Genomic DNA, 117,106 nt, shown 5'->3' with positions numbered 1-117,106 from the left:
GTCCACACCGCTGCTCCTGCCAGCCCTGTCTTTTTGCACAGTGTTTGCCTTTGATAACTGACCCTTTGATTAATAAAAATAATAATAATAATTTTTCACTGTTGACGAGCAGTGGGGAAGAATTGTAAAGTGGCAACATCTGTGGCTGAAAAATGAAGCCACCATTGAAGTGTCAACAGCTCCAACAGTGAATCAGTCCCCACGGACACCCACGTCAAAATGTGCAACTTTACAGCAGAAATCAACATTTGCAGGTTCGACACGGAGACTTCATCCTTTTTTTATTTATGGTCTATGTTAAATGAGTGCACAATTGCACCCATGGTCAGATGAAAGAGTCATTAGGGATTTTACGGCTTTTAGTTTTTATTTCCCCTCATTCAGCGTGAAAGAGAGAGAGATAGCACACTTCTGCCTTTCATGGCTTCACTCCACCTCTACTTGATTAACTTATAATAACGCACACAAGATTTCTGCTGTGACTAGAAAGTAGCCCTTTGCTAGCGTCTTCCACGCTCTCCTTATGAAAATCGTCCCTGGCCAGCATATTTATAACCGGTCTGGTACCTGACAGTCAGTCAGCAATAGCATGAAAATGGATGCTGAAATTAAAACCAAGCTATTGTACCTTGCAGCATATCAATCCCACGATGGAATACACTGTAGCTGTCAGTGATGAAGGTTTCCAAGGTGCTGTGTGCTGTTGTGTAAATATTGGATTGTCTGTTACACAAAGAGCAGTTGAATGGATGTTGAGTGATTTCAGACACAGACATTGTGACACTTGTATGTTTCATTGGGACAAATGAATGGAACTCCGGCCTTGGCACTGCTTTGGGAACACCTGCGTGTTTCCTGATACAATGCTACAGGGACTGTTGGCCGTGTTGAATGCACTAATGGTTTTAGCTTTAGAGTTGTGGTGTTTTTATAGTGTTGTGGTACAACATTGCTTGATGAGGAAACAAGTAATTATATTTTCTGAAATATTGATTGACATTTTCACTTGAAGGCATCGTAAACAATGAACACTTTAAAATGATTCTCAGCGATGCTGAGATGCTTGTTGAACCACTTACCCTCACTAAGTCCATTACACCTCACACACACACACACTTTTAATGGTCTTAACTCCGATTTAATTACCTTCTGTAACAACCTGTCTCAGACTGGATTCACACCACCCACCTCATTCCCTCCCAAATTTAGATTCGGGTTAAGTAACTTTTAGTGATGATTGAGGTGAAGTTAAGCGGTTACACTAACAACTGACCTCATGAAGACAAAGATAGAAATGTGTGTGTGCGAGAAGCAATCTGACTCATCCCTATGAAAGTGAAATGTAGAAGTAGTCGCAGATACAAAGGACTCGTGATTATAGTATTTTAATATTCTATTATGAGCACTGAAATCAACAGTATCACATGGGCTTTTGATTTAATGTCAAACTATTTGATTGTGTCTCACTTATACTTGTCTCCAAGGTTGAAGATATAGCAGATATGTATACACACACACACACACACACACACACACACACACATACAGGCTTATATGATCAGCTAAGCTGTCAACTGGACCAAACAGGCCAAAATAATCAGTTTAATGAGCTCTGAACTGAAGATGAGATCCAGATTCCCCAGGGGAGGGGGGCTAGGCTATTGTATGAAGGCCGCGGTCTACACATAGCTGCTATTTTAAACAGCCCCACTGCTCAGATACCATTTATTGCAACACCAATCACTGCAATTCTCTTTCTTGTACTTGTGTGAGAATGTGATAGATGGACAGTAATGCCAGTGAACTCTACCATTTACAAAAGATTCCTGTGGTTTCCACCATCATCAAAGACAAAACATGCCAGTGAATAACTGGGACACGCTTGTGACAGCTGTTTTCTCAAGATTTTCAGATTAATCTGCCTTTTCTTTTAACACATTTAAACTCTTTTGGTTCCTTCCATCTTTAAAATGTTCATGGAGTCACAGTAAAGGCAGTTTAGTATGTTTTATGTAGTGCCTAATAGCTTCCGGGGTTACTGGTGCCCTCCACCTTTTCCTGCACAATGGATTCATGCCATACATGCTTGTACTGCACACAGTGCAAATGACAAAAGAGTGTGTCTCAACGGATAACACTGGCCAATAGGTTCAGTCTGAGACATGTGTGATCCACTTGTCTTTTCGGTGCTGGGGATAGCTTCTAATGGCCATTGAGTAACTCTTCCCTGATATCTCAACTGCAGGGGTTGAGGGTTGCTTTTTCATCTTTGTCACCCAGATTTATCCCACCGGTCTGGCAATCTAATTTTTAGGCCACCAAGGTGACAGCAAGTGTTTTTGAAATGACACGGATAATATAAACACTACTGGGACGAGGTAAGGCTTCCCTGGCAGCTGCATTGTACAGAATGCAGACAGCGCAAGCATCTGTGTTGCAGGAGGCTTTGTGTAAAATCAGTGCCATATAAATTATTACTTTTTGAGGGGGCTATAGTATATTCAGTTCTGTATAACTTGTTGGACCCTGACAGCTGAGGGCTTATGTTAAATCTCCTTTCCACATAAAGGAAACAATGAAGTCATGCAAATTGAGAAAGAATTTAATAAAGACAGATCATCTAGAAGGTGAAAAAAACAAAAAATTGAACTTGAGAAACCAGATCCAGGGAAGTTTTTGTTGAGTCCCTGTTCTCTCATTTAAACGAATAAAGAGCTTGTTTACCAACACAGTAGGATTATGGAGCTGTTTCATGGAAAACATTTTGATATGTCTCAACAGGAAAGCCATAAATGTTATAATGGAAGTAATAAAATTAATGAATCCCATTTCGCTCCTTCAGCTTCAGGGTTTACTAACATTCTCAGTGTCACGACCTACTGGGACACTTGATGATGTTATTAACAATACTTGCACTTTCCTGGTAAGTCCACATGTCTTGTGAAAAAGACTTGTTGGTGTGGAAACTGTCTAACCTGTGCACCTTTAGCACTATCACAACGGGAAAAAAACCTTGCTGCTGCAGAGCTGTTGCAGGCCCCTGCAGCACAGATGGAAATGATGAAGATTGCTTACTTCCTATGCTGCCAGCTGGTCTGATCTCCACCTCTGCTGACAGAGCTGTCAGGACCTCAGCAGCTGCACGCAGCAGTACATTGACTTTTTATCACTGCAACTCGGATTACAGTGGACCTTTTTATTCTATTTGATACTGTGACAGATTTGTGACATTTTCACTGCACTTCTAAGAGTCGCTAGTGCACCCACCAGAGCTGAGCTGAGACTTCCCCTGTTTCTACTGCCGGAAAAAGTGGAAGTTGGAAGAAAAGCTGAAAAAAAAAAAAATCATAATAAGAACACATTCAAATAATAATTTCTGCATCTGCATCAGATTAAACATCAGATTATTTCCTTTTTTTTTTAAACCTCTTAATACAACTTCTCCTTAACTTTTCCTCCTACAGAGGCAGGTGTACCAGAAATACATCTTCTCCAACAGCACATGGTGAATCATAAAGTTAGACTATTCTTCAGTCATTTCATCTTCATAATCATATCTGTGTCATTGTGTATAGCCAAAGTAAAGTGAGATAGATTTGAAACCTGCATAAAAATCAATGTAACAACTCATTTTTTTTCATCAAGTTTTTTCTTGTTTGTTTTTTTTTTTTTTGCCTCGGGTCAGTTCACACAAAAACCGACTTTGTTTTGTTTTCCAATTTTGTGATATGGGGTCAGGGAATTGGTTATATATAGCACGAGTGCATCATCATGAGGAAGAGTGAATAACCTCTGAAGAATTAGCTGGAAACATGATTATCTTTGACATACAGTTGGAAATTTACAGATGGGAGTCTAAAGCTTTACTTACTTTTGGAGGCTGCACAAATGACCATTAAAGCAACAAAATTTTTTGCATTTCTGTGTTAGCTCTATTTTTTAGGACTTGAATTAAACCAAGTTAAAATGTTGACACAAAAAATCATACATGGAGTGTGTTCCACTGGCTCTGTTCCTCTCAACATGGCTGTACAACTAAAGGTGAAAATGGCAAAAAAAAAAAAAAAAGAAAACAAAAATAGAAGTCAGAATGAAGGTGGAACAGTGATGCAGTGATTAGATTGATTGCAGCAGCCATGGGCTCTTTCTGTGCTGAGTTTGCATGTTCAAGTGCTGCACCTTTAGGTTATTTGTCGACAATACCGTGACCGTGCATGGCAACCTGTACTGTTTGAATCTTGCACTTTCCCAATGTCAGCTGGGATTGGCAGGTGCTGATATTCAGTATTTCTTGTAAAAACTTTACATTTTATTTGTCGGGGTAGATTAATTCTGTTACTAGAAAACATGCTGTATGTTATATGTATGTTTGATTTATGTCAAATATGAAGAGCAACGTACTGAAAAGTATCGCAGGCGTATCTATAATGATGATGTATATGTCTTCTGATGTCTAAAAGCTAGTGGATAATGAACAGGTTTTCATCCAAAAACACACAAAAATCAGCAACCACTGCTCGGCACTTCAGTAGTAAAGAGAGAGACCAAGTGTCTGTACCAAAGTACAGAGAGATTCATGATCTGCGCTAGTTAATCACCTATTTTGCCAGGGGTCAAAGGTCAGAGGATATCCTCATGGAGCCCGCTTCAATGGTCGGCTCTGTACAATATGCTGATGTCTCCTGGTGATGTCATCTGACCCCCTGACCTGATCGGTGTTTTAGAGCTCTAATTATCCATTGACCTTGTCTTCTCCCACATCACCCCTTACACCCAGCGCGACCCGGCTGACCTCAGTTGCAGACACATGCCTGTTGACACCGGCAGTCATCACTCCTGTCAGACATATTTGTATGGAAGAGAATAAAATACGGAAGAAAAGAATTTCTCCTATGAACATAAGAATAAGAGAAGATTAATCAATGACCAGCAAATTATGTGTTTACAGTGGTAGACCTGGTTGATTTTGTGACACTTGTGGTTACTGGGGTAACAGCGAGTACACTCAAAAACCTCAGCCAAAAGTGTCTGAGCTGAAAATACAGCAGGTGAGCAGCTAGTGTGCCTTTTTCTCCTGCAGCCAAACAAACTCACATTCTTATAATCAGTTATCTGTCTAGGTTTAGATGTGTGTGTGAGCAGTAGATTCATTAATAGGTAATCAGACACCCATCAAATTGATGCTACATTTTTTTTTCATGCTTTTTTCCTTTAATATCGTTTAGATCGTAGAATCAAATTTCTCATAGCGAGCAAATAATTTCTTTCTTATGAAGGAAACTTCAAAGAGATCATCTTAACTGCAAAATTTGAAAACATCTTGACTTTTGCAGGTTAGATGACTTATGAATCCACATTTAGTTCATCTCTAAAGACAAAAATCATGAAACCACACAGCTGAAGAAAGTATAACATTTATATTCATAATAACATTTTTCCAAGCCAAATGCACATTTTGCGTAATTGGAACATTTGTACTTCTGGGAGTATGGGCACAGGAAGCCTCCTGCAAACCAGCAAGATAACTTCACAAAGGCACGTCTGTTTCCCCTTCATTCTCCATCAGACAGAAAGATGGAGACAGACTGACAGTGAGCTGCGTGTGCATGTAAGACGATAGCCTGGTATTCAGAGAGAGGAGATGGACTGATGGCTCATCCAGCCACACCCTGACATTACAGACTAAGATTCCAGCAGAGAGGCAGTGTGGGATTAGACTAACTCTATCTTGTGAAATAGAAGTTCTGTCTCAATGTCAGGAGTTTCTTAAGGGTGGGGATGTAGCAGAGGAAAATTATATCAACTGTGAATAAAATCATCTCAAATGAAATTCATAGTAGCAAACTGGTCTACATGTTCTCCATACCTGAAAGCAGGTCAGATTTCTGTGGTGGTATTAAGTTATGGTTGCTTTGTCATGTACATTTACTGTAAAAGAGAGAAACTTTTTCAGGAGGTTTTATTTATTTGCCTCACTCTCCTTTTATATTTGATAAAAACAGAAGTAGCCACTTGTCAGTCTTTGGCAGTACCAAGTCGTCCAGTTGGTGCAGGTCTGAGTCGCCTTCCTAGCAGGAAACTTGTCCAATCTGTTTCTCCAATCTAAGGTCACTCTCACTCATATGAACAAACTGACCTGGGCCTTTTAGAGGAAGAGGGTTTTAGGGATCTGAGGTCTTAATCATGATTTATGCAGTTATTCTGGCCATGTCCAACTTGAAAAAGGCAGAGGGACAGGCACACATGCTGGACGGATTATACTTTATATCCTATCTAGTCTGTGAAAACCTGAGACCAAGAGAAGTAGCTAAGAGCAAAAATGTCTAAGTTCGTTTGCTTTCCCAATCACTTACAATGTTACCCTCATAATAGCAGCTCAGTAGTTTTTATTCAAGATCACATGACTGGTGAAATCCATGACAGAATGTTGACTGTTCAGACACCCAACGTGTGTTAAATTAAAAACATGGGGAGCACCAGCAGGAGGTAAATGACTCATTTGGTAGTAGTTAGTGATGAAAAGGTGTTCACAAAACTTGACAGACCTCCACATAAAAAATATAAAAAAAAAACAAGTATGTGGTAAGTCAAGGTAAACCTTTCAAATACTTCCGCACTTTCATTTTCAAGTGTTGACTAACTTGTAGAGGACACATGTCAGAATTTTTGGAATATTCCCTCCTTTTTTAAGAAGCTTCATTTTCTATACCTCAGATTAAGGGTCAGATCATGCAGAATAAATATAAATGTAACCTTCCTAATGTGTTAGGAAGGGGTTCACAACTTCAGTAATAAACAAACACTGAAAAATTAATTCAGGAAAATGATTTCATCTGCTAAATAATTTGTTTTTATTCCATGACTATGATAAAAATAACCTCACTTTGATATTTTATATACCTTAGACTTAATTTAGTTGTGTTGAAATCTTTTTTGGTTTAAAATATAGGTACAATCAAGCTATTGTATCTATTTGCTTTTTCTTGCAGGACCATTTTCACATTCATATAATGCCCTGATGGTTATTAGATAGGATGAAGGTTTAAGGTTCTTCAGCGTTGGCTTGACTTTACAGACACAGAGTCTGTGTCCAGTTTTTATACAGTCTATGGCTGTTGATGTTTGTTAGGAACAGACTGGTGACTTGTCTACAGCTGTCCCTGCCCTCACACAGTGTCAGCTGAGATAAGCAGCCCACAATCCTCTACAGATAAGAATTACAGATAATAGGTGGAAAGAATCTAATAGGGTATTATTACAACAGGTTTTTAAGTTGTTTTGTTATTAATGATGGTTTAGCAAGTTTGACCCATAAACACCACAGATTTGAAAAATGAAATATGATTAAAAAAATGCTTTCTACACGACACTGCTGTTGAGGATGCACTGAAGAATTATTTTGATCAGAAGAAAACGACTGTGTTTCACACATCTAAATGTGGAAATTGGTCAAATTTGGCCCCAAAGCAATAGGAGGTTAAATGTTCCCAAGTAAGCGTGGAAGTCTGTCAAGGTGCTCAGTATCAGTAAATGTGAGCTCAGGGTTCCTGTTTGAAAGTACACACACTGTGCTGTAGGACAGACACACTGCTCCCCACCTTGGATGTCCTAAATGACCTGGAGCCCTAAAAGACAGCAATGTTTGGGAACTATAGACCCTGTGTACTGCGTGAATATTTGTGTGTGTGTTTGAAGGGAGGTGGGGGGGGTGCTGAGTGACACTGTCAGGGTCACCTTTGTAGCCTCTTGTGAACACCCCTTACAATGTGCCACCTTGAGGTAACAATGACTCCATTGTTCATCCAGACAATACTGTCTGAAAGACAGGGTTGAAGGGGCGGAGGGGAGAGGAAGGGTGAGGGAGCAGAGGAGACAGTGGGGGGGCTCCGCACCTGGTAGCAGTGTATGGGAGGGAGTATAGAAGCGGTGGGGGTGGACACAGTCCATCAGGCAGCAATGGTTGTGTTCAGAACTAGAGGCAAACATGCACCACTGATGTTGGTCAGGACCACTGACCTGAGGGAGGCTTTCCCAAAGCTGTGGTCTGGGAGCCAGCAGCGGGGGGGTGGAGAGTCAGAACTATTGAAGGTAAGTTGGGTGAAAGAAAGAGAACAAATGCACTCTGAGCATCCATATGTTCTTAAGATGGAGACTCAAGATCCCAGAATCACCAGGGCCATGGAGCAGACAAAAATCTGGACAGGGGTGTTGCTGTTACATCGTCAGCAGCACCACAAACTCCTCCAACTCGCCGCACAAACTTCCATACTTTGAAGAACAAAAAGCTTTTAAGCACATTTGTGTGTTTTCATGAGTGAAGAAGTAGGGCTAGTTCTGGCTATTTGACTTTGCATTCTGTGAGGTACTCATTTCTAGTCAGGATATTAAATACCGCAGATTTGGATCAGTGAAATGCCATTTTAGAGAAAGAGCAGAGCAACGTGAAACCGTGAAAGAGAAAAAAGTGTTTTTCACACTTTTATAACTAAAACAATCCAAACATCTAATGCCGTGTGCGCTGTAGGTGGGATTGTGTGTAGTTCAGTGGTTAAAATGTGTGTAGCTCACATAGAGTTTGTGGAAAAGTGAATCCAAAGCAAAAACACCTTAAACCACATCAAATAGCTCAAACTATCCCTTTAACTTTTTGCTAGAAAATCACCCACTACAAAGTACTTTGACTGTAAAAAGTCTTGGGTTGGTACAAGAAATGTGTTCACGACACACTAGATCTTACATGACCACCCTTCTTGCATGATTTTACATCAGCTGCTAGTAACAACAGAGTATTAGTATCTGTCAGGATCTATCACTTCACCTGCCTCTGCTCTCTAATCAGCTCCTCGTCACCTGCCTGCCAGCATAAACACTGTGTCCTTCCTCACACCCTCTGTGGACTGTTCATTGTACCGTCCTGGATTTTTCAGCACTTATCCCCGGACTGAGTTCTTGATGCCAAACTCAGCTTCCTCTGACCGACCTGCATAGTCTCTGCTCCAGTAACTACACCTGCCTTTTGAACCGGATCATAATCTCCGCCTGCACCCAGAGTGTTCTGCCAGAGCCAGTCAGAGGATCTGGATATTTGTTGTGTGTTTTCCTTTTCCTGCCTGACTGGTGTTTCAACTCTAAACAAATCCTTCCTGGTCCAGAGTCTTTGCAGTAGGGCGCTGATCTTTACCTATTACCGAGCTCTGGGCCTGGATGATGACAAAGGCTTAATCATGGCAAATAGACATGTTTGTATTTCCATTTCATGAAAGTGTTCCATGATTTCTGTGTTGATTAAAGGTTAAATTATGACAAGACTCCTACATGCAAATAAAATACGAACATTTATTGAATTTAAATGTCCATATACATATAAACTAAATACAAAATAAAAACTTATTAACAATGTTATATATATATATATATAACACACACATATGGGTGGGTGTGTGTACATAGACACAATTTTCTTGCCCATGACATATGTTGCACAAGTATATATCAATCAGAATAAATTTTTATTGTATACAATGGGATCCAAAGGTTATACTTGTTATTTTATTTGGAGATATTTGTTTTAATGTGTTGTTATTATAAACTGTTAACATACATAGACTCAAATTCTTACATCATTTTATGTATGTATACATGTTTTAAGATGGGTTTTTTACATTATACACGTTTTTCTTACTCTAAAAAATGTTTAAATGTGACAATAGCAAGAATGACATATATAGGATACCAGTGCCATTGCTATAGGTTGCATATATTTAGCAGCTACCATTCTTATATGGAGTTCCTGTAAGTCAGAAATTTGGCTTTCACAAATAGACACTTGATATTGTATGTTTTAAATGAACAGCCCACACACTGATTCCTTTTGGCCTTCATCTAATGCATGATGCATACTATAATAGACTAAACATGCAAACAACTATGTGACTAACATACACACACACACAGAAACATACAGACCAATGAACCCATTATTCTCCCACACAGTGGTCTTTATGAATACTGTATAAGCACGGCCACAGCTGGATCCATGGGGGTGACACGGCCATAGGAGGTGGAAACAGCACAAACACATTTCTGCCTTTTATCCCTTCCTGATATAAAACTCCTACTTACACAAACATAAAATATGGCATGTGGACACACACAGCACATACACACATGAGCACATAAGCACAAGACATTAGAAGGCTTAAAAGCTCAGTCTAAACATAGACCCAAGGCCGACAGTGAATGCTGCGGTCCAAAATGGAGCTCCACCATGGCTGCACTCTGCTGGAGACAAATTGGCCACAGTAGTTGCTCTGCTTGTTTGGAATACACCTCTTTGTGTCTTTGATTTTGATTTTTTATTTTTTTAATGCACAAATTCCATCATTTTCATTGTGCTTCTTCTGTTGGCAGTTGTACAGTAAAATGCACGCAGTGGTGAATCTGAGGATTACTGCAGGTCTCAGTGTATCTTGCTCTCTTTCTCTGTCTCTCTCTCCTTTTCCTGTCTGCAGTGTTGTAAAAAAGCCCTTTGTTGCACTCCACAGTATAAATCATTTACAGGCTTTGCATACATTTGTGTAATCTCCTTCATGGGGGCTGGGCAACCTATCAGATTCTCTGGAAACCAGGAAGAGTTCATTTTGACAGCATGTGCCAAACATGAATCTGCGAGGAGAAAACCTGAACACACTTAGTTACAGTTTCGTGTGCTTTACACGCAACATGTGTGAGGAAACGCAGGCACATACCATCGCAGTAATCCATATACAAACATTTCAATCCGGGTTGAGGCTTTTTCTTTTCAAAATGACACACTGCGTGAAACATACAATATAAATATTTCATTAGTGTGAAATCCCCCTTACATGGGAACTTTTAATGTTCCAAAATATGACATTGATTAAAAACAAATTCCTGAGATATAAGATATAAGATATTCAAAGTGGTGATAGTCTTGCTGGAGTCCAATTTGTAACATTTGCCAAATCCATGAATTGATCAAAATGTGTTGAGTTATAAAGCACTTTTAAAAACTTCAACCTCAGAGCTCTACACCATTAATAGACGATTCATTTTACATCAGGTTCCATATGTTATTTATTTAGAAAGTAACTTGTGGGTCTGAAAATGTAGGAAAGTAGAAATAATTATTCCTGAATCTGCTCTTTGAATCACAACAACAGGTTTCTCCCTGATACACACTCCAGAACTCTTTGCGTAATCCTTCTGACAAATAGGTAAAGAAAAAAAGCAACAACCACAACAGAAAATATAACTTTCATAAAAAATGTAATAAAATGGTTCAAACAGGACCACAAACAACAAAATTAATAATAGCTGGAACAGAATATGAAAAGATGAATAATACAGCACCTCAGTTCAAATATGCAAAAGGCATATGAGTGAGTCTTCATTTGAAGTGTCTGTTTCTTTCAGATTATACAAAATCCCTGTTATCATCTGTGCTACTGCAGTGCATTTCTGTATTTGGGTTGTGATGCATGTATATACAGCCTGTAATGTCACATTGACAAATATGCTGCTTGACTTGCTTAAGTTTTGTCTGTTTGCACGTGCCTTTTGAATGGCAGTGCTTTGAGCTCTCTGAGCCACCGTAGTTGTTCTACCATAAGTTTAACTTCAGCCATCAGACCAAAGAGCGACTATAAATGAGGACATAGGTTGTGGATCTGTAAAGTGAAATCAGTGCTAAATAGCTCAATAGATCATTATGGGTAGGGGACGTATCAGGGTGTGGCTACAGTGTGATGAATACATTTTCAAAACGCAGCGACACTAGATGTCATCTGACCATAAAGACAGTCAGAGCACATGGTCCAAAACAGGTTCAAGGACAATTGGCTTTGCACATATAAACAAATACAAAAAAGGTAGATTCAAACTTAAAATGGCCCAGACAGAAAACCAATGTGGGCAGCATCATAATGAGCCAGCAATAGGGCTTTTTCCACTCAGCATATTTTCATGGTGTAATTGTTCATGAATATTTGATTTCCATCAGCACAGCGGCATGGTGGTTAGAGGTGTTGCCTCACGACAAGACAGTCACGGGTTCTGTTCCTAGCCTGTGTGGAGTTTGCATGTTCTCTGCATGCCTGTGCGGGTTTCCTCCCACCGTCCAAAGACATCAGGTTTAGGTTAACTGGTGACTCTAAATTGTCTGTAGGTCTGAGTGTGAGTGTGAGTGGTTGTTGGTCTCTGTGTGTCTCTGTGTGTTGTACCCTGTGATGGACTGGTGAGCTGGGATCGACTCCAGCACCTCCCACAACCGGAGATTTGTTCATGCGAATGTCATGGCCTAAAGGGACAAATGGATATAGATGATGAACCAGCTTGGATCCCATTGGGATGCACTGATACACAGATCTGGGATTCTATCCTGTCTGAACACATCAGAAATAGTCCTTAACTGGGTCTTGGGTACCTGTATTCTCTCCTTTTTTGTCCAAATACTCTACATCAATCTGTCTTCCTTTCCCTTGTTTTAAGACATTGGTTTGCTTGTGCTTCATGAGTGAATAAAAAAGCCACTCCATCCATGCCTCCTGATGGAGTGAAGGGTGTTCTGATTTTACTGAACAACAACAGTGTTTCCTGGAGAGGGAGATGCGGCTGCAGGTGTGCTGAGCTCGGAGCAGCAAGTCGGCCTGCAACTGTATGCTTTATCTTCTGTCACTGAGCTTTCAGCGCCACACTCCGCCTCCTGGTGATTTACTGTCGCACAGCACTCTCGTCACCGCACCGAGGGACTGTGTGAACGTGTGCAAGCACGTGTGTCACAGCACCAGCAGAAACTGATGGTGTGAGATATATGGGAGCAAAATGATGTACGAAATGTCTGTTGAGGAAAAACTAATTATTTCCCAAAAAGTTAATTTAATTGACATCTATAAAACACACTCACACACCCTATCTTGTGCAAATTCTTGCTATTATTCGTGCTATTCCTTATCAGACAATTATCATCTCATTCTTATAATACAGTGCAACTCACTTCTACACAGTTACTGTGTAATGAATTTGAACTGCTCTTTCATTTAACTGAAGAACAGAGAGACACAGCATCCTGGCGCTCTTCCATTGATAGTGAATAATTAGATGTCTGCAAGGACACTGCTACAGTAGATGGAGTGGTTTTATTCATTCATTCATTCATTCATTCATTCATTCAAAAAAAAAAAAAAAACTCACTGGGATGCAAAAGAGTGGAAAAGTGCATGCACAGCGTTACATCAGCAAGCCCGGGTTCTGGAAGTGACATAAGATTGCTATGTTCTCAAAGAATTGTATTGAAAGTATTGATCAATTGATCAATATTCACAAAAAAGAAAAAAGAAAAAACGTCCGTAATTGCTGCAGGACATCATTTACCATGCCGTACCATTTACATATCTATATTTAAGGTGCAGTGTGTCAAGGTCTCACAGGCATCTTGTGACGGGGCACTGAGAGATGTTCGACTGGAGCAAGCTGAGCTTAGGAAATTGGCAGACATCGAATTGTGTCACACAGCAGCAATCAAATGGACTTCAGTGTAGTTGTGAGGTAAAATGAGCGCCACAGCGTGAAGCCACAGAGCCTGGTTTTTCAATCAGACTCACTTCCTATCTTACCTGTTCAAACATAATTGTAACACACACATAATGTCTCAATACACACCAAAGTCTCCTTTTCTTCCCTTGTGCACACACACACATACACAAATCACTTGTCAGGATCATTTCGCACGTCCTCGGTGGGAAACCCCATCAACTTTCACAGCAGGGAGCAGAGCAATGAAGCGTCACATCCCAGACTGCTGTACCCGCCTGCGCACACACAGACATTGCAGATACATTTACTCAGAGAGGTAGTGGGTTATCAGCACCCAACAAGGTGGTCACATTCATGTATGCCCCACTGTGATCTAGCATGCATCAGGAGGTTAAGTGCTACACTCTTCTAAGGTTTGAAACAAGGAATACCAAGCAGCTCTTTCAGGTAACAGTCACACAGATTTCCTCCAATAGAACATACTGACTGGAAACTGGTCTTTGGGCACACTGTGAAATAAATATCCTCGCTCAACATGTTTGGAAAACATGCTTGTAACTTCTGCCTGTGATGTTCAGTTTACTTTCTTTTATGTAGACCCATCAAATTCAGATAATGATGCAGTTTTTCTCGCAGAATTCTCTGCCAGTATCCTGTACCATCCACAAATGAATATCTGATGTGAACTGGAACACCCTTTTTGACACACGGTTCAAAACTGTTAGAATAAATAACTTTTTATTAATTATGGAAATGTTTGAGGAGTGCCACTTCACATCCTTTTAAATGCCAGATGCACCTACACCTTGGGCGGATTGTAATAGATGGATAGGAAGCTGGATATGGAAAATTACAGCTATGCATGAAACTATAGCTGTGTATTTTCCTTTGCATTTTTGCCCCTAAGATAGTCGTCATGGAGATATTAAGAGAGCTCGAAGATAAAACCTGTTAGCAAATCCTAGTGGCCGAAACAGCTACTGCAACCTTGACCATTTGGTCCAGGGGCTGGCAACCCTCTGCCATGGGTCCCTGTGGCTTTGAGAAAATACTGTCCTTGAAAATAATTGCCATTCAATTCATATGAATTTAATTTTACATAGGTGATATAGTGGTGATGATTCCGGAGATTTAGCTGATCTTGGAACATTGTAATAAAATGTGTTTTTTATATATTTTGTCGATCAAAATGTATGTCACACCTTGTTTACATCATCTGCTGCTGACCCATTTTGATCTCACTGGACTCGTCTTTTGTAATCAAATGACTACCCACTGTGACGCTGGTTTGTGAGCTGTGAGCTTTTGAAGCCTTCAGTTTTCATTTTGACTTGCAGCCATCTTGATTTGATTTAGGGCTGGATCTGACCTGCTCTGTGCTTTCTCCAGCAAGTTGCCATTTCTGCTATAATCTGTCTGTCACTTGGCAGTCATGCCCTAATGCATGCTTAAACTCCATGCTTTATGGTATATTATAGTAGAAATGCAACCACAATTTAAATATTTTATATCTTTTTCTATTTGAGATGACTTGCAACTAAAGACTGAGACCATGAACTAGTTACAATGATAAAAAAAAGAAAAAATGAGCAACTAGATTTTCATTAGATACCTGTTGCAGGGTTCTCCCCTAGAAATTACATTTATTTCTAAATTTTCCAATTTCTCTGCCTCAAACTAGTCCCATGAGATGAGTCTACAAACATGACTATTAAAATGTGCAATAACACTGTTTAATTAGACTGAGTAGATATTTTGTTTTCAAAGTTTGACATTGGTGAGGATTGGTTAATCCTTAGCAATTTTGCTAATTTAACAAAATCTTTGGTATTTTAATTGGAAAAGCAACCCAAACAGGTTTTGGATATTGTTGACAAAATGGCCCAGACAGTTTCTCTAACCAACACTTACAAAGGGGCATAAGCTTGAATTTGTGTTGATTTGTGGAGTTGCATTTCTGGTCCCCAGGAGTGAGGTAAGGACAGACACTTTCTACAGTAGATGGCAAGAGTCGAGTAGTTTGCTCTGAACCTGAAAATTGCACCTATGGGTGACATTATGGAGGCTATGTTCAATTTTATTATTAGTTTCTGGTCTAAACCTAACCAACTCATGTTTTTATAGTAATCATGGCGATGAGGGTAGCTACAGGCCGCATATGCCCATATGTTTGTTCAGTTGGTTGGAACGTTTTGACATAAATTCACTCCATTATTATCACCAAAAACTGATGTTAATTTTTTATTATTTGGGATTTTAAACTCCACAGCGGCTAAGGAAAATAAATCTCAGTGAAATTGTTTACAGCGAGAGCCAAAAATAGACCAAAACTACTTGATTTTAACTATGTTTCAATCAGTCTTTAGCCTTTCCACCTCACCGAGCGCCCTCTCCTCCCCTTTCTGTCTTTTAGCCAGTGTCTCTGTCCCTGATCTGTCCCTCTGTTTTCTGGGTGAGTCTCAGTTGTCTGGAGGTTCAGCCCTCACTGTATGACCAGCTGACCTGCTGACATGCTTTTATCTTCTCACTCCCTCCCTTAGTATCAAAAACTGGTGTGGAGTGAACACGCACATACTTACACACACACACACACACTCTTTGTGAGAACCCTCACTGGCATAAGCTACTCCCTATCCCCTTACCGAAACTATAACCATCACCACTGAATGTCTCCCCCTCATCCCAAACTCTAAAAACTAAACCCCAAGAAAATACCTTTTAATGTCCAGACTATGTAGCACTTATAAGTACACAAACACACACAGGGGGCTTTTTTATATTAAGTTATATTAAGATAACATTTTATTGTGGTGGTTATCCACATACTGTAATGAGTCACTGGAGTTCAATCAAATTAAATGAATGCCTGTAAAAAAAAAGGTAGTAAATATAAGCCTAATGATAAATAGGCATCACATGCATTTTTGGGGGGCAAATGTGTCTAGCTCCAACCATGTGAAACAGAAACCCAGGCATTTTCGGTTTAAAAGATAGAAAACTTATTGGTGTGCTGAATGACTGATGAAACACTCAGTGGTGTGTGTGGTGTAGTAGTGTAGCAGTGTAGTGTAAAAATATGGGAATTTATAAACTCAGTGTGTGTCTACAAGCTGCTGAATTTGTCGTGCACCCCTTCCTCATTTAAATGTGCACACTAAATCATTTCAGTTTAACAAGTCTCTTTAATCTGTGCTTTCTGCAGTAGAAATGAAGGACATTGCCCCCATTCCTTTTTATAAACACAAATACTAAACTGATTACTAACCTTTACAGTATGTCGTTATTCCAAATAGCATGTTCAAAATCAAAATTTTCACTGTTTTGGATAGGAGGAGATTCATCCAGATAAGTGCCAAAAAATAATAATTCAAAATGCAACTTTGGATATGCTAATGAAAATAAATCCTCAAAGATTTTCCCAAGAAGGCTTGAGCTGAAGACATTGTTGACTTTAACATAGGCTGTTTGGTATGAGTCCCAGATTGCATCACTGGTTTCCGTAGTCTAAAGTTTACTGGCTGAATGCTTGGCGAGATGGAGGTCAGCCAGGTCATGATTGTCCAAGTAGGGAGGGTAAATGGACCTTTTTTTGTCTCTTTTTGGACAACCATGACTCAAAAGCTTCAGACATCAAACGATTTGCTTCTGGTACTTATGTGTTTTTTGTTTTTTTGGGTTTTTTTTTTTTTCTGAACATGACTTGATACTGAAGCATGGTGAACAATTGGATCTTTGTGTTTGCACCCATCAAAAAAACATCCAAAAACAAGTATATGGAGCCTGCAACACTAATGTCCTTTGTGTATACCCAACAAATCCCTTTAAGTTAGAGGCAGTATTTCATAGTACACCATACTGTATTTATTATCAGGGTTGATGTTGTTTTATTGCACCCCAAGGATCCTTGGCAAACACAAGCAGACGATGAGGGAAGTTAGAACAATAAAAAGCACAGCAAGTGGATTAATTGTGAAAGTAGGTGTTCAGGTCGTCACCTGAAATGAGAAGGAGTCACTTTTAGAGAGCAGCTGAGGACTGAGTGCAGCCCAGCGATGTCCTCCTCTGAACTTCAGCTAATCAATTAACGTGATTTAATACACAGGCACTCAGCGAGGAGGCCAGCGTGGCTCAGCGTTCCCCTAATTTATACAGTATCGACCGCTTCACATATGTGAAGAGGGAGAGAGGGAGAGCAGGAGGAAGTGGTGGTGGGCAGATTGTGTTGAATGGTTATGGGTAGAGCTGGATCTCAGGGGGAAATGAAGTGATTGTTTTATTTTTACAGTTTAACGTTGCCAAAGTTTGAAAGGCCTGGTAAAAAAGAAAGAAAGCCAGGCAGAGACTGACTCAGAGTCCTCTCCTGTGAGCCTTGGTCTAGCCTTTGGCATAGAAAGTGAGCCTGCATATTACTCAGTCTATCACAACACAGCAGGAGAAAGGAAGGAGAATTAATATACTTTCATGCCAGTGTGCTCTCTCTTTGCCTTTCTTCTACACTCCTGCTCTCCCTTTCTCTTCAAGCTCCACTGGACAAAAGCACTTTATGTGCAAATAAAATTAACTAGAATATTGCTTTGATTTTTTTTTTTTTTTTTCGAAGTCCAGCTGATAACTGAGCTGAGCAAAAATAAATAAATAAATAAAATAAGAAGCGTTCATTTCTGAACACATGCCTGGAGTGTGTGGCTCAGTCTTCAGAGTGTTGCGGAGGCTCGGGGGCAAACATTTTTGTCTGTGTGCATTTCAATGACATAAACAACATCTAGCCTGCCATAGCCTCAGCAACTGCCTTCCATAAATCTGAATGACATTAACATTTAAAAAATCCAACGCCTTTCTGTCTGTGGACGAGCTTCTCACAGACACTACAGACAGGCTTCCATTTTATTTTTCCACATGGCAGGCAAGGGAAGACAGGCAGTACGACAGACAGGCATAATGCCGTGCAGGTTGGAGCCACTGAGATGTCGCAGCCAGCAGGTTAAGGGAATTTCACCCTCTGCTTCCTGAAAGAGCTTCACACTCTTATTTCCCACTCCTAATAAATATGTGTTTCATTTTCTGCCTGATTTGGATGGAAAGTCATTTTACTCTTTTATAGAAGGTCATAAAATATATAGTGTTTTTTAATTCTCTGCATAACATTCCCATTTTCTATTGCATAAATGTGATCGCTGCGACTAAGGGCTGAATAAAACATTTGTGGCAAAAGCCATTTCTTCTGTGACATTTGGTCCCCTATCTATCATCAGTTTTCTCCATGCAGCCAGGAGAACAAACGTTGGTCAGATGTTTAAATGTGGCCTCTCCACATAAAATTTAAACCCCGCTTTCACATTAACACCTGCCAGCTAGTAGATGGAAATGCTTTTTCTTCTGCAGATAAGAGTAAAGTCGAATGGAAATGACTGACTGTAGGGCTGTTGTGGCAGTGGGGCATGGGCTGATGGTCCCAGGAAATTGAAGCATGCCAGTAAAATTAGAGAAAAACAGTTTGCCTCAACTGGCAGACATGTAAATGTGGCAGATCCCCTCAGATGAGTCCATTATGGACTGTCTGACGCAGCTTTTTCTCATCACGAATCCCATCAGTGTATTAAAAGGTATACCCTGGGCACAGCCAAATTAATTCTTTCATTTTTCCCCCTCCTAACTGATTCAAATCACTGCTGAACTCAGGGATGGGCAGCAATTCAACATTATCATTCATCCTCATTCAGCAGAAAATACTGAAAAGAAAGAAAAGGAAAGGTTTATGATGACAAATGACTGTATCTTCTAAATTAATTGTACTATGTAAATATTATGCTATACAAAGGTCTCACAAATTAACAATTGAAAAACATTTGTACATTTGTGATGACGAGTTTTATTGTAATTTGCTCAGCATGCTGTAAACATCAGTTTGATTTTTCTCCACAATTATTTGTGTTTTCTGCCTCTGTTCCTGTTGTATGTAAAGGCTTTATATTGTACTCTGAGAAAGCCACAAAACACCCAAAACATGCAGTAATATTCAGTAATAAGCTTTACAGGATTAAAGGATTACAGCAGAGTTGAGCAACCTGGGCACTGTGTATGAATGAACTGATAAACAAAATTAGTCTTCATCTAAATGATAATCCTTAATGAAGGGTCCTAACATATTGAGTTAAAACAGGACATAGAAATGGAATCAGGTTTGGTCCTAATGGGAACATGAAAAAGGAAGCAGTGTTTACATCATCATCCCTTATTTAAAGTTTGTCTGCAGGAAGTTTAACCCATGGTTAAGAAAATTTATCCAGCTATTTTTGGTGAATAGTTCATTTCAGGAAAGCCCAAATATGAACAGTCTCTTTTTTAAGCATTTTGATGTGACTTTTTTTTTTTTTTACTTTTTATAAAAAAATAAATAAAGTCCCTCATCTTCAACCCAATGACCACAGAGTAATCTACTGTGCTGGACCTCTTCCTTTACAAAGAGAGAAACAGCTGATGTACTTAATACTGCACTCAACTCACACAGCTCATATGATTGAAAGACAATAGTTGACTGAAGAACAATGAGTACAACCAGAAGCTAAACATAATAACATATGGTCCAGTCACAGAGAATGAATAGAAAATGAGAGATGGGCACTATACATAATAGCTGTACCATTATAAACAACAGTGGGCACACATATGAGTTACCAAGCAAAGTGATGTGGACCAATGCAGTTTTGATTCAATGCGTGCACTCAAAATGCACATGGGGAATGCAGTTCTGAATATGATGATGTCATGCTTCATTAACTGTGATGGTAGAATTGTGACACCTCTGTTTCACAGCAAGATACAACAACTTACAAATGGCAGGCAAACGTCATCTGAACTGGAGTTGGTTGCCATTTTTGATTTATTACAAACTAGTAGCAATTGTTCTGTGGTTAATAGGCTACATACAGTGCTTTCATTCAAGATTCATTGAAGAATTCATGGGGATCCATGTTGCTGTAAACAGAAAAAGAGGCAATCCACAACAATTTCAGTAATTGTTTTTTAAACTGCTTTCTTTGTAATTTAGTTTTTGCCATCTTGATGTTTCTTGAAACCAGAAAAATAATTTGTTGGAGACGTTGGAGCTGAGGAGGACTGAGGGCTGGATCTGACTTGCTCTGTACACTATCCTGATTGGGTGGTGCAGTCTGTCTATCATACTTTAGCCCCTGCTTTATTTGTTAATGCTCCTCTGAATTGGACCAATGCTTAAAAAATAAAATCATGTGTTGAAGAAGAGTCTTAACGAAACAATGTTAGCCCATTTTAGGTTCTGTGAAGAACTCCCACAGGTGCTCATTAGTATTGTTTACTTGTGAGCCCAAAGGGACTGTGCTGTCTTCTATTCATAGATTTTACAACACCTTCCATACTTTAGCACCATTTTCCCACACATTTGTGATCTTATGAGGAAATATTCCACGTCAACATTCGCACTGAACAACGTTTCCAGATAGGAATGTGTTTATTTTCCGATGCTCAAATATACATTAAGAATTCAGGTGCCCCAGCTATCCAACGTATGAATTTCTCATAAAAATGCATTGACTTAGTTGCTGTTGTCTGTTATCATCAAGATGATCAATTTGTATCAGAATGCATGCTGGTTTACAAGTAAGGCTGTGTGCACTTCAAGTTTAAGGTACAAAGTACATACAAAGTATTGATTACTACAAAAGATTTTAATGGGATGAAATCTATAACATTCTTATCATTCCATGTCATGAACCCTCACAGACTGGAGTGAACCCACCACAGTATTACTTTTCTCCATGGCCCATGGAAGACCCACAAAGAGGGACATCACAGACAAAAACAACCAGTCTAAGATAAGATTAAAATAAGATAAGATATTCCTTTATTCTTTAAGGGCCTGGGTAGATGTTTCTGCTCACTGTGTCTCTGGGGATGATGAAAATATGGATGCTGATTAGCTGGCTATGATGTGAGAAATACAAACTTGGCATGCAGATAATCTTAGAACCTATAGAAAGTGCACGTTTCAATTTATTTGGTACCAATTTATCATGTCACTTCTAAAAGATTCTATATGTGCTAAGTACTCCCATTCTTGGTGTTTATTTAATAAGAATAATAAGAACAACAACAAAGAGAAGAAACATAAGAATAAGATTTAAATTATTATTTATTTAATGATGACAAATACTAAACTTTAACCGCTCTCAGAAAATATACAAAGGACACTGTCATTAGAGCAACAGATGACATTTTTTTACTATTTAATTTTTATTTAGTTGTTGGTTTCTATTTTCCCTTTTCCCCCTGTATGTTGTGCTGCTGGAGTTGGTTTTCGAAAAAAAAAAAAAAGAAGGCACCACTGTGTGTAAGGTGCATCTGAACATGAATATGTAATTTCCGACAGCCGGTGAACGCTGCACGGAGTTGGTTCGGGACTCCTCCCCCTCCTCCTCTCCCTCTCGCGCCGCGCTGCGCGGGTGCCCGCCGATGAAGGCGCGCGCGCGCACGGGAGGTGGCGGGGGGTTGTGCTCGCTCGTGCTCTCCTGCTCTCTGACCCCAGTGGCAGCTCCGACTCACTGCACTCCGGCTCCCCCTCCGTCAGACCGAGGCTGCTCTCTCTCCCTCCCTGTTGTCTGTCAGTGTCTCTCGCCCCGCTCTCCGGCTCTCTTGTTCTGGTTTCTCGTCCACAGGAGCCAGCCCAGGTCCCCGCCGGGTCGAAGGTGCTGCCCTGCCCGCCCAGACTACCGCACAAGCCCCCCTCGGACGGCCGCGTACGAACCTGCCCCGCTTCCCTCCGCTTGCTGCCGCATGGACCCGCGTCCCTTCGCCGCCGCCGCTGCTGCTGCCGCCGCCGCCGCCGCGTAGAGGGCGACCCCGACCCGACTCTCTTTCTCCGGCCAGATAAAAAAAAACGCACAAAAAACCCCACACGACGAAGGTAGAGCAACCTTTCCGCTTTGCTTTGAGAACCGAGGAGAGAGGGAGGGAGGGAGGGCAGAGAGGAGACGGGGAGAAAAAAATACATTCCTGACACAAAGCCGACGGGTAAAAGGTGGCTTGTCATTTACGAGGAAGAGCAGGAGGTTAGCCCGGCGGTGCCGTGACACCGACCACCCCCGGCTGCTTTTTTAATCATTCCCGGAGCAGAGGTCAGGAATGCAGGGACCTTGTATATGTGTATATATAATATATATATATACGTATATAGTGTACATTTCTGTGAGCGCTGCAGAGCACACATCGCGTACATGCATGGTATCAGAAAGGGTCAATTTATTCGCCTTCACCCCCTCACCCCACTCCTCCTCCTCCGCTTTACCGGAGAGATTTCTCCCCTTGAAGTTAGCTATAGGCAGCGAGCATAGGAGCTGTGTATGTTCAACAACGGGGCTGACAGCGTGTGTGTGTGTCTGTGTGTGTGTCCGTCCGTCCGTGCACCCCCAGTAAAAAAAAAAAAAAAGAAGAAGAAGAGATAGAGCAGCAGCTCAGCTACAGCGTGCATAATAAAACTGCTGCCAGGGCAGGTTTAGCAGGCTAAGCTAGAGCTAGTTGCTTGCTACTGTAGCCATAAGGTAGACAGACAGACAGGCGAGCAAGGCGACTCTCAGCACACACACACACACAGAGACACTCGCTCACGCACTCTCACACGCACACGCTCACTCAGAGGAAACTGAAGCATGCTGCACACAAATCCGTCCTCAGCTTTTCGGCCTACATGTGCAAAAAAAAAAAAAAAAAGGCGCATTTTCCAGGGCAGCAGCATCAGTGGTACTGTACTTCAGACTTTATGCTCTGCCCGGGGAAGGAGTGATTACTGGGGTTAAGTATGTGCAAGACAGGGCAGCCTTTAACTGAAGGGATAATTATTTATTTGTTTTTGTTTATTTATTTAATTGTTGAAGGCCAAGGAAGATCTCCAAACTTATTTCCTTAACTTTGTGGGGTAGCTCAAACTCAGTTTTGTATGTGTGGGGTGGGAGCTAGCGTTTTCCCACCTTTTTTTTTGGACTGGCATAAATCTTCCTGACTTATATTCGTAGGACACTGTAGCAAACAGCATCCAGTTGACCCAGAAAACATGAATCATGTTTTTGCTGAAAATAGGACAGTTTTTTCTTTTTGTGTAGATTGAGAGTTGTTTGCTTTTATGAGCCACAACTGGAGGTTTTTCTGCATCACAAGATTTTTTTCCTCCTTTTTTTTTTTTTTTTGCCTGCCTCTTGTGCTTGTGGCTGCATCAGGAGGTTTGGTATATAAAGCCTGTCAAGCCCACAGTGGCCACTTTACTATCAGTCAGGGAGGTCAGACAAGGAGGGAAGCTCAGGGTACAAGGGACACATGCGCGCACACACACACACGCACACATCCAAGCCTGGTGAGTGAGCTCTGAATATCCAACACCACGCTGTGTTTTTGTCATTTTTCTTTCCAGGATTTCAAGAGTGAAAGCGTGTAGGGTTTTTTTTTGTTTTGTTTTGTTTTTTTTATTCATTTTCTTTTAAACTACCTAATTTAGTATTTATTGTAAGGCTCTCCCAAGGTGCTTTAGCAGTTCAGCTGGCAGATTAATTGTAACTGGTTAATTTTGGAATTGGAGCACTAGGCACGGAAGAACAAGAGGAGATCGTTGTTTTATTTTTGTATGTTTCGGGGGTAATTGTCAGCAGGGAAGCAGACCTCCTTTCGTGCATGTGCTTTGAAGAATTTTCTTGTTTTATCGAGGGCTGTAACAGTTGTGAACACCAGTAGAGACTGTACCTGCGCCCTTTCTTTCTCACTGTGCTTTATTTCAACTGGCTGATGTTGTAGAGGCCATGGCTACAGTTATTTTTACATGTAAATGTATTAGTTTCTGCCTAATGGATTGTTGCTTTAACAGTTAAATGTTTTAGTTTTTGAAAGCAAAGTAACGAACTTTAACCAACATTTTTTTCCCTAATGATGAAATGCCATATTGTCTGGAAAAGATAGATTAAATCTAATATAAATTTGTTTAACTTGCTATAATGCGTTTTCCTCACTAGGATTTTATGAAGAACGGTGTGATTGTTTTTGATTTTTTTATTTTTGTTGTTGTTTTGGAAGAGGTTTTTTTTTTATTTTTTAAATTCTAATTTGACAAGAAAAATGTGTAGTTGCATATGTGAGAGACAGATTATTTTGTGTTTAGAAATGAAACCCAATCTCTTGCGCTATCTGTCTTTGCACTGCTTCAACATAGTCGTCATAGCTCTTCCAGCCATGTAACAGCCACTGTTCCTCATGCATGTAACGTTTTGAATGATTTAAATGTGTGGAAATGTATCCTGGGAGGGTTTTAATTTATTGTTATGTAAAAGACTTATCAACCAGTTCACTTCACAAGTAGGTGCATGAATTGTGGTGCTGTACTTAAAGTAGCTGATGTGTGTATGTATGTCCCTATGTGCTCCTCTCAGTGCAGACTGCAGCGTGTCGTGTACGAGTTGGTTTGCCAGGTTGCTGCTGTTGCTGCTGGAAGACTTCCTGGGCTTGTTGAGCGGCTCTGAAGGATGACTGCTGCACGGCTCGCTGCTCAATCCTGGTGAATGTACGGCGTCTCATGTCCAAACGGCGGAAGGATGGCTCATGGCAAAGTGACCATCACGGTGGACGAGTACAGTTCCAACCCCACGCAGGCCTTTACACACTATAACATCAACCAGAGCCGCTTCCAACCTCCACATGTCCACATGTAAGTGCATGCATGTTCTTATACACACACACACAGAATGATCTGCAAATCCATGCCTGCTTTCAGTCTTAAAATCCCACATGTACAGCCAAATGCATCAGATCAAATGTTTGTCGTCTTAGTTTTTATCTTATTTCACGTTTTATGTTTATTCATTTTAGGGCAATTTTTTTTCTATGAAGTTTCAACCAAATTACAAAGTAATATTTTATCCACAAACAAGAAAAACTATACATTTAGACATTTTAAGGTGCAACAGGAAGCTAATCAAGGGCCTATTTGTTGCAAAGTCTTTGTTTATACTTTGATTTAATTGGCTGTAGCTCAGAGAGTGCGTGCTGGCTGCACTCAGTGTGAACTTTGACAAAAGACAGGCACTATGGAACATTTAGAGAAGTTAAGTCTTACTGCTTTAAAGATGTTTAAAGGGCATGTGGTTGATGAAATGGCAAAGTGAGAACTTACATGCAGATTTCAGCACATTGAACACAATCATGCGCTGAAAACAAAATACTTTCTGGTGTTCATATAAATTTTCTAGAAGCTTTTGCGCTTCTCAGTCCCTGACGTGTGTTGCGGACAGCTTGCTATTGTCTGTTGTGGTCGTGCTATGAGACTGTTATTGTTTGTGCCATGTTGCTATTGTGGGGCATGTACACCTTTTTTGCATTAGGATCGTTCTCTTTATTTATTTATAAGACCAGTTGCTTAGCATTGCTCTTGTCTGATGTGGTTATGCTCTGCCTCTCATTAGTGGGTCAGAGCGCTGTGACCTGTCAGCCCCCGCCACACACACAATCATCAGAGCGATGCGTGTTTTATCTGTGAACAGATATTAACACAGAACTGCAGCCCTCTCTGTGTCCTCACCCAATTACAGCAGATTCAAGCTTTGATCAAATGTTTTTTGCTAATTGTTGGTTTGTACTTGACATTTTATATTTACTGAGAGTGCTGTCCAAGAAGGGACAGGAAGTGATTTGAGGAGGAGCACCAGAGTGCTGCCTGTTTGCTGTTTCCATTTTTGTCATGGAGAAATTGTTTGCTACTTTGTTTTCATTTTGCTGTCTGGTTGATCTTTACATTTTGTTGGATATTTGTGGTTTAATTTGCCTGTTTGAGATGCTTGATGAATAATATTTTCTTTTGGAGAAAGGCAATCTCACACTCCTACTGCTTTGGCATTTTCTAAACTGCAGGTGCAACAAAGAAAGAAAAATAAAATATTTTGTAAAATAATGAAACGTGAAACACATTGAAGGTAATTCTTTGCATGAGAAAGACTTTAGGATGAAGTTGTCCAAAGTGGAACACAAGAACAGAAAAAGCTGAGTCCATACAACCACTGCATGAATTACACAAGTGCCATTGTAGTCTTTGTTATGGATGGATTTGACAGTAAGGTAAACACAATTGTGAAATCCCAGAGTCCAGACATATAATTAAATTGTTATGGGCAAAATCACAGTAAGCTTATTTCCACCATTTGCCTTGATAAAAAGACAGAATGGTAATGTCACACAGTCAGGAGTGGCAGGTCTGCTTAAAAAACCAAAAATGTCTGGTGATTGACTGTTAACTATTTCTTCATCTCACATTAAAACTTCTGAGAGTTGTTCTCTGAGGTCATGAAACACGTTTTCAGAGAATGACAGCAGCTTGTAAAAACACATTTAGGTAACAAATCTGTTTTTTGGTACTTCCAGTATTTCCTGAAATTAAAGAATCATATGTATAGTTTTTTGGGGGAGGGGGGTTGTTTCTCTGACATGACTGTTCATCAGTCTGGCAGATTGTTCAGCTCACTGTGTTGCATTCTGGCACCAGGGGATTTCAGGTTGCACCAAGGTGAGCCAGTAAGGCAGTCTGAGGGATCCAAACTGGAATTTGTTAAATGACATACAAGATAACACAAGTACTTAAACATTATAGAAGATACTATTTTAAATGTAGGTTGGGACTGCAAGAAGTCAGCCAGTGGCACTGCTTCACTCTGACAACCAACAGCATCTGGCAAATAAGATGAGTGTTTTTCGGGCCCCCTCCACATATTGTTTACCTCAGACACTCAGATTTCCATAATTTTCTCTGAATGATCACATTCATGTAAACAGAATTTTTTGTGGTGACATGGTCAAATTACAGTATCATGTAAACCACTCAGCGGGACTCATACCTTCCTTCCTGTGTAAGTAGTATTCACATACTCTCACCGCCGTGTTGTTTTGGGATTCCTCAGCTGTGTCACCAGCTCTCGGCACCTCAAATGTTGAAAAGAAGACAAGGTCACCTCACAGTTTGCCTTGCGTCATTTCATTTTAATGGCGGACAGAAATGGCAATAAATCAGGCACAACGGTTCAATATGCCTGAAGTCAAACAAGTCACACACCAGACTGTTCATTTGGATGAATCAAGTTTGATCCTCGAAGAAGCTTACTCGTTTTATTAAATTTTTCTAGACAGGACAAAACAACATTTCCAACTTCATAGCATAACAGTGACATCTGAAGAGCTGCAATTTGATTATTAGTTTTTGGGTTAATTATTATCTCATGCTGTTATGACTGAGAGTGACAAGTTGTGTGTGTCAGCTCCCTGTAGTAGATTGGTTCTTCTTGGCGTTTTGTCTGGTTGCAATGCACCAATTGAACCTTAACAGCCAAGGAACCAGCAGATTAACATGACACAAGAAGAAAATCACATAAAATCCTCTTTGTAGGTAAATGGACAAAAAGAGCAATGTGGGACCTACCTTGGAAATCCTGAAAAAGAAAATTTATATAAACGGATCAGCAGCTGGAGAACATATCGCTTTACAGTATTTCAGATGAGGACATCGCAGTATGAATTTAGGATGCTGTTTGTCTTCAGCTTGTAGTTGTTAGGGTGGTTTCTTTAGTAAAGAGGACTGACTTTTTCAGCCTCTGCAGCTCAGAGAGATTCTTTCAGATGCAGAAACGCAGTTAAATTTCCTAAATGTTGCAGCAAATAATCCAAATGTTTGTATAATAATCTGTATAAATGTTTTTATTTGCTCATATTGTTCAGTCCCCTGCTCATGTTTTGACTGGGATATTTTGCGGAGGTGAAGCCCCGGTAGGAAGGGGATGTGTTGAAGCCGTGGGGCCTCTCCGCAGATATGTGTTCGAATAAATACATTAGCCTGTTTCCTGGCTTCCACAGAGCCTGCAGTGTTTTACTCTGTCATTCTTAAACGCAGACTGGGAACTCCGGGATCACACACACTATAAGCCCATCCCCCCACTCTGTGGAAGTGCTTATAGAATACTGGCTCTGTTCTGGAAAAGTAAAGACTGTTTAGATTTCGGAGGTTATGATTCGACTTGCTTGAGGTTCCTCTCTTGCTGCATCCACAGTATTTAGACATAAATAAAATTGTTGCTTCTTTGGAAGCGAAAAGAGAAAGGGGGGAAAAATCAAGTGAGGAAGTCGCCTGCCTTTTTGAAATACAATCTAATGCCCCCCCAACCCCCTTCTCGTCTCACACGGAATATTTAGATTTCTATGATGCGAGTACAGCAGTGCCTTTTGTGTGGAAGCTGTCGCTCTCTGAACCACATATGAAAACACGCATGTAACGCACAAACACACTCACACAGTGGCAGTTGCAATCTAATGGACAGGAACATGACCCTGAAGTAAAAGTGGTCTTTCTTCAGAGCATGGGCCATCTCTCTTGCGCTGTCTCACTGTGTCTGTAAGTGAGCGACATACTCAATCCAGCCCTGTTTATATCTGGTTTATTTTTCTGTGCTGTCTGGCTTTTTTTTTTTTTCTTCAACCCTCTCGTCGTCGTCCTCTCGTGAAATGAAATGCTCAGCAACTTGGAACATATGCTTCGAGTTGGGACACTAATGGCTTCGAATCTAATTTGAGCAGGATCTGGGCCAGACACAGGGAAGGCCCAACACACATGCAGACAGACAAACTGACAGCGAACTGAAACTGTAGTTCAAAAATGTAACCACCAAAGGCGTCCTAAAATATCTCAAACCCTTCTGTTGGATTAGAGGTTTATAATATGCACAACATTTTGATATAAATTTAAATTGTTGGGAGATCAAGTGAAAATCTCAGAGCTGCAACAAATGAATATTTTAATTATCAGTTACCATTCCAATTGTTTCCTTTTAAATATATCAGAAAATGCTTATGTCTAGCAGGGGTCTGTAGCTGAAAGATGCTCAGTTCAAGTTGATAGAAAACAGAGAAAAGTGATTAAAAAATAAAAACAAAACAGTAGTATAATCAATCTATATTCAGAATGGCCTGGAATTGTTGTTAATCGACTATTTGTTTCAGGCTTTTGTAAAGATAAAGCAATTAATTTAGGCTTTTAGCCATGACGAGAGAATAAAATGGCTGCGTGAAGCATCGGAGGGAGAAAAATGATCCGAACATGGAGCTAATCAAGTGCACTGCAGTGGAGTGTGCAGTGTGTTTGTGGTGGATCTTGCATTTCTCACTGTGACTTTGCTGCATGAAGCCATTAATGCCTATAGAGTGCTAATTTATTTAATTCCCACCGGATGGGCGCACCATGTGAGCTAATGAAAATGTGTCAGCAGGAGAAGCTGACTTTTCAGCAATGGTCAGCATGCTTGTGTCATCGGAGGTGTGTTGCGGTTTAGCAGTTTGTATCCACACAAGCGTGAAGTTGTACTGATTCGTCCAAATCTTGCATCATATTCCTGAACTCTGCAGCTTGGGGGGTTGTTTTCTGCATTGTCACAATAAAACCGTTATTGTCTGTGGGGGGTGTCTGTGTTAATGTACATGGATTCCGAGATTTTTCTCAAAAGGCCTCTTGAATGGGACTTGTTTGTCTTAGTTTTATTTATATTCACTTTGGCCTTGAAACTCCCTTTCTGATGAGTACAGAATCTAATGATAGTGGGAAAATCATATCTTGATTTAGCCAAAAGTTGTCGGTACTCCTTATTTTCAGGAGTACAGAAATGTTTGGTAATAACTTTAAGTCTAAAGACTTATTGCAGAACAACTTTTTATGACCTTATAAGAGCTATAAAATTCATCTTAATATGATAAAATGGCATAAATAACCAAAACATGAATAAACGTACTATCATAACATGCACTGATTTTTTTTTTTCTCCCCCTCTCCAATATTTATTTGATTTTTTTTTTTTTTTTTTTTTTTTTTTCCCCCCCAACAACAACACAGAGCAGACCAAAATGAAAAAAGAGACAGGGTCATAGGTCAGGTAAAGTGCTTGGTATTGATGAGTAAGAATTGTATAAAACATTATTTATCCATTCTGAGATGTTTCCCAAGTACATAAAACCATTTTATCCAGAAAAAAGATATAATATGAACACACACTTCCAAAAGATGGGAAAATCACCGGCGGTATGTGAGCTTCTTTTTCGCACATACTCGACTAAATTTCTCTTTGTAAGCTACATGCTTCGAGGGAGACAAAACAGTTGCACTTGAATATAATGAATAATATAGTTGAAGAGAGAAGGAACTCCTTTCTCCGCTGTTCATCTCTCTCATACTGTACCTTTACCACAGGTAGAAAAGGTACAGCAGTAAAGCAATAGCAATATTGCAAGAAGTACTATTGTTTTGCATAGCTGTGGACTCTAACAATGGATACTGGGCACCTAATCAAATTGCAGCTTTTTCCGTGGCCATCCAATAATATCTAATAACAGCTCGGTGATTCCTCAGGTAGAAGTGGCACCTTTAAGCACGGAGGTGAAAACATACCGAGTTAAATATTATCCTTCCTTTTCCAAATAGTTATTTATACAGAATAAAACATCATTCAATTAAGACACCTGAGCACTAACATTCATTTTAATGCAGGGAATGAAAATTCTTTAGACCCCTGCTCTACACACACACACAAATAAAATTTCTACATTTAACAAACTAATTAAGATGCCTTCTTAATTATTCCCACCCTCTGAATAGAGCTAGGCACTCATAAGTATGAATCATTTAATAATGCGACCGCCTGCATAGACACACTCAGATATTCTGACAAGCTGGTGAGCAACCAGCAGCAGCAGAATATGGCCTTCACATATTTGTCCTATAAGAGCGCCGGGAATTTTATTAATTAATTCCTTGAGGTTTTTTATTATTATTATAATTATTATTGGGTTCTAAGTTGTAAGTACCGTATTTCCTTCCCCTTCTCATTGCAGAGGAACAGGAATGTAAATGTGGTTGAGGGAATAGTTTTTCGGGATTGTAATTGTGTAGGTTTGCTTCAGCAGCAGCCCCCGTTTTACAGCTGTGTTATTCACACGTATGAATAATTTCTGCAAGAAAGTCTTTTTTTTTTTTTTCCCCCCAGAAATGAAGGTTGACGGTTGTATATTGGAAGGAGGGAAGATGGTTAACATGTAAAGTCACAGTGATGATAGATCATAGTCGAGGTGCTTAGATGATAATTAAAAAGGACATTTCTGTCTCTGTGTTGGTAATGGTAGCAGTTCCACTCGTGATGCCACTCTCAACAACAAATGTACCACCTTTCTGTCCAAAAAGAGATCCTGGGTATTTGATTGTATCATGTTGTGGAAAAAGTTTAACCTTGTTTGTGCAAACCTTTGAAAAGCGGGCGTTACTTTGAAGATGAAAATGTTCAGATAATTGCCAATTTAATTGTAGGAAATAAACAGAAAGTGTGATGTGCAAACTAACCCAGTGATGTTTAAGCTGCTGCTGAACAGCTTTTCATCCTCTTCTCACAGCATTAGTTGCTGTTTAATAGATCTGATAAAAATACAAATGGGGAAAAAGCTACACTTCTCTGCTATTCTGCTGTGTCGTCTGCTTCATCTTCTGCTGTTTGAGTTCATTATCCTGTTGTTAGGGCTGTTGGGACATAGCTGTGTTCCCACTCCTTCCTTTTCTTTTTTGAATATTGGTTAATTTTGCCACAAGTATAAATAACACTTATTTGTTTTTGTTTAAAAAATGTAACTATTGATTTGCGTTACACGTTTCGGCCCCAACATTTGTTTTTACTTGATTTTATATCGTAATTTTAGGGACCACAAAGCCTAGCTTTGACTGTTACTGTTTTGCTGTAATTGTTAAGATTTTATTAGCCTGTGGTGCTGCTACAACCTGAAGCTAAACTCTGAGCAGGGTCTATTCATGTTTGTGGTCGCCTGATTTAAAACTAAAGTGTATCCAGATGATCATCTACTTTTAGGAAGTACAGCATGCTCAGAATTTTCTTCAGCAACCATCTATTCCTGTGTTGCTTTTTCGCGCAAACTTGGTGTGAAGTTTGCTGCTACTTCTCCACCTTTTTATATTTGTCACCTATCTTCAGATCCCTGATTTTTTATTTGAAATGTTATTGCCCATGTAGTTGTAGTTTTACGAGCCAAAAACCATCTTAAGCCTTCTTAAGAAACCTGCTGACATCAGGCTTTTGTCGGGAAATGAAAAGACACAGGCCTATATTGGCTCTGGCTTTGATCTGCATTAATGTGTACATACAACATCCGTGTGAACGTGCTTATCTCACCTGCTACAGTAAGACTTATCACCTGTCCAAAATGGCGCTGTTGAACCAGAAGCACGGCAACCACGCTAAGTGCTTGGACTAACACAATCATCCATTAAACATTTGACACATTGAGGCTTGATCACTTTTACCTACAGGGAGGAGATGTAACAGATACGTTATCATAGCGTTTTTTGCACAGGGGCTAGGAGCTCCCTCGTGTGTGTGTGTGTGTGTGTGTGTGTGTGTGTGTGTGTGTGTGTGTGTGTGTGTGTGTGTGTGTGTGTGTGTGTGTGTGTGTGTGTGTGTGTGTGTGTGAGAACTCAGAACTAAGGTGTCTATACTATGTATGTAGGTTGTTGTAGGTCAAATTACACACATGATTAAATGGATATGGACAATGTAAACTTTACACCTGCCATTATTTGGAGTGAAATCCCTACTGCAAGCAAAATAACCTCCCTTAACTTTCTCCAAACATTAAAGGCCTAATGTGAATAAAATGTCACACCAAGTGTGACAAGAAAATGAAATAGCATGTCAGCCCCATTGACAACATATTAATGTCCTACAATAGGGTTTAATAAAACTGGAACATTATTATAAAAAGGTTTTTTCAATTAGTATTGCACCCACATGTTTACCTCTTATTTTGCCATCTAGTTTTATTTTTCTTACAAACTGTTTGTCGAAGGAGCAGCAGCCAGGTTTCATCTCTCTTGAGCTGAAGCCGGCCTTTTGTTTCTGCTGGCCTGTTACCGCTCGCCGACAGGAGTGGAGGGGCTTTTGTAATAGGAGAACCCTTGATTAAGTTCCCTCTCCACCCCTGACCTGCGGCTGGAGCCCGATGAGGTGGTTGTGGCAATGGAGTTGATGGAAAAAGGGGAGAGGGAGTTAAGTGACAGTTGACATTGGACAGGTCTGCTGTTTTTGAGATTGAAGCCTTTTTGATGTCTTTGAGATTTTGGCCCCTGAGACCCCAGAGCCTGGCATCATGGGGCACAATCTCCTGATGATGTCAGTTCTCCTTTGACATGGAATAGACATGAAGTGGTCTGAGCCTGCAGCCTCTCAACTTGACAAGTCTGAGTGTTTGTGCAGTTTAATGTCTGTTTAGCTTGGATTTACTGGTAATCAAAGGTTGTTCATAATCCATTTGAATCACATTATTTCTTCCAGTTTACGGAAGCTTCGTCAGTAAGAGACAAAAGAGTGGTGAAGTTGTTGTCCCTTTAGGAATCATCACGGAGTTGATTTATTTTGTGTGTGGGTAAATGCGCCATACATGGGTCAGACACAAGTAGATTCCCTTAAATATGACCAATCATTTTTCAGAAGGGTTATTCTAACTGGGTTAATGGCTGCTTCTATTAGATGAACATGCTTTTCTACAAAAGCTTTGATTAAACAAATGGCGAGCAGCTGTACAAGAAATTTGCCCAGATGAACCCAATTTGCCTTTAAAAATTAAAAGATTATGAATCTGACAAGACATTAGATGCAAGTGTGCTTTTAGGTTTTTAATGTCCTGATGCCATTGTGCGCAATTGTAGATGCAAACAGTGACACTGTGGAGGACGATTGTGCTTCTAGCTGCTGTACAAACTGATAAAACAGATCTGTTGTTTCTGCTCCTGGAATTGTTGCTTCCACTAAAGTGTTCATGCTTTCATGTGAGATACTTGTGTGTTTGTTGTTTTTACTCTGTATAGCTGTAGTGTTTCTGGTGTAACCGCAATTGGATGAGTAACAGGTTTGTTGAGTGTCTGGGCTTTGAGAGACGTCAGAGCAGGAGAGTAAGTGAAAATTAGCCCCTTCTCCGAGATGTTCAAATCAACGTTGGCTGGAGCAAATGTTTACAAATATCGATGTCATTTGAACCGGCTCTGAGTGCTGATTGTGGCCTTTGCCATTGCAGAAAAAAAGTCAGCAGGTGTTTACCGGTGATTTGATCAGTTGAGAAGGGGCTATGCTTACTCAGTTGTCTGGTTTATGTTAGCAGGTCCCGTACCTGGTCATAAGTCCGTGAGAATATCTGCTAGATGGAGGGATATAATGTGAATGCTTGGATACAAAATTGCCCATTAAATAAGTTTGAACAAAACCTGCCAATCGGAAGGGGAAAAAAGGAATAACCTTCCCTTGACACACTGCTGCAAAGTGCTCATGTCATGTGTCTTTCTGTACTTTGGTTTTAGTCGTGTTGCTTACCTAGGTGAGCATCTGTTATTTTCTTCATGCATTCGGCAGGGTGGTGTTTGTCCCCCTGTAGCCACTGTTCATCTCCTCAGTCGTCTTCCCATCAGGCCTGCAGCCAGGCTGACTGTCAGCAGCACAATTAAAGGCTGTCCCATAATGAAAGGGGCATTAGCAGAAGCAATTTATTTCCCAGTGCAGTGCCTGAAGGTTTCTCCGGCGCTGAAATCCCTGTGCAGACTTTTGTGTGTCATTGAGAGAGGAGTAACAGGGAGGGACAAGAAACAAATGGAAGATGATCATATTGCCTTTAAAATCAATTCTTTTTTGAATGTTTTGATCAGCAACCTTGTGTTTTATCTTTATCCTTCTCCTCTTGTGAATTTCTATCACTCTGCATCTTCATTCTGTTAATGCTTTTGCCCCCCCACGCTCCTGTTGGATTTTCTTGTTTTCTTGTTCTATTCTCCCACCTTTGCCTCATTCTCTGCTCCCTTGTGCAATCCCCTCCACCACCCCCCTATCCTTTATTCCTGCATTCATTTTGTTCCTCTGAGGTTTATTGAATTAGCGCAGACAGCTGAAACGCAGAAGATAAGAGGCGCTCTTTCCTCTTGGTGAAATGGTATTGCACTGTCGATGAGTGAGCGGTGAGTGTGAATCTATGGGAGGGGGAGGGGAACTGATGCAGAGGTTATAGTCAAGAAAAGGGGAGTATTGTGTTTTGATGTTTCTTCTAAAAGATTAAAAAAGAGTGTGAGCTCAGTATTTTGTCTCCAGCTCAACTGCCATCGGCTCTGAACTTTGCCACTCTTTCAGTTCCGTGAACACAAACATCATATTTTCTCTGATGCTCTTTGTTATGAATGGCATTGAAGAACAGAGGTCCATTTGCTGACGCTTCATCAGCTGCTGTGAATTTTATTTCTGATCATCAAAGAGCGTGATTTGTCTAGAAATTGTATCTTTGCTGTCAGCTCCATATGACAGATTTAAGTTGCAATGAGACAAAGTGATTGTCTGCAGTATAACGTTTGCCTTCAGAAATTTAGGAAGCACAATGTGAATGAAATCCATGATTTAGATTTTCTCGCTGCTGATTTTTGCTTTATCGTTCCGTTGACCTGTGAACAAGAGTGTGCAAATTTTGTTTGTCATGTATGGAGAGGTCAGCTTTTGCAGTCTATTTACACATTTCCCCTTTGACCTCTGTGGGGGTTTTAGGTGGCTGTGGCCCTGCTGGTGGCCTCATTGATGAAAAATCATTAGCAGGGCAATTCCATTAACAATGAAGGAAATGGAGGGAGGGAGGAGGAGGAGCTGGAGGCTAATCCAGCAACAGGTGGCAGCAGGTATGAAATGGATGGACACAGAAAGCAGACTGATTGCCCTGTATTTCTGTCTGAGACAAGTGGGCAGCTCAGAGGTCGTTGACCCCCTTAACCCTGGGGGGGAGGGGGTGGTCCAAGCCTTAATATACTACATTATAATCACTGGGGCTGGTCATTAGGCTGAACCAGACAATAACATGCTCACAGTTTGTGGAAGGTCGTTTTTGTGTTAAAGCAGCAAATTCAAATTTAGCTCTGAAGGGAAAAGTTTTCCCAGTCAGCTGTGGTAGCACTGGACAGGGCTGCACTCAGGTCAGAGTTTGGTTCCATCGAATGCCTTTTGGACTGAGCTGAACTGGACTGCTGGACTTGATCCAGGCCTCATCACCCAGCATCCATGTCGAACCCCACTAATGCTTCTGTGGCATGAGCACAAATCCCTGCAGCCAGTTCAACATGTCTCTCACTGGTACAGGCTGTGGTTACATTATTAAGGGTTTTCACATCTTGCCCTTTTTTATCCACATGCTTTTAGTTGTGTAGTGCAGGTGTTCTTGATGTTGGGTCCTGGGTGATTGAAGGGGGTTCTCAGGGGAGTCCTTAGCAAAAGGTGAATGTTTTTCCACCTTAGTGCCTTTTGTAACTTTCAGTGATGGAATATTTGATTATTTGGCTGTTGGATTTCAAAATGCTTCCAACATTAAAAAAAAAACAAAAAAAAAAACATCTGGACACGAAACTTTACCAAATGTGATGAGAGCCCATACCATATGAGGCCTCTCTCTCTCTCGTATATCTTGCCCAATCCACTTTCAAATGAGGGTATAAAAAGAGAGGCAAAAATTAACTTCCGTCAACTTATTGCCTTGATATGAAAAAGTTTGAGGACCACTGAAGTTCTTCATGTTTAGCAGAATATTCTAGAGCCACTTATTAGATTAAATACATACATGATATATATTTTGATATATTTTTTATCGCAATTGTGGAATAACATTTCAAAAAATTAACACCAGTCTGTGTTCTTCTTTCCACATATAACGTGAGCAACAAGTCACAACTCTCAGTTCAATCACATGTCCTTCATATTCATAGCTTATTGCTGGTCAGTAATTAACAGCAGACTAAAAAAATCTTAAATTGACAAAGTACATGTAATTTTTTTTTTTTTTTTTTTTTTTTAACGCACTGGTCCTCCAAAATAGAGTGAAGTTTAATTATTATGGCTTTTCTTGAATGTTTGTCAGTTTTATTTTGCCTTATAGAAAATAAAGTTGACTTGCAAAAGATCAGTGATGTTGAGGAAGATTTTACACCTTCACCAAATAAACTGATTAATGATATGATAATTATAGAACATGCTGTACATTTTACCTCACTTTATCTTACATTTTACTAAAAGTATATTTTATTTTGATTGCATCACAGATTCAACATTGTGAAAAATAGACATTGGTCACTCAAGAGATTATAAATAATAAGGTCCTTCTGGATAAAGAGGAAAGCACTCTTTGTGAGTCTGTTCTTTCTCACTAAATATTCCCTGTATTTTTAATTTAATAGAATGATCTTTTAACAAAAAAGTCAATCGCTATTGTCGCACAGAGTCAAACCAAAGCGCTAGACAGTCCTTCAGTCTTGTGCCAGAGAAAGTTAGATGTGCCAGACTGTGGTATTTCAAGGTTTGTCATGTCAATTATGAGTATATTAATGAGTTATTCTTAGTGAGTGATAAAATCATATACAAACACTGAATTTCAATAGTATTTTAAGTTACAGTTCTTCTGTTAGATCTGCTGAAAGTCTCTCTAGTTGTACTTTTTTTTTTTTTTTTTTTTTGGGGTCAGGCAGTGTACAATCATGGTGTGTATATGGAAGCTGGGAAGGTTTTCCATGGGGGGAAAACAACCCAACAGCTTCTGATCAATCGCAGTGATTATGCAATGTCTTTAAAGAGCAGGAAAGGAGCAACAGAGATGTCATGCTGCTTATATGCCAGAAGTTTAGGGTCACGTTTGAAGAAGCAAGCTTGTGCTTGAACTTTGACCTCATTTGGTTGTAGGTTTTTCTAAAAGGCCACAGAGCCAAATGTGCCCAGTCAAATAAAATGTCCTCATACAGACCTCAGAGAGAACACACCTTTGTCTCCTCCGGTCTCTCCCATGCTGCTTTCTACACATAGAACCAGTGGCTGTGTAGGGGTTCAAGTTTAACTCCTCTTGCTTGTCAGTTTTATTATGAATATGCCATTTCTGTGAATTAAGAAGGCTATGAGGTCTTCAGTATACTTTAATATGAACAATCACATTGTCAGATGATACTGAAGTGTTTCATTTTCATTTCAAATGAAAGTCCTTGTTCTATTTGCCCAGTAACATTTTAAATCTGCCACATTATGTGGCACAATGATATGAATAAATGACAATTTCAGATATTGAGGCAGCAGAAAGGATTGACATTTTCTGAGGAAAACAGAACAGTGTCACAAAGTGGCTTGATTTTTACAGACAAAAAAAAGTTCAAGAGAAGAAAAACAATTTTTATTGTCAAATGTCTTCAATCTATGAATTTTGCCATTTAGAGCTGATGTGAACTGAAGAAATACTGCACTTCACAGCCCAAGTAACAATGACTGTACAGCTGCAATGATGTCTTTATTTAGTTTCCTGAAACGGAACAGATGAATGTATCTTTAAAAAAAACAAAAAAACAAACCTAGAAGCTCTCTTATTTTCGTGCAAATTTTGCAGAGCTGTAGTTGAATGAGAAGTTAATGCAATGAGCTCTGTCTGCCGAAGGATCACAGACGTTCCTTCATCGAGCAGATATTTCTGCAGCCACGGACCTCAGTTTTGTGTCAGCTCCAATGTCACGGCGGATTTGAGAGTGTGCTGCTGCCCTCCTCGAGCACATTAGCATTTCTCCTTTCTCCCCCACTCGTTCTCCCTCTGCAGTCTTCCCTCTGATGTCACGCCGGAGCTCAGACATGTTAACACGAACCTTCATGCTAACGCAGTTCAGTCTGTCACTGGAGAATATTCTTTTACCTGCATACAGAGAAGCGGGAAGACTTTTTCATTTTCACTGTCTCCATTTACAATAGATCAGAGGCCTCTGCTGCACTGCTGAACTCCTGTATACATTACTAACGAATCTCTGGATTCTTATTCTGTCATATCTTAGCAGGAAAGACAGGGGCCCTCTCGCACTCTCTCTGTCTGTCTGTCTCTCTCTCTCTCTCTCTGTGTGTGTGTGTGTGTGTGTGTGTGTGTGTGTGTGTGTGTGTGTGTGTGTGTGTGTGTGTGTGTGTGTGTGTGTGTGAGAGACTATCAAGGTTTCTTGGGCCTGCTCTAATTGATAGGGGCTGCTGGTATTTACTTTCATACTCTTGGTGGATTAAATCTCAAAGAGTGGAGATGGAGGGTTTATTTTTCCCTCTTTGCTTTGTTTTAATATGCATGTGTAGCTGCATCTACACACACATATATATATGTACATAGATGTGTGTCTGTGTGTTGTCATCCCATGTGGTTCTGCATTTGTCTTTCCTCCATGACGAGAACTGTCGAATCCTGTAAAGCTGCATGGCTTCCAGGCACCACAGAGCACCAGATCTAATCAGCAGCTACACTGCAATGTATGTGCTGCTCTGCTGGGTCGAGTTAAAGTGTGTGTGTGTTGGCGCACAGAGACTTATTTACTGCACACAGTCAACAGTAAATGTTATTATCTCTTCAGCTAGTTTTTCATTGTGTTTAATGTGGAGGCCAGCGCTGTTGGGGGCAGCTGCTACATTGTCTCAAAGTAAAGCTGAGATATCCCTGTTGAATACTGAGAACTGACCGACATCAGGCAACAATTGAGAAACACAAATTAGACTAGATAATGTCTCATAGTAAACCGAAGACTGAGTGCGGCACACGCTAAATGTGCTGATGACATCGACGACAAGCTATGTAGCAGATGCACAGGACACACACTGCACATTGATGGTGACAAAGTGACTCGACACATCCTGCTCACAAGCTGCTGTGATTGCCATTGACTGAATCTATAATATTCTCCAATCAGAAAAACAAAATTAAATACAATAAAAAAAAAAAAGTTATTTATGTAGCTTGTTTTTAGAGATATTTTCTTAATAGAAGCAGATTTGACAACATTAATTTTAAAGTGTACCATGATTGGTCTGCAGTGTATGTTTTGTGCTTGTTCTAACAAAGCAACTAAAAATAGCTCTGTATATGAAACATAAAGCAAGAGGCCGTGGTAGTGGGGGTGTTAATTAATAATATAGTTAATAATACGTAGAAGCATTTATAGCTTTGAAAATGGAGCACAATGATTAAAAATTTCGTTAATATTTTCTTGCATGATGAAAAGTAAATGATCATTTATACGTTTTCTGTAACATCTTGCTCTGTCCTACCAACAGTCTAAAACTCTAGAGATTCACTTCATGGTCACAGAAAGAAAGAAAATATGCACATTTAAGAGGCAACCAATGGCCCCACATAGTCATCTTATTCAATTTGATGAGGGGGGCTTCATTTTTTCAGACAGTTCTGTTGTCTGAGTGAATGCAGCCCAGGCCAAATATGTCAGTCATTTTTTTCACAGTTTTTTTTCCTCAACAGCCTCTTTTTGCTCGCAGCTTCGGGCTCATCCGGTTTTGCAGAGGCAAAAACAACAGATCCCCCCAGGGAAGCTGAGGTGTAGCATGCGTGCAGCTGCTTTACAAGCTGCAAACGGTGGCTACTGATCACAGATGGTGACTACGAATGTTGGTCAGGCCTCAGTGGCAACAGGCAAGAGTTGTTCAACATGTACAGCAGGACAAGGCAAATTTTTGATTTCGATTTTTGGTGTTCTGCACCTGACACTGCCTCCATGCCGCAAATATTTCTAGTTTGTGTGTCCTTATTATCACTGATGTGTTTTTTTGTGTGATGAGGAGACGTGTTGAATTTGCTGGGTTATTCAAAGATCTGTTATATTTGAAATCATAGAACGCAGATGGCAACACGTTGAAGGTTAAACTGGAATATAAAAAGAGGATAAATCCAAAATTTATAGATGCTTTTGTACAGGAAACAAAAAGTATGAGGGCTGACTTGGCCTGGCTTTTATAGCCACCTAGTCTCAACCCAGATGAACACTTTTGGACTAATGTGTTATACAACACTCTCCTTTTCAGTCAGGGAATATCTTCAGAAAGAGGGGTGGATTCATTGTTCCAGTGTAGGTTCAGAGAGCTGAAGAACTGCTCTCGATCCATGTGTTAGTTCAACATTTTTTGTTTTTGTTGTTTTTTTTTTTTCTTTTAATCCATGTGCAACGTGAACACTCGCAGATGCTGTCTTAAGTGTACAGCTGTAACTAACGATTATTTTGGCTGTAAAATGATCTATGGATTATTTTTCCAATTAGTTGACTAGATACAATCATTTTCAAATTAAAACAAGTGTTTGCAACATTCTGCATTTTTAACATAAAATATCAGTCATCACAAAGATAAATAAATAAAATAATGCAGAATTAAAGTGCAAATAGACTTTAAAGAAAAATATTATCTATAGATAAGCATGTCAAAATAGCAGCAGTTAACCTGCCTTGAAGGTTTTGGGTGTAACAAAGTTGAAACTACCTGAAGAAGAGCTAAGTCAGTTACTAAGAAAAAAAATCACCATGCTATTTGAAATCTTCCCAGATCCAAATCATCTGTTTGACATGCTCATGCAGCACTGTCATGCTTCCATGACAGCTCAATTGCAGAGTTTGCATTTAACTTGTTTCATTGGTTTGATTAGGGTAAGGGTTGTACTTTAGGAACTTTTTGTCTCGCTTTTCTGGCCTCTTCATTCATGCATTCTTATTTGGTGCTGTGCAGAATACAGACAGTGGACGTGATGCTCCCAGCACTTCCTGTAGTGCATTACAGTTACAAATGACCCAGTATGATTTCTCATACAACTGATTTTTGTGATGTGACCCCTCTAAGCTAAAATTCTGTATCCAAAATATTAGTCAACAACATCAATTATGCCGACTAATCGTTGCAGCTCTACTTCAGAGTGACATCTGGGTCTGCACCATCCTCTTGAAGTCAACCATTCAGCCCTTGCTCACTCTTGGCAACAAACAATGTTTTCTGGCACCAGCAGCCCTGTAAACAAGACCATCTCAGTCCAGACTGGTCTGGTTTGTTGTTCCCTGATGACGGAACAAGCTCCTGTCCTCTGTCAGAAGGAAGATTTCCCCTCTTTGCCTTCACAAAACACTTTAAAACTGATGTCTTCAGAGACGACCTCATATGCAGTCTGTTGCGCTTTCTTATATATCAGATGTACTTATTTAATAGATGTAGTACTTAATGCTTATTCCAAGACCTTCAACTGTCAAGGTATACGACAGATGAGTAAGTATAATTAATCATCCAAGTCAATGCCTACCATAACTGATGATTGTTTTATAATCATTATCCACGCATATCGCAGATTTCTGATCATAGAAAATGACAGATGCTTGGGTCGACCAAAGTTGTCCAGCTTGTCTACACCATTGACTGTCAAACTCCCAAAGGAAACACCATCAGATCCTGGTTTCTTTGTCAAGACTCTCCCAGTCTAATACTAAGCTCAACATAGAGCAGAAATGTGAAGACAGGAAAATTGTTTCCCAAATGAGACCCCCTTAAAAGCAGCGATTTCCTTTTGTCCCGAGGTGCCTATTTTCTCCATCTCTGTTAATCATGTCTTCGTCAGTCTGAAATCTTTTGATTTCATCTGCTATTGTGGGTGTTTCCATGCCATGTTTGTGCACACACTCAAGTTAACTCCGTGTTTTGTGTGTGTGCTTGTCAGGTTGGCGATTTCAATGTTGATTATGTGTCTGATGTTTTCGACGGAGTGGCATCCCTTCTAATGAAATAATGGTCTAGTGGTGGTGAGTGCAGGAGGATTGCACATTGTAGACTTTAATTACAGACAAGATGATTTTTTTCTCCTTTTTTCCCTTTCAGTCAGAAAAAATACAGGTTTTCTGCATCTTTTTTTCTCTCTCCTTTTTCCCCCTACACTTACATTTACCAAAATGCTGTGAATAAAAGGCTTTTTTCCAGCCAGACTTCCTTGGGTCTAAGTGTTTTTTCTTAAGATAATGGATTGTGAGGACAAGGAATGCCTTAATTCACCATCTCTTTAGCCAATTTGATGCCACAAAACAGCCATTTCCCTCCTTGTGTGCACAAATTAATCTGAGTGCGGGTTGTTTTTGAGGCCAGAATACACATTTTTCATTGTTCTGATGTCTCCTTTTCCCTTTGAGATGCGTTTTCCTTTGTTACAGTCCATTATTCTGTACACTGTGTAATTTTTTTTACAAAAAATTAATTTTTTTAGGTTCCTGTTTGCCCCTTCTGCTATCTGGTATAAAAATTAGCATATATTTCCTTTCCTACAAAAAAAGACAAAGGTGCTCTGTGGAGTACACTTTGAAAATAACAAAGCACAAGTATTCACATTCTTTGAATTGTATCTCTTTTCACAGAGCGCATTGTTCAAAATTATGAAACCAAGGGCAGACATCTCATAAATAATTGGAGGATTTTACACAATGTATGATTGGTTGTGTTGGTCTTTTTGTTGCTGACAACGTGAAATCACTTGAATGAAGACTGATGGGATTTCACAGGTCAGAAATCACTTGCCTAAGAACTTGTGCAGCACTTTTTGAATTGATAGCAAGCTTTGCAGTGCGAGTTGGCTTGGGGATGAAGACAATGTCCCACTTAAGATGCTGCAGATTTATATATTAAAAGGTCAAATAGATACATATGAAATTAGAATAATTATACAAAAACAAGAAGAAAAACATCAATAATTATGAAAAAACAACAAATAATTTCTCCGGAAGTGAATATGCATGAATGTATTTTTATGTGCAAAGTATAAGTGTTTGTGTGAAATTTACATATTTGCAAGCTGAAATCTTTGGCCAGATATTTACTTGTTTGATGCAGTATACTGCATGCTTTTGTTTTGATAGAATGTTTGGAAAAGACAAAGAACTTTTAACAAGTTCAAAATGAACTCCTCTACTTATGAAATTACCTTTTATTTTATCTGTGACTTTTTTAGTTTATTGGAGAAAAGATTCTCAAGAGTCATGTAATAGAAACCTGTGTTGAAACTTCAATATGAAAATGATAAATTTTGCACACACAAACAGGGATAAAAACAATGGTTATGTTTCATTGTGGAAACTGTTGTTCATACATTACAAAATGGTTTCTTTTTCTTAGGAAGGAATAAAGCGCTGTGATAGAAAGAAGCAAATCTGGCTTTTTTTATGGTATCAGATTGGCTCTGAAAGTAAATGTTGGAATCTGAATTCATCAAATCACAATGATCAATTATTGGATTTTCATTGTCTGAATCTTGTGTGATAGAATTGAGACTACCTGAACAAGCCTTTTATATAGTTCATATCGCAGAGCCTGACTCCTAACATCCCCCCTCTCTGACTGTTTTTTTTTTTTTTTTTTTTTTCCCCCCCAGGGTGGACCCCATTCCATATGACACTCCCAAGCCGGCAGGACACACCAGGTTTGTGTTTGTTTCCGATACACACTCGCGTACAGACGGCATCCAGATGCCCTACGGTGATGTGCTGCTGCACATGGGCGACTTCACCGAGTTGGGACTGCCCTCCGAGGTTAAGAAGTTCAACGACTGGCTAGGTACTAAGCTGCTTAACACACGCTGCTGAGCGTATGCATCAGTCTCACACGTACACACCACTCACATTCATGATGGTCTTCTTTTCGGCAGGGGGAAAGGACAGAGGCATGAGATATGTTGCATGCATTACTTGTAACTGAACCACACAATGACTTCCTCCCTCCCCCAATGACCCCAACTGCTGTGCTAAAGTGTCCAGTTTAACCCCTCTGACCTAACACCCTGGTTCACTTAACCTTTTAACCATCCTTCTGGCCCCATGCTTCGGGTGGGAGCTCTCAGCCGTGTGTGCTCGTTTGGCCTCAGTCCCAGCACCAAGTGTTTCATGTGGACCCTCCAGGGTCAGAGCGAACTCACACTACTATGAAGTGTTTCTGTCCCGCTAATTTAGTCATGTTTTTACACATTGCGACAAACCCACACACAGCATCACCACACTGACCTATGCTTTTATTTACACATTAAATTATCTCTGTTTATGGTTAATTAGGGCCAAAACACTCACCAGTGCCAGAGCCCCATTCGAATCTGTTTACGTTCTTGTATTTCATTATTTTGGGTGCTTAAAATTGGATCCTTTTGGCGGCTTTGCCCCAAAACTCATGAAACTTGGTCAATGTGCCCCAAATTTGATATCTTATGTGTTGCAGCAATTCAAGTCACAAAATGGTTCAATGGCACCACCTTCAAAGTTAAGACAGTAGAATCCCTTGTAGAATCCCTTGTTCCAGATTGAACCATATAAATGGAAAGCATTTATATGTATCATGGGTAGATGCCCAAAAAAGTCTCTTGGACCCACAATTAACCGTAAGCCCAACAGGAAGTCTGTGTTTTCATTCATATGTACGATTCTGGCCTCATTTCCACACTTCGTACTTTAACAAACTCGTCATCTTTAATCCAAATGACTTCACATTAACTCAGTGTCATCTCAATTTTAAAAATCTTATTAGTTGAACTTTTTAAGTGTGGCAGTGCTGTAAATGTTGAGGTTCCTCAATAAAACAGGAACTCCATATAACATACATTGCACAATTTGCACCAAATTTGCTGTTCATGATAAGTCCCCCACCCTGAACAGGGAACTGGATCAGATTAATAATGTCACCTACTGGAAACAGGAAGTCACAAGCTTCTGTTTTTTTAGTAATTGATGAAGCGACATTATAAAGCCCATGGGCCTACATCACATATCACCATGGCAACACCTCGTTAACCATGGAATATGGCTTTCACCGGCACATAGCAGACATTTACAAAACTTTGCACACACACCACCACCAGTGAACCGTTTTAACATGATTGGGTGGAAACAAGTCTAGGGAGTTCTGAGTTGCATAGGTGTGTGAAGGCCAGTTCATCGATTTTCTTTTGGCTGAGGAGTTGAAGTAGTTCTCTGTAGGTGAAACAAGAGACTTTAAAATTTAATGAAAGAAGGGCAATATCTGAAAGACTGAAGGCAAAACTAATTGTAAAGAGCTGCAGTTGAGTCAGTCACACAGATACAGATATATTTCTCAGTCACGCTGTCAAGGAAGTGTGTGTTTGAGTAAGAATGTGTATTGCACTTCTTAAGGCAGTATTGATACTAATTACCAATCTGGTACTTTAAACGTACTTTGTTACTTTTTCTTTTAACAACTGAATTAACAATTTATTTGTCTTTTACTGAATTAAGTTTCTTGACTAGCAAACACAACATACACACAGACGTAAGGGTGGGAAGGTGAGATGGTAACTGAAAAACTTATTAAAACAAATTGAATGATTTGACTGACAAAATGATTGTGTGTTCACAAAAGTTATATCAGATATTTAGCTCACTCTCAGAGGAAGGTGTTGCCACACTGTTTTAACAGCAGCATACTGGACAGATGACAGGTCTGCGTGACAAGATATGAAAGCAAACATTTATGTGGCAATAACAAGAGATTTTCTAAAAAAAACAAAACAGAAGTGTTAATGTTAAGGTAGAGCTGATTGATAACATGGCCTCTAGAAATGTAGCCTTGGGACCTGTTTATTACTAGGTGGTGACACCCTTCCCTATGTAGAAGTTGAAAATCTAATAAATATCTTGTTCCAACTAATTCCAACTAATCTCTCTCATATCCTATTCGAGGTAAATAAATATGGACTGCAGCGGACAGGGAAATGCCCACTGACTTTTCATGCTTGCACAAAAAAGCGGGAGGGAGGATGTGAGAGAGGTTTGATGTCAGCAAAGCAAAGAGAGGAAAGAGAGAGGAAGGGTTCTGTTCCCAACCCATGACATACTTTCCCTACTTGGAGGAGCACAAAATATTTCCTATTTATTGTAAATTTTCTTCCTCAAAATAAACGTTAAATAACAACAGTGTCAAGCAGAAGAGTGGGGGAATATTTAACAAAAGGAAACCCCTTCGCTACAAGTCACTCTGAAAATATGTTTTGATTACCAAAGACTCACCTCCTGTGATGTGGAAAGGTGGCTGTAGGTACTGTTGTCTTTGACAGTCAGTCTGGATTCACAGCAGTGACAGGGACTTCTAACACTGACCCAGTTTTCCCAACAAAGGAACAAAAAATTTGAAATAAGAAAGAAAAAAAAAAGATCCAGGCTTCAGTGGGAACTTTTTAAATTACTTCTGCAACATCAGTTCATTCACTCATGTTGAGTAGAGAATTTTGCTAACTTAATTAGTCTCTATCCTCTTCTCTCTCTTCATCCTCATTGCACAGCTGTGTTAAACCCACCTTCTCCACAGCATCCCATCTGTGTTTTTAGATCAAGTACCTTCCTCCATTTTGCCAACTCTAACCTTTATTTTTGCATTTAGAGGAGATTTTGTGGAGCTTTGGATAAAACAGAGTTTCATTCGCACATCAAGCCTGAACTATGTAGGCTTAGTTTTCATCTTTGCACCTTGCAACTGTGGCATTCTGATATTTTCAGTGTTAACTGATCCATCAAACTGTAGATTCTCCTGAGTCTGTAAAATCTCACGCTCCAGTTTTATCAGTTGCTATTGTGATTTGTAGTTGATGGCCACGGTACGCCCCTCTTTCCAGGCTGACCCTTTGAAGTGCTGCCAGGTGCAAGTGTGAACACTCAAATACATATGTAGACAATGTCCCAGTTCTTTCTCTGTTTTCTGTTGTGATAGTCCCCAATGCAGAATTGTGTTCGTGTGTGTCTGTGTGTGTGCGCGTGCCCATTTTTAAGTTCATACAGAATAAATGCACTAATAATGAATTGCAATAGACAGAGGTGATTCAAAATAGATGCAGACTAAATAAATATTAGAAATATATCTTTAATTCCTCATTGATCCATCAAATTCTGTAGCATCTGCTGTAATTGTCAATCATTTACATTTCATCTTGTGCAATGGGCAGATTAGCAGATGGCTCTCTGGTCACTAGGGTCTGGCTTGTGCAGTTCTGCTGTGGTCTTTACATTCAGAATTTGTTGTAATAAAGAAAATGCATGTGTGTGGTGAAAAGGTTTAATATGCCCTTTAAGTTCAGTTTTAGTCAAGTTTGAAGAAGTTCAGAGTGACTCTGAGAGAGGAAGAGACTGAAATTTGTGATGCACAGACTGATTTCTCAGAAGTCAAACACACTGGGCTGCAACTATGGTGTGTCAGGAAAGTTCTGGCTTAATTCCACTCATGCCACATTGGAAGTTGTGAGGTTGCATATTTTCATCAGTCATCATCAGTGGTTGTTTGGTTTCATGATCAAAGTTGTAAAATGCATTGATTTCTTATTGATAGTCCTAAGTCTTTCATGCAAATTTCACAGTCTTGGTAATAAAATAAGGACTGAGATGGATAATAACACTTCACATTGAAAAGGCCTTGGTGTAGGTATTATATACTACATCTACTGAAAATATGCAGGTGATCATATCAAAAGTGCATAGCACTGCAAGTTAGATGTGTTAAGGTAGTTCTCTCTTAAAAGAAGAGTTTCCAATCGGGGAACAACAGGCCAGCAATAGTCTGCAAGAAAACGGACTTGTTTTTTGCAGTGATGCTGATTCCAGAACTAATTCTCTGGAGGACCTCAGTGGCTGAGATGAGCTGTAGGGCTGCATGATTTAGCTCAAGTAAATGCTGCAGACCCAGAAGCATTTCCTCAAAATCAAGTTTGGATCGTTTGAGCCGTTATTTGCCAATGACTCAAAAGGCAGGCCTTAACAAAGATCAGTACTTTGCAAAGCAAAATGTTTAAGTTATGTAGGGCTTTTGTATTTTTGCAGTACAGATAATAAAACATGTAATCTGTCTAAATCTGAACTGGAGAGGAGCGTATGGAAGACTTGGAACTTTTTCCAGAATTTTGTGCTTCTTTGTTGCCCCCCACCCACCCTCCTCTGTCTGCTCCTCTCAGACTCTGGAGGAGGCAGCAGTTTGTCCAGGCCATTGACTTCTGTTTGGTCTCCTAGAGGATATCATTGGAGATCGATGCCGAGACACAAGCTTTGCCTGACCCAGCCTTTTTAATGGTAGAGCATCGACTCTGATCTCCTGCTTCAAGACGCTCCCAGAGGCTTGTGTGTGTGGGCTTTTTTTTTTTTCTCCATCTTGTTTTAAGGAGGAATTATTTGAAATTGATAAATTGTATAGACTCCTTCCATTTATACACAATTTTCTTTATATTTAAATGATTCGGTTGAGCTTAAGGTTAGTAAGAGGCATTAAGCCCCGGGAGTGTGTGTGTGTGGGTGGGGGTGGGGTGGGGGGGGGTGGGGGTTGGGGTGGGGGGGGGTGCATAGTGTATCGATAATATTCCAATTTTAACAACACCAACAATGTTGTGACACATTGTGCCTTAATGAAAGAGATCTTGGTTGGATATTGTACTTGGCCATATGGCGTTTTTGATAAATTGTGCAGCTCTAATTGAAACTTCAAAAATATCTTTAACCTTGATGGCTGCATCTGTGAAACTTTTATACTACGTTTGATAACTTAAATGCTTCGTACTTTACCATTAAAACATTTTTCGTCAGTCATACAGTTTTACCTCTTGGTGGTTTTCCAGATGTTTCATCCAAATATCTAAATGCCCATTGATTAGTAAAAGCTTGTCTTATAAAACCAATTGTCTGCTTGAGCTCTAATTAGAAAATACAATGAGATTAGAGCAGAGGTGACAGATATATAGAAAGGATATTCACCTTTTTAATATGCAGCATGCCATGGAGTGTACGATTTCACATTAAACTCCTGGTTGGAAGGTGTATTTTTAGTAGTGTGCTGCAAATAACACACTTACTAAATGAAATGTTTTGAATATGCAGATGTCTGTTATCTCAAACCTACGACAGATGTGATTCTGCCTCCCTGAGAGGTGTGACAAAACATTTCTTTGCACAGCATTGCTCCTGTTCTGCAGAGCTCTGTGGTAATTGTGTCCTTCATGTCCCTGTTTGTGAGCAAAAAGTACAAAATAAATCCAGGTGTATCGCTGCACCACGCCTCTGTAGGACATATCATGGTGGCAATAAGAAGCAGTAAAAATTCCCGGTAGAGTAATGAAGATGGAGTTGTTTGTTGGTAATTATGTTTTTGCCAACTTTCTCTAGTGTGTGTGTGTGTGTGTGTGTGTGTGTGTGTGTGTGTGTGTGTGTGTGTGTGTGTGTGTGTGTGTGTGTGTGTGTGTGTGTGTGTGTGTGTGTGTGTGTGTGTGTGTGTGTGTGTGTGTGTGTTCCAGTTAGTGCACTCTCCTATAAGGTTAGCCCAAATTTATGATCCTGAGACACGACAAGCGCTAATTTAGAACAACAGGGATGAAACTTAGACCAGGCAACCATGAGTCTTTCATTTTCAGCATTGCACAATTGACACATTCTCTCTCTCACACACAAACACTTTGAATGGATGCTGTGTAATTTTTTTATGTTGACTTACTTTGAGTTTGTATTAGTTTTATATCCAATTTCAACTTGGCTTTCTAAATGAGCACTGTGGCTACACTTTTCCTTTCACTTACTGTCACAAGCTGAATGGATTTTATTTATATGTATGTGTGTGTATATATATGTGTGTATATATTCAGCAAAGCAAGAAGAGCCTTGGTGAGAGAGGTAAAGAAGAACCCAAAGGTCACTGTGGCTGAACTCCAGAGATGCAGTGGGGAGATGGGAGGAAGTTCTAGAAAGTCAACCATCACTGCAGCCCTCCACCAACCGGGGCTTTATGGCAGAGTGGTGCGATGGAAGCCTCTCCTCTGTGCAAAACAAATGAAAGCCTGCAGAGAGTTTTCCAAGAGTTTTGGCCTTTATTCTAAGTGGTATGTGTGGAGAAAACAAGGCGCACTGCTCATCATCTGCCCAATACAATCCCGACAGTGAAGCATGGTGGTGGCAGCATCATGCTGTCGGGGGGGAGGTTCCCCTTCCAACACGACAATGACCCTAAGCACACAGCAAAAATAAAGAAGTGGCTTTGAAACAACTCTGTGACGGTTCTTGAATGGCCCATCCAGAGCCCTGACTTAAACCTATTTGAGCATCTCTGGAGAGACCTGAAAATGACTGTCCACCAATGTTCACCATCCAACCTGACAGAACTGGAGAGGATCTGCAAGGACGAAAGGCAGCTGTGACAAACTTATTGCATCATTTCAAAGAAGTCACATGGCTGTGTTAGCTCAAAAGGGTGCTTCTACTCAATACTGAGTAAAGGGTCTGAAAACTTGTGACCATGTTATATATCAGTTTTTGTTCTTTATTTTTTTGTCAAATGGGTCTGAACATTATCCGTACCCACTGTACATGCAATAACTTGCATGTGTAGGGACTCCATAGAGTTTCTGTCAATAAACATGTCAAGGAAATCATGTAAAGTTACATGTGTTTAGAGACTAGAGAAGTACATTCACACATTCATGTTCACTCAGGCTTCCACTGGTTGGGGATTGTGATCAGTCCAAACACTAGAGCTATCAGTCTGCAAAGCTGCCTGTGGTTCATAAAGAAAAGCACATTGCTTTTTACAAAACAAAACAAATCCAGTCTGTGACGTGCTGGCAGATAAACCCTTCTACCCTTCCCTGCCCCATATGACCAAATGTTAACAAATGTGTCATAGTGGTCATGTGGGAATCACTAGCAAACTCCAGGTTTTTTTTTAATTCTTATTTATATTTTGGAGGGGCGGGGGGGTAGACTATTGAGTAAACTGAATCAGTTTTATGGATAACGGATTTCACTTAGTGTTCTCCTAGTTTGCTTGATTATTTATTTAAAGCTCTTTATGTTGGAAGCTACATTCACCTATTCATGCATCCTTTTTTCTATACACATTCTAGTCACATTGATTCAGAACCTTTTCCAAGGACACGTCAGAATGCAGACTGGAGGAGCTGGGACTGTATGGGTTATTTTTGTGCTTCATCTCTGAGTGAGGGCTGCGACTTTCTCAGCAGCAATACTCTCTACAAATTATAGTTTCAAAAGAAATTTTTTCCAGCAAAGAAAAAGATGCAGAACCTAACACCAACTGAATCAATCCATCAATCCTCTGACTAGTAGATAAAACAATGGCTTATTAGCCTGTAGGAGATTGCTGCTATTTTGTAGACCTAATAATAGAGAAAACTATCTACAGATACAGATCCACAGAGACCTGAGCATCCATTCTCTGTAGTTATTTCAGCCCTTGAAAGTATCCTGAGGATTAGCCTGTACAGCAATGACAGCGCAATAAAAAAAAAAAAAAACATCAGAACAACTGGAAAACATCAACAGGAAGCCTAAAAAATGAAAAAGAGAAATGTAGAGCAAGAAAGGAAGGGCGATGCAGGGCAGACTCTTTTGTTGAGTGCTCAATCAGCTGGAATAAAGTACCAAGACAGTTTTTTTTTGATGGCCAAAGGGAACCAAGGAGAGTGAAAAGGGCACAGTAGAAGTTGAAAGATGAGGGGATGAGAATCGTAATAGCTGTTCTCCATTTAGTTCAGGTTCACCCTTTTTCCAGCTTCCCAGTGTCAGTAGACATAGACAGCAGTCCATTGGGGTCAAGCAGAGCCATCAGCTGTAGTTGTAACCTCACTGACTGTCTGAATTTAGTGTTTTCTTTTTTTTTTTTTTTTTTTTTTTTCTTCTTCTTCCCCTGCCCCCCCTCCCTTATCAGCGTTTTCTCTTCAGTCCTGATCTGTGCTCAGGGTTAGGTATACAGGGTGCTTCTGTGCTCTCAACACAAAATATAAGCAATTTTCTATTTCTAAGATGAGAGAATGATTGTGCTCAATGCAGCCAAGCCTGAAAGATTTTATACAAATAAATGTTAAACAAAACACAATACAGATTACAAACAAAATAGTTACAAGCAAGCAACAAGTCAGAGTCATATCTAACTAGTCAGCTGAGTAGGGACAAAGTTAGTTCTCCCAGGCGGGTTAGAGAGGTCTGACAATTACCCTGTGACTTGAGTTTAGTTTTATACATATAACGTCAGGGGAGATCAAAGAGTGTTCGTAGTCTTTTGTCAATCCTTTCCCTTCTCACAGGTCATGTCTCGCAGTTCATATTTCCCTCACATAGCAGGTGGGATGTCCCTCGCTTGAATTACTTTTTAGAAAATATTGCTCTGTCTAAAAGCATGGCAGAGCTGCACGACAGAATTTGTTGGTTTGAAAAACAATTTTGCTGAGTCACTATTTAATTATATAATTTTTTCAGTTGAAAGACATTTAAAATATTTGGAATCAATTTACTTGATGCTTACATTCTCTCAGATTTCATATTACACTCATGTTTCAGTGATAATAAAGACACCTTTCCTGCCTTTTGCAGCCCTGATGAAGAGCTGTAACAAACATTGAGGGTGCAAAACCTTTGACAAGATCTGTGAAATAAATCCATTTGACAAATAAATAAACCAAATCGTTTGAGCATTGTTGAGCTCCATTAGAAAAAGCTTTCGTTCATTGTTGGTTTGGGCAGCTCTCACACCGCAGGCATTGCCCAGTTGTTACAGCTTCTCTCAGTACTTTTACATTAACAGTTAAGTTAAGCTATGGTTATGGCTCGATAAAGCCATCTAATCGGGCTTCTGTCCTTGTTTCAGTATACATGCACGGGAGTGAAATCAATTTATTTGTTGAAATCATGTCGCCTCCGCTATGATATGTGGTGAAATGCACTCTTTCGGCTTGTGTCTAATGGGCCACTACCGATTGACCGATGACGTCACAGACCACAACAGAGGTAGAAAGATGCAAGTTAGCCTCTGCATCTGTCCAGAAATGAGCTTTTGCTGAGGACTTTGCCATGTTCGACATGTAGCAGTTAGCCAGCTTCTTTTGTCTGACCTCCTACGTTTGTGTTTTAAATGTCGTTTGACTTCCGGGTCATAGTTTAGCGTGAAACTTTAGCACGTGTAGATTCACCTCCAGCCCGACTGTCCATTTACATGCAGCAGTAGATTGACTTTCAATTGCAATATCTGTGTGTGTTAGTCCAACAATTCTAAATTTGATTTCCATCGAGCTAACATATTTACATGTACTTTAAAATTCCAGTTTTGGTCAGAATAACTTGGAATAATTCAGTCTTTTTTTTTTTTTTTAGGTGTCATGTAAATGTAGTGACTGACAGGATGTTGAGTTGATTGGCGAGTTTTTAGGACTGTTTTAATGTCAGCAGCTAATTAACTGACTGAAATCTGACTGAAATGATGATCCTGTGTTGTATTGCAGACCACACCGATATCATATAACTGTAACATCCAAACTTTTTTCAGCCTTCACCTCAGTAGTGATGTGCACAAAGCTCACACCCCGCCCCGTGTCTTTTCTCTTTCAGGTGGCCTTCCATACGAATTTAAAGTAGTCATCGCTGGGAACCATGAGCTGACCTTTGATAAGGACTTTATGGCTGAACTGGTCAAGCAGGATTACTACCGATTCCCTTCGGTCTCCAAACTCAAACCGGAGGACTTTGACAATGTCCAGTCGCTCCTCACAAACTGTGTGTACCTACAGGACTCGGACGTCACCATAAAGGGATTCCGAATATACGGGACACCATGGTAAGAGCGCCAACTGGCCTCTCTTCTTTTACCCTCTATCCATCCCAACCATCTCTCATGCCTGCTGAGTCACACTTCTGCCTTGTTGTGTAGTGGGTCCCTGAGGTGAAGGTGTCAGTGCCTGGCTGTTTTCCAGCTCCCCTCTCTCTGCAGTAATTCTGTACGCTGCCGTACTCTCTCAGCGAGAGGCCTCTATTACATGCAGGGTGCTACTCCCAGTTTGCACAGTCTTTTATAAGCTCAGGACCTTCGCATGGTCCCTGGGCTTACATTACACCTGTGTTTTGACACAAGGTTAAGTGATCCGCATGGTACTGGGACACTGTCAGAAGGCTCATAGGTGTAGGAAGAGCGCTGGAGCCTGTATTCACCAGTTGGTGGGAGGGAGGAGTTTAGTTAAAGGCAGTCATGTTTGTGCACAGAAAACACTACTAATCATGATTGGAGTGATTTTCCCCTGAACTCACTGCAACCTCTATGGATGTACATTTTTCGGGCATCATAATTTTGGAGAAATAGTGATGTTTGTGAATTTGCATAATTTCTGAGTTGTCTCATGGGGTAAACTCTAGTTTCAGTACTTTGAAACAAGAATTGACATATTTCTGGCTGATAATTTCATTGTTTTTAAACCATGTAAAAATTCAGTATTTGCACACATCATCTTTGAAAACAAAGATATGCAATTGATTTAGGTTTTTTACAGCTTCCTTTATATATCCTAAAATATCCCAAATAGGATAAAGAACATTAAACATACACAAACTTCAAATTTAGATGGACAAAACATTAAACATACACAAACTTCAAATTTAGATGGACAAAACATAAAACTAGTGGCACTATATGAAACCTGCTGTTCATCATCAGTAATTTAGTCTTTAAAGTTGTCAAAAATACTAAGATTTGAATGTTTTCATTGTGATTGATATGATGCATAAAATGCATAAAAAAAAAAAACAAACATCTGCCCATATATGTATAAATTATTTATTTTTCCTAATCAGGTTAACATCAATTATGTTTCTTTGCAGTGCTCTCAGACTATCTAAGACTAGGGCTACACAGTTGTTATTGTGGTTTCATATGGATTGTTTTTGCATTGTATTTTTGTTTAGGCCTTGTAGCAGACAAGAAACCTTCCCTCGTGTCTGGAGAATACGATTTTGCGGGACATTTGAGTTCACAATGCACAACAATATAATGCCACATTTTATTGTTACCCCACGGAAAAAAATAAATAGATGCATTATAGATTATATTTCAATTAATTATGCTAACAGTGATTATTTGCTTTTGCAGCTTTGTGTCTCCAAAGATCCTTTATTCTCATGCCTCCCTTTCCTCCATTCATTTTCGGCAGATAGTACAACAGAGAAGAAGCTGTAGTTCAGTTTAATAGTGTTCAGATGGTAGTGCAATCCGACCTCGCCGGCCTCTGCTGCAGGGGTGTGGCGTGTTATAGGACAGTTGAGGCTCCTGCTGCACAAGTCTGCTCCAGACTTAAAATAACTACTTAGGTCACTCCTTCATCATTTAGCAGCTATAATTAGCAGGTTTGCAGCTTGGCTTCAGAAGTGACAGAGGACAGGGGCAAAGAGAAGGCAGGGGCAGATTGCAGCATTCCTCAGACAGCACAGCAGCAGGAAGAAGAAATTAAGCCCCCCCTTCTCTTTTCCCTCCTTCTGTTTGGAAGAGGAAGGATACCAGCCTACCTTTCCCTTGTGGGTATTTAATGTGAGGGCTGGTAAGTGTCTGTTGTGACAGCAGGGGGTCTCATGAGAGGTAGAGTGGACAGCTTGGCTGCCCCCCCTTCACCACCCCTCCATCTCTCCTCAGCCTCCTCACCTTCTTCACACCCATATGCCATCGTGGCCTGAGGTCTGGCCTGCCTGTCCAGTGTGAGGTCTCACTTAGCCCCGCCATGACCCCTCACTTCATCAACAGTTCGCTGCCTGGGTGGCCGATCTTGTCTGAGCCCTCTGTGGTTGGCTGCTGCTTTCACTGCAAATGAAGACACAACAGCATCACTCAGGAAATGTAGCATGTAACCACTACTTGATAAATGCCACCTTCTGTCTTTTAAAACTCAATAGTATTCGGGAAAAAAAAATCTTTCCAGTGAATGCAAGTAGCTCAGAAATACTGCTGAAGAACTAAGCTCAAAGTGTCTGCTCTATAAAACCTAATTATCTTACTCTTAAGTGTCCAGTTTTGATTCCTAATTCCATAGTATTTGGTCTTGTTGCTCCATTTACAGAATGGTAGTTTAAGTTAATGTATAAATGTATAATGTATAAATTCAATATAAATTGGTAGTGTCTCACAAAGTGAAGTCTTAAAACTCTGTCCTGTATCACAGGAGTAGAGTTAATTTCTTTCAATATGATCCATCTGATCTGTCAATTTAGTTTACATTTAGTTTTATTTTTGGTGTAAGCTATGTACAGAAAAATATCAGAAGAGCGATTGTTATTGCCGTTAATATTTTACTGCAAACTTTAAAAAAAAAAAAATGATTTCTGCCTTTAAATTCATCAGCCCTTCCCACAGTAAAACAAGATTGTTCCTGTTTTTAATGAAAATGCTTGTCTGAATACACAATCCTGCAGTGCCGCAACAAGAAAGCCGAAAACAGCCTCAATATTTGGTTAAAATCTCCTCAAAAACAATTATTTCACTACGTTTGTGTAAAAGCCGTCAGCTACAGGATCAGATGGTCAGATTTCAACCACAGGAGCAAGCAGGACTCTGAAGTTTGATATCCCCTGGGATTGTTTGAGAAGCAGCAGGTTGCTGCCATTTACACACAAGGTTTTTGTGTGTTAACGTTCTGCCAACACTAACTAGTTAACAACATTTCACCCGTTTCCATTTCTGCCCCCTCCTCTGCCATTAGTTTTTTCATGAATCCATCATTTAAATGCTTGTTTTAAAGGTATTCAGCTGAAATTCTGCTGCAGCACTTTGCAAACAAAATCCATTTCATAATTATCTGCAGCAGGTTGTCGGTTTAGCGTTTGACCATTTTACAGCAGTAAGATCACTCAGCCACTGATTCTGTACAAGCTTCTCATTATGTCCAAGTGTGGGCGAAAAAAAAGGAGACTGAAAATAAATAAATAAATAAAACCAACACATAACCAGATGTGTAAATGATGCATGTGCACATAAATGCAAAATAAAGGGACACACAGAATTTAAAATAAAACAAAGCAGACAACTACATGGAACTTATATTATTATATAGTATAATATATTATCACTATTATATTATACTACTCCCTAGTAAAAATGGAAATAATTGTTTGCTCAGTGTTTCCTGAAGCATTGAGTAATATTGTAGCCTATATTTATCGAGATGCATTCTTTTTAATACTATTTATATTAATCATGGTTTCAGAGCCTTCAGTCTAATGAAGACATCTCTAGTTCTTGACAAATAAAGGACTTTACAGTTTTAATCAAATTAATGTTGTGACTCTGCTAAGTTGTGGCACAGACCAATATGTTTTTTATGAAAAGTGATGAATTGTGGGAATTTTGTCACTTATCTATAGCTCAGTATGGGAGTGGAAATGAAGCTTTCACACTTTGGGATCATTTTTGAATGGGCAATATTTACAAGCCGTGTGTATGCCTTTAAAACTCTGGTTCTGGTTTTGTGGCCTCTTTTCCTTGTTAGTAATTTCAACTTTTATTTGCTAAATCTGAGAGGGTGATGTCTTCTCAGCTGAACTGCTCAGGGATTGAACTGTTTGATTATTTAAATGTATGTTCACATTGAAACTGTGGCAACTTAATCTCAATAGAACATTTGAAGAAATGGTTATCTAACAAAAAAGGTGAAGGCAAAATGGCTTCATATGTCAGAAATTGATGAGGTTTGGGTGTTTTGCTGAAAAGAAAATATTTAAGGTGAGATTTATGTGAACAAGAAGATTGAATCATTGTTATAATGTTCATAATTCCTTTAATTACTGTTTTACTATTAGTAGGTTTTATCTTTTTTTTTTTTTTCAAGGAACAATTTCAGTTCAGTAACAAGTTAAATGGCCATGTAGAGGCTTAATTGGTGCAAGTCTTTCAATCTCCCCCAAAATAAAACAGTGCTCAAATTTTTCATGTCTAATTAGTTTGGTCTGAGTTGCAAGGAAATAAAATATCATCATTGACATTTGTAACTTCCAGCTGAGCTGAAATACATCCTGAGCCAAGGAGAAGTCATCTGTCTTTGTTTTTATTATTTTGTTTATGTGTAGCCAAAAGAGAAAGAAACAGCGACTCTACTCATCTGTGAAGCTAAAGCTTGAAAATATGCAGAATTCTTGTTTGAAAGATTACAAAAATGGTGAAATTGTCATCAAAATAGCTATTTCCTAACATTTGGCGACAAATTTGTTTCGAAAAAGTCTCTCATGGAAGTTTGTTCCAGTCTGATTTGAAAATAATTCTAATGATCTCTTCAATGAAACAGAAGATGTTTTTCATGCACTCTTCCTAAACTTTGTTCTGATCCAGTTCACTCCTGCACAGAGTGAGAGCGTTGAACCAAGACACAACATGCGCTATTTAATGACAGATGCTCAACAGACCAAATACCTTACCCTCCCCTCCCAATACTTGCTCACTCCTGCACACACACAGGAAAGAGGAGTGGGCTCCTGCACCTTGTCAATCAGAGCTCTCTAAGAGCGGTTGAAGGTCTCTCCAAGCCTGACAGCTCTGGATTTTATTCACATCGTCAACTCCTTTTGCTCCACACAGCAAGATTTTAGACGAAATAAAACTTCCAGGTCCTTTCATCTGAATTTATAACCCACTTAATTTCATAATGAATCTTCCTTTTTAATCTTTCTCCAATTTGCTACGTTACTGCAACCTATGGTTGTCAATGCTTTTCCATTTTTGCAAATGCTAAAAAGTTGTTGCAGTACAGCAGTGATCTCTTTTGTTATAAGTGAAGACACTTATGGGACTTCAGCTCTTTGCTGGAATGTTAGATGATATAAACCAAAGATGGGTCTTGAGAAAACTAACATTCACACACAATTAGGTCTTAAGGTCAAAAAACTATAAACCTGAAATATTTTTTCCTCACTCTTTTGATTCTTTTACTTTTTCCTTTGTATATCACTGCATGGGAAGCTTGGTGAGCCAAAATAAACAATTTTAAGATCATTTTTAATTTTCAGACGTTTTAATCAAAAAACAGACAGAATTTGATGCTTTTTATTGTATGCAAACTTGTCTTTATGTCAGGAAAAAAAAAAATTGGAAGCCATTTCATAACAAGTCTACATGTTGGCTCTTCAGTGACTGCTGGCCTGCCCAGGATTTGCTCTACCATCACTTAATGTCAGCCGAGATTGGCTCAATCTTTCCAATATCCACCAATAGATGGTGGATATTGGAAAGATTGTTCAATCATTCATGAATTTTCCATTCTAATTATTTCCAACCATTTGCTTTTTACCAGCTTCACCATTGCAAATAATATTTTCTTTGCCTGGTTTGTTTCATTATAAACTTCCACTTGGATTTTTGAAGAAACTGCAGATATGGAGATTGTTGTTATTTCACAAATTTAAGTGAGTTGGGATAAATTATGAAAACTCATGTTGTCCGTCTCAGACGGAGCAATGGTGGTTGCTCACAGATATGTGAGGAATCCTGCTGGTTTTAGCGACGCTGATAAGCTGATGACTGATCCAGAGCAGAAAAGTATGTGCAGTGAAGGGAGGGGGAGACATAGATCCCCTCCTCATGTCTGTCTCTCTATGGTGATGAACCTGTTTTATGATTCTGGACTTAAAGTCAAACTGTTGCTGCTCCGTTTGCTGTTTCCTCCCTGGCCTGTCCTTTGGAGATCATCCTCCACTGTCCTCCCATTCCTTACTCTCATCTCATCTCCTCACCAGTTGAGTTCTACTTCTCTCCTGTCCCTTTTCCTCACCTGCCTGTCTCCTTTCCTTTCCATCTTCATATTTTCTTCACACCATATCCTCTTTTCCTTCCCCTGCCTCTTGTCCTCTTCTTTTTAGTTCAGCTTTTCTTTTTCTCAAGTTGTCTTGTGCTGTTCCCTCTGGTGACTAAGATGTAAGACTACAGGATGGGCCATGTATTGAATGGTTAGATTTTGAGAATGATACCTTAACTTTCTCCCTGAGGGGATCATTTAACAGATAAACACAGCTGATATCACCACACAGTCTGTCCTTAACTGATGTATGTTGATTTTGTTGAATGATGTCTTATCAAATGTGAAGGTCTGAAGGATATTGTTGCTTTACATGTCGTCTTAATGGGTCCTACTTCATTCCGTAATGAATTATTTCATTGTCTGGTAACAGAAAAACAGGTGTATCAGAACAGCCGTATTATTGTTTTAGAATTAAATGAACGAACCTGCTGAAAGCCACCTTGACAAAGACTGTTAATATCCCCTGGTGTGGTGCAGCTATATACAGGGTTTTGATTAGTCTGATTGTCTTAACATAAACAAACTATTGTAGAATACTGTACAGTACATGCTGTACAAGTCTAGCCTTTTTTTTTTTTTTCTCCTTCCCAGCAGAAAAAACGCTGTGGTACCGTTTCAGGTGGTTTGTGTAGAAGGTGGGTTTGTGCTTAATGAAGCATTATAAGAACCCCAGTCTTTTGCTTCAGGACAACTGTGGTCTCAGATCGCACAAGGACAGTGTTGCCTGAAATGAAATGGTAGTGGTCGACCACCCGGTTCCACAAAAGAAACACAACTACTGAGAATATTACTGATTGCATTATTATTTGGCCTTTCTGTAGGGACTGGGTTTATATTAGCTGGTAGTGAACATTTTTCAGTTAATACAAAATAATTTATTTTAGATGAGTTTTCTGTAGCGCTTGCCTCAGCTTTGAATGAGGACCGAGAGGTACAAGATTGTATCAAGATGAATACTATGCATATTTTTATTTTGTAAGGCAGGGCAATTATTCATAAAACACCATTCAGTGACAAGGAAATTCAAGTGCTTTACTGAGGTTTGGAAATGTGTTAAAAATTGAATACATGGCATTAAATAGCATTGAAATGGATTAAAAATGGAATATTAGTTTAGTGTTACTAAACTAATATAAACTTTGATCAAGGCTGCATGAACATTTAAAAATAACTATTGTAGTGATATAGACACAAATATGCAAACGCACATTGTACACAGATTGTGAGATTTATTGGTGAGCTGCACCCAATTGTGACATTTTTGACCTCTGAGTTGAATGAGCTGTCCATGTCATTTGATCTCATCTGTTCAACAGGTGTAAAAGTAGAGAAACTAAAAGCTGCTTCTTCTGATCCTTGCAAAAATGAGCAAACCAGTGGGTGCTTTGTATTGTATAAGTTTATCACAGATATATTTGAGCCAAAAACCAATTTCTGCTTAATAGATGACCTAAAAGTATCCTTTAACTTATGACTAACCTGAACAATTATCTTGTACAGGCAGGAATATTTCATATTCAGCAATCACAATGTGTCGAATCCTGTCTTGTTGAGGGTTGCAGGCTTCTCAGCAGCAGAATTGGTAATGCCCTCGCCCCTGTAACCAGATTGTGTGCATAAAAAAAACAAACAAAAAAAAAAACTGTTCAGACTTTTTGAAAAGCTTTTATTGCACTTAACATAAATTCTCAACCTGTGTGTGTGTGCATGCATGTTTCAAACAGAAAGCAACATAGGGACACAGCCATAGAGAACAGGAAAATGCAGTAGGGAATCTGAAATTCAACAAATTAATATAAATGATATAATACATTTTATTTTTTTCCTTATCCTTATTTATCTATTCCTTAACCTTATTTATTTTTAATGGCAGTGGGGATTCCGATGGCATTTTATATGCCGATACATGCTTTGATTTCCATTTCATACAAAGCAATCTATGCTTTGGTTGGTTTATGCTGTTGCAAATCCTTTTGCTGGCTTGCTCTTGTGTGTGTGTTTTTGTCTGTGTGCACCTTCCAGAGGCAGCAGATTAAATCCAACTGCCCTCATTTGACTCTCTGAAGCTCACCTCTGAGGAAACCCGCAGGGCCAAATGCAGATTTGTCATTTGCAAATTTTCAGTTTTATTCATGTATTCATTTTTCACTGTAAAGGTCAGGTGTGTGCAGTCCCGCGTATGTGTGTTAGAGAAGAAACGGAGACGGAAACAAACAATACATTGTTTGAAGGCTTTCCTCCATCTATCTCTCCTTATATCTGCCCTTCTCTCTGGCCCTCTAGCTGCACCACATGGCCAAAGCCACTGAACAAAATCTCAGTGCTGAAACAGTTAGATTTTGGACAATCGCCATGGTGTATCCATGCAAAAAGCAAAGTCCATTAAGAAATTGTTTCCCAAGTTTGGCTTGGAAAATCTTAAGTGGCTTTACTGTGCAGAGTCCAGACCTCAACCACATCCAATACTCTGAATGGGAGTAAAATTTTCTGCTGCCAAGATGGAAAGACTTGAGAGGAACAGAGGCTGGTGCAGCAGCAGATTTATTAATGGTTTTGGATTTAAGTATGCACATATCACATATGGATGTAACAGTCGTGTCCACATACTTTTATTTTTGTAGTATACGGCAGGAAAAACCTGCTACCATCCTGCTCTTTCAAGAAGTGGCTTTTTATTGAATGAACATATTGGTACTGTAAAATAAGGACCCCACACACAGACACATGCGATAATAAACACACTAAGGGCCTAATGGATAAAACTATGCAAACTATACACTGGGGGTGTAACAGTACACTAATGTCACAATTCAGCATGTACCTCAGTTTGGAAATCATGGTTCAGTACAGAAAAATGCAAAAAAAAAGGATCTTGTTTTTCCATTTATGGTCAAATTGAAAACATTATACACAACAGTACTATGCGAGTTGAAGTAAACTTGAAGTCTTGCTCACGTTTAATTCTTCAATGTAAAAATTCTCTACATTGAAGGACGAACAAGTTGCTAGATGGTTTTGCATGGCTCGTCTTTACTAACGTTAGACTGGGTCCTTAACTCATTAACTCAGATTTGCTTGTGTATCTCAAGCTCAGTGAGGCTGGTCTGTGCTAGGATGACTTGACAACATATAGGTCTTTGCAATAGTGTTCCGTCACCTACAGGAAACAAGGAGTGGCGAGTAGTTCCACCTTGCTTTGGTACCAAACGCCCTGTTACACATACTGTTACACCCTTAATATCCACAGAAAGTCTGCATTTGTCCCTTTCCCTGTATACATCCCTGAAGCCCGAGCTCAGGCTTAAGATCATTTTCTTTCCTCAGTTTGAGCAATCATTGTTTTCTCTTCAGTTGGTAAAATTATGCTTCTTTTTCTTCATTTGCCATTTCACCCCAAAACAAAACTAAATGTCAGCCGTTTCTATGCAGACCAGACACGTGGGGGTCAGTTGGAAGCCATTTATAGTAAACTTTGGGCTTGGTTTGAAGACACATGGACACATTTTCAGGCTAATTGAGATGTAAAACGAGGGATAGGATGTACATGGGGTTTTAAAGATTGGACGAAAAGATTGAATGAGTCTTTCCTGTTTTGTGTGTACACATATTTCTACACCTAATATACACAGTTTTATACATTTGGCCTCTGGTTTACTAACCTTCTGGGAAAAAAGTACCTTGAAGTGTTAAGCCTTACCATATACAAAAATAAACTGGATAAATATGGCAGAAGCAAAATAACCCAAAACCACACAGAAGCAAAACAATATTTTCAAACTTAATTCAGACCTGTATTGTATTAAAGCCCCCGAGCCTGTTCAGAAGTGATTGTAAAACCTTCCCATCTGCATTAAAAACATCCAGAGAACTTCCATTCATTTCTTTAGATTCCTTCCTCTGGTTAATCAGGACAAAGTTAATCTTACAAAAGGTAGAACAACACTATCCAAGCACGGAGCTGCTTATGACATTACTGAATACATGTAGTATCTGTTGCAGTGACAGATTTTGGTTGTATTGACCTTGTTATGATTTATCTCCTGAAACTGAGCTAGTATGTTATGAGAAAATTATATATCCAGGTTCTTTTTTTTATTCTGACAAAGTGCTTAAGATCCCTTTACTAAACCTTTTTATGTTCATAGAAACACAGCTATAACAGTCTGTACTGTTATGCATGTCTTTTTAAAACTTTATATATTTGTATAGCTCCACTACATGTGAGTGAAAGTGAGTACAGACATTTTTAACTTTGTCTGTTTTCATCTGTCCATATCACCGAGGTCTGTCATTTGTGTCGGCTGCTTTTAGCTTAATCACCCCTAAGTCACCTCTTCGCCGGCGCCAGCCTCTGTCAGTTTTTGTTGGCTGCCTGCCTACTACAGAAAGACAGACACACACACACACACCCTCTCTCTCTCTCTCTCTTTCTCTTGCTCTCTCTGACACAAGCTGATTTCTTCGCCAGTCAGACTGTGAGCACATGGCAGCGCTACCCCCAGTGAGGCAGTGGACCCTGACGAATGGCCATCACCAAAAAGTCAAGGGCTCCGTGTTCACTCTGCCCTCATCTCTTTAACTCCACAGACAGATCGGTTGGTGAAACTTCCTGAATGTCTGATGATACCATTATGGATTTTGATGGTATGATTATAGTGAGAGAAATAATCATGGTCTCACAATTATCAAGGTTATTATGGGCTCTGATGTTTTTATTAGTTCTGAACAATTTTTTCAACACACCTGTGAACGTACACACACCAGTGGTGTCGTACTGTATTTAAACAGCTGTGTGCTTTTAGTCGTGAGTGTATCGCTGGATGATCACGTAGAAGAACCCCCCCGGTTATCCAATTTATAACAGAAATACTCCTACATTAATGATTTTGCCTGTTTTTTTTTTTGGTGAATAAAGATCATTCGCGCCATCTGGCATTGTTCCTGTTGCAGTATTAGCCTTATTGGCAATTTTGCCGGCATGCACACCAACTTTTGAGTTCTGGTTAAAAATACACATAACAAAAAAAAAACAACAAATTAATTAACTTTTTTTTTTTTTTTAATTTATTTAATGTTGTTTTTCTTTTTTCCCTTGGTATTCCTCAGCTTCCACGGTTGAATGATTGTGATGTTTGAAATTGCGGTTAATAGTAAAACCAGTTAGTAGTACTATCCCTAGTGATCAAAACCTGCATCAAATAGAGAAGTTGATTTTCTCCTTTTTTCACTTAAATGGCCATTAGTTCATGCATTAAGTTAATATTCCTCCAGTTAAGATGAAATGTGTTACTATAAATTATCTGCAACTCTTTGAACAACTTATTCGTCAGTTTTTATACAAAAAAGCCAAAACAAAAAAAACTAATTTCTTCATCTCATACATTAACCATTTACAGCTTTTCTGCACTATTTGAGAACGTAAACTGAAAGTCTTTTGATAGTCAGTGCAAGTGATTGATTTGAATAGTTTTATAAAGTTCAATCCTGCTGAGAACATCGTCAGAGTTGTGACAGATTCAGTTTCATTTTGGGATTCCAGTCACTCAATCATAGTCTTTAGTTTGCTCAGATGCAGAACAACATCAGTTAATCAACCATTCTTCTTATTGTGCACACAAAGACAAAAAACACAGGTTCCCACTGAAATATAGAATATTCAGCTGTTAGTGGCTTATCTCAAAGAAAACCTAATCAGGAGTGAATTATTGTTATGATACATGCTTGTAATGTCTTTACTACATGTTGTTTTAGCACTTTCCCAAGATGATAAAAGACGGCTCTTCTTCGCTTCCCTTACACAATTTCTTTGAAATGAAGTGTTTTCAGTGAGACAGCAGTGTCACATTAATTACAGTAAATTTTCAGAATTAATGAGATAATGATTTATTGATGTTAAAATGTGACACCTTTACTTAATGAAGCATAAAATAGAAATCATCAGGCATCTGTTAACAATGCCGGATTCTGTTGGACTGTCTCTGTGTGTGTGTGTGTGTGTGTGTGTGTGTTAAACTCCATATGCATGGCGTTGTTGCTGGGTGCTCCCATAGGTGCTGGTGCAGCTGCAGGTTGTCGTCAGGTTACAAATGTAGGGAAGTTCAGACTGTATGGATTCTCCCTCAACCGGTGAAGAAGGCTGTGGAGGGGCTGATTTGTTCTGCAGGGTGTTCATGCAGCAGCTGTTGTGTGTGTGTGTGTGTGTGTGTGTGTGTGTGTGCGCGCTTATGTATATAAAGTGTTCCCAGTGTGTGTCAGAGAGGTGAATGAGAGGGTTAAGTAATGGATTTGTCATCGCGCCCTCACTCTCTGCAGCATGACGGCCCACAGTGTTCCCTACTAAATGACTCACCCTGAACAGTCACCCCGCCCACCCATGCACGCACGCACACACAAACACACACACACACACACACACACACAAAGGTGGAAATGTACAAGCATGGGCATGGATGAGCACAAACACAACAGCTATGAAAATTCAAAAGTGCAACAAACTGGAACCCAGCACGCACTCTGTGCATCCTCACAGAGGAAGGTTAATACAGGCTAAATGTTTCAGATCTCCCTGACTCCTCATGGCCTACCTCCAACCCTCAACCTGAGATGAGCCCCCAGTATGTCAAAAGGAGAGTGATGTATTCTCACTGTTGTTTAATAAAGCTCTCCTCCATGGCCTCATGTCCATCAGTCACCAGCCAGGCAGGCAGAGGTCTGCCACACGACGGCCAGCAACTCCGTTAAACACTGCCAGGCCTTAAGAAAGGCTGACACAGCCAAAATCTTGCTCTTGATCAACTGCAGGGAAAAAAAGATCCAGGTCAATGAGTCACTTTGTTTGATGTTAACTCAGTTTGAGTTTATTTCTTAATTTAAGATCCGCATTAATGTTTGTATTTGAGTCCTATGGAGTTTTTATGTTGAGAATACAAGCATGCACTTTCACTTTATTAATAATTCACATTACAATAGCTCAATTTATGAATAGCATAAGGAAAATGAAGTTCAATTGATTATTCATGAAACATCATATTCCCATGAAACATCAACAAAAGTAAACAATTTAAAGTATCCTGTAAGGTGAAACTATTAAGTTTGTTTTGAATGCAGTCCAAATCAGGTATTGTCAAGGTGGTATCACTATGATGCAGGAGGGGGGATTTACATTACGTTTATGTATTTCTAATATTCAAAAATGAAGACTTTCTGCTCTAATATAATTTTTATATATTTATCCTCCTCTATTTTCCTTTACTTTGTTCCTTTTCATTTCCACTCCATTTCTTCCTAATTGCAAATCAAGGGTTGTTGAGAATTGTGTTAAAATTTTCTTGACCCATGTCCTAGAGTCTATAAAAATCATTTAGTTAGGTATTTTCTGAAAACATCTCTTGCCACGTCACAATTTTGGTCTATATTTATCATATTTATGATTTAGGGAATGCTCTGGCTTTTTTTTCCCCAACAAATTTGTTTCATTAATGTTAGAATAAAAAAAAGATGATTTAGTTCAAAGCACATTTTTCTTGATTTTGGCATATGTAGTTTGATTGGTTCCTTTTTCTTCTTTCTATGTCAATGGGGGCTGATTTTGAGTAAATTCATGTTTGAGGTTTTTCATCTCCGCTATCATAAGGTAAACCTAGTAATAATGAAGTGAGGTTTCAGCTTTTCAGCTGACGTTTTGTGTAGCAGTTGGTGTTGCTGGTTGAGCTGGTGTTGGCTGTTGGTGGTGTGGAGAGACTCTGGTTATAGCTCACACCACCAGCTGGAAAGTAATTCTTCTTTTGGGTTTGCATGTCTGCCCTTGTGTGTGTTCAACTCCATATGGCACATTGCTTACCTTTTTCCTTTGTTGTGGTAACTACAGACAGATGAGGATCGCTGTCTGTCTTCATTTTAAAAACAAGAGTATTCTTTTTTTCTTCTTTTTTTTTTTTACCTTCCAGCCAGTAAATTGTTACTGTTTGCAAAGCTGGCAGCTCTATGTGTTGCCTGCCGTTTTCCACCTAATATGGTTTCCATCTTTTATCTGAAAGCCCTTGATTTTCTTTACATGTGTGAGAAACACACGTCCATCTGTGGCAGCGAGACTCCTAACAGCAGGGTGAAAGTAATTTTTTCTCATCTGCAGCTAATTTCAGTTGCAGTGTGAACAGACATGTTGATGTGTTTCTTCCCACAAATTTTCATTTCGTCATTTTCTTGATTTGAGTGAAGAGTGTGGGGCTGATTGCATAAAACATGTTAAGTGCAGATTTTAACTTAAAGGCTGAGTTAAGGTTTCCACACCAGTAAGTCCCATAAGTACTTTTTGTTTTCTCTGTATCTCTTAAGGAAACACTAGATCAAAATCAGTTTGACAAAATAATTTAGCAACTGAAGAAATTGCTATAGGTAGATTTGATCCATCTTGCAACATGGTTGAGGTTGCAGGGATAAATCAAGAAAATGAGCGTGTCCCGAATGACTGGGAGATGTCCTCAACAATGATGAAGTCATGTTTACACTTTACAGCAGCAAGGCTGTGATAGCTCCCTTTGTCGTCTTAATAGATATTGGGGTATTTTATGTCCACTGATCAGCTGGTGATTCTGAGTTTGAACACACTCACCATTGAACACTGTGGTGAAAATCCCATCAAAACTACAGAAGGATGAGATGGGATTTTATATTCATTAGGGATGAGCGAGTACACCACTGTCTGTATCTGTTCAACCATCTACATTATCTGTATCTGTATTTGTAAACCAGAAGTGGGCATGGTTTAAGACAGAAGTTGTATTTTAAGCCTGAAATCGATATGGGTTGCTATATTTATTGTAAGCGTCAATATATTTTTTATTTACAGCTTAATTTGTATCGCACCAAGGCAAGAAGAGCGAGCCGACCGGAAAAAAACCTGATTTGGGCAGGTTTGAAACGTCTGGGTTATAAAAAGCTATTTTAAAATGATGATGTAGTGGTGTGGATGTAGCCTAACTTTTTATCGCTCTTAGGTTAAATGATGATCTTACCGGCGGACTCCATCAGGTAGTTGTAAATATTGATGTATGTCAGCTCCGGCTGTTCAGTGGGATCATTTCTCCATGAAAATGAAGGCAAGCAGAAGTTTTTCATCTGTGGTACAGCTAGTGTGTTAAAATAATCATCTGACATGTTTAAATAATATTTTAGGCTAACCACTGGACCATGTTTTTTGGGTGGTGCTTTTGGAGTATGACATGTTGCGCTCTGTCTCTATCACAGGATGGCCTGAGGAGGATTTTCTTTCAGCCCGAGCACGGATATTGATTTGTATCACTCATATTGTACTCTTGTCAAAAAATTGCTATATCTGTACCAGATACTAATTTCAGCTGAGAATCTTACTCAACCCTCATACTCATTATACGCAAAAGTTTTGTCTCAAGTGCTAATGGCAGCTACTTAATGGTCTCCATGGAAACAGTTAAACTGCAAGAAAATCAGATGGAAACGCTTTGCCTTTTGTGCAAAACCCTTCATTTTTCCAGCTAAGAAACAGTTGGACTTTTATTACCTATTTTGAAAATGCACAACTTAACCCTTTAATGCACAAAATCTCACCAGTATGATTATTCTTAAGGCCATTGGCTTCTTTTGCTAAATTAAACAAGGGCTTTAATGGAAAAACATGTCTCCATGTTGGCATCGCCATGAAAACACTTTTTCAGAAGATTTACATTTACCCCAATTTTTTCCTGCCGTGAAATTGAATTGTGTATTTTCTGTATCTATGTTGCTGCAACAGACCACCTAGGAAATGAGTGTATCAAATGAACACAAACTATAAACACATCTGATATGACATATTGAAATTCTGTGTTCCGTTTCCCTGTGTTTATCGGTTGCGTGCGTCCATATCAAATAAACAACATAAAAAGGAACAGCATTGCAATTTATTAACAGTGAGCATGTCAATGCAGCCAGCTCCAGGAAACAGCCCCAAAGCTGCAGGTTTTCTGGGCAGACAAAGATGGTGGACATTAGCATGTGACAAACAGCAGTTCATTGTGTTGAAAACAGCATGGATGAAGTTGCAGTGAAAACTCTGACTTGGCCCCTCTCTGCAGGTGTTTGGCCTCCAGGGTGGACATGCTGTTGGACTTAGACGTCTGACCAGTAAACAACAGACGTGTGACTTCTGTTTATAAGCTCTGGTTCACTTTTACTTGATCATTTATATCAAGGGATTGTTTTACACTGTGGAAGACATCTTTTTCCTTTTATATAACTGTGATATATTACTTCAACACAGTTGCCCCCACTGACTCAAGCTTCCTTGAAGACCTTTTTTCTCCTTCATTCTATCTCCATCAAAACACACCAAGGTCAGGTTCCACTTTGCTATAAAAGAATGGACATGCAGAGGTCAACAACACTACCTTTCTTCTGGTGAACAGATATGAGAGGCACATAGAGGAGTATAATCAGTTTTTTTGTTTGTTTTTTTTGTTTTGTTTTGTTTTTTTTCCTTTTCCTTTTTCTTAATCTTTCTGTCAGTGACATGTTTGGCCCTCTGAAGGTGGCCTTGTGCCTTCAGAGTGGAGTCCATGTTCATTCATCGCACTGAAAGGACTGAAGTGCAGGTTTCCTATAGACACTGTGTTGGAAAGGCTCTCTTTTCTCCTATCGCTCCCCCCTCCATTTCTCCATATCTAATGTCCTTCTGTCCTTTGTCATTGAATGGATAATTCCGACCCCCATCCTCGATAAAACTTGGGTGAGTAGAATGCAGCTGGAGGAGCAAAAAAGTAGTGAGGCGAGGAGAGTAGGTTAAGGATGTGGAGGAGGGCAAGCAGACTGTTGATGAGGGCGGCCTGCCTTTCACAGTAGCTTGCTACCTGCTCCTGTCCCTGGTTGCGTGGTGACCCTTGACCCCAGGGCTGGCAGGCTTCAGTGGCAGCGTCGCCTTTAATTAGGGAGCACCATGACTTGACACTCTGCAGAGCCTCTGATCCTCAGCCGCTAACGTGCAGGTTAAGGCAAGCGTGTGCAGAGGCGGGGGACGCATGCATGTAATGACAGACAAACAAACACACACACACAGATGGTTAGATCATCCAGTTCCCAAAGGGGCGATCGCAGTAGAAGTATTGGTATTCATCATATCAATATTAGATTCAAGTTGAAAACCGTTATCTTATATTAATAAAAACAATTTTCTAAGTTATTTTAGTTTTTAGATACTTTGTTTTCTCTATTTTCAATCCTTAGTCATAGAAAATAGTAGAGATAAACATAAAACATTTGAGAGCAGACGTTTGTTGGCTTCTTAAGGATTGAGCTCTCAAGGGATATAGCTGCTTTTATCATTCTGTTCCTCTCACCAAAGGACAAATTTGTGAGTCTGTTTTAATTTATTTTTATTTTCTGTTCATTTGAGGTAACTAGGTGAATGATCAGTGAGCAATACTAAAATCAGAGAAATACCTCAAATACGTTCTAAAATAGGTTATCCAACACCATGTAATGCACACGAAAAATTCATGGTCCCAAGCATTAGTTTTCTTTAGTTCTTTGCTGCATAAAAACAGTTGCTTACACAGGAAGCTGAACTGATTTCAAGAAGAGTCACACTGGCTATCAACATATTATTAGCTATGTGACATGTTAAACTGTGTACACCCACCAGTAATACATCAACACATGCAGTATGCATGTCACTTGAGTTAGGAGAACTAATGTTTGAGTCATTAACTGAATTAATGAAACTGAATTAAGTTTCATGTTGACAGATTAATACCAACAACATTCTTATTTATCATGACTGTCATTGGCAGTCAAATTAGGAAACACAGATTCTCAGGCATTTGTGTATACTTTAAGGTTAATCTTGGCTATACAACAACAGGATTCCTATCTCAGTAAAACAGTGTTGGTAGTGAACATCTTAACATGCCATCAGTATTCACTAATCGCATACACAAGTTCAAGTATAGGAAAATCTAAAGAAACTGGATTTGCAGATCTTTCACACGGGACCTAATCATGGTGGATGAATAAAGAGTGAATTTGCAAAGTTAACTATGCCTTTTGTTCAGTGTGCTGGCTTAACCTCAGCAGAGTAGAGACATATACTGTAGGTTTGGTCTAGATGTTTTCAATATATGGGTGCCATTTCACTACTGGCACATATGATTAAGGTTATAAGATTTGTAAATACAATAGAGTCGTGGTTTAGTTTATTCTGATAGGTGTTTAACTCTGCTCTGTGGTAATTCTTCATCAACAGATGTTTCTCTCCTTGGAAGTTTTTGAGAGTCTGTACTTTTATCTTTGTCTATTTTAGTGGGTGTCTTTGTCCTGTGTGTCATAAATGGTTTTGAGCACCGTTGGCAGGAGTAATTGGTATAAGACCCAAAAAAGACTTCTTCAAGAAAGGAATCGTTTCTATTTTCCGCTGCAGGTTTCCTCCAGCAGCTACAGTACAGTCAGCCTTCAAAGTGTGCTACATAGTATTTGCTTGGTCCTTGGCAGCATTTTTTTTTTCCTCTAAAGAGAATAATCAGCCACATTTAGTCGTAATAAAGTGATTTATTGCTTCTTAGGAACCTGTGGGGCCAGGTTATTGTTCATGGCTTCACCAAAAGTCCACACAGCTTTGATTTACTGTGTGTGTGTGTGTGTGTGTATCATTTTAAGGTGACACAACAAGGAGAAGGTAAATGTTTTTAAAGAAACAAACTATTGTCACTATTCTGCGCTAATTTTTCATTTTTAGCATATTAAAATTCCAGCTGTTTTCCAGCGTCTGTGATATCGCTAAAATACCTGTAAACCTACATAATGAATTTCTACACTGTGTGAACCTTTTGTCTGTCATTTTGACCTCCAGCCATTGTTAGCTTGGAGCACAGCAACTTTGGTTAATACGCAGTGGAAGTGGATTGACTCAATGTTAAGCCCACAGCAGGGACCACCTCCTGGTTGGCAGCATCACTAACAAAGGTGAAACTGGCAAAACTGGCTTCGCAGAAGCAACTGCTGGCCTCCCAATTACAGGTGGAAAGATTACACATCTGATCACTGTATTTTTTTTCTTCCATGCTGAAAAATTTGTCAAGACACCTGTTTGAAATTATGCTTTTTCCCTGTTTGGTAGATAAAAAAAACTAACATAAAATGGTAATATTAGAAAAAATTAAAGGGAGACAAGAAACCTGGCAATATTAGCACAATCCTTTTTAATTTACCAGGAAAAGATTGTTGTCAAGCAAATGGACTGAAATGTGGGAGAGGGAGAGGGAACTAGGGATGAAAAGAAATCCTGTGTTAAGAATACAGCGGGGGATTAAAGACAGTGAGCGAGTGTTACAGACACTTGGCCAGCTTGCTGCTGTAATGAACATTAGGGCTGCGGCATAAATTTAATGACCTGTGAAACAAACAGCGTGGCTGAGACCAGTGCCTCTGAATGCTAAGTGGCTCCATTATTAACACCAGCTCAGAGATGCCACTGTGTAAACACACTGTAAGTCTTTTTCCCCAGTGAGGCCTGTTAAACACACTGAGGCCATGTGATGGCGGTGCACTGGCTCACCACAGCTCTCTGAAACGAGGTCACGTCTCTCATTGTACCTGCAGAATTAATGGCACATCACCCGTTAACAGCTTCTCTGCACTAACTAACGGGTTATGAATGGCATTGCGGATAATGGCTGTGCAGGTTAGTCACCTTGATAATGAATAGCTTAGTGATGGGGCAGGTGAGCAAGAGGTAATAAATAGGTAACATGCTGCTCACAATTTAGCAGGTTAGCAAGTGCAGATGGATAGCAGTGTTCATTCTGTGCTGCTTGATGGCATGTCATCAATTTGTGCACAATTATTCCACCAACATGATCAGTTATATTAAAAAGTAAGAAAATAAATAAAAGCATTTCAGCCAAACATTACATTTGTATTTATTTGCACGAGTTAAAATGAAACAAAGAACCATAGCAATATGAGTAGGGGGGTCTATACAGTTTTAATGAGTAGACTTGTGTGAGGGAGCAGGAATACATGACCTCGACCTTAATTATAGTAATAAACAATATTCATGTTAATGTATTGAGAATAAGATTAAAAATGTATGTTTATTTGTTTCAAAACACGTCCTGAAATACTTTTGAGCTTTTTCTCTCTGATTTTTAAGTGAAGTTAAGCATTTGAAAAATATGTAAATGTTAGTTGTCAGATGTTTTTATTTTCTGAGACAGATTGCAGTCGATGTGCATGGACCACAGCAAGATGATAAGATGATATTGGCCCTGAGTCTGATTACAAGTGATGTAGGCTTAATCAAATGATCCAGCACAGTGTGGTGCACAGGGGAGACCAGGAGAGCCCAGAGCTAGCCAGATGTCTGCTGCATGAGGGTTAGGGTTACATGGCGGCTCGCGGCTATAAAATCTCATCACAATTCCCTGGAAGGCAGACCAAGATGGTACCACAACCAGCCGTCTAGTAAAGGTAGCCTGTCAGCAGACGGTCTCTCTGGCCCCTCCCCTCTCTGAGCCTGACCTTTGACCTATTCATTCAATGGAGACGATACCAAACCTCCAGGCTGCTATTCCAGCAGACTGGCAGCAGTGAGTTTCTATTATTATAAAGGCTGTGGTTACACAGGGAGCAGTGTATGTCCCTGACATCTGAATCTGTCTGCCTGTTTGTTTTTTTTCTGCTGTTTTTCCTGGTGTATATGTGTGTACACCGGCAGATCCCAGGCTCAGCAGGACTCCATCTTGTTTTCCATCCCATGTTGTGTCTCACATTTTGAGGGGATAAATATTTGAAAAGCAGAGGAAGCAGTATGTTCCCAGGTCCTGTGACCTGAGGTCTGCCAGCTCAGCTCAGAGTGTACATGACTGTCCTGGCTGTTATTCTCTCTAGAGCTTGTTGTGAAAGGTCACCAAGCTAAGTGCTGGTGCAGCCGGACTCAGTAAGATATAAAAAGCCCAGATGAATAAGTAATACCATCAATGGCAACAAGGCAGGAAACTACGCCAAAGATGCAAAGTGCTCAAAGTTTTTGACATAGAGGGCGAGTTCAGCTGAGTTTTCTTGCAAGTTTTAGAAGGAAGAAAAAATTGATTCCAGATGGGATGAAATGTGAAAGAATTAGACAAAAGCTCAATCAGACTGCTCAATGAGTCCTGTTTTATTTATTTATTTACTTACTTCACAACTTCTGAAAGCTGCTAGTGCCTCTTACTTTGTATTATCGCAGTGGTTGAGAATTGCTTATCTGTACGGCTCTGCTTCTCATGTTTTGAAACACTTGGATCCCATTAAGGGAAACCTTACAGCCACAGTGGACAATTATGCTTTAAACAATAGTATGCCTCCAACTTTGTGGCAACACTTTGGGGAAGGCCATTTCCTGTTTTACTATGACAATACCCATGTGTATAATACCAGTTCCAAACTGAAAAGTGCTTTTGTTTTGGGGTTTTTTTATGAATAATCTTGGGAGAATATGAAAATGTCATATCAGAATAATTAGGATTCATGACTTTGCTATAATCTTGGAAATATTCTTTAAACTCATCATAGATGATAACTTTCTAAATTAGGTCATGATGAAGGAAATTGGTCAATACAAATAAAACTAACAATAGTATGTGAGCCTCACGTTTTTCTTCTATCATCAACACATTTCCAAGCACCAAAAAGTTCCTTTAAGTTGTGACAGAATGTCAAACTCAATTATAGTAAACAGTCTTGCAGCCTTGTGGAAAGAGTGAGATATCATGTGAGGATATTAATACTATCCCCAGTCACAATTATACATGGATTTTTTGGCCCATCCCTATTATTGACTTTGGTATTGAAGATCTTGCACAGACTTGAGTACAGCTTCAGTTGAAGTGGAATGAGCCAGGCATACAGTGGTGTCGGGATTAGCGCAAGTCCCTGCAGCAAGGGTTCAGCAATAAGGTGGACAAAGTGAAATAATGAAAATAAGATTCAATTTCTGGCTGCCCACATACCTTTGGCCATCTAATGCATGGTTAACACCCATGGCTTAAAATATGAGTCGATTATGATTCTTTTACTCAACCAATTAGCGCTGACCTGAAACAGGCTTCTCTATTTATTTAGAGTTAATGATTGAAGATGAGTTAATTTAATTGACTGGGAGGTTTTACAGTGTTGGACACCTAGAACTAGAATGAAGTCCCTGGAAAATGGACTTAACATTCACCATGGATGGAGCTTGTTTTCTCAGTAATTCTTTTTGTCCCCAGTCTGCTCCATACAAACACACACAAAAATGCACACATCTCTCCCACTGCACCATGTGGCTCATGGGGAGATGTGGATTGTCTGCAGTGAGCCATCAATCACAGCAATAACGACAGCTCCATAAACAGAAGGGCAGCCTACCTACTGGTTTCTGCTTGGTGGTGATAGCATTCACATCGTCCTGCAGCACTTCCCTTCCTTCCTGCTGACCTCTGCACAGTTTCAGTGGCAAGGACGGGACTCTGCTTATCTCTAGTCGCTGGATTTAGACCCACCATGGTGGTGGCAGTAGGAATACCCAGGTGTCAGCAGGGGTGTAGCATCATAAATAAAAAGTTGGGCAGGCTATGACCTCCATTCAGTGATCAGTGTCAGACACAGAAATCCAATAATGAAAACAAGACTTAGTCAAATTCAATAAAGGGTAAGGAATAAGCCACATTTATGACAGATTAGAATGACTGGTTGGTCAATTTGATTGTTGAAGCACTGCATCTTAAATACTTATTTTGTGCTGACTACTTACTCAGTATTTTTGGTTTGTATTTGACTTCTGCGTCTGGGCTTCTTTGTACACGCTGGCCTGAGCAGTCTTGTCTTTTAATTCATCTCTGTTCCGGCTCTTTGTATACAAACGCATGAGGCTAACAATGCCAGTTTGTGTGTTTTCCTGTGCTTATTGTCGACACTGCGTCTTTGTGTCCTCACTGACATACACTCGTTGTAAGGTCAAGACAAGAGCCACAAACAGAGTTCTGTGATTCTGCACTGGCTTGACCTAATGGCCCTTTCCTGTTGCTTTTCAACCCCCCCTCTTCCAAAATGACCTTTGATCTCTGCTGCAAAGGCTGGTAGGCCTGTCATGTCAGGACGAGGCAGGGTGTTCTCCGGGCCCTTTGAAAGGGCTCTTTGAGAACCTGCTGTTTCTTTCTCATAATCCTCACGAGGAGAGCAATTCCACACTGCAGAACAGATGACTGCCAATATAATCAAAGCAGTAATGTCATTTTACAGCTTGCAGCGTTCTTCATTATTGATTTTAGTTTCCTCTTCATCTGGCTGTGACAAAGAAAACCAACTAGTGTGAGCGCTAGAGAGAGAAACAAAGCCTAAACACTCCATGTGAGGGGGGAAAAAAAATCATTCAAAGAACATCTTAATAATTAATGGAGCTTACATCGCCCTGAGACACATGCTGGTCATGGTCTGGGTATAAAAGGTTATTGGAGCTTTTAATCTTCTAATATCATAAATAACTTCTGAATTAAAAAATGTAATGTTAAATGACTCATTGTGGTGGGGAATTTTGTTGGCAACTCACTGTATAAGTGTGTTACTCCACTCTCAAAAAACTGCCTCATTAGTGATTTTTTTTTTTAAATACATCTTGACAAAACTTCATGATGTCCGTGTGAATGTTGCTGAATGCACACCAGGAGACAGGTAGGAAGAAAAAATAAAAGCTGCAAATTCTTGCTAAAAATGCAACTCTTTGGTGAGAGACCATCAGGCTGAAAACAGCAAAACAGCAGTGTTGTTACATTTGAGCCAAAGGCTACAAAAACCAATAAGAAACATGTAAAAACCACAAACAGCTGAAAATGCAGGCTTCAACACAAAACTTGTGAGCCTTGTGTTCATGTGGGTTTAGCATCAAAAACGTCTTATATCTTCGAAGTGCATAGACAGAGAGAGACAACGTGAATCTAATCTGCTCTAAAAATCATTACCCAAAGACAACGATGGGTCTCTCTGCCTTTATTATTGCCCTTGTCCCTCAAGAAGGGTGTCAGGTTTTGTTAACGTATCATTCTTTCATCTTCATCAGCAGTTATTTGCACACAAACCACAGACTGATAGATGTGGCATTCACAGATACAGTGAAATGCAGGAATTCCAACAACTCGCCAGTGTCTGTTTTCATGGGTTGTGTTGCTGCTGTATATTTCACATGGTTGGGGCTGAACACTACAGGTTTGAAAATGAACAAAATATCTGAGTGGGGATGAAAAGAAACCAGATGTCTGTACCCTGCTCCATCTCTGCTTTGGACTCAAACGGTCAAGTTGCATGGAAAAGGCAGAAGATTGCATGTATTACGGTGATGCGTTTGTGAATAATTTAATGGAAATGTGCAATGAAGTTAGGCAAACATTTCCTGAAGAACAATCGAGACAACAGGGAGAAAGGCGAAAATAGATTACAATGCACTGAATAGTGGCTAATTTCAGACACAATCTCTGTTTTATTAGACTAACAAGGATTTCACGTGTGAATGGCCAAACTTTTAATGCCATCTCTCTGGGCTAATTTCTGTGAAAGCAATTCAGTCTGATGTTTTTGTTCAGTTCCCCCCCCCCCCCTCTCTCTCTGGTAAGGTTTGTGTCTGAAGAGCAGCAGACCTTCAGCGTCAGGCCTGAATTGGCACAATGACTGGCAGCTGTAGCTGCGGTCTTTGTGCCGAGAAAAGTAGCAGTGAAAGGGCACAGCTTTGAAACAACGCCTGTGTAACAAAGTGCATTCATTGCATTTTCACATCACCTTGCTCCATTTAAAAAGCTGCAGAATAAGATTTGGAGCCAAGGTCCTTTGAGCGGAGCTGAAAAATGAAACCTCACCTGTCGGTTATTGTCACTGACGAAAGCTCACTATTTCCCAGAGATATTATCCTTCCGCTTGTCCCCCTTCCCTCCGTTCTTCCCTTTTTTTCATTGTTCTCCTGGATCAAGTTCATGGAGTTTGTGGCTAGAGGAGAGTAATGGGACCCCTTGTCCCTGTGTCTCAGGGCAGGTTGAATGGGCCTTTGCCCCAGCCCCCAGCCCCCAGCCCTTTAACCCCCATACAGTCTCTCTGAATAGGATCCAGATTCCCACTCTGTTTATTAGTCTGGTCTCCAGTTTCTCCAGACCTGCCCAGCTTCCTGACACATCCACATTTCAAAGTGTTTGGATTCCAGCTCTATATGCAGACATATTTGTATTTGTGTTCCCAGAACACCCCACTGCTCCTCCCAAACCCCATCTGTCTCAACCATGAGCAGCTACAACCTCAGGCACTTCTTAATTAAAAGGTACACCTTTGCAAGCTTAAGTGCTTTAACAAAATACTGTCTACCCTTTAACTGCATTGTGGAAGATGAAGTTAATCAAGAGTCTGTCAGCCTTCAACCAAGGAACACAAGTGTTGGCACCCATTGACATTACTTCACTTATTTTCGCTTGCTTCCTTTGAGGTTTCAGGGCGCTACAGCTTTGTATCCATTTTGCCAGAAGGTCACTGAAGGCCTTGAGTTTGGATAGATGTTCCCTCTGAACAAAATGTTGTCGTCAGTAAATCGATTCCATGTTCATAAAACATCTAAACCACTGAATTTTAAATATTTACATTCATAAATGTAAAGTTCTATGCATTTCAGTTTGAGTTTTACATGTCATAATGCATAATTCTTGCTCACAGAGATGCCATTAGATATAATCATGACCCTAAAAATAGTGAAAGATATGGGTATACTATAATCAACATCTATTAAATAGATAGTTCAGGCAAACTGTAGGAGAGCTGAGCACTTAACTTTTTACCAATTCTGTCTCTACGAGCACAGCTTACATTGGTAGTGTAGCTGTTATCTTTCTGGCATTTGAACACAATGTGATGATTTAAACCTGGCCAGGCAGGCCCTTCATTTTTCTTCAAGTTCAACTTCATCACATTTCGAAGGGGTTTCACTGTCAGCTGGGTCTGCACCACTGCTGTGACTAGATTAGCACAAGCTCTGCTGCCCAATGCTCATCATTCACTGCAGTAGTGGCCCAAATTTTCCCTTTTTGCTCTTTTGCTTTTGCTTTACGCAAATAATATGATTTACAATATTGCAAATTACAAAATTAAAATGACAGATTTTTAAAACTGCTTTAAAGATTAGAAGTACACAAAAACTACTGAAGATACACATAGACGTACATACATATGCCACATGTGCACTCAGTCACACTAACAGAGGATGTTTCCGCTACTGTAGTCTTTGAGGTCTGTGCTAATCCAGTGTATCTCCAGCTTCAGAGTGCAGAGACTATGTCTGTGTGTGTGTGTGTGTGTGTGTGTTACAGGGAGGCAGGAGGAGGAAGCTGGTTAAGAAAGTCTCTTAGATGTAATGATGACAGGGGATTCGCTCTGAACCTCTGTGCTCTCATTTGATTTCCTGCTACAATATTGAGCACTTGCCCTTTTCTCTTTCTGTCTCTCATTCTCTCACCATCTTGCTGTCTTCACACACACACACACACACACACACACACACACACACACACACACACACACAGACCTGTATGTAAGGAGGTAGTGGGCTGTTTGCTATGACGTGTCTGTTGGCTGATGCAGCGGTTGTTTCACATTAGCAGCCTATAGGTCAAACTACAGCTGGCTGCATCTTTCAGTGTGTGGTCAAATCCTCAGGAGAGTGTGTGTGTGTGTGTGTGTGTGTGTGTATTTGAGTTACACTAACCTGTCCCCATGGCTGTAGCCTTTCCTAAACGGGCTAAGTCTGGTGGCTAACCCTTAGTGCCTCTACATTTGGCAGCATGACTGCAGTGAGATTAATCCATTCCACACTCCATCAGTCACTAGGCACAGGTTATTAGTGCTGGGGCAGAGCAGAGCACACCCACGCACACACAAACACACACAGTCATGCCCCTTTCACCCATGTGACTTTGCCATCTACTTTGTCCCCCGAAGTTTGCAAAGGTGGCCTTGGTGTTGAGAGGCCATTTTTCAAAACACAGCCAGAGTCTCCACTTGGCTCCTTTTAATAAGGCTACCTGGGCTCTGGGATTACACACACACACACACACACACACACACACACACACACACACACACACACACACACGACATGTACTCTGCTTTGCACATACTCATACAGCTTTGAGTGTCAGGTGATACGTCCCTCGGGGCTTATAAAAGTCCCATTAACATGGCCTTCCTCATTGGGTCTGACAGGTTGATCAATTAGACCCCTCCCCCCTGCTGACCCCAGGGCCGCTCTGACTCAGGGGTCAGACACGATGGCTCATTGGACCTGCACACACACACAACTCAACCCCCCTCCCACTCTCCCTCACTCTTTCCCACTGTTTTTATCTCTCCGCTGATGCAGTTTTTTCATTCTGTCCTTTTTTCAGCACCGCACTGATATCCCGGACTGCAGTTGTTGTTCTGCTTATAGCTGTAGAATTGTACTTCAACACAACCACAATACCAAACAACATACATGCAAATTGTACTGACGCACTCTGCAGAGATATTAAATTTTGTGTTTATGCATGATTCTATGTGGTCTTCTGCAAAACAGTTGTGCATGTGGACATGACAGGGTTCCTCTTTATTCAGGGTCCAGTCCAGGTGAAATCCGGTGGTCAATACCTTTTGAAACCTATTCATATTGTTTTAGGGAAAGGGTGGTGGGAGTCCAACAAGTCTCACAGACTAAAATGAATAGTTAAAATATGACTCAGGGTTAAACTGACTCTTTTTCTTTGTTTTGTTTTGGGTTGGTTTTTTTTTATCTCGTAGCAAAATGTCGAAATTCTATCTATGAGGAAAAAAAGACTCGTGTTTTGGGTTTTGGGTTTAGTTTTTTTGTTTGTTTGTTGTTGGGTTTTTTGTTTTTTTTTTTTGAAGAAATACTAATATCTCCTGCTAGGAAATGTGAGGCCGCGTATGTGTCCATCCATGACGGAGGGGTAGTGCTAGCTAACAGCTGCCTGCAGATATTAAGACATATCTGGTAAAGACACACAGTGCAGATGAATTAAAGAACTCACTATAGTGTGTGATCTCTGAGGTGGACTTCTGTATTTACACTGTTATTTACAGTCTTTAGGTAGCCATGTGAAACAGTATTTAAATACTGAAAATATTGATGAAGTGGCGAGTAGTGCAGGTTTTCACTTTAAATTCACGAATAGCTGTGTGACGTTTTGTCAGTAAATCTTTCATCCACAGTTTTATAACATGGAATAAGAACAATTATAACATTTAGGAGCTACATTACTTGCAATTTGCTAGGATATTAACAAAACTAATTAATTATTCGTCATATTTTTATGTATATTTTCATCCTTCACTTATAAACAAAAGAAATTGTCAGATTTTCATGAAATTTAATTGCCAGATTTATTCTCAAACTATGAACATCAAGCAGAATCAATTTAAATCATCAATTTAGCTTTAAAGTAGACATTATAGGACTTGAAGATTCAGGATCATTTCTGTGTTATTTAATTAATGGTAAAATATCTGAGGAACAAAATGTTTACCACAGTCAAACAGACACAGAATATGCATATTAATCTAACAAACGGGGGTTACATAAGTTTCAGATGTAAGTCAAGCCTATGTTTGGCTAAACACAGCACATGGATTTCCATGGAAATGTGGACTGTTGTATATTATGTGGGCTAACACCTGAAGACCTGTGTTGAGATATGTTTCAAACAAAGCTGTCAAAATATGACATTGAAGAATCTTAAAATAATGTTCAGAAAAATTTGATGTCATATTTTTTAACACATACATATTTATGAAACCTTTTATCAATAACAATAGAAATTATTTTCAATTGCTAAGTGATTGTGAGAATAGATGCCATTTTACTGTCACCACAAACAGTTTGATTAAATCAGTGTGATGTCCAGCTCAGCACATAAATTTCAGAGAATCTTTTCCCTTCAAACAGCTGTTTAAAAAAAAAACCAAAAAGGTCACAATGATCCATTTAGTGAGGGAGGAGACAGATTAAAAGGCATAATGAGAGGAATGAAGCGTTCAGTGTGTGCATGGGTGTGTATGTGTCTGAGTGTGTGCAGCGTTTGGGGCATATCATAGTCTGTTTAGGGACCCAAAGAGTGGAGCTCGGGGGGAGAAGAGGGGTTAAGAGCGGTGTCAGGTCCAGAGAGATGCTGCACCACCGTCCTAATGATGTCCATCGGCCTAATTGGATATTGACGTTCTGCACACACAGGCTAAATGGCTTCTGTCTGTTTCACCTCCGCTGCAGGCCCAGGTTGCAGAATGTTTAACCTCTTTTCCCCATTTGATTCCTGTGGGGGAAAGAAGGGGTGTCCTTAAATACTGTTGTTGCCATGGTTACTGGCTTTTCCTCCATTTGTGTGTCGTTTTTCGAGCTGGTGTTTGACTTAAACAGTTTTCCCAGTAGCTTTGAGGCAGGTTACTGATGATCCTCCTGAACTTTTAACGTTTCCTCTTCTGGAGTCAGCGGTACACATCTGTACAACAGACACATCACATCTGGAGTATTTCCTCATTGTCTACCATGCCCCTCCCTGTTTCTCCCTCTCTTCCTTCCCTCTCATTGTCACCTCTTCGCTCCTTTTGTATTTCTATTTCTGTTTTGGTGTTTTACTACCCAGTGTGCCTGCTTCCAGACGCTTTTCCTTTGTTGCCACGGCGACATGCTCCAGATGGCGAGTGTCAAGGCAAGGCTGGCTCTGAATGTAGTCACACAAGCAACACACACACACACACTGGTCCACTTTGAGAACAGACTGAGACACTGGCAGTGTACATTCTGTTCAACACTCGAATCCTACTTTGAAGCTGGTGGACCTGACACACACACATACACACAATGATACAGTATAATAAAGCCTGTGTCACAGCCACACAGGAAACAATCTCTCCTTTATGTGACCAGAATGTCATTAATCTTGGCGGAGGTTAACAAATGCACTTGCATGGAAGGTATATTTCATAGGCAGACGGCCGACAATGGGGCCATTGTGGCGTCCAACTGCAGCACCTCGCTCTGCATTCAGTCAGACCTTTTGCTTGGCTCCTGATCCACAGCTCATGTCAGGGGTTATGTTTCATCTCCCAGATGAATGTGTTTGTGTGTGAGAAAACATGTGAAACATGGAGCAAAATCTGCGTTGTAGGTGTTTATTTATTTTTGCTGCAAGAGGCCACAATTTATTTTTCTGTGCAATGAGGGAGGGTGTATGTGTTTGGGGTGGGGAGGGGGAAGTAAATGGACTCGGCCATTTTTCAAAGTTTGGCCTTGTCACTATTAGTCAAAACCAGAGCTAGACAAATAACCTGCCGGTGCTCCCTGTGTGCAGCCGGCCAACCAGGCCAGCTCAGCTCTGATTCACTGCTCTCCAGTTTCTTTGCAGCAGCAGCGGCGCTATTTCCCTCTAAGAAGCAATGACTCTTCCCTGTAATCCATTAGACTTCCATTTGCTCCGATTTGTGTGATTAGTTCTAATTAATCAGTTCAGTCTATGGCCTTCATTCCCCTGCGTGCTCCTCACATTTCATTTTTAACCTAATTTCTCAGCTCTCCACCAAGCAAGAGTGAGGCAAGAACTGAGCGAGCAAATCAAAGAGCCAAGTTTCAGGTCTGCGGACATGGTTGCCTTTTTTTATTATTATTAGAATTTTTATCCAAGGCCACAAACACTAGATATTGTTCAACCACCAGAACCTGAACGGGCTGATTCAGTGCTTATGCTGTATTATAACAATCTTGAAATAAACCAAGAGGGATTGTGATCTCATGTTTTACACATGTCAAGTCTGGTTAGCCCCACTTGGCCCTCCTCTGGAAGAGTAAGTATTGATTAGTGCTGGGGCATCCATCCTTCACTGTAACAAAGCCTATTGATGTTTTGGAGCCCTGATTTCCCCTCAGTCAAATACCATATGCAGCACTGTCGCTAAGTGACTGGAAGCTGCTCTGAACTCAGCAGCCAGTCCCAAAGTAGCCTGGGAAAAACAGAGCCAAAATCATCTTTTCATCAACAGCTCTCTCTGCTGCCCTGTGCTGCAGAAGTAAAATGAAAAGATATATTTTCAGGGAGTGTAGCAGTAAGTCAGCTTATATACTGAGGTATTATATGATGATAATCTATCTTCCTTTCCTCTGTTGTCAGCCTTCTTCTGCCATTAACACTATTGTAATAAATGAAGGCTCAATTTATCAACCAGCCTCTGCTTGATTCTTTTTTTTTTTTCTCTCCCCTTTCTTTCCCCGCCCACGCTCCTACACCTAACCTCTGCACAGCTAGCTTTATTTCTTCATCTGGTGGCCTCCACCCCCCAGCCCCCCTTCCCTTCCCTTCACTCCATCTATCTACCCATCCATCCACCCATCCCTCAATCCCACTCAGCCACAGCGAGGCTTTCTTTGTGTCTGCTGGGGGAGGCTGAGATGCTGCCTGTCACCCTGCTGCTGCAGACTCCCATCCAGGCTGCAGGAGGTGGCCTGGCTGCTGTCAATCAATCTAACTGAGTAGCAGAGGGGATGAGGGGGTGGCAGAACATGATGTGACTCTGGGCTCTTCAGAAATATACAGGGTTTTTTTTTTTTTTTTTTTTTCTTCTTCTTTTTTTAGTAGAAACCTATTCAGTTGTGTAGTTGTGGTTTCTAAAGTGACTCAAACTTAATTGCACCCGGTGCTACAAGTCATTAATTTCCTGTTAATGGGTGAACAGACTTCATGATTATAAGTGTATTTTCACGCTTTTTTCGCCATTCTGTGGATAACCTACACAGTGACGCTGCATCCTGATGCAACCTTGTCGTTATTCCAGGTTTCATGTGTTTTAAGCTCAAACGTGTCAAAAACCTTAATAAGTTTCACTGTTTTGCTCCATTTCCCTGGCAATCAAATGAAATATTTCTGATAATAATAATTTAGCATGTGGGCCTGTCTGCCGAACGAAACGTTTGCACATTCTGATTGTTTTTCACTGCGAGTTATTTTGGTTCTGTATTATGCTTTTCCACCACACCAGGGCATTCGTAGTCTCAGCGCTGCAGGATTCAATATCTGAATATTAGCAATGTATTTCAGCCAGCAGTCTCTTCTGATTTAAGAGAAGAAGTTCTTATGAATGGAAATTAATATTACTGTGTCTGCCAACTTTCAGGTGACTGAAAAAGACTTTGGTGGATACCATTAGGGCTGAGTACTGGAGCATCCCAGACTCAAATCCAACCCACACCCATTTTCTGTGTGCGCCCCCTCCTCTGGTTTACCAGTCCCTCTGTCACTGTTTGATCAACAGCAAGAAAATAGACAAAAAAAATGATTTATTTATTTTTTAGCTGGTTTTGCTTCCTTCATTTGACCATGAAAAAATATTTAAAACCTTGAAGTCAAATGTGGATAGATTTACTTTTCACACTGTTGCAAACCTTATCTTCTTTTGCTATTTCCAAATACTAAAAGCTTTTCCCAGTGTTTTATGAACCAGCTTTATGATGTCTTGCAGGACTTTGTGTTCATGTAAGGCATAGTTTATGGATGAAGCTATAAATTTGTCACATAATATGAATCTGAGTGAATTCAGTAAAAAACAAGGCCCCTGTATTTTTTCATGGGGAAAAATAATTTACATTGTTTCTTGATACAAATGGTGTTTCATGACGTCACCATGGAGGAGTTAAGTCTCCTGAGCAGTGTTAACATGATCTGCCTCCTCTCTCTCTGCAGGACTCCGTGGTTTAACGGCTGGGGGTTCAACCTGCCCCGGGGGCAGTCTCTGCTGGATAAATGGAACCTGGTCCCTGAAGGCATCGACATCCTGATGACCCACGGACCTCCGCTCGGTGAGTCCAATTAACCAATCACAGTGCCCTCATCACCATATATAATGAGGTTGAGTTTTATTAGTGAAGATCTGTATGGAATCACAGCAGATGTCGCAGCAGGCTGTGAGTTTGCGTGTGTTCATCTGTGCGTGTTTGTGTCTACATTTTCTGTCTTACACCCTGAACACAGCCCACAAGTCAATATTTGTGTTTGACTTTATGAGGAAAAAAAACATATTGTTTGGTTTCTGTTTATTTTTTTTCCAGAACAGACTGATTTAGTTTTACTTCTAGCTTGTTTGGTCTCTGGTTGTTTTTTGTTTTTTGATTTTTCCTTTCTCTGCTCTCCATCTGACTTTATTGAGTGATTTCCTTCCCTCTCGCCTGTAGAGGATTGGTGCGGCTGTGGCAGCCACTGTGGCCGTTTGATTGCATGGAAATTCGATTTTTGCAGAGTGACAGACGCTGAGAGAGACCAGCGTTGGGGGAGAGGAGGGAAGCAGTAAAATGTGAAGACGCAAAATGGAAAGAAACCAGTGCTGCGTAACTGGAAGAAATATAAGAGCCTATTTTGATTTGGCATAGCATGTTTGGTTTATTGTTGTGAGGTTTTCACTTATTTACAGGGGTTGAGTTTTTAGCAGGATATGAAGTCGTTTAGTGTTTATTAGAAAAAATTCCCTTGCCTTGTGAAAATAAAGCTTTAATTACTTCTTGTTAGCACAGCTGACCTGTGCCTCAGTAACAGCTCAGGAGTAAGTCAGTGATGATGCAGTGATATAATTTTCTGAAGTATTTCCATACAGAGGAGGTCCAAGCTGACTTCAGCATGTCGTGCAGCAGGTAATAGATGTTACCTGTCCAAGTCACAACGGCCCTGAATCAGCTGGAAAATCTAATTTATGCTTCTTGAAGGCAATTACCTGAGAGAGAAGTTGTTTTTTATCCTTAATGTATTTTATTTTTTACCCATCTACCAAACACCATGTGTGTGTATCCATTACTTTGATGGGACAGGCATAAAACTGCCAGTTGGGGAGCGGAGAATTTGAAAACATCTGCTCTTGTCTGTGTAGGTTTCCGAGACTGGGTTCCCAAAGAGCTGCAGCGGGTCGGCTGTGTGGAGCTGCTCAACACAGTCCAGAAGAGGGTGCGACCCAAACTTCACGCCTTCGGTGGCATACATGAAGGTATAATCTAGGGTCAGAGGTCAGGTGGTTCCAAAAGAGGGGTCATTTGATTTGTTGTGCTTGTACTCGCCATGTATGTGAGGACTTATACAACTTTACTCTGTAATGAAAATGTGGTTTTCTAATCGACACAAATATCAGCGCCCAACCACCACCTTAATTTGGTGGAAATATAGCAAAAGTAGTTTTGACCAACCTAGGAAATATCATCAAGATTTATGAATTAGAGGTTTAGATGAATGGTTTTCTTACATTGCCTAATCCCGCCCAGAATAACCCATAAATTCCCACAAATGACTTTTCACCCTTAATAAATGCATTCTCCTTGGGAAACCTTCAAATCACAATCCATCAAATTACTGAGTCCCTTATTTAGCTATTAAGAGCTTCATCATCTTGAATGTGACTTTTTTGCCTGGATGTCTCTGGATGAAATATCACTGTAGTCTTTACCTTTACACATCTGCCTCTGTGAAGAAATTCATTTGCACATATTTCAGCTCTAAATCAAACTTGAACCTTGTTAAACCCAGATCCTAATCACATTTAGAGACGAGGCAAGAAAACTGAGTTAACTCCACTAATTCATGGAAAGTCAATGGAAGGAATTAGTGAGGTGAAAAAACTGTTAGCAGATAAATGAGTGACCCTTCACATGATTGAGGAGTTCTCCGACTTCAGGTCTTTGAATGCATCATGTTATTCGCTAACTCCTGTGTCCTCCTTCAGGCTACGGAATCATGACAGACGGCTACACGACGTTCATCAACGCATCGACCTGCACTGTCAGCTTCCAGCCCACCAACCCCCCCATTGTGTTCGACCTGCCCAACCCCTCCAGCTCCTGAGACCTAAGGAGATGAGGGGGGGTGGGAAGGGTGGCAGGCAGGCAGGATAAAGTACTTTTTTTCTATAAATATGTTGAGTAAAAAAACAAAAAAATTCTAAGTGTTTCTTTGCAAACTTTTGGTCTCTCTATGCTGTTGTTGAGATTGAGAAGATTTAGAGTTGGGCAATGTGGGGAGTTTGTCTGGAAAGGTTAAAGGAGAATATTGGTGTTTTTTTGTTGTTTTTTTTTTTTTTTTTTTTTTTTTTTTTTTTTTTTTTTTGAGGGGGGCATTTGTGGCTTTTTTTTTTTTTTATGCCAACAATGCTGGCTTCCCACTCAGATTTCTGAGGAAAACGAGAATGAATTCCACTGTTGTTTGGTGAGACACACAAAAAATAGATCCTGAAGGACCTTCCTGTTTGACCCTGGTTGGAGGGATTGGTTTTTGGCATTTGGGGGGGGGTTGTTTGTTTGTTTTCCTTATTATCATTCCTCCTCACACTCCACCTTCTATCAATCTCCTGACAGCTCCAGAAAGAAATTTAAGTCTCATCACAATTAATTTTCTTAGAGTCACAAAGCAGTAAATTCTCAGTCAAGGAAAAATATTCTTTTGTGATTCCAAATTGATTCTTCGGGGATAATAGAGAAACTACACACACAAATACACACATCAAATCTGCACATCTGGTGTTTTTTTTGTTTGACTGCAGTTCATTTGGAAAGGTTTTTTTTTTTGTTTGTTTTTTTGTTTTTTTGTTTTTTTTTTTTTACGAAAGTGTCAAAATCTCAGTAGCTACAGCATGCGATGCAAAGTGTATTTGGAGGGAATGTTAAAATGAGCTACAAGTCAGACCGACACCAATATTCTCCTTTACAGAGGGATTTTGTGGTTAAACAATCTTGCTCTTGGTAAATATTGGTCAGATCTGTAAGATAAATGATGCTTTGTGAATTTGTACAATTTCTTTGTTTGATTTGCATTGGCCGGATAATGGATGCCATTGTTTTATGTTGTCTCATCTGATATTTTGCAATTAGGTTTTTCTTTTCTATTTCGTTTTTGTTCATTTGTTTTTCTCATCAGTTGTTTGTTTCTTATTGGCTGACAGGGACACTGCCTTAAACTAGCTTTAATGTTCTGAGCTAGAGCCCCCCTCTCTCTGCGACTCAGAGAAAAGTCTTTATTTATTACCTATCATCCCCGCAAAACAACACCTGACTAACGCAGGGTCAGAAAGAAATCAAATTTCATCCCACGAAATTCACTTTGTAACATCGCATTGTGGATTTCTGATCTAATTTGGAAAATGTATGTAGAAAATATATATATATTATATATTCATGTTGTAAAACATCTGTACTAAAAGTTGTGTTTGACAAAAAAGAAATTGGTGCATTTTTTTCTGTATGCACCTCTATGATTGACACATTTCTTTATTGCTCCAATCAGGCGCTCTTCAGTTTTCTTAAATGTTTTTTGTATTGACTCTTTCAGTAGGGTAGACGTTCATTTCTGGATGAGAGAGGAAATGTCACAATCCAACAGGTGGCAGTTGTTCTCAACAACACACCTGCCTAAACATTGTTAAGTTGTCCTTTAAAGTGTAAATCTGATGATATTTGTGTTTTATTGTTTTTGGGTTTTTTTTTGTTTTTGTTTTTTTTGTTTTTGTTTTTTTTTTTTTCAAATTTTGCACTGTGTAAATGCAATCTTGCTAGCACAAAAAAAAATGTTTCCAATAGTTGTCTCAAATTTGCCACTGTAAATGCTCTTTTCGTGCTCTGTTCCTCTCTCGCTCTTGCTCTGATTGTATCCCTCTTCATGGAAATGTTAGTTCTCTCTTTAAGTTCATTGTGATATATTTAGCTGCCTTTATATGCAAATAAAATTGCAAGATTTTTACTTATCAAGCACCAACTTGGTTTTTAATCTTTCAAAGCCCTGGGTACTTCAGATCAGGTCTACACTCACTCTACATTTTATTGACGGGAAAAAAAAGGCAAGAATCTCAATATTTATAAATGGCCTCATTTTGCCTGTACTGTGACCTCGAGGGAACAAGCAGCATCGAAAACCAACATCAAAAGTGACTGAAGATAAAAACCACTAAAGCTGAAGAGTAAAATATTTGGCACCTCATCGGCCTTTAGCTCTGGAGGTTGTTTAATATGAAGTTAGAACTGGAGCTGAACCTTGTTTATTTGCATAAACAGCTGTAAATCTTATTTAAACTCTGTATACACCACTTTCCTACTCCTTTGAATGAGAAAGTGTCCAAACGTTTGACTGGGGGTGTATCTATACGCAGCACTGGGTATTTTTGCCCAGTCAGTGCCGTCACCGGGAACATGGGTTTGGTTTGTGAACTGCTGCCTTGATTCCATGTTGGTTTTTTGAACCCAGATTAAACCAAAAATGGATGAGAAGGTGGAGCTGAGCTGCAGCAGTCTGTCAGTCACACCATAGCCACACACTCTTTCCCTTTAACCTGCTGTATGGTCTATTTTCCACTAAATGGGACTGTCATGTAAAAAACGAACATCATTTTGGACTAAAGAAGACTTTAAACTAGAGACTGAGACCACAAACCCATTCGGAAAAAAATTACCTCACTAATAAATCAAGCAGGAAATAGACATTTCCCCAAAGACACCTTGAAACGCAACACAAAAGCGCTGAAGAACAGAGCAGTTGACTCAACATGCTTCACTCTGTGGGAGTATACAACATGGCTTTTGTTGCTCCTGCACTTGTTGTCTCAATATTCACGGTGTTTCGGCTCCAGATCAGCATCATTTCTAATTGGTTTCATCAGGTTTCATTCCTTTTCACCACTTGCCAGCACAGATCGCTCGTAGGCCAAACATAAAATGGGCTTGAGTTGTGAGGCGCTTTTGCCAGTCTTTTCCCACCAACCCCCTTCTCTCATCACCACAACATCAAAGCAGCCCAACCAATTAACTATTCTCCGAAACGAGAGCAGCAAAGCATCGCCCCACACCCACCAGATCCCCCTACACATTACCATAATCCAGTCTAATCATATTACCATAGGCCACAGATGAGCAGGAGGAGACGCGGCTGCTCCGGCTCTGCTCTGTTCAATCGGCCTCTTAGTGTGGGTGTGAATGCGTTCGGGCACTGTGTGACGGCACATATAGCTCCTCAGCAGTGTTTGGTGCTGTAATGTTACTTAATCCTGTAATATAGCTGCATACTGTGCAACGCACGAAAAACATTATATCCTCCTGTGAACATGGGCTGCTAGGATTAATCCCCACAAATCATAGTTATGAACAGTTTCGAGGACGAGGGGTTGTTTTTATGCTTCAAAACAAAAATGACAAACATTTGCTGAACTCACTTTGCTAAATGTGAAGAAGTGATGCTTTTCTTTATCGTAGACCTACATGACTGAAAGCTGCGTTGTTTCGTAGGTCAGTCAAAACAAAATATCTGGAAGAAATTCATCTGTAATGAAAACAATCATGAGATACAACTGAATATGTTGACTGTACCAGTTTCCAAAATCACAACATGCTAGCATGCTAAATCTAAAATAGTTAAAAAGTGAAAGACTTTTCCTTTGACATATGATAAAAGTAGTTTTATTAGTACCTGTCAGTTATAGTCTGTGGAACAACAATACTTCTCTCATTCCGTTCTCGCCTTTGTCTTTCCTGCTGCTGTCTTGACCCGACCTCATTTTGCAATCGTTTCTCCACCAGTCCCCCCTTCGTGTCTCAGTATCAGGACGTTTATAGCTCTGCCAAATTGCTGGTTGTATTAATTATGCTTGCCCAGGCAGCTGCTGGTCATATTGGACGTTTGTCAGATTAGCCTCCGCCTGCTGCTGATGGATACAGGGCGTGACACGGTGAAAGCTCAGAGGCTGAGCGCCTATCAGCCTGAGTGTGTGTGGTTTACACTGGTACCAGCACTCTGCATGCCATGTTTATATGGACCTAATTGCCCACCAGGGGTAATATTATAATCTAGAGCTCATTTGGCACAAGTGGAGTTATTATGAAATAATTCTCTGAAACTGAGTCATGCAGGCTTGTGTTTTCCATGCACTCATCTTTCCCATGTGGTCTTCGTTAACATCTCTTTAGACTAAATATTTCATTACTGCAGTTGACATCATTTTGGGGTTGATTTGTACAAAGTATTTGAAAATTGGAATTTTAAAATGAGAAATGTACATGAGAGCTTTTATTAAACTGACAGAGGAATTTCATACTTTCTACCAAAAATTTCAAATACCACACTTGCAGTATGTGCCAAGTTAAGTCGTATGCAAATCAAACCGGCTTTGCTTCAGTTTTGATTTTAATCAGTTTCAAATGTAAAACTTACTTAAACTAAATTGAAAGTCGGTCAGTTAATGATAGAGCTCTCCTAATTATTTTTCAAGTTAATTATTTGCCTGGTAGAGTAGACTGATGCTGCCGTGTCTCTTTACACTGAGTTTTTAAAGGAATCTGTGAGAGCTGATTGAAATGGAAGAGAATTGACCCCCTGACCTCGGTAACAATATGCGATTATCACAAGTGGATCAGGCGAAAAACGAGAGATGATTAGTACCTCCACTGTTTCTTTACATCACCACAGAGACAAAAGCTACATTTGCTTAATGGCATATAATTTAATCCTTCCTGCTTTAACCCTCTGATCATTCTTTTTTTTTTTTTTTTTGCCGCTGTTTTGAAAGCGCTTCCTTAACTAGTTGTGCAGAGTTTAGAAATTTTATGTACTTTCGGTTATTGAGCTCCATTGTCTGATTATTCACTGATCAAGAGCAAGAACGGACGCTCAAAGTGTCTCCTTGACAAGCAGAAACGGCACTGATTTTTTCTCGGATTGAAAAAATCTTCTCATCAACAAATTCGAAAACACTGAGACGCGCCAGTAAATTTCTTATTCCCTTAGCAGAATAATTGTCAGAAAATATGTAAACATGAGTTTTTGAAAGCCAGTTATTGTTCAGATTCTTTAAAAATCTCTAATGAAAATATCGGTTAGAGAAGAGTAATGGTTATCATAACTGACGGTACCTGTAAAAGGATCGTATTCGTCAGTGGATGATGTTCTTCGTAAGCAATGACTTTGGACCCTTCTCAGCACTGCGACAGCATTCAGTGTGGTGTGAACAGGTGTGGACAGCTTCTACAGCATGTTAAAAAAAAAAAAAAAAAAAAAGCTGAAGCCAGACAATTTCAGTTTTTGTGACAATAGATGGCTACTGACTGAAAGCTTTATCTACTATCTACCATTTACTTGATATCCTGGCAAAGTGTTCTTGACCAGGTACGCTCCCCTCTCAATAACGCACCGTGGAAATCGTCCACTTTAACAAACTGCTGTAGAAATATGTCGTTTTTCTTTGTGAAATGAATTTGTAGACTTTCGGAACTCATAAATAGTGACACTAAGAATATGCTAGTAAAACGGAGTAATATTCAATCCCCATCCAAACAGGGACATGTTTCAGCTGAATTCATTTCTTTATTTTTGGTTAACACATTAAGGCTGACCTAAGTTTTCTAAAAAGCCTCACATCGCCTTTTGAAACCAACAAGAAAATCTCATCAGATCCATTTTATTTCACAGTGTATCCAGTAAGTGTTGATGTGTAAACATTTGCTGTTATATTTGTTTTTTCTTCCTGTTGGTTTGGTGTGCAGAAAACTCTGCAGCAGCATAAGTTTCATGTCAGTATAATGTACATGGAAAATCTGATTTTTCACAGTCAACTTGAAAACCCCTCGGAGGAACAGAGCGGCAGGTCGATGTGTCTAGACGTAAACAGGCAGACAGACACCGAGAACAGCAGTGCGGTGCAGAGGTCAATACTTCATTAATGTCTGATTAATGTCTTCAAGCTGATTAATTCAATTGAGCCATCTATTACACGGTGTGTATTAATAGACGTGAAGGAGTCCCTCAGCAGGAGATGCTGTCTGCCATATGGGGGAGCATTATGGCTGAGTTGGCTGGGAGGCCGGCCCCAAGGAAACCAACAGCAGCTCTGGGAGGGACACAAGGGCACACCGTGAGATGCAGGAGGCTTGGCAAAAAAAAAAAAGGGTTTCCCTCAGTGCACCATCAAGTGGCTAAGCAACCAATTCTCAATACTGGAAGCTAACAAGGCAGGTTCCCCCTGAATGAATGGTGGCGCCTGAGGCTCATCCTGGCTTCTGTGAAGCACAAAAGGAACATCCCTTCAAATTCATTTAAATGTAGAAAAGGTTATTGTGCACAGCAGTTTTATCTCGTTCATTTTATTTAGAATTTCAATAAATTATGAATCGTTAAGCATTTAATCAGCAGTTTCCAAACCTTTTAGCTCGTGGCCTTCGCTAAAAAGAACTGCCTTATCATTGTCCATTGTCACTTATACAATTCATCTGATATTTTCACACTAAACCCTTCACTTGGTTTTAGAAGACGGATCACAGCAGTGTTTGTTGCTTTGTAACTGGCAGTGGCCAACACAGTGTTAATGATACCTCCCACCCCCATTGGCTGCCAGTGGTGGGATTGGTTCAACATGTTACAAGGTTATAAACTTGATTTTATACAGAGGCAGTCTATAAACAGCTATTTGAGACCCACAACGCAAAACAACCTGTAATTTCCCAAAAAATGCAAAGATGATTACAGATTTATCTTGTGACTCCTTGAAAGTGTCCGTCTCCTGAAGGTTAGGAAATAGCTCTGTCCTATTAACTTTTCAAGATTTTAAAGAAGAATTTTAATGGAGAATTTAGGGAACAAAAAATTTAAAGGTTAAAGAAAACATTATAGCGCTAAATCAACTAGGAAGCCTCAAATTGATGTTTTTGTCTGTTTCAACACGTCAAATTACAGTCGGGACATTTCTGGTTAGCCGTTGCTATTTCAGCAAGCAAATGGGTAATCTTGAGGCTATCCATTTTTGAGTTCCGGCGAGGCTTAATCATACACAAACATGGTACACACCTAATTTCCTAAAGCTCACATCTTTCCTACACCACAAACAAAAGTCAAAGATCACAGGTCTAATAGCACAAAGGCAGTGGAGAGGGATTTTTCTTTAATTCTGAGGAATTTCTCCTTCTGTCCTGTGAAGCGGTCTGTTGGCGCCAGCATGTCTTTCTTTTACCCCAATGACACAAGCCCCCAGTGTGTGCGCGCACACACACACATTCAGCCTCACTCAGACACACTACAGCTGTTATAATTGGCACACAGTGTCAATAGTGTTTGCCCTGAGAGTTAACAGCAGCCACTCAACATAAGATGCTGCCTCGCCCCCAGGCCCTCTGCCTGCACATGACAAAAGATTTGTTTCTATCTCTGCACTGGCAGCTTAATTGACTATGATAACCTTGGTGTCACAATTGTTTATCCAGCCGCTCTCGACTCCACCACCACTCTGTGAATTTCAATATGTTTGACCAGAGAATGTGAAAGTATCCATTAGGTGAATGAGGTAGTCTTTTATTGAGTAGCTCTTTGTGCTACAGAGGAAAACGCTGCTAACGCACAAACTAGGACTTATGATTTCAATGCAAAACCTGAGCTTTTCTTCACATAAGTGTCTCAATTTCTCATCTTTCTAAACAAAGCACTATTGTAAATAAAATTTCTGAATCTAATCTGACATTAAATGTGCATTTGTCATTCTGGTTTAGCAACTACCAAAGTGCACACTGTAAAACAGGATGTGGACGCAATACCAAAGAGTTAGTCAAGGTTAAGTGTTGAGGTTGCGTCACTGTGAGTCACTGTGAACAACAATCTTAACCAAAGTGCTAACGTCAACCATAAACCAAAAAAAGTAGATAGTGTATTGAAGATAAGATCTTTTTTCCATAAAGGACATACGTTGTCAGTTAGTCTCTGTATTTTTAGCTTTTGTGTTTCTTTGACTTAAAAAAAAAAATCTTTACCATGTTAACAACAAATGTGATCCAGGGCTGGATTGTAGGTAAACTAGACCATTGCCCCGTACCTACTTAATGCAACAGTTTTTCACGCCATATCGATTTTAGAAGGTGAAAATCTCTGCTGTTGAATCCAATTTAAATTGTTGTTTTCCCAAATCTAACATGTCTAGGAAAAGTCAATTAATTGCTGTTATTTGTGTGTTATATTTCTCAGTATTCAGCCTGTGGGTTGGCACCCATCCCCACTCCATGTTCGACTGTACCTCGGCGCTGTGGCCTCGAGTCCAGGGTTGAATCATTTAATTAGCCATGATTCTTTTGTGACAAGCCATGTAGGTACACGGCCTCCTTTAATTGAATGACCTTCTGTGTAATTACTGTCTTTGGGAACACGAGGGAGATGGCAAGAATACAAGAATATCCTCCTCTCTCCTGTGAAACGCAGCAAAGGTGAGCAAACCTGTGATGCTCAGAGGCGCAGAACACACTCTCTCCGGTGTAAATATGCTAAGTGACTCACTGAATGTCAGTTTGTATACATCCTATATGCGTTTTTGGGTCAGAATAATAAATGCAGTTGGTTTATTTGGGGGAAATCACAACCTGGTGGAAAATGTTTTTGTGTGTTATTGTCTTTGTCACGTACACAACTAGCCTCAACCTGCAGTGAAGGTTGTTCTCTGACAAATTAAATCTGCAGTAATTAAAGCGCAGCAAGGGGGAAAAGAAAGATGAATACGAGGAGCGGTATAGATCCATATGAATGCAGACGACGTTCATCACATATTTATAGAGCCAGCAGGTTACGAGGAGACTGTTAGAACCATCATGATTTGATCAGAAGGTTATTTGCAGTTCATTCACTGAGCCGGGCTCTGAGGTTCAGCAGCGACGGAGAGAGCACAAGCTCAAAGGTTTGAAGGCGCGTTCATCATTCTTCTTGTTGCTAAGCGACTCACTAATTAGCCTTAGCTAGGTCACCTGAAGAAACAAAGGGGATCTGGCTTTTAAAAATTAAAATGAATAAGAGGAAGTAAAGTAATTGCATTGCAAAGTTTTCTTATCCCTTGGCTTCAAAGATACGCAGATGAAAACTCCCGAGCTGTGACAGACAGTTATTGTATTTTGTACCAACAGTAATTATCTGTTTCTGGTGACAGTACGCTCTCCTGATCAGGAAATTACAGATGAATTCATCTATTATTTATTTAAATTCATTGATCATATGGACCTTATAATGTTGTATACCATTAACCTTTAAAATACGGGCTGTGTTTATTTTGTCTTTACATAATCTCAGTTTAAACCTCCCAAAGGAACCAATGTGATCCTGAGCTGCGGCCCACAGTGACATCAGTGAGAGTGCGGCGGGAGGTCGGGGGAGGAGCTGTGGGATGAGACGGGCTGTGCTGCGTATATGTTCCAACGCGACGGCGATTGACAGAGCATCTGTCTGGCTCAAGGATACTTGACTGAACTCCATCCTCTCATCTTTTCCTCAAACTGGGAGCTTCTTTGTTCCTGGCTTGTGAAGGTATCCTGGTTCATCAGCAGCAGCAGCAGCAGCAGCATGTCCACTGTCGTCCACTGAATCAGTATAAATGCAAAGAGATGCATGGCACTGGAGAATCTCCTAAAGATGTGCACACATCGAATCACACCCTTTGTCAGAGCACCTCAGGCTTATCAATCATTTTGGAGAATCATCAAAATATATTGCATCTTACCGCTTTGAAGATGGAATTTTTAAAATGGCAGATCACCGATTGTCCTCATTACTGGTACTATTATTACTTTTGTCGCTGATGTCCAACGCCCAAGAAACATGTTGGTGTACATTTACAAATACTAAGTGTGGAAAGCAGCCACTTGGTGGTGGTGTGAAACGCCTGCTATTGTAAAGAGATGCATAAAGAAACACTTACATATAGTCTTTCTTTGAAGGCAACCATGGTGTTGCCCTCAATTTTCTCGATGTGAGAACACAGATACGATGACGTGCAGGTCATTATACAATATAACTACTTTCCGGCTTTATTCACCTTTTTTTTTTTTTCAGCTGTCTGATGTCTGGAAAATTCAGAGGTTTAGACTTTAAGTGTCAGGATCCTAATGTTTCCATGCCCCCCCCCCTTTCTTTTTTTTTTTGGTTGTCTTGTTTATATCTGTCTGGAGCTGGGCGGAGCGAGAGTCACTAACCACCTGCACACCTGCCAGTCACCGCCTCTCTTCTCTGGATAAAAGCCTGGTTCAGCACACCACTACCCCTGCGATACCACACCTTGGCTCCAGAAGAGTATTTTGTTTGAGTCAAGTTCCTGTCCTGTGTCTCTAACCCAGCTCTAGTTCCTGAACTCCTCCCTGCTCTGTCCAGCTCGCCCACCTGCCTTCCTGCTTCAACCTCCCGTCCAGCCTTTGGAACACTCATCTCTCGGACCTGGATCTCCCAGCCGGCAACCCCACCCATCCTGCCAAGCCACTTACAAGAAAGACTTTGCATCCCAAATGAACCCACCACCTTGTTGAATCACAAGAACCTTGTGGCCTGCAGATTAATTTTAATTTTAAAAACTCATCTCTCGCTACGTTGACACTTCCCCACTAATGTCAGCTCTATGAGGATCAGAAAGAGAACTTCAGGAAAGCTGCTGTTCCTTTTTTAGGCTGAAAACTTCTGATTCAAAGCTAAAATGGGTTTATGGGGGATATTTGTGCTTGCATGTACATGTGAAGAGTGATAAGCCTAAAATCCAATTCAGGCTTTCTTATGTGATTAAGCATGTAGCTCACACACTCAAGGCCACTCAGACCAGAGTGTGATTGTTTGTAGTCTTTGTTACCCACAGTGGTCCTCTGAGGGCACAAAGGTCGGGCTTGAAAGCTCTCATTGGAAGGAAAAAAAAAAACCTGGCATGATGAAAGAAGGGCAAAAGGGAGAAGCTACAGATTGATGGTCTCAAGAAAGCAGAGAGGAGGAATCGTGTCCTCAGGGAAAAAGAGAAAAATGTTGAAAGAGTTGTTTGTTGCACTGATTGAAAGGATTTTGGAGTTGACAGAACCTTCGGTACACAAGGTTTTCTCGCTCCTTCTGCTGCCTGAATCCAGTTAGATGCCCTAATGCCTGCTTCCTATGTGTATTGATTCAAATTATGTGCAAACACAGGAATATGCACGCACAATGCCAAACAGAAGCACACACAGATACACACAGCAGCTCCTCTCCCTGAATTTGACATGTGTTTTTATTAAAGTAAGCAGCTGCTCGATAGTGCTAAGGAGTAATGAGGATTGACTCCAGCATAATTATACAAACCCCTGCATGAATTTGGTCCTAATGGAAGCTGAACACTTAACCCAGACTAAATGTAGAGGGGCAGATCAATGCTAAGGGCCTTTTTTTTCCCTCACTTGAGCTGCAGCCGGCTCTCTCCAAAATAGAACATTTACATATGCAATGCATCTCCTTTAAGATAATCACAGCGAGGCGGGATCCGTGGTGCCTCGGGACCAGTCAGGTGCTGATACTTTGCAGGGCTTCAGAAATGAAGATGCATGTATGAAAAACCCTCTTGTGAAATGAAATATACTCAGGCATGCACACCTCAGAAACATACAAACAAACGCTCCCTCACGCATGAAGGCAGCCACCCATTTATCTTCACTCAACAATCAATATCTTTAATCCCTGTCTTTTCCATCATAACATATGCCACAGTTAAGGTGCATTTCACTGTATATTCCTACAGCCATATATGACTACTTGAATTTTCCGTGTGGTATTAAAGAGATTTTTTTAAAAATAGTTGTGCATTGTCTGCAGAGGGCTTTTTACCTTCAGGTGGGACTCATGTCCCATGAAACCCTGACCAACTAACAGGTATCACTAGAGTTACAACAAGGACACGATTTCTCACTGGCTTCCAAGCTGTCATGACCATGAGGCGGCCCTGTGCATATGTCCAGCTCAAAGTTTTCCCAGTGTCCAACTATGGCACTGAAGCTTATACATTTTTTTTTTGCCACAGGCCATCATTGTTATGGAGATTCCTAAACAAGGTTAGTTGTTTTCTTTTGTGTTAAACCAACACAGACCCCAGAGTAAATATTTTTAAGTCTGTGATGTCTTCAGTATTTTACAAATGCAGAGCTGCGTTCATCCTCTGCTGACTGAAGTTGTGTTTTTAATGTGAGATTTAAGGTCCTGCTTTAGAAAACTGAGTCAACCTTCAGTTTTCTGTTCATTTACACCAAATGCTAACATTTGGTTCAAATTCCTCAGACTGGCGGTGTAATAGTGATCAATTTGGACCGTTAAGCCAGGACGTTTCAGATAGACTGGTTAATGAGATCATGTTAAGTTCTTTTTGTTTTTGGTTTGTTTTGGCAAAACAACTCCTTCCAATTTTATTTCACCTTTTTTTTTTTTTTTTGGCTTTCGAGAATGGAGGTGTTGCTTTAGTGTTTCCTCAGATATTTGTCACTGGTCTGACTCGCAGTTCATAAAGTTAGATACTTGGTTGCCACTGATAAGGGGACTGCTGGTCTTTGAGGGATGACTGACCGACATGTGTACCTCTGTGACTCCAGGTGCTTCCTATTAGCGTCCTGCAGTGAGCTTCACTCAGACATGTGGCGAGGTCAACACTATTCTCCCTGATCCTGAGAGGTAGGTTTACTTTAAACAGTTTTTATTCAACGTGTGTATTCACAATTGACTCATTGGAGAGCAGATAACAAAACTGGGGGTCATGCACACTTTAAACAGCACATGTTTAATTTTCTTTCCATCATTGGTCTCACAAAGTCGCAGAAATGTTTTCACACAGCTCCCAAATGCTTTCTGGAGGGATCGAACGGTCCTAAAAACAGCTTGTATGAAGTATATCAGCAGCTATATCCTGTCAGTGAAGTCACAGATCTATGTCAGCAGACAGCTGCAGACTTGTCTGCATTGGTCTAATGTTGTACACATGCATTATATAGATATCCTGTTCCACTCTCATTGTGCTGACAGCCTTTTTATCTGGAGCACGACTACTATTGTTGTTAGAATTGTTGCCCATTCGTCATTTTTCTTGTGTCTTTTCTTGTCACAATCAGGAAATTGTGTAGGTTGTTTCTAAGGGGCTTTATAACATGTGGTGCAATAGTACTTGTGTATTTTAAAATGCCTGTAACGTGGTGCATCCTTGGCACTTTGAGCTCAGCTCTTAACATATTAAGATTGCATTTACAAAAACAGAGATTAAGCTCACAAAGCTCCATAGACACCAAAGACACCACAAAATTCAATGTTTCAGCAACTGTCTTAAGGACACAGAAGCAGGCACACTCAGCCTCTCTTTTGTCTGGCCCATTGACATGTAAATGTCCTCCTGCTATAAGGCATCAGCAGAGAGCAGTGAGAGAAAAATCCCCACTAAATTGAAATGTCAATAGTAATTTTTGGCATGCGCGGGACATCTGAGAGTCAAGGGCTGCCTCCCGGGAGAAATGTAAAAAGGAAGAGAGTGAGGGAAGTATTGAGAATGTGTAGGAAGGATGGTGTGTGTGAGAGAGACAGACAGAGAGAGAAAGAGAGATGGTGAATTGGTGAGAGATGCTGTAATAGAGGGGGCAGATAAAGCGGGAGGCAGTGTGATGGAAGAGAGGAAGAAGGGGGAGTAATAGCAGTCAGAAGGTGAGCTGTCAGAGGAGAAGCAGGGCAGAGACATCCGAGGGCGAGGAACGGATGGGCGCGAAGGGGGGAGGGCATTGAGAGTGCGGGAGAGGAAGAAAGATGGAAGAAGGACGGCCAAGCCCCGGTCCTCCTCTGGGGATCTCTCCCCATCCTCCTCCTCCTCCACTGACGGACAGGCTGAAATACCACAAGAGCCACCTCTCGTAATGACTTGATGAATGAGCTTCTCTGACTGCAACCCCCCCCCCTCCTCTCCCCTTACAGTCCCATCCCACCTCCACTCCAATACCACCTTCACACCTCCTCCCTCCCCTCACACTCACCCCCTCCATCCCCCATCACACACCGGCAGAGCGGCAGTGTCTGCATTTACGCTAAATCATATTTGCATGCAGGGCCAGTAGGAAGTGTTGCACCTGTAATTCTGTAAATCACTGGTGTTTTGATTTAATTTACAAAGCAGTCACTGATGTCAAGATCGAAGCCGTAGTTTGATATTTGATATATTGTTGTATATATGTGAATGGATGTTTAACTAGTGCCAGTCACTGAAGCCACACTGTGCCTTTGTCTGATTTGAATCCTCCTCTGATTCTGCAGCAATAACACTGCTGTGCTGAGCTAAGTCATTAATAGTGGATTTTCTGATCAATGGCTCTGGCTCCGTCTTGTTTGTCAGATCAATGTTGGGCTCTGATGCTGCTTTTATTTTATCTGAAATACTCCTGTCTCCCTTTGTGCCTCCTGCTGTATTTTTCTCATCAGACAAAGCAAAGAGAAATCATCTTTGAATTTCAACATTTTCATGTTTTCTGAGCGTCCTGACACTGCTGACAAAATGTTGGAACATGAAATTATTCTGGCAATGCTGAAAAGCGTGAATGATTCTGTACTTAAAAAAAAAAAAAAAGAAAAGAAAAGAATCATGCAGTATGTGAATATCATCCCTCCAACTCCAGACTTCAGTGCTGGGCTTCACTTCACACTGAGAGGGAAGTTAGGAAAGAAAAGTAACGAAAAAATAAAGGAAACATACTGAAAGTTCTACTACATTATTAGCAGAAAAGTTATTGCAAATAATTAATAAACCCTGGATGTAGGATGAAGTAGATTTACTGTGTTGTCAAAGTGAAATTCAACATCTTGTCCTTCAGAGTTTCTGCAGTTGATTTATGCATTATTGTTGGGGAAAAATGGCTGAAAGATGCAGGAATGAAATAGATTAAAATTATCTCAGCTGTGCAGTAATCAAACTTTCCTCTCTGCAAGGATATTATGTCTCCTGAGAGATTTTAATTTATCTTTCTCATCTGGTAGGAGGATACTTTAATTTGGGAAGTCAAATGCAAATAAGTTTTTGTTTGTAATTGATGTCAGAAATAAGCAGGATTGAGAGTTTGATTGGGGAGCCCATAGGTTCACTATTAGCTGAAATACTGAGGCCTTTATTGAGGCTCTTCAAGCAAAAGACACAAACTGGGTTACGTTTACACACATTATAAAGACATTGGACAGCGTTCATCTGGAGCAGGTGGTGCTCCCAGCTGGGAGAAGAGTGGAGATGACTCTGTGGAGAAATGAAGAGAGCTGAAAAAAAAAAAAAAAACAGGAGCAAACAATGAGAAAGATAATGTAGCTGAGATGGAGAAAGCACTTCAGCAAGAGGGAATTCCAAAAATAGATATGAATGAGACGGAGAGGTGGTTGGGGTAAAGAAAAGGTGAGCCTATAAGTGTGAGAGAGAGGAGCTGTGTGAGTGTATGCATCGCACTCCCCAGGAAAGATGTGCTTTATCTGCCAGGAAACAGGAGGCGGCATCTACAAAAGCCCCTTTCCGCAGGTGAACCTCAGCCTTTACTTACAAGACTGTTACTGCCAGTTTGGCCTTTTTGAGATTGAACCTGAAACGGAGATTACACACATACACACATACACACATACGCACAAACACACAGAAGTCCGCTGTAAGGCATGCCAGTGAGAGTGAGACGCTTCCACCTGACACACATCCTGTCTGCTCAGGTTATTTTTGCACAGTGTCCCTCTGGGCTGCCGTTGGCCACAGCTGAAAGCGGGCAGACACTCTCAGTGAGGCTGGAGTGGAAATTTGTCATTTTAAAGTGCGGGTCAAATGGCCTCTCCGGCTATTGATTGGCTTGTCCTCCTCTATTACTCCTGTGTTATGTATTGCACCCTTTATCAGAGCTGCGACAGCCACAAACACATTAAACTTGAACAGCTTCGATCCACCATAAAGTACCAAAGCATGTAGGCCAATGTGGCGTGTTGGACCGGTCTGCCGATCAAGGACACGGCCGCAATGTTCTCGCTGCTCTCTTTCCTGGAGTTACGACCCAAAATCACGGAGTCGTAGCCGGCCTGAGAATGTACGGCTGCCCTGACTCCCCAGGGCCTCACCTCATCACACAAGGTCACCTGCAGCACTTTGCAAGAAAAACTGCCTGCATATGAGACATGACGTGTTGGGGTGCTGTGTGGAGCAGCCAGAGACCAGCCACTGCCTTAGCACAAAGGCATCAATATGGCAGGAGTGCCAGAGGACACCAGCGTTTGTCTCTGTGTCAAACATCCACTCGACTTTCTCACCGTGTTAAAAAATACTCCCATGGTCAATGTGCACAGTTAAAGTCATTCTTACTAGTTGTTCTTGGGTTCTAACTTGGGTGAACCTCAATTTCGAGCCTTTCTAAGGAGATGTAAAGTCTGTTGATTCCACTTAGATAATTTCTGCCCTCTGCAAGAATTAGAAAGCTATGCTGCCTGAGAAAAGCTAAATTAAATGTGCAGGATCAACATTAAGTGTAAATAACAACTGACTGAGAGAATGAGACCAAAGATACAAGCAGGTTAAATGATCTTCCTCTGCAGGGTGTCCAGGCTCAGCCTTAGAAACAAGGTAAGGAGCTTGGGCATCTGGTCAGGATGGGTGTCTTCTGCTGGACGTCTTCCAGGCACAATAAACTTGTAAGAAGCCTCGGGGTAGACCCAGAATGCCTTGGAGGGATTATATTTCTAATCTGTCCTGGGAACAATTTCAGATCTCCTCTGAAGTGTGTTCTACTACTGGGTGGATAGATGAATGGATGGATGTCAACCAGTGTATTGTTTCTGATGATGAAAAATGGCTTTGCTTATCAAGCCATTTTTTTTTTTTTTTCGATTCTCTCAGTCTCACGGTAAAATACAGTATTTATAGCTGAATACATAAAACTGGTACACAGGAGGAAGCGTTTGAGTAAGAGATTAAATAAATGTTAAAGGTTTTTATGATGTATTTCCACCTCCAGAAATGCAGTAAGAGAACAAGCCAGCATCTTTCCATTTTTAAAGTTACGGCCGTAAATTAACACAAGGAGTCGAGGAGTCCAATTTTAGTTTGATACGCATTAAAAAAGGAAACATTTTCCCTGTGGAAAAGTGATATCTGGAAAATAAATAAATTTATGAATATTTGACTGAGTTCTCGAAAAACAGAGTGTCCGTGTTTGAGGAAATCCCGCGAAGGCAGAGAACATCCACTTGTGAAATCTGAATAATTCTCCAAACTGCATTGGTGCACTGCTACTAGCAATGAGCAGATGGCCACAGCAACAGAGTTCACACGAGCAGATTAAACACAACTTGAATGCTTTCCAGCGAAGACAGTTGCCAACCATTTGCTTAGATCCCTCGCTAAAAATTCCTTTATCTCACAGTGGGCATTTAAATCTCCAGCACTAAGCTCACCTCACCTCAGGCTCACAGAGGCAGCCGAGCTGGAGAGAATTTACATATCCACGAAAAAAAGGTTCTCACTATAATAAAAAATAAAAGGGGAAATTTAAGTTCTGCCAAAGGTGAAATTTAGTTTCAGATGTGGTTTAATATATTGGTCTGTGATGCCTTTAGATTTCCAATGACTATCTTTCATTGAAACAGATATATCTAACCTATGTTGGGACACACTTTGTGTGTCTTCTGGTCCACTGGTCCTCAATCCGTCTACAGCATGACAACATGCTGCAGATAAAAGGAGAACATAGAGACAGAAAAAGCTTCACGTTAAGAGATCACTAATTCTGAAAACTGGACTGCATCCACACCTCACTGTGGTCCCTGTGTGACCCTGGTGTCGTGTCTGAGAGTGTTTCAGTGTGCGAGTGTTTGCTGTCCAGACAGCACAGGGCCTGTTACATAATACATGACCACTGATGACACCGCAGACAGAGCCCTGCTGAATCAGCTGCACAAAATGCCGCTACTGCTGCGCTGAGCGAAGGAAGGCCCACTGTGGCTGACTGTCGTAGATATGCAACCTCTCTTGAACCCCCCCCCCCCCAAGAGAGGAGCAGCTGATCACCCAAATAACCTTTTGCATGAGCGCACTCAATCTGCCACTCACCAGAGAGCCACTGCAGACATGGGGCATTAGGTGAGATTATCACCCCCGCTGTCCTTTGTTGTTTTGCTGTCCGTCTCTCGCCAATGCACCCCTCCCCCCCCCGACAACCCTTTCCTCTCTCAACTCCTCACCCGCCTGTCCAGCTCTGGCACTACTACACACAGGCGGTGGAAAGCTGAAACTAGAAAATGTCCTCTTGGTAGCTCACTTTCACAGCCACATATAAATTCATACCCACTAAAATTAAACTTGACCAGACAAGCATGCATCAACTGTACAAAATGACGGGGCTCTTCCCTTTTTGATGAGCTTCACTGTGAAGTGGCATTTTTACACTGGCCAAGTTCCTGCCTGAGTGAGAACAATAATAATTCATTTAGCAGCAGCAGAATATGCATTCAAAAACCAAACACATGCATCAAATTTTCGACAACTGCTACACATCCTAACTAATAGGATAAAAGAATATACCTTTTAGTGATAGGGCTGGAACTCCAAGGTAAAACAGCTATGGACTGAGAAAGCATCGTCACCGTATGTGATAATAACTGCTGTTAGCGGGGCTTTCGTTCATATCACATGATCTTCATCAATGCATTGAGTTGTCTGGTGCTTTTTGACACCTCGTGCTTTCACAGCTGCTATTTCTTGCTATGTAGCCAAAATTAGCACCAACAGTTGTTAACATACCAGAAACATTGTGAGTTCAGTGTCAAATGAGCTGTTTGCAGGGGTGAAAATTAACTTGCACTTCTTCTCCTGAACTTAACACACTAAGCAATGTAGCACTTGGACTGTGTCACTGCTTCTGTATGAGTCACTATAGCATTGAGTCTGCGCCAAAGAACACCACGTATTATTGGACGATTTACAACCAGGACTAGAAAATAGATCAGGTTTATTTTCATGTTAATTCGTGGTTATGTAGCATAAGTTAAACAGTAAAGGTTTGGGTTGAGGTGCAATAATGTTTGTTCAGGTTTAAGGAAAAATCGTGGTTTAGGACTGAAATAAGTGCCGAGTTAGCCCCGCCCCTTGTTGTCATGGTTATAATAATACATTGTAGATGTCACTGCTCATGTCCATTGACAGTAACTGTAAATGAGAAATAAACATCAATGCCTGACTTCCTCCTCTGCTCCTCTGAATTCCTACGGCCACCATAGGAATCTGTCACTTACATGTAAGCAAATGTAGTTTCCAGAAGACAGCTAATGGCCATGATACATGGCTTGTATTTGATGGAACGACAATCTCCACCATGCATATCAGACCTTCAAGGAGCAATTTGTAATTGCTGTATGGTCAATGTTAGGATATTTTGCAGTGTATTAAAGTACAAGCACTAGAAAGCAGCAGCATCTGAATCAGGTCTCAATCACATTCTTTGACATTCTTCAGCTAAAGTACCATACCACCAGCTGGCACGGGTCTTGTCACTTTTGAGTAGAAACTGACTGCAGCCTCCAGTTGGCCCTGAAGTAGCAGCACAGCTCTGAGGTGATATTATAAGATCTTGTTTAGATGAGGCAATAATGGCCAAAGCTCTTGTCAAGCATCAGTCTGTTCTCAGCAAGAAACATGCAGCAGAACAAAAACAAAGATGGAACACTTTTAAAAGGTGGAAATTTGAGCAGCTACAATTTCCTGAGAACCAATTCACCTGCTCGGTGACAGTGAGTGGTCACTAATCTAAGAGATCACAAAACTGTTTCAAGTGCTGTCCACTCTGACACAAACTGTCCAAACTGACACATCCAGTTACGTATGAAAACAATTAGCTAATAGCTCAGCAAGCTGTTATTTTAGATCAGGTTGTCAGATGACAGATGAGGAGCTAATGTGACTTACAGTAGCTAAAAGCAAGGAGCCCCTCCACTAAAAGCTAATGATTTGGTCACTGGTCGATATAGTCAGCTCACTTTGAAAATGCAGTGGTGAAGATTATTGTGTTGATCTATTGACTATGGCTCACTTCAGCTGCGATGTGAATATTTGTGTCACACACCAGCCAGGGGGTCAGCAGCCTTTTTGAAATTTGAAATTACATAATTAATTTTCCAACTTTCATTTGTTGGGCTGTATTAACCTCTGCAAATCTGTAATCTTTGATACTGAATTAACTGCTACAATCTTTGTACAAATGTTGCCCTGAGCCCTGGATTGAATGCCGCTCCCTGACACATCCTGCCCCTCTACGCTCATCATTTAGTGCTGCTGCATGACTCTGTCCCTGAACTCAGAGAGCAAAGAGGCAAAACAAAGCTCATGTCTACCCTGAACTCTGACCGACACCCGCTGTCAGTCTCAAGTGTTTTGATTTTCTAGCTTCATTTATCAACTCCTCCCTTGTAAATCATTCATTCAACACAGACATAACTGTCCATATTCACCCTGATTTACTTCTGTGTCTCTAACGTGTCTCTAACCATCTTTTAAAACAGACTAATTTCAAACATTAACCCCCCCCGCCCCCTCCAGCCCTTGATCAGTATTACCATGCAGAGTGCTAAAGAGGTCAAACAAGGTTTTAGTTAGTGACCCTCGCTGCTCTGGGTGGCAGTGTTGGTGGCCAACCTTTAACCCTGAATATATCCTGGTCTTCTGGTTTAAATGCAGACCGTGACCTTGTCGTTGAACTCCCAAAGGGGGGTGGGGGCTGGAAGTGCATGTATCCACTGCTTCTGTTGCAGGCATACTCAAACTGGTTATGTGATTTATTTCTTATGGTTGTAATAGTGTCCTAATTCACTGTTTCATTAGGAGATGTGGTAAATATTTGACAGGAGGCGAAAATGTTGTAGATTTATGGTAGAAGAAGCATACAAAGATTAAACTGCTGTCTAAAGTCAAAATGTATGTATGCATAAGGTGCTGGATATTCTCGTGTTTCTTTCCCCCTCTTGCAAAAGAAAGGATGTTTTCGTTGCAGATGCATTTTGGAATGGTCTTGTTTCTGTAGAAATTAGCATTTGATGATGATGATGATGACGTTATGGATGTTACTAGATCAAGGGGCAAGGAAACAATAGAAATCTGCCACAGTTTTATTTTTTAGATGGCCTACAAACCCAAATCTGGTTGTGCTTTAGATGTTTTTTCTTACCATTGTCAGTAGGTGTTTACTCTTTGTGCTTCAAAATGAAGGTTAGTCTTTCATTGCTTTAATGCAAAGCAACTTGACATTTTCCTTTGTAAATTATTTAAGTCATTGACACAGGCATTGGTGTGCTGAGGTTATTAAATAAAGGTGCATAATGGGAACAGGATGGAGTAGTCTTCAAAATTTTCATACATGTTTGCAGTGCATCTTTAATATTTTTCTATGTACTAATTTTTCTGTTTATTTGTCTTTGTCTCCTTCTGCCTCTGTGTGTTTGCGTCCTTACTTCTACGCATGTCAACGAATTTGCTTGGTAGTTGTCTGTTTGTGCGACCTCTATGATTTTTATGCTGTCATGGTTGTGAGACTCTCGTACAGCTCAGGTCCTATGTGCTGGTGATACCTAAAAGGGGATGTCCTTTTCTAAGGGGCCCTTTTTGCATTTATTACAGATGCAGATGGGCAGTGGCAGGAAAATTTGGGAGGCAGGGGGGTAACTGGCAGCAAAAGGCCAAACCAGATCACATTCTTCATCAACATTAACAATAAGTGTTACAGGTTACAGTGAGGATTCCTTCTTTGCTGCTCTTGATAATCAATTTTTGCTATTTTTTTTTTTTTTAAGTTTTCCTTTAAGAAGCCAGGATAATTAGAATTAGAAAAAGGCAAACTTGTGATTTGCTGCGACTCTTCCCTAGCCTTAAGACTTATTTCTTTTATGAAGTCTTCGTGGATTTGGTTGATTTCAAGTCCACTAATAATGTAACTACACTTACTAGGCAATGTGAGTCTGTCAGTATACTTTAGGATAATTGGGTGAAAATTAATTAGTTGATCTATGGTGGCACTGATCTATGATGGCACCTCAAATTTCTCAGTTCATTTACGACCAAAGTTTTAGCATCTTTTTTGAAGTGGTCTTTCCACTTAAGATTAAAATATACAAGAAAAATGCTGTCAGCCAAGGAAAGCTCAAGTGTATATTTCTGGTTCAGTAGTTAAGGAGATTTTTCTGACGTTCAATCTTCCACCATTTCATATAATTAAACAGCAAAATAACTGGCTCATCACACTTATTCCTCTTTTGTTAAACGAAGCAACCAGCAGAGAGCCCAGTAGTCACAACAGACAGATCAGCAACGCTCAGTCCCACCGGGCACCGCATAATTTATTACCATAATTAACTTCCATCGGCTGGGGTCTTCTCACTTTCATATCTGCAAGTATCTCTGGAGAGTCTGAGCAAAGCTTGCTGTGAACACAGCATGTTGCTCAGCATATTACTGACTTATTCATTTTCATTATAATGAAACAGTCCAGTGTCAGGTTCAGATAATTATGATATTTCTTTATGTACAAATGTGCAAATATGCAAGTCCCTTCAATGGAAGCTTTTGTGTCACCTACGGAAACAACAGTGAGGTTTGGCTTCTTAAAACTGAACTTCTCAATATTTGTATTTTAACAATGAATCAAATAAAATGAACAAAGTCACCACATCTGAAGCGATGCTGTAGCATCGCACTGTACTGTACCAACAGACAATAGATATTTATTAACAGGAGTCTGTTGAAATGAAATCAGAGTTAGAAGGTTGGTGAATATTATCTGCACTGGTAAAATCATTCAAACTACACTACAACATGATGTTAAGGCTGGAGAATGGCAGGTTACCTGTGCAGCAGGTTATTGGCACCTGTACAACTGTCGTAATAATGATTGGTACAAAGAGAAAAGTGCGTTGGTGCGGTTTATAGGGCGACAAAGTCCATGTCAGGGTTGAGGAAGTATATATTTAATCTAAATCACCATTTCTTCATGAACCTAACCAAGTCATGAATTTTATTACAGTAACCATGGTAACAAAAGTCTCTGGAGACACTTCAATGGGTCATATCAGAGGGTTGAACAAAAAGAGCTATGTGGTTGTTCGGCTTGACTGGTTGTAAATGGGCAAACATCTATGTCCTATTTAGTTTTTCAATTATTCCCATTATTATTATTCTCAAAATATCAATTTTAATATATTTACATGAGGTAAACAGTATGGGGTGATCTGTTCTCAGCTGTCGGGGGCCAGGCTAAGGTGATGCACCCACCCCTGAGGCCTGAGCCTTAAACCTTCGCAGGACTAGCATCTGGCCCAAATAGGACAATTAACTCAACAGTTCTGGTTCTGAATCACCAGTGAACCTTATGTGTAGGTTAATTGGCTTTCATCTTTTCATGATTGTTGCTTTTTCATTTACTGCATTCTGTTTTCAGTTTCATTCAGGTTCATTTAGTGACCGCTTTCTTAACCGTTTTCTGTTCTTTGTGTTTTCCCAGCACAATTCCCACCGGCAAAGTCTGCACAAATGTGGACTTGTGGAAAATGTGCATAAAAGGCTTAACATATCTGCTGGAGAGCCCTCAGTAGGACAGAACTAACCCCCAGGAACAGTCCGCAAAGTCTGTGGCACTGTGTAGATGGACACTGGGACTGGGGCCAAATCCTTAGTCCCCTCTCAGACGACCCAATATGTGTCTGAAACGCGCCACTGTTCAGGAGCTAAGAAAATCTTAGTTCTTTGAAAAAACTTGTTTGTTTATGGGTTAACAGAGTTTCAACATTTAGTTCACGGCCAACCAAAATGACAACAAACACCCCAGATTGGGGTTGTGACATTTTTACACAGCATCAGCATTGTTAAGTGCCACAAAGGCTCTAATGAGATCACAGTCCGTTCACACAGTTGTCCTGTATCAGCGGTGAAACACACATCCTCTACATGTTTTTACTGGATGGCCCTACATCCTGGATCACCTGTTTTTACAGCCCCAGTGTCTGCAGGATGAGGAGCATGAACTCAAACCAACATTTAAGCCCTTAAATATGCTGATAACAAAGTACAATCTTCCTTTTCCTCCCATGAAAAAAACTTCTTTTCTTTTTTTTTTCATTTCACTTTGACTTTCACGTCTAAAGTAAACTATAGTAATCTTGACCTTTATGCCTCATCACTGTTATGACTTCCTCCTGACAGCTCAATTACTTCTGCTATGCACCACACACACACACTTGGAAACACAGACTTGGCACATTCACTCAAGCAAGTCTTGTTTGCTGGAATTAATCAAAATAAAATCAACATTATATGCTCAAGTAAAGATCTTCTTTTAAAGAAACAGTGTGGCAAATGACAAAATCAAAATTTAGACTGAAAACTTTGGCATTAAACTGCCCATCTTTTTGGCATCAATGTGTAATGTAATTAAACACATCTTGCTCTATAACCCAAAATTTTATCAGTAACTAACCTGAAAAAAAAGAAAAGAAGAAAAAGTGTATTTACACTTGTTAGCAACCAGATGTGAATGACATGAGTCGAAGTTACCCGATTCAGAAAATGCAGGAAACAAACACACAGGCCAATATTCAAATGCACAGTGACTTTGTCCAGGCACAGAACACCACAGGTTGCATCTCTTTTTATTGAATATATTTATTTTGTATTAAATTAATTCATTACAATGAGAATTAATCTCTGCCCTGCACACACAAAACTTATCTTAACTTATCCCTTTTGATAATAGCATGCCTAAATACAGACTTTACAGAAGTATTAGGATTTTGTTGCTTTGGGGCAGGTGCTAGTGTCAGTAATTTACAATAATAGAAATTTAGCTTTGAAGGTTTAAACTGGCTGATAGCATGGACCTTTCCAATCCTATGCATCACAGAGAATCAGCGAATTAAGTTTTCCTGGCAGCAAGAGTCAGCATGATCATGAATTGAACAGTGGCGCTATCTACTGGTTCAAACTAAGAAGCACAAGGTTTGATGAAATAGTTCTTTGGTTCATTTCTGTGTCATGTCCATCTGGTTATCTGGAAATGAAACTGCAAAGCACAGGAAATACCGCATTAGGCAATGGTCAAAGGAAAGATAACATTTATCTGAACCTCACTGTTCACATCTGGCTTTAACGTGTTAATTTCCTTTGTCATTTGCTAGATTTAAAATCTAAAAAAAATTTTTATTTAGTTTGAGCTCTGTCTCCTGAAATTTCACATGGAGTAAGGCTCATATCATACAGAACCTATATAAATGTGTTTATTTAGCATGAAGCAGTCTAACTTTTTTGCTAAATAGAGGACACTAGACACCACCAACAGGGGTGTGCCAAAAAAAAAAAAAAAAAAAAAAAAAAGAATTGCGATTCTCACTATGATTCAGAATCGTTTTAAAATGTTCCAAAATGTGATAAAAAATAAATAAATTTGCAGGCTGTCTGCCTCCATTTTATATGTGGGACGCCCTGACGTCACCGGAGCCGGTTCTGGAACATACACATGCGCAGTCAGCACCAAAACAAGGAGGGAACTACAATAATGGAGGAAAGAGAGATTCAAACAGTTTGGACATATTTTGGTTTTTACCTAGAAGTTCAGTTTTATTTTCTTCCAAATGCTGTTCAAATTTTTCCCATATATATTTTTTTTCTTCTTCTTTCTTTTTTTTGGTTTTTAATTTTTGGGAATTCAACAATGAAGCACACGTTCCACAACTTTGGTGGAAATATCAACTCCGCTGTAAACTTTTGAATTTCTGCTGTCCCCATGCTCTTTGGTTTTCCACCGATTACTGACATCTCCATTGAAGTACATGATAGTCAGCCTCTTTGTGTTGAGCTCTGTGAGTGACTCTCATTTGACTTAACACTTCACACACTGGTCTAGTCTCTGGAGCAGTCCAGTCTATGGTCTGGTCTAGTCTCTGGAGCAGTCCAGTCTATGGTCTGGTCTAGTCTCTGGAGCAGTCCAGTCTATGGTCTGGTCTAGTCTCTGGAGCAGTCCAGTCTATGGTCTGGTCTAGTCTCTGGAGGGGTCTGGTCTCTGGCCTGGTCCGGTCTAGGAGCTGGGGGGGTCGCTGTTCCTTGCTGTAGCCTAGTCCATTACTTGTCACCAATTAACTTAGACATGTTCAGGTGCCCAAACCATGGTGAATCAAACCGTGCCCTTCTTATTGTGGGGCAATCCTTTGCACACCTAGATTGGAGCAAAAATCATTATGAATCAAATTGTTTTGAATTGAATTGTAGCCCCAAAAATCTGAATCGTCGTGTGAGAGAGTAAAAGATTCCCACCCCTATTAACCAACTTGTAAATCCGGTATAATTGAGAAATGATATTGGAAATGTCTGGCTGTGTTGAGTAAAACAGTTTCCCTCCACTTCATGTTTCCATGGTTGTTTTTGAGTTCACTCACAGGCTGCTGCTCCATGGTGACAAACACTTGAGTCACTGTGTAGATGAAGCTTCGGTTTATATTTGTTAATTCCATTCTGATTAAATCTGAGGAAGCAGAAATGCTGCAGAGGTAAATATGTGAGAGAAATAAAGTTCCCAAGTGCAGTGTTTGGTGTTAAGCCAAACACTCTGTAAACACTCTACTGGGGTTGTATGTTGAGTGAAATATTTTGAAATTTCTGATTTATTTTCTGTTTTATGCATCATCATATCAACGTTTCTTCAAAATTCATCCTCGCATTGTGGAAACCTGTCAAGCCTAAATGACTTTCTGCTTCATGTTCTGGTTTACAGCAAAATGGATCAAGCATTTGCTTTTAACTTTTCTTGGCTAAGTGGGCTAAATTACATGTTCTGCAAAGATTCTGATGTTGGACTGGAAGGAAGCACTTCTATACCAGACTATCTCTTCCTCCTTTAAATAGGTGTGGCCTTCTACTGCACTAAAGCTTCAGTGTTATCTCTGCTTCTAAGCTGCCTCGCATTCAAACCTCCACTGAATGAGTAAATGTAAATATCAAGTATTCTTCAGGAGGGACTTTAAGAGGAGGAGGGACTTTATCCAAATAAACCCCCCACTTTATTCTGATTCTTCTACAGCATAATCAAAGCTAAAGGCTTATTGGCTGCTTTTTCCAATTCTCAGCTTTTGATACTGAAACCAACCACCATGTTTTCATCCATCATCATGTTTCCAGCTCAGCTTATTGCGTTCACAGGATTTTTCTGTAGCAG

At 40.1% G+C, this 117,106-nt stretch overlaps 1 protein-coding gene across 4 annotated transcripts; it reads left to right on the top strand.

Moving 5' to 3' along the window:
- Positions 1–22,126: 22,126 nt before the first annotated feature.
- mpped2a (metallophosphoesterase domain containing 2a) lies at positions 22,127–90,139 on the top strand. Of its 4 annotated transcripts, none has more exons than XM_029498293.1 (7): positions 22,127–22,492; positions 25,001–25,270; positions 44,878–45,059; positions 54,863–55,088; positions 87,840–87,955; positions 89,014–89,127; positions 89,857–90,139. In XM_029498293.1, the coding sequence occupies exons 2-7, from the start codon at positions 25,125–25,127 to the stop codon at positions 89,973–89,975; spliced, it is 903 nt and encodes a 300-aa protein (XP_029354153.1). In that variant the 5' UTR covers positions 22,127–22,492; positions 25,001–25,124; the 3' UTR covers positions 89,976–90,139. The 4 variants fall into 4 exon arrangements, with proteins under 4 accessions (XP_029354153.1, XP_029354152.1, XP_029354155.1 ...); XM_029498292.1 differs by having other exon boundaries at positions 24,996–25,270; XM_029498295.1 differs by lacking the exon at positions 22,127–22,492 and adding an exon at positions 22,578–22,703 and having other exon boundaries at positions 24,996–25,270.
- The last annotated feature ends 26,967 nt before the right edge of the window (positions 90,140–117,106 follow it).

The sequence above is a fragment of the Echeneis naucrates genome, chromosome 3, assembly GCF_900963305.1.
Source record: "Echeneis naucrates chromosome 3, fEcheNa1.1, whole genome shotgun sequence".
NCBI lineage: Eukaryota > Metazoa > Chordata > Actinopteri > Carangiformes > Echeneidae > Echeneis > Echeneis naucrates.
This window is presented reverse-complemented; position numbering and strand designations above follow the sequence as displayed.

What these genes read in the sequence shown, in the direction of transcription:
- mpped2a (XM_029498293.1), top strand. Translation starts at nt 25,125, where the DNA reads ATGTACGGCGTCTCATGTCCAAACGGCGGAAGGATGGCTCATGGCAAA. An exon ending in GACCCACGGACCTCCGCTCG is followed by an intron (nt 87,956 to 89,013) that starts GTGAGTCCAATT and finishes TTGTCTGTGTAG; the next exon opens with GTTTCCGAGACTGGGTTCCC. An exon ending in CTTCGGTGGCATACATGAAG is followed by an intron (nt 89,128 to 89,856) that starts GTATAATCTAGG and finishes GTCCTCCTTCAG; the next exon opens with GCTACGGAATCATGACAGAC.